At 40.1% G+C, this 121896-nt stretch overlaps 3 protein-coding genes and 1 long non-coding RNA gene across 12 annotated transcripts; 3 read left to right on the top strand and 1 right to left on the bottom strand.

The window, feature by feature from the left end:
- The first annotated feature begins 2647 nt into the window (after positions 1-2647).
- Positions 2648-62548, top strand: cramp1 (cramped chromatin regulator homolog 1). 4 transcript variants are annotated; one of them, XM_072560037.1, is made up of 20 exons: positions 2648-2786; positions 6597-6874; positions 17857-18056; positions 19876-20029; positions 21886-21969; positions 23911-23959; positions 26241-26326; positions 27759-27882; positions 29253-29334; positions 31562-32878; positions 34496-34661; positions 39081-39271; positions 41517-41591; positions 43732-43810; positions 45991-46092; positions 46810-46994; positions 48243-48453; positions 48951-49115; positions 53912-54057; positions 56976-62548. In XM_072560037.1, exons 1-20 carry the CDS (start codon positions 2728-2730, stop codon positions 57126-57128), a joined length of 3906 nt encoding a protein of 1301 aa, XP_072416138.1. In that variant the 5' UTR covers positions 2648-2727; the 3' UTR covers positions 57129-62548. The 4 variants fall into 4 exon arrangements, with proteins under 4 accessions (XP_072416138.1, XP_072416140.1, XP_072416141.1 ...); XM_072560039.1 differs by lacking the exon at positions 2648-2786 and adding an exon at positions 5799-5875; XM_072560040.1 differs by lacking the exon at positions 2648-2786 and adding an exon at positions 5888-5912.
- Positions 62549-65375: 2827 nt separating this feature from the next.
- On the bottom strand, positions 65376-91324 carry wdr24 (WD repeat domain 24). Of its 6 annotated transcripts, none has more exons than XM_072560044.1 (10): positions 91282-91324; positions 85931-86682; positions 84674-84851; positions 81507-82176; positions 74974-75086; positions 74447-74565; positions 73145-73249; positions 70953-71290; positions 68246-68430; positions 65376-67058 (listed from the first exon to the last, which is right to left on the bottom strand). In XM_072560044.1, exons 2-10 carry the CDS (start codon positions 86409-86411, stop codon positions 66890-66892), a joined length of 2358 nt encoding a protein of 785 aa, XP_072416145.1. In that variant the 5' UTR covers positions 86412-86682; positions 91282-91324; the 3' UTR covers positions 65376-66889. The 6 variants fall into 6 exon arrangements, with proteins under 6 accessions (XP_072416145.1, XP_072416143.1, XP_072416147.1 ...); XM_072560042.1 differs by lacking the exon at positions 91282-91324 and adding an exon at positions 91010-91269; XM_072560046.1 differs by lacking the exon at positions 91282-91324 and adding an exon at positions 91010-91269 and having other exon boundaries at positions 70953-71287.
- Positions 91325-91666: 342 nt separating this feature from the next.
- Positions 91667-95990, top strand: LOC140464668 (uncharacterized). The gene is made up of 3 exons (XR_011954958.1): positions 91667-91983; positions 93531-93662; positions 95643-95990. It is a non-coding gene; the product is annotated as an uncharacterized lncRNA (long non-coding RNA).
- A 10070-nt stretch (positions 95991-106060) lies between these two features.
- On the top strand, positions 106061-110495 carry LOC140464667 (interferon-inducible GTPase 5-like). Its single transcript, XM_072560036.1, has one exon. It carries the CDS (start codon positions 106071-106073, stop codon positions 107211-107213), a length of 1143 nt encoding a protein of 380 aa, XP_072416137.1. The 5' UTR covers positions 106061-106070; the 3' UTR covers positions 107214-110495.
- Positions 110496-121896: the final 11401 nt, after the last annotated feature.

The following is a 121896-nucleotide window of genomic DNA, read 5'->3' as shown; positions in this document are numbered from 1 at the left end:
TTCTGCAGACATCGCCTGATCTATGTTTATTTCAGAATCTTAGGAGTATCTTTGCCATTAAGTTGAAATTGCCTCACTGTTGGTTAGAAAGAAATGAATGGATACGAGATAAAATGCAATGGGGAAGGTCAGTAAAAATGGTTTGGTGATCTGTTTGTGGGTGAGAGGATATTTCAGTTTGTTTTGTCAGAAGATAGTTTTGTCCAAAAATTCCATTACCTCATTGTGGAATCTGTAAATTAATATGTAAAACAATTTTTTTTAAAATCACATAAATCTTCAACCAAAGTGGGAAGCTAGGGGTAAAGCCAGACACAATCGACAGTATGACAATTAACAACAAAATAGAGATTGCCGGAAAAGCTCAGCAGGTCTAGCAGCATCTGAGAAGAGAAATCAGAGTTAACACTTCAGGATTAGTGGTGCTGGAAGAGCACAGCAGTTCAGGCAGCATCCAACGAGCAGCGAAATCGACGTTACGGGCAAAAGCCCTTCATCAGGAAGGAAGCAAATGTGGCTGTGGTACCGAGTTTGTTTCACAACATGGTTGAAGAGCTTCAGAGCAGAGGAAATGACCTGGGAGTTGCAGTGGGAGAGGGACTCCCTGAGATTCTTGTAGAGAGAGGAGGAAAACTTCTTCAAGGCAGGTATCATTGCAAGAGGATTCGCAGTAGGGTTAAAATCAACAAGGTAAAAACAATGACTGCAGATGCTGAAAACCAAATACTGGATTAGTGGTGCTGGAAGAGCACAGCAGTTCAGGCAGCATCCAACGAGCAGCGAAATCGACGTTTCGGGCAAAAGCCCTTCATGATGAAGGGCTTTTGCCCGAAACGTCGATTTCGCTGCTCGTTGGATGCTGCCTGAACTGCTGTGCTCTTCCAGCACCACTAATCCAGTTGTTAACACTTCAGGTCCAATAACCCTTCCTCAGAACTGGATAATTAAGTACGATAATTAATCTTGCAGATGACATGAAATTGGTAGTGTGGTAAATAACAAGGAAGAAAGCCTTAGGCTACAGGACTACATAGACAAACTGCTAGGGGAAATGAACAATGGTAAGTGGAATTTAATTCTGAAAAGTATGAAGTGATGCAGTTAGGAATGATCACACGACACTAGGTTATAGTGCAACAGGTTTATTTGAAACCGCAATCCAGTGTCGTGTGATTTTTGGCCTTTTAGGAAGACTAACAAGGCAAAACAATGCAGGTTGAATAACAGGACCAAAGGAAGTGCGCATTATCGGGAATTGGCAAGCATGTCCAGATATTCTTGAAAGCAGCAATACAGGTAGATAAAGTGGTTCAAGAAGGAATATGGGATACTTCCCTTCCTAGTTAAGGCATTGAATAGGAGAAAGAGAAAATGATGGAGCTGCATATTCAACGTTTGCTAAAGCACAAATGGAGCATTGTGCGCAATTCTGGTCATCACACTATGAGAAGAATGTGACTGCACCAAGACAGGATTCACAATACATTCACCGGGAATGAACAAAAACAAAGAACTGCGGGCGCTGGAAATCTGAACTAAAAGTGTGAAGTGCTGGAGAAACTCGCTAATCTGTTGAAAGGGATTCCAGTTTTTTTTAATTTCAAAAATATACTTTATTCATAGAATGATTTTATGGTCTGTACATTTGATCATGCCATACATATGTCCATATTTACAAACACAGATTCGACTTTATCCTTGTCATTCGCATTTACAATCCTGTGCATTTTTCAATCTTGTACATATACATATATTTGGCTGAGGCATCAGCACAGCCCAAAAAAAACGTCCGCATGGGCCCCCTGTTCTTCTTTAGGCAGGCCGATGTTACACGGTGGTCTTTCCCCACCGCGCCTTGGCGGCAGCTGCCCCAAGCTTCAGCGCGTCCCTCAGCACGTAGTCTTGGACCTTGGAATGTGCCAGTCTGCAACACTCAGTCGGGGTCAACTCCTTCAGCTGGAAGATCAACAGGTTTCGGACCGCCCAGAGAGCGTCCTTCACCGAGTTGATGATCCTCCAGGCGCAGTTGATGTTCGTCTCGGTGTGAGTCCCGGGGAACAGGCCGTAGAGCACGGAGTCCCGCGTCACGGCGCTGCTCGGGACGAACCTCGACAAGCACCACTGCATTCCTCTCCAGACTTCCGTTGAAAGGGATTCCAGTTAACTCCAGTGACCCTGACACAGAACTGAACCCAACCAGGAAAACATAGTAGAAGCAGGCACCCTCCGGATATCTAACAAACATTTAAATAAGCGTTAAAAAGGGTTTGAACGTACAGGGTCAGGGGACAACTGTTGGAAAACTTCAGTAGAATGGATAGGTGCTCGATTGGCTGAAGACGATTTTCCTATTCTTTAAAAACTTTATAATAGTCGACTGTACCTTCGGGAATCATGTAGATTAACTCCTTGACCATCGCCAGCGCATGTCACTAGAATTTTCTCTCGCTCGTCCCCTGTCAGGGGCCAACGGGCACCTGTGACTGGCCGTCGCCCCTGTCCATCAATGTCCGTGACCCCTTCACCCGGAAGCTTTAGGGGATCTGGGCGGGTCCGTGCGCCCCAGCCGGAATCTGATTGGCTCCTCCGCCTCCCATCGGCCGTTACCGGGACGCTGTTGACATCACGTGACGCCAGCGACGCGGCCAATGGCGAGCGGCTGCGGCCTGGCGCGCGCTGGGTGCTGAGCGATGCGGCGGCGGCGGCGAAGACGGAGACGGTGGCTGGATGTGTGGATCGCGATGTGAGGGCGGAGCAGAGAGGGAGCGAGAGGTGGCAGGGGCAGGGTAAGGGTAAGGAACTGACGGCTGGGTTGCGTTAACCGGCGGCGAAGGGGGTGGCTTCGATCGGTCCCTGTCGGGGGCGGCTCGGACAGAGAGGAAAGGCAGGCCTGCCGCTCTACCATCAGCTGACTAGGCCTTGGAGATCTGCTGTCGTTCACCCTCTTTCACCTTTCACCATTCTTCTTCATTCTTTCGCCCCAGTGGCCCCTCTTCGCTCCAGTGGCCCCCCCACTTTGGTTTCCCACCACCACCCTCCTCTTTGCATTCCTATCACTCCCCCCCCTTTACTTTCCTATCACCCCCCTCTTTGCTTTTCCCACCACCACCCCTTTGCTTTTCCCACCCCCACCCCCACCCCCACCCCCCCTTTGCTTTTCCCCCACCCCCCCACTTTGCTTTTCCCCCACCCCCCCACTTTGCTTTTCCCACCCCCACCCCCCCTTTGCTTTTCCCACCCCCACCCCCCTTTGCTTTTCCCACCATAACCCCCCCCTTTGCTTTTCCCACCATAACCCCCCCCCCGTTGCTTTTCCCACCATAACCCCCCCCGTTGCTTTTCCCACCATAACCCCCCCCCGTTGCTTTTCCCACCATAACCCCCCCCCCGTTGCTTTTCCCACCATAACCCCCCCCTTTGCTTTTCCCACCATAACCCCCCTCTTTGCTTTCCACACCATCATTCTCCTCTTTGCTTTTCCCACCCCCCCCAACTTTGCTTTCTATCCCTCCACTACTTTACTTTCCCATTTTCACCCTGCCCCGCTTTCCTATCTGTCTCTCCTTGCTCCCCTTCATCTCACTGCTTGATCCCCATTCCTGTCCCTCCCACTGTCCAGGCAAGTTCCCTTTTCCACCTCCCCTCTGGGTAGCTCCCACAGGTGAAGAAGGAATGAAGCGCCAACAAGTGAAACAATAATGCGTCCACGATGGTTGGGGTAGTTCTACCTTATCTTCACCCTAAGATGTCTCTGTGTCTTCCCTTGGTTTGATATGTGCATCAATAAGCTCTAGGATGTTATGTAGTTTGGTGGATTTGTTTGTTTTGTCTGCAAAGTTTTTCTCCAGATAGTGACGGGTCACAGCCTCTCCTGGGAACAGTTGTAATTAGATCAATTTACTTGGTTAGGTTAGGGACATCTCTTGTGGAGGTAGTTTGAACTTTGAAAAGATTTTGTTTGGTGAGCCCAAAACTGAAAAGCTGTATATGCAATATGGGTAGAATCACAATAGAAATCTGAGCAAGTCTCAAGAATAGCAACATGCATAGATTTGTATTTCTGCTAAATTACAACACACAGAACTGTTCTGTAAACTGTATAAGTGTTATGAGATGTTTGTGTGCGACTGTGATGTTGTTAAAGCATTGTGATTTATGGTTTACTGACCTCAGTGCAATTGAGGACAGGCTTCTATCTTCCTTATGCTGTAGATAAATATCAAGTGCTGATACTGTAACAGTAATGAATGCTGAATATTATTAATTCTTCAAGTATTCTGTTGAGTTCTGTTTTTTTTAAGTTGAATCATAACCGATAGTTGTTGAGGATGTGCTTTTATACATATGGTGTGAGCATGTTACATGTGAGAAGTGTGATCTGGATTAGTGGCTAAGAATCAAATGAGCTCCAGTATATTTGACAGCATGCTTTAGAGCTGGAGTGTCTATGTGTCACTTGGTGAAATAACCTGGTATCAGCCAGACATGGTGAAGATGTGTTATTTGGGATGTCTACATATTCAACTGAATGTTTGTGCTGAGTTGAGAAGCAACTTGCCTGTGTACCTTGATATTAGGCATTTTGATGCAGAGGGTTTTCAAACTGGCTTTCTCTAGCAGAGAACTCCGATTATGCGGGTAGAGTATTTTGTCTGAGCAAATTCTCAAAGCAACATCCATCACACCAGTAATGACTTGATTAATAGATCTTTTTGTGACCATTTCATGGTGTGAATCTTTTGCTTTTTTTAACTTCAAACTATTGTTCAAGCATTGTTATTAAACTGTTAGTACACATGCAGTCAAGCGAACATGGTGATGCTCTAACACATCATCATTCTGCAGGTACGCAGAAATCACAATGATAAAATGTTAATATTGATTGTGCGTGCAATGCACAATAACTGGATCATAGAGTTATAAAATTTAAATGAAATTAATGTACTCTTTAAATTTAATTTGCAGTTATTGTGGTAAATTTCTGTACATGGGAATGTGTTTATACTTTGAACCAACAATATGCACAGATAAATGCACAACTTGATAATCTACTTTGATATTAAATCAAGTTTATTATAAATATTTTGCACAAACAAATAATATCTAGAAGCAATAACATCTTCTTCTGTGTAGTTAGAGTTGTTAGTTTTGCAGTTTAATTTTTTGGCTAAACAGTTTTTTTGTCTGTAGAACATTGTTTCTAAACATAGTGTGTTTCCAGGCTTGTTCTGTTTGAATGGTCTGGGAAATATAGTAGTTGCGCACCTGTTTAAATTAAAAGGATGAAAGTGTATTCTTTGTTTTATATTGACATTCGTTGTGTTCATGTATTTTTGTTTTACTTTGTATTTCTTTAATGGATTATCACTTTCATCTTGAGTACCAAAAAAGGTTTGCGTTGAAACTGGTTGGTAGTGACAGTATAGAATATCATGCAAATACACTACAATGTTTGCTTCATGCTCTAAATAAGAAAAAGATAGCCAATAAATAATAAAAAGTATTGACATACTTCTACATAATTCTCAAGGCATTGCTGGAAATAATAATAAAAATTGTTAATCCAACTGCAATTTCCATGAGAGATGTTCTCATGTCTGGAATTGAGAGTTAACGTTGAGAGGATCTTTTTGTTTGTTCTGATGTATAAGATTTTATTTTAAGTCAATATATATTTTTGTGAACTCTGTCAAGATACCTTCTTAGATAAATGTATATTGTATTAGGCTGATGTTGGTGATGATGTCTTTCCATCCAAGGCAGTTTGTGCTGAAGTTTGGGGAACAGCTGTGTGACGTAGCGAGCAAAGTTCAGAGAGGGAGAGGAGTGAGACTGGAGTTGGTGACATTTCTGTTCTGGATTAAAAGCTATCGAGGTGCTTGCTGGCGAGAGGGAAGCGGCGTGTCTTTCTGGTGGGCTTGGGGAGATGGCATGTGTTTGAGAAATCTGGAGTTGCCCCTGTATGTCTTTTTGCGTTGCCGATTTCCTTGCGGCGAAAGGAGTTGAGGAGAAAGAAGAAGGGCAGTGAGTGTGTGTGTGTGTGAGAGAGAGAGAAATATTACAGCCACTTTCTGGCGCTGGAAATATGAACCTTTGCCGGCTGAGAACCTGCACGAACAGACCGTGCCCATGGTGAGGAAGAAGAAGACAGTCTCGGCTGCCGAGGACCGCCAGAATGGGTAGGAGAAAGAGGGCAAAGTCGCCCCTCAAAGCTTGGCGATGAGTGGGGAGGTTTCAGCAGCTCCCGGCCGACATGTCGCGGCTCAGGAGTGAAGCTCAAGGGGAAGGAGGAAGACATGAACACTGCCACAAACCCCGGCTCTCTCGACCCCACTAGCTCCCGCAAGTCGACAAAAAGCCTTCCATCCCCCGGCTGGTCCATGGATCCAGCTTCAGGACCCCCGACCTGGCCGAGGAGAAGCGTATTTTCAGCGGGTGGTTGCGGGACAGCGATCGGGGGATCAGGAGAAAAACAACGGCGGCCATGTTGGAAAAAAATGTTTACAGCTGCAAGTTGAGAGGGTTCAGAAATTTTGAAATAAATATGCTTTTAAAGATGCTTTTGGCTAATTTTTTCCTTGTCTTGTGTTCCCCAGAATGACGGCGAAATGTCTGGATGTGAGTAGCGATGAAGGGCTGAAGCGGTTGGGTAAAAGGTCTGGGGAAGAGGACAGTGCTGAAGGAGATGGGGAGAGTGAAGAAGGAGGCAGCAGCTCTCAACACAACACAAAGAGAGAAGATCCATCAGCAGTTGCCACAAGCCCAGATCAACATCATTTCTTAAGATCCAGTGTCAGACCCCCCAGCAAGAGGTTAAGGAAAGATTCATCTGCTTTGAATGGATCCAGTGGCTTCCAGAACAATAAAGGAAAAGGTAAAATGAAGGCTGTTGCTGTTAAGGTTTAATGGCATCAAACACATTACACTCTTGTGTGGGTGAAATGGGTATGTGCCTGACTGTTTCAAAGAATTCCTTTACTTCTGTGTAATAATACAAAGAATTTTTTAAAGATTGAATGTAGGTTTACAATATATAATAATTCATATATTGTGTAAGTATGCAACCAGCAGTTATTATAACCTTACTTAGCTCTTGCACGGTCTGTGCTGGAAGCCACTTAAGTAATAACATTTTAATCCTCTTCTTTAGAACAGCTATGTTCTTATTTATCTATACTTTAATTCCAAACAGTATAATCTACATGCTTTTTTTTAACAATTTGAAGTATGGCATCACAGCACAACTCTTACTCTTCCATTAGAACAACAGACCAAATGAAACATGAACAAGAAGTTTGATCTATGAACAGTTATCACTAAGACACTGGTATTACTGTCATTTTTATTTCATCCACTGTTCTGCGATTGTACATTTTCACACATTATGCTTCTATGTACGAAGATACAAATTATGAGTGGGAGTCACCCGTTTGAGACTGCCAGATTTGATAATACCATGGCTCAAAGATTGTGGTCTTAACTTCACTTTCCTGCATACACCTTTACCTCATTTTTGTTAAGTCTAGAATCTATCTTTAAAATGACCCTGCTTCCATTGCTTTCTCGGGAAGAGAATTTCACAGATTCTCAACCTCCTGAAGAAAAGAAAACTCATCTCTGCCTTAACTGTGACCACTACTTTTAGTCTCTCCCACAATGGGAACATCCTTCAGCATCCACTCTGTAAAGTCCCCTCAGGATCTTGTATGTTTCAATAAAATCACCTCCCAACCTTTCCTCATCCAGGAATCATATTAGGTTTTATCTGAACTGCATCTTGTGTCCATAATTAAGGAGACCAAACTGCCCTTGCAGTCATTTCACGTGTACCTAATCACTTGTTGTAACTTCATGCAAACTTGTTGTAATTCATGTAGTAGGACACCCCATTCCTTGACTGCAGAGTTTTACAATCTCTCACCATTTAAAATTATTTTCTATTGCTTTATTCTTCATGCCAGTGGACAAGCTCACAGTTTTTCACATTATTCTGAATAAAGCATAGTGTCACAAATCTGGATTCAATTTGCAAATGTGGCTTTGAGGTGCATACTATATCGTAGCCTCAGTGAGTGAAATCAATGGGTGTGAAACTTAATGGATAATTTTCTTATTTTGTTAATACAATTGTTCATTGTATTAAATTGCTTTTAGTTCCTTTTAATATTATATTTTTCATTGAAGCGACACAATTTTTATTAGCTGTAGTGTGCTGACATTTTTATAGTTATTTAACTGGTTTTAAAAATTATGTAGTGTAACAATGAGTGAATCATAACCGTTCCATAAAATTAATTTTATGAAACAGAAGAAAGTCATTCAGCCCATTGTTTTTCCACAGACTTGAAAGCGCAATACACCAAATGCCACTTTCACTGCCTGTTCCCTATAATCCTGCGACTTATTATTTTCCTTGTGTGTTGATCTAATTCCTTTTTAAATGCCTCAGTTTACCCTGTCTCTCCTGTACTTTAGAATCTGGAATAAACTGCTTTAATCATTTGCTGCATGAAATGAATTTTCCTCATGTTGCCTTTACTACTTTTGTCAATTACTTTAACTCTGCCCTGTGGTTCTCGATTCTTCCACCAAAGAGAACAGTTTGACTCCATCTTATCGGTCTAAGTGATTTTTAAATATTACCGTGTCTCCTCTGGGCATTCTCCTGTCCAAAGAGACCAGTCTAACTTTGTCGATGTATCTACGTAACTGAAGGCCACTTCTCCAGAACCTCTCCCTTGTTTTTGCACTTTCCCTAATGCCTTTACATCCTTCCTAAAGTATGGTGATCAGAACTGTATGCAGTACTCTAGCTGAGGCTGAACTGTGTGTACTTCTTTTATGCGCTTTGTCCCTGTTGATACAGCCCATGATGCTGTGTGCTTTATTGACTGCTCTGCCAACCTGTGGCAACTTCAGTGATTTATGTGCAGCTACTCCCCAGGTCTCTTTCCTCCTGCATCCCCTTTAGAATTGTGTTTTATATTACCTCCTCCATCTTGCTGAAATAAATCAGTTGATATTACTTTGCATTAAATTTCAACTGCCACTTGAACACCAATTCCACTAACCTATATAAACCTTGAGCTTTTATTTAAATCAATGAAATAATTTGCATTTAATTTACTTTCCAACATTCTCATCATCTCTTAAACTATCTATAAGGATCTTTCATCAGATTAGTTACATAAGAACATAAGAACTAGGAACAGGAATACACAATCCAGTTTACACATTTTATTAAAACTGATTTCTTCTATATTACTTTATTTTCAGCTTCAGGAATTGCTGTGCTGTCATCTAAGTGCTATTTAATTTAAGAACCTTTTGATTTGGGCTCTGAAGTGAGTTGCATAATATATCAAGTATAATGGTTTGTCATCTCAATTAAAGCAGTACTTGGGTGTTTTTACTGAAGAGTAGGTGAGTATTGAATATACAGCAGTCTTAACTGATGAGCTAGTTTCAGGTGATCAGATGCTGACTGAAACATTCCTGTGCATTTTTAGTTTCATTTTTTTCATTGAATGTTATTTTCTTCAGGGCATTTTGGGATATTTCCTGATTCGCATCCACTGTATTGAATTTTAGTAGGAAACCCTCTTGAAACATTTATAATGATAGAAAAATACTAAATAGCAGCAGGACAAGTTTCTCCTGCTACTTAAGATCTTGGATGATGTGAATACTCCACATTTGCTCCAATCTCCATAATCTTATTGCCCTCAACAGTCTATGTACTTCTTTAAAAGTATTCAAAGTTTCTTCTTCCACAAGTTTCCATGGTTTCAAGATCGTGTTGGCAGGGGTGAAGAATCTCATTTTGTATTAAATGGGTGCTATTTATTTTTAGAAAATACTGCCTATTTCTAGGTTGTCCTACAAGAAGAAACATTCTTTCTACGTCCACCCTATCAAGACCTTTCAGGATCTTGTAGTTTTCTTACTGTTATTTTTCTAAATTCAGTTAGGTAAAAGCCTAGATGGTCCAACCTTTCCTCATTAGACAGCACATCATTCCAAGTAATAGTCTAGTAAACCACCTAAGAATAGCTTTCAATGCCTTCTCAAGCTTCCTTCAATAAGGAGATCAGTTCTATACACGGTACTCCTGATTTGGTCTCACCAGAGCCATGAATAACTGAAATATAATCTCCTATGTGTGTATTCAATTCCCTATGCAATAAACAAAAATGATCTATAAGTCGTCTTATTACTTGCTGTCTCTGCATAGTAGCTGTTTGCTAATCATGTACTGAGATAGCCAGATCCTTTTGTATCTCAGGTCAGCAATCTCTCACCATTTAGGATCTGAATCACTGCTTGAGATTAATACTAAGTTTCACACTCTTAGTATTCTAATGTGTATAGTCTATTCTTTACAAATGATCATCTAAATTATCTTCCATTATCATTACAAAGTTGGGTTATGTTAATAAGTTATTGTCTTGTAATCTCTTATTCATTTCATTCATTTTATCATTCACATCATGGTATCATTGCAGTTCTAAAGCACATAATGATAACTAATTTGTTGTAAAAACATTTGTCATATTTGGGCGTCCAGAAATTTTTTTTCATTTCTGTGATTTAGAAGGCTTTTGGGGGATTAGATGGACTTGACATTCATGCACTTCTGGTGTTAATATTTTTTGTATATTTTTACTTTGAATTGAATGTATAGCATATAGCTGAGGAATGAAAAGCAACTTGTGGCTTATATATAAATAAACCTGCTGTGAAGTCAATTATTCATCCTCTGAGAACTATCAGCAATTTGTGGTAGGTGTTAGTTTTGTGAGCACTACGGCAGTTAGTTATGAGGGACAGGGTTGGTGGGTAGGTGTTGTCCACAGATTCGCACGAAACTTTACACTTCTAGAATATAAAGCAGTCGTCCGTTTCAGTGAAAGTCCTTTTAATCCCCTGAATATATCCCAAAACTCTTGGGAAGTGTTCACTTTTGACAACTTCTTTCATCATTGAAGTCTTGATTTTATTAATACAGTAGACACTCTCAGTTGACTGAGGAAGCCAGTATTAATATGTTAAGCATGCATTCTTGAACAAACTGACAATCCAGCACAACAGTTTAAAGCTAAAATTGGTAATTGTTCATTTTAGCATTAATTGACTTTTTAATTGTGCTCAAAGTTTAATCAGCTCCGTCTCTGTCCAGCATAAGACATGATGAAACATTTATTATAATTTATAAAACAGGTAACCTAATCATAATAGACAGTAACTGTTTTAAAAATAAGATACTTGGAAGACAATAAGAATTAAAGATGCTCCAGCTATGGGATCATCTGGTGAATTAAGAGTTGTTGGATCTTTTGATTGTGACATTTAACTTGAGAGATCAGCTAGAACTGAAGAATCTTTATGTAATTTTTTTATTAAGCTGTTCAAATTGCATGTGAAGATAAGCTTGTGAAATGTACTAGTTTATTTGTTTTGATTAGTAATGGCTGTTCTTCATTCCAAAGTTGTTTTGCATTAACTTGGACATCTTGCATAAGTGAACCTCCATGGTCCTGAAAGTTATCATTCTTGTGGAGACTTCCACAATGAATAATGTATATATTTTTTCAATTTTGGAAACCGTTAACTAAGGTTGTGGTAATTAAATTTCATAATCCTTAGATTCACACAGCTTTATTTTAAGTTCCTCAATTCCAACTATTTGAAAATTCCAAATCATTTCTCTGTTGAAAGGGATTTATCAATTGATACTGTGAGGCAATTTTCCAGATAAATTGGGCAGTTATGTGGCCTTTCAGGAGCATCAAAGGCAAAACGTCATCCTTGTTCTACAACCACGTTAAAATAATTCATAAGTTCAGTACATTTAAAAAGTGTATTTTTTTGTACAATAACAATTTATGGGGAATATTGGACAAAGAGTTCGTTTTTTTTAGTTTTGTATTCAGGCTTCTTTTCCTCTTTAATATGTTAGAGAATAGAAACTGCCCTGATTTTATGCAGTCTGTTTTAAGAATCACTATTCAATTTAACTGATTTTTATTTCACACGGCTGACAACATATTAATGTGCAGTTTGTCAGAGAATTTCTGATGGATACACTTTGCTGGAATGCATGATCTGTAAATTGTACATGTAAGCGTGAACACATGGGTGCAACTCAAATGTTCACTAAGTATACACGTTAATGTAGTTTACAGGAAATTGCACGTTGGAATGTAACCACTGGTGTAGGTTAAATGCCACGTTCCCTTCAAAATGACTGTTTTCCCTTTTACTCTTATTAATCCCTTGCAATTTTATACTGTACTTTCTAGGCTACGTTACTGTTTCAGTTTTGTATATTGCATGCAATCTTGAATGTTGGCTTTTAGAGAATTCCAAAAATCTCAGTTTTGAAAGTGGTCCATGAGCAGTGCTTACTCTGAAGGGAGCACACCCTTCAGAGTCTTTAAAACTGGTGGAAATTTTATTACTGTTGATTTTGGTCTGAACATATTTGTATGTTAAAGTGATGCTAATGCTTTTTGCATCAAACACCCTTGGATAATGTGTTGCAAAAGTTGAAACAATGTGATTCTTTTCTAATTGGCTGCAATAACCTACTGCCATAGCATGAACATTTCCACTAGCTATTTATATGTTTCATTTACTGAGACACAGTTTAATATCTACTTCTGTGCTGCAAACTTGTGCTCCTAAGAGCTGGGTTGAGACCACCAAACATTGTTTCACTTGGGATCTGAGCAGTGTTGAAGGAGCCATTTGCATCTTTGCTAAAGCCTAAATTTAAACCGATGCACAAAAGCAAAAAGAAGAATGTGCCAGTCACCATCACACAACCTAGAATTGTATTTCTTCAGTGTTCATTTGTTTTTTCTTTGCTGGATTGTTTTGATGATTCTATGGTGAAACACTTTAGGATATTACTGTATTAAAGGTGTTATATATCTGCTAGTTGTTATTGGCTACCATAATTGTCTGTTTTGAATTTCAGATCAAAAAATGCAACCTCTTAAGGTCACTCCGCAGTTGCAAATTTTACACATTTTTGTTGTTGCTTAGTGATCGCAAGGTGACCTGCAACTTTTGATAAAAGCTGTTTTTCTGCTCTAGATGTAATTATGTTTTTAGTGCCATATATGACATCACTGTTGTACATGAAAATATAATAGTGCAAAATAATAACACATAAATTCTTTATTTTCATATGATGAATGGATGATTAGCCATTACAGCAGTGCAATGCGTTGAGTTATCAGATAGCTTAAATTGCATTGAATGCAGGTATGATATACTGATTTATTTATCCAGAGGGCTGCACTAATGATCCGCAGATTTGATTTCAATTCCGATCACGGTTAATTTATACATTACGTGCAGTCTGTCATAAAAAGCTGGTGGCAGTAATGGTGACCATGAAATTGCCAGGTCTTTCTTTAATCAAACAGTGGTCCGCTATTTTTATTTCTTTCAGAGTGAAATTTGCTATCCTTAACTCACCTGCCCTATATGACTCCAGACCAAACCAATATGGTTGTCTCTTGACTGTTGTCTGAGCTGGAGGAGCAAGCTACCTAGTTGTATCAAACCATTACATTTGTAATCGTGCAAGAGATCGGTCACGGAGAATAATACTGATTTTTCATCGTGATGCATACAAACTGTGAAGAAAATGTCTGAGATAAACTATTAACATGTGGGAAAACAATAAGATATGTTCAATATATGATGTTTCATTAGTGTTATCAATTACAACAACTGGTTTGACCATTTATGGCAGATGATTGTATAAAGCACTTTTGGTTCCCACAATCATCTGTTCCTTGGCTTCTAATACATAATCTTAAACTTTCTTCCCTATCTTAGTTATTCTTTCTTCAAACAGGAGGAGCATACCTCCTGTGTTACTAAGGTCAAGACCATCTGATTGCCTCCCTCTGCCGTGTAACTTAGCCCATGCTTACTCAAAAGTTCCCTGCCTTCCTGACCTTGAACTACAAGATTCTTCCCATCTCCATTAAAGTTCTTGCTGAGCTCATCTTATCCAGGAAACCCACTCAATCCTGTTTCTATTAAACAGATAACAGCCCAATTTCTCTATCTGGGCCCCTTGTTATCCAATATAGATAACTCTTCCCCCTCTCCTTTTATATTTGCTATCATATCCTTCTCAAAAAAACTTCACCCCACCCTCCTTGCAAAGTACCTGCCCATCTTCAACCTTCGTTTCCTTCTCAAAACACTTGAACATGTTGTTTTAAAGTCAGTGCCTATTTTTCTTGTGGTTCCATGTTTAAATCCCTCCAATAGAATTTCTACCAAAACAACTCTTATCAAAGTTAGAACTGAAATCTTGTGTGACTGTGACAAGGATTACATTTCCTTTTATTTGCCTTTTTTGACCTGAATGCAGTCTTTAGCACATTTTATTACACTCTTCCAGTGCCATTCTAAGTACATGCAACTGCTCTCATCTATTCCATTTTTAACTATATAATCACAGCCAGAGTATCATATGCAATGGAGTCTCTTTTCACTCGCACACTGTTAACACCGCTGCTGCTGCCAAGGACCTATCCGCAGTCCACTACTATTTCTCGGCTATTTGCTGCCCTCTGCCACATCATCCAAAAACACAATGGTAGTTTACACATGAGCTTGTTCAGCTCCCTCATCATCACCTGTTTCTTTTGATTTTTAGCTATTGTCAAATTATCAGACTGTATCTGACATCTAGCGGTGGATAAGCAGATATTTCCACCAACTGATGCCATTAGTTTTGACTTCTGGTCCAAATCAGTTTCAGAGTTGCCCACTTTGTTTCCAGGGGAGGGATAATCTGTTCCCAACTTTGGTTTGAACCTAGGATGACCTTCCGACCACCTATATGTGTCATCTGTAAGATTGTATATCTCCACCTTTGTAACATGACCCGATTGAGACAGGGTGAAACTTAGCTGCGGTTGGAACCCTCATTCATGCCTTTGCTACCTCTCGACACAACAATTCAGATGCTCTTCAGGCTCACTTCCCACATAGACTTGAGGTCATCTAAAATGTTGTTGCCCATTCTAAATTCAAAGCAAGTCCTGATTACTTACAGTTGCTTGTTAACCTGAATTTTCCCAGTCAAGCAGTGTCTTGATTTTAGTATTCTCATCCTTGTTTTCAAATCCCTCCACAACTGTTTTTGTCTTGTTACCTCATCTAGCCCCATTACTCTTCCAAATCTGTGTTCTCAACTAATGCTTCTTGAGATCCCCAGTATTAGTTACTGCACCATTGGTGGCCCTGGCTTCTGCCTTAGCACCAAGTGTTGTAAATATATCAGTGCACATCTCAGCCTCTCTATTTTGCCCTTTTATAAGGCACTCCTTAAAATCCACCTCCTTGATCAAGGTCCTAAACATTTGACTTAATTTCTCCTTGCATGATTCAGTGTCATATTTCATAATGTTGCTGTGAAGTTCTTTGGAATGTTTGATTATGTTAAAGATAGTATGTAAATAAATGTTCTTAATTACTCTTTAAATCTTATAGTTTGTGATTAAAGCTTTTTGTTTTTATTTATTACTAAAGCTGTCTGTGTTATTTAGAGACAAAAAAATCTATCAAGTGAATATGCAAATTATTTTTTTCCCAATTACTAATGACTTAAAATCTAGCAGGTTTAATCTCTTGCTCAGTTCAGTTATGTATTTTTTGTTTTCTCATGCGCATTTTGGGTTAATCAGCAAAAACAATACCAATGTTCGGAACTTAAAAGAATTGGTTGGGGTGTGACTTTTGTGATCTGGGCAGAACAGCTGCAGGATGGCCAACAAAGATTCACTGCATTTTGTTTTCAGAGTTTGAGCCCTGTTTTTAGCCTCTTTGAGAACTGGCTTTCATAAACTCCACTCCCTGTCATCATTACTTTAACAGATGTAAGAAACTTGAAATCTGAAGTAAAACCAGAAAATAAAAACAAAATGTTGGAGATCACAGTAGGTCAGGCAGCATCCATGGAGACAAAGTGCGCTAACGTTTCAAGTCTAGATGATCACTTATTTGATCATTTAAAAGTTTTAGTATTTGCTGTAGCAGTTTCAAATCTTCATTGTGGGATGACGTTGTCTTTATTACTGGAATTCACAATTTTAACTCATTTGATCCAGCGAGCAGATGCAGCTTGTGATGTATGTACTTGCTGCTGGACAATATTATACTGTACCGTATTTTGTACAGATAATGCTGACAATAATGTTAAATTGATTCTGTCTCTGTTTCCCCAGTTTTTAGTGGTCAGTTTTATTTTGGTAATATATTTAGATGAACTTGTTAGAGAAGTGTCTGTGGTCAAAATTCCCTTTTGTTAAAATTTTAGAGTAAATTGAGACAAAATGCAGGTCTAGGACAAAAAAAAATGCTCATTTGACTATTGTAAATGCTGTACCGGTAAAAGTAGCTATGGTCCTTGTAGATTTGTTTAAAAATGCAATTCTCAGTTCGAATTAAAATGTGAGTCCATTGGCATGATGGTATTGTGTGTGGACTGAGAAATGTTTTGGGCAATTTAGAGCTTGACAGTTGAATAAATAGTGCATTTCATTTGGGGAGTGATAGTGTAGTGGGAATGTCATTAGACTAGTATCCAAAATCCGAGGGCGATGTCTGGGGACGTGGATTTGAATCCCACAATGGCTGCTGGTGAAATTTGGATTCAACAAAAATCTCAAATAAAAAGCTAGCCATGTAATCACTGTCCATTGTCATAAAAACCTATTGGGCTCTCTAATGTCCTTTTAGGGAAGGAAATTTGCTTCCTTACCTGGACTGACTTGTATGTGACTTCAGAGCCACAGTAATCTGGTTGACTCTTAATTCTAGGCAATTTGGGATGGGCAATGAACTTGCCTAATTAGCAAGACTGTCACTCCGAGTGAATTTTTAAGTTCCTTGTGTGTTATCTGTTTCACGGTCTCAAGTAAAACTTTAAAGTGATTAAAATAATTTGCCTTTAAAATGTTTTTTCTCATGTGACATGTGTTGGAACATACGGAGTATTTTTTAAGCAGTCGTGATTGGCACAATGTATATTATCTGTTTAGATTTTGTTACAAAGGATCATTTTTCTGGCTTAATGTGGATCTTTCACTTTTGTATGTAGTGACTAAGAAAAGATTCAGCATTTAGTTTTTCTGCATTGTGCAAAACAAGTAGAAATGATTTGGTTTTAGTTTAGAAGTGAAGTTTGTTTTCAACGACCACATCGTGTCAGTGGGTCAGTGAAATATTAATGAAAGCTGTTCTTTGGGATGTGCATTAAGGTAATTTTATTTCTTTCTTGCTTATCCTAAGCTGCTGCTTCATTTCTACGATTTTATTTTATGTTTTAGCTCCCTTGCTCATCAAAGTTATCTTGCAGTTCTGCATTGTAAAGGAAATGTAAACTTCATACACAAAATAAAAATTTGACTTGTGTATACAGTACACAACATAGATTTCTGTGCTTTAACTGTGGGCAAGTTCCATAACCTATTTGTAACACTACCTTTACTGAGATCAACTAACACCATAGACTTGGGGTCCCATCTGGTGTTCTGTTCAACTTCATAGCTCAGTTATGTTCAGAAGCTCAGATTTGATTAACACTAGATTGGGATAGTTAACTGCATGGACAGTCATTGAATTGTTAAAATATTTATTTTTTTGTTTATTTGGTATTGTTATCAATGGACACATTATGTTACAAAGATACAAGTATTTTTAAAAGTTGCATTGGACAAGTTCTTATATGAAATCCATTTATTGGAAAGAAAAACCTTGTCTAGGTGGCCCATGTCTCACATTTGAGAAGCCTGAAAACTTTATTTGTTCTCTCTGCAGGTCCTGAGGGGGGAGCTGCTGCCTCTGGTTATGCATCTGGCATTGCTGCTGGCAGCACTGGTGGAAGCAGCAAAACAACAGCAAAGAGCTTATCTTCCATTTCGGGAGAAAAGGAAGAAGGGAACAAGAAGAAAGTTCGAAGACAGTGGGAGTCCTGGAGTGCAGAGGACAAAAATTCATTTTTTGAAGGGCTGTATGAGGTACATTTGGTTTCCAGAGTTAAAATCGCACTTTGTTAGTTAGATGTCTGCTATATTAGTTCTAAGGGAAATAGTATTGTTCTCTAAATTAAATGATTTAAGATCTGATTACAAGTTAAACATTATTATTTTCAGTTAGAAGCTATTCTGATGGGATAAATGCTTAAATTTCAGTGATTTCCCAGAACAGCTATACTTCCCCATCCACTCACCTTCCCCTATTATAGATACACCCCCATATCTGCAAAAATAAAAGACAAAGGCTGATATATGAGCAGTACTATAGCCCACTGGTTCTGGCTGCCAGCACATTGAATCTTGTGTTGCAAATTGTAGTTTTACAGTCACGCTGGTCCCACATTGAGCTTATTTACAATGGAACTGCATTTATCTGGTTTTCTAATACAGTCCATTATGTTGAATTTTTCCTAAAGGAATTTGGTGACTATTGAGGCAATGTTATAAGCTCATGATAATTTTAATTGTCGCTGCAAACGAATTTGAGTTATTATAAGTAAAGGGGTTCAGTTATTCTTCTGTAATGCTTTTAAGCTAATTGAACATGGTTAAACATGCAAGAGATATATTACAATGACAATTTATTAAACAAAAAATCTCACAATTCTCTTTTGCTAAACTCTACTGTTTTGTTTATATTTCCTAATACCTCCCAAACACAGCTAATTGTAAACATAACAGTTGTGTGTACAGGCAGTTAAAAGTACAGTGAAGAGTATGTCTGAATCATCCAAGTTTATCTATTTCGGATTAACTTGTGAAAATTTTTAGAGGTTACAATTTTCTTGGATATTTCTCTTAATTTTTGTTAAGGCATCTATTTCCACTACTTCGTTTAGTAGTGTGCCTTTTTGTCCTGTCCCTAAGCAGTTGGTCGCAGCATGCCCCAAGGTTTCAATTTTGGCCATTACTATTCCTTAATCGTAAGCAGGGGACAGATTCACAAGTATGAAGCAGGCTTTTGTAAGCATGTTGACAACGCATGCTTCTGCCATTTCCTCTTATTGAATGACTGACTGTATGCCATCTGACTGTCTGTGTGACTTAAGTTAAACATACTTTGAGTTACAGTTAATTTTGATGGAAGAAATGCTTAAATTTCATTGTTTCCCAATACATCAAAGGCTAAGAATTCTGCAGCAAATAATTTCCCTCCTGACTCCTCAATGTCTGCAGCTTCAAATACAGTTGAAACTCTGTACCGTCCAGGACAAAGCAGCCTGCTTGATCAGCACTCCAACTTCAATTTTTAATATTTACTCCCTTCACCTCACTCTACCATCTACCTGGTGCATTGCAGATCTTCAAGGCTTCTGTGACAGCACCTTTCCTAATGATCTTTACCATCCAGAAGGACAAGGCAGTATATGTATGGGAACAACACTAGCCACAAGATCATCTCCAAATTATGTATCAACCTAAAGTGGAACTGTATCACTATTCCTTCATTGTCACTGGATCAAAGTTCAGGAGCTGTCTTCCTAACTGCACTGTTGATGACCCTCCACTCCCAAGGATTGCAGCAGTTCAAAAAGGCAGCTCTTCACCAGAGGAATTAGTGATAGGAGTACATGCTAGTATAATCAGCAATGTCCACATCCCACAATCAAATAAGAAAAATGAATTTTAACTTTACCTTGGTGAGATATAAATCATCCAATTCATCTCCTATAGTAGCTCTGTTCCACAGGGATCATCATTCTCTAGCTGCTTACTCATTGAATCCTAACATGCTCATTTCCTTTCCACTCTACAGTTCCATTTACATGAACAGTAGTATTAATATATTTTTCATTTTTAGCATGGGAAGGATTTTGAAGCAATACAGAATAACATAGCTCTAAAGTACAAGAAGAAAGGGAAGCCAGCAAGCATGGTGAAAAATAAAGAGCAAGTTCGGCATTTCTACTACCGTACTTGGCACAAGATCTCCAAATACATCGACTTCAATAATGGTGAATACAGAATTCCCGGAGAATTCTTGCATTTTTGCTGCTTACTGTTTATTTACCTTAAAATCATTTGGGCAGTTATTCTGTAACCATTTAGTTTGCTATATGTGTGGCACAAAATTTTATCTTTTAGCATGGAATACCATAGTGGTATTCAGTTGCAGTTACCAAGAGTGGTAAATTCCCTATTTTCCCAAGGAAAGTGAGTGGATATGATTGCATTTGTGGTCCTTTGTTTTCAGCATGTTGCGTGCTGAATTTTTGTTTGCATCTTTTTTGAAAATAAAAGTACTGGCCATCAAACTTTCCTGATGGCACTCCAAATCCATTCTTTCTATTTTATAAGAAAACTGTATTGCCCGAATGAAGTTTGAGTGAGTTAATTTTTACAATTGATGTGATTTTCAGACTTGAGTTATCTGGAAGTGTGTAGTTCAGTGAAGAGAAATAGTGTAATTGTAATTACATTTTAAGGAAAGTTTTATTCTGGCTGAATTCATTTATATACTCATTACGCCAAATTGCCGAGATCTGTATGTTCTTTGATATGGGCAGGGTTCACTAACAAAAATAAACACTAATAATCTATATCATGAGCACAACTCAATTTTCCTGGATAACTTGAATGATCCAGTTAATTCCAAGGCAGTTGATTACAGCAGTGACTTTATTCTTACTGTAGAGAAGGGCAGTACAATGTCGTACATTTCTTGAAATGTAATGAAATCCATTCTAGAAAAAGTGGAAATGGGGATATCATGCTCATTCTTGAAAGAAGGATTTTTGTATAGTTATTACATGTTGTGGTTATCTGTGATTTTGTCGTCTTCAGTCTAGTCAACCCACATATCCCATCAGTAGCGCGACGATATTTATGAATGGCACCTATTTCGTTTCATTTCCTCACTGGTTCCTGATTTGCTATCACCCATTTGCTTCACCACAGAATTTGAGTACTTGAACTTTATACGTTGTTCAAAGGCGTTTTTAGATGTGTTTCAGGAAAGCAAAGTAGCAAGCCATCATGCTGAAAACTTTGCAAGCATTGACAAAATTACTACAGTTAAAATATAAGATGAGGTTTGAAATATATTGATAAGCCTTGCACATAGTATGCTTCATCCTCACTCACAATGTTTTAAGTTAACTAAGTGATAACAAATGCTGAAGCAGTTCATTTTTAAGTAGTCAACATGTAAAGTATGTGTGATTTGTTAACTTTATCAGTGTGTCTTTTTTTTAGTTATGGTCTGCCTTCTCTGGCTGCCCTTAGAAAATGTCAGGGCAGTGTTCAGTATTGGTTATTCTTTTGTTGTCTGTCCAGGTTTGCACATTAAGACGGAGGGGTAATGGGTTATATTCTTCTCAGTGGCATTGCTTCTAGTAGAAAATCTGTGGATTGTGACCAAGAATTGCAATCCTATTTGATTTTCTTTTTTTTTGAGAACAACAATGAAAAGCTGGTTGAGATCAGCAATTTTGGTACGGGCCAGGAATCGGCTCTAGGATCATTTGGTCCATGTTGTTCAGCAACCTGCTATTTCTATCAACTAAAATATAAAATACTAGATCTGCTCAGATTTGCCAATATATGTGGAGAGAAACAATTTCAACATTTCAGATAGTGACTTTTAATTCAAAGCAATTAATTCTTCTAAAAGGTCATCATTTTCTGATTAAATGTTTATTGACCTGAAATTTTAATTGTTTTCCTCTCCTTGAAGATGCTGAGTATTTCCAGCATTTTCTGTTTGTGTTTCAGATTTCCAACATTCCAGGATCAAGTTATTTGTCTAAGTTATTTGACTGAATTTCAACTTAATCCTTACAAAAATTCTGAATTATATTTTTTGTTGCAGTGTTCTCACGAGGACTGAAGAAATCATCCCAGGAGCTCTATGGGCTAATATGTTATGGAGAATTACGCAAAAAAATCGGCGGGTGTGAGTATTTTTATTGGATGTGGTAGGCATGTAATAGAAGTCCACAACTGTTTACAATGTATATTAATAGCTTGGTAGGAAATAAATGTACTGTAGCCAAATTTGAAGACGGCACAAAAATAAGTGGAAAGGCAAATTGAGAGGGATACAGAAAGTTTACAGAGGGATATTGATAACTTTTTGCCCAGTTAATTAACTTATCAAATGGAGTATAATGTGGGAAAATGAAAAGTTGTTAATTTTGGAAGGGAGAAAAAGAACTTATTTAAATGAAGAAAAACTACAGAAAGCTGAAGCACAAAGGGACGTGAGAGTATTTGTGCATGGAACACAGTTAGCAAACAGGTACAGCCATCTTCCTCTTAAATGCAGGAGCAGGCTTTAGGGATCAAGTAGCCTACTCCTGTTCCTACTTTTTTTGGCCTTCTGAGAGGAAGTGTCTTGTAATTGGATCTAGCCCTTTTGCAATGTAGAAATACAGAATATAAAATATTTTCTTTCTTAAAAATTAGTTATTGCCATTAGCATCTATGAATCCCATCACTTTGCGAAAAAGAACTAGTCCACACCTAAAAGCCCCTGTTTTGCTCTCTGCAAACAATCATGTTTTGGTTTGGATAGTTTCTGAATTCTAATGTACATGACTTGTAAATACCTCATTTATTATGTCAATTCATTCTTTGAAATATTTATTAACACTTCCTGGTACATTTTGTTTTAAATAGCTACCGCTATAAATAACTTCATTGTGTTCAATGGGTATCAGTTGGTAATGTTCATTCCATGTATTGCTTTGAATGGCGGATGCTGAAAAAGTACTTGATTTGTTGAAGGTTACCATTGTCAGCAATCATTGTTTTATGGAGCTGTTAAACCGAGGCCTCATCCATCTGCTTGGATGGATGAGAAGGATCCAGTGAAAGTATTCAGAGAATATGGAATTCTCCTCCTGTCCTTTTGGTACCACCACCACCAAAAACAGACTAACTTGTTATGCATCTAATTTACTGCTAATGGTATCTTTTTACTTGTTAGTTAATCATCACATCATACATAAAAGTATGATCCTATTTACAAAAACAGTGAGAGTAGTGCTTACACCAAATGTACTGCAGCAGTTTAAGAATACAGTTCACCACAACTTTCCAGAGCAGCTAGGGATGGGCAATAAGTGCTGGCCAAACCAAAAATGTCCACATTCCATGAATGAATTTATATAAGAAAAGCCCTTAGATACATCCCTTGGAATATGATTAAGTTAGGAGCGAGGTCCCATAGATATATTAATTTTAAGATCCAACTTGCATACAACTAGACTTACAAACCTACTGAGGAACGGAACCTACTCATAACCTGGGGACTGTCTGTATAAGAGTGACATTTTTTTCTCGAATAGGTGGGTCACAGCAAAAATTGTATATGCAGATTGAAAGCCTAAATGGCCCTTTCTTGTCATAATTTTGGGGCCTCTTTAGACCAGATGGCTTAATGATACATTATTAGTTCATGGTTCAAGATAATTCTCCCATTAATATTGATGGGATGGAGTATTGCAAGCAAAATATCTTTTCTCATAAGTCGCTCCCTTAATGTAGAATATATGATCTTGAGAAGTTTTACTTTCTTATTAAATTTCATGAATTAGCATTGGATTAGGATAAGATTTTATTTCACTTAAATGTACTGTTGTGTAGCAAGACATGTAGCTGTTCTATTTTCAGTGTTTAAAAACAATTGCTTGTTTTTCAGAGCTGATTAAGCAACTAAACATCAGCTGATTTGGTGTCTCTGTTCTATTTAATGCTCAGTGAACCTATTCAGGAAAGAATTCCAGTAAAGGACATCTGAAAAAGGACTGTATAGCCTGGAGCAAACAAATAATGTATTCTAAAATTATAGATTGCATACTAATTTAATTCTGTTATGCATTTATTTTCTCAGGCATGGATGATAAAAATGCAGCTAAACTCAATGAATTAATTCAAGCTGGGTAAGTAACATCTTTAGTATAAAAGGTTACCCAATGCCATCAAAGAATGATTTAATGTAATTGCTCATAACTATCATTAGCATGTCCTTTGACCAAAAATTAGCATTCTTTTCAAGGCTTATGCAAATTTGATATAATAATTTAAGCCTTGAAAAGAATGCTAATTTTTGCTAATCAAACTATAAAAGTTTGTTATCAATTGGTTTGAATTTAGAGTTACTTACAGGTACCTCTTAAGACAATGGTTGCATTCTTGTGCAACCCGCATTATAGAAAAATCATGCTTTAGAAACAGCGCTTAAAATGTTGGCAATGTAATTGCATTACAGTCAAAACACGTTTTTAAAAGTTCGTGCTTCAGAACAGAGTCCCCAATTCATCAGTCGCATTGCAGCAAATTTGCATCGATGAAACATGCATTATAGCAGAACGATCTGTCTTTTATACTTATCTATTGGCTGCTTATGACTTTGATAGCATGTAGCAGTCTCTAATAACAAAAGTGGAATATGCAAGAACGTCATTAAAATATATTAGAAGAACATTGAATCCTTTAGGTGCGCTCACTGTATGTTCATTTTCCTTTGGAGTCATTGATTTTCCAGTCTAACTAATCGGAAAGCCACATAATATGATGCGTCTTGACTTCACAAAAACATCCTTGACACAATTGTACATCAAAGACAATTATGTAAGTTTAGTATTGTTGATAAATGTTGGAGATAGGTGAAGAATTCATTAGATTAGATTAGATTAGATTATTTACAGTGTGGAAACAGGCCCTTCGGCCCAACAAGTCCACACTGACCCGCCGAAGCGCACCCACCCATACCTCTACATTTACCCCTTCACCTAACACTACGGCAATTTAGAGTGGCCAATTCACCTAACCTGCACATTTTTGGACTGTGAGCGGAAACTGGAGCACCTGGAGAAAACCCACGCCGACACGGGGAGAATGTGCAAACCCCACACAGTCAGTCGCCTGAGGCGGGAACTGAACCCGGGTCTCTGGCACTGTGAGGCAGCAGTGCTAACCACTGTGCCACCGTGCTGCCCACTAATTCAGTGAAGAAAAGTGCGCAATAGGGTATGGTTATGGAAATGATATTGTGTTGCACAGATGGATTGCCCTAAGTGTCGATGTAAGAAGTTGTTCTCCTCTGCCAAAGCAATCTGGCTTCAGAAACACAAAATACATTAATCAAACTGTTGAGTTGGTTGGGGGACAGGAAAACTTATTGAGGCAACTCAAAAGATAATAAAACCTCGACAGTATTTGTAAGTGGCCTATGAGATTCGATATAGTTAAATGCAAGGATAAATGGGTTGGAAGGAAGTTGGCACATGTAATTAATGGCATTGAACTAAGATACAGAATGATAGGTAAGCTTAACAGGTTTTTAATTCTCCTTCCCGATGCTGACTTGTTTATCTTTAGAATTTTAAATTTGTATTTCAATTTTTTTTTTTACTAATTATTTAGTGATTTCAGGGCATCGGTTTAAATAGCAATGAAGTATTGCCAGATTAGTTAAATGTAGAGGACTCTTGAGACCATTGTGCTGAAGCTACATATTGTTTTACTCAGGTGCAATTGCATGCTTCCTCACTTCTCGTCACCAAGGCAAAAGGAACTCTTTAATCTTTCGAATTGGTGCAGACTATAGGTAGAAGCTGAATTGCTTATATCTGAGGGCAGAGTTCTAAGGAAGTGACGCAGAAGAATGCCTTGAAAACAAGGGGATGAGAAAGAACTTTATAGAAATGAAAAACATCTGAGGTGAACTCAAAAAGGTTCATCCTAAATGTAATCATAATTGCAGGACAAGATGATATAATGAAAGATTATGAAGTGTGTCTGGGTTGATAACAGAAAGCACCTCTTCGTGCAAAATGACTGATACCTGACATAGTCTTACGGGAAATAGGAAAAAACCCTCCCCGCATTCAAGATATTCGGATGCATATATTGGCAGTTGTACTTGTGATTGGTACAGATAGCCTCTCCTGTCTTTGTAGCAATATGTTGTGCTGTAGTCTTCACTAAGATTTTGTAATCCGACTGATCAAGCAGTTTTGAAGACTTTCTATTGTATGATTTATCCCACTTGGAATCATAAGAGCATGTGGAGAAGGCTCTCTACCATATTGATTTCAAATAGGTAGCTAGATCTTTAGAGCAATTCCAAAATACAGATATTTCATAATTTAAGTGAAAGCTGAGGTTATTGGTCTTGTCTTTCTCTGCATTAAAGCCATTATGATTTTTCTGATTCAGTGCCACCACAGTGCGATACAAAGGTCGCAATTTACGAATAAAGACTCCAATGTGCCGAGCGTTGAAGAAAATCTGTGATCCTGAGGGTAAGTTCTATAAGGTGATGTTAAAAATCAGATGAAATTAAATTCATCAAATGTTAAGAAGGTGTTAGTAATAGTAAATGGAAAGTGAAAAATTTGTCTTTGCATCTAGTGGCATACTGTTGGAACAAAAAAATGTTCAAATCTGATGAAGGGCTGCTGGGACTCAGTGCCACCGCCAAACCCCTCCATCCCCCCACGTCCCTGTTGTTCAATTCTCACACCGGCTGAGGTCACTATGAAGGACTCTGCTTCTCAATTTCTCCTGCTGTGTGAGGCATGGTGACCCTCAGTTTAAACTATGACCAGTCGATCCTTCCTAATGACAGAGCAGCCCTGTGCTCTGGTAGAACTTTGATGCCTTTTACCTGTTGTCACGTTTTTGTTACACCTCGCTTATGCATCTGCCCCTTCTCTTCTTTGTTTCTCTGTCTTTTACTACTTTCCCTTTCGACAGTAGATAATGAATAGTTTGAGGACAAATCAAATTAACAAGACTGCTGTCAAATTTTGAGGTGGGGTTGCAAGGAAAATACAGCCCTTTCCTTTTGTAGCCCAGTCACTCGTGCTGTCCTCAACCCTTTTATCCATTTACTGCTCTTACAGCACAGGACATTGGTTAGGCCACTGTTGGAATATTGCATGCAATTCTGGTCTGCTTCCTATCGGAAGGATGTTGTGAAACTTGAAAGGGTTCAGAAAAGATTTACAAGGATGTTGCCAGGGTTGGAGGATTTCAGCTATAGGGAGAGATTGAATAGGTTAGGGCAGTTTTCCCTGGAGCATCAGAGACTGAGGGGTGTACTTATAGTGGTTTATAAAATTATGAGGGGCATGGATAGGATAAATAGGCAATTTCTTTTCCCTGGGGTGGATGAGTCGAGAACTAGAGGGCATAGGTTTCGGGTGAGAGGGGAAAGATATAAAAGAGACCTAAGGGGCAACTTTTTCACTCAGAGGGTGGTGTGTGTATGGAATGAGCTGCTAGAGGAAGTGGAGGAGGCTAGTACAATTGCAACATTTAAAAGGCATTTGGATATGTATATGAACAAGAAGGGTTTGGCGGGATATGGGCCAGGTGCTGGCAGGTGGGACTAGATTGGTCTGGGATATCTGGTCGGCATGGATGAGTTGGACCAAGGAGTCTGTTTCTGTGCTGTACATCTCTATGACTCTGACTGTATTAGCCCCTGGCTCCCATCAACACATTTACGTCTTCCCCACCAAACCTCCTGCTTAACCTTTGTATCTTCTCGTTTTGTTTTTTTTTGTCACTCTACTTGCTTTTGCCCCCCATAATGCACCTTCTACCATCAACTCTCTTTCTGGGTGAATAGCAAGAATAACCCCTTTGTTTCCTCCTGTTATCTCTTCGTTTTGTACCCATCTTCCCGAAATTGTCTTTTGACTGTCTTTTTAAAAAATTTTTTTTTAGGGATTAGCGATGAAGAAGACCAGAAACCTGTTCGACTTCCTCTGAAAGTGCTACTTGAACTTCTGCCACGCAGTAACTACACTTGGGCAAGGGTTCAGAGTTTGGCACAGAATCCTCGACTAAGGTAGATGTTCAGTTTCTAATTTGTTTACATGTGATAGATTCATTCCATTATTTTGCTAATGATCAGATGGAGAGCTTAATTTGTTGTGCTGTTACATTTTTATATTATAACTAGAATGTCTCCTGAAATGTTTTTATAAGTAAATATGGTTCTGAGTAAGGTTTTGTATTAACCTCTAGCAGAACAATAGCATTAGCAAATGTAATAATTGGTTGGCAATTGATTTTTGACTATCGCTTAATGCCAATTTTCAATAAGTTACATGAGACAAAATGTATTTAATGGTGATTTATACTGAAAGCAGTTTACACCTGATTCCTTATAAAAGTAACTATTTTACTGTCAAAGTGGAAACTAAAACCATGGAACATCTTTGATGCAAGTCAGCCAAAATGAAGCAGCAGTCACCCTAAAGTACAAACATGTAAACTTTATTTTGCTTGTACTTCTCATCTGTCTCTATTAATAAAGTGGGCAAGCCTCCACTTGTCAGCCAGTTGATCTGCTTTGGAAAGCTCAACCCTCAATTCCATGACTGTTAAGGCAGATCCAGAGCTCTCCATGCATAGTAGTAGTTAGGGAAGTTTTACTGCAGTTGTACAAGGTGCTGTGAGATCACATCTGGAGTATTGTGAGCAATTTTGATCACATTATTTAAGGAAAGATATAACTTCATTGGAGCAGTTCAGAGAAGGTTCAGTAAGATAGTCCCTCCATACCAACAAAGACTAAACCAGTTGGGACTCGATTCAGTGGTTTAAAACAATGAGAGTGATCTTATTGACATACAGGCTTTTTAAGGGGCTTGACAGGATAAATGCTGAGAGGAAATTTCTTCTCATTGGAGAGTTCAGAACTAGAGGGCCTAGTCTCAGAATAAATTCAAGACTGAGATCAGGAGGAATTTCTTCTCAGAGCTGAGAATCTTTGGAACTCATTGTTATAGAGAGCTGTGGGGACAGAGCCCTTGTAAACATTTAAGGCTGAGAGCGAGAGATTCTTCATCAGTGGGGGAAATCAAGGGTTATGGGAAAACGCAGGAAAGTAGATATAGGAATGTTGGATCAGCCATGATCCTATTGATTGGTGGAGTAGGCTTGGGGCCAAATGTTCTACACCTGTTTCTACCTCATGATTTTGCAGTCTTATTGTAAACTCGTATCTATCTAGTTTATCAAACAATGTGTTGGGAGTTTGTAATTTCATATCCAATGAACTAAAATGATTCTGGATTTCTCTGCTAGGAGGTAGCTGCTGAATAACAGCATGTCGTGTTTTCAGTCCTTTATTTCAGCAATGTGTAATTTGCAATGTGATACCTTTTATGAGCAAATCATTGTTTGATGGACAAAGTTTTTACTTCCTTGCAGGATGATGGTGGAGCTGCACCGCAAAGTTTCTAGTCTCATTGAATTCCTGAAACATAAGTGGGCTTTACAAGAATTCAGAATTGTATCCTTTTTTTTCAACTAATAACAGCAAGAAATCCTGTATTAAAAATAAAACATGTTTGTGGAATTCGAAATGTCTGACAGCATCTGTGGAAAGAGAGACGACTGGCGCCAAACCTGCTGAGTTTCTCTCGCACTTTCTGTTTTTATTTCAGATCTCCTATGACTGCAGTATTTGCCTTCCATGAGAAAAATACGTAGGCTGATCCATCAGTGAATACCAACCAGATGGACAGTCAGTAAAACAATCACGGTGCCTTTCTAATTCTTCTGTAAGAGTTCTAAGCTGTTGTAAATGTTAGACCTCATTGCATCTCGTTACCAAACTGGAGGTGCTGAACCAGTGCTCTCAACAGCTTTCTGATTCTGGCGCAAGGAGAACCCTGTAGAGCTAACCTTTAAATTGGTAAGGTAGCAGGAAATCTCCTAGTCACCGCCCATTTCAAGATCACCTCCCACTCCGTCTCTGACATGTCCATCCTCGGCCTTGGACACCACCTCTCCCCTTTCTTGAGTAGCCAGCAGTAGGTGGAAAGATTTTTCTGTGGATAGAAGAGACCCTTGCATTCATCTTTAGATATCCTATCATCACTGTTTTAGTCTGTAGGAATTACTGTTTAGGCCACTTTACATCTGGTGTCAACTCTGCTAACTTGTGTAAAAACTGTGCCTGGGCCTTAAGTACATCATTGGATGTGATCTACAAGACTTAACGAGAAATCCACCTGTTTGCAGGATTGGCTACGGGAATGGGTTCTAGAAATTCAGCACTATAATATTCAGAGCATTGCCATTCCTATGCCACAGTGGAGTGGTGAAACTCAGCCCCATGTGTGATACAAATATACTTTTCCTCTTTTATCCATGTAACTTTTACAAGTTTGTCTCCGTTTTATCTTGCACTCATGCATGACTTGTGCTGTTCTGTTGAGGACAACAGGAGACCTTTGCCCATATCACACAAAATGTCTTAATTCATGATTCTGTGAGGCATGTAATACATTTTAAAGACACGCCATTTGTCAATAACTTACCTTTTCAAAAAAAACTGAATAGAATAATTAGTGACTCAATACAAATAAATTTATCTTGTAAATATCTTAAAATATTATTATTCGTGGGTAATCCCATGCTTGTGCCTGGTAACTGGTCCCTTCTTTGGTTGTATTGACGACATTTCTAGACTTTACCATGTTTAGTCATCCTGTTAACATTTCATATTTTACCTCTCTAGGTTTGATCAGACTAAACACAAAGTATATTAAACCCATATGCTGTAGTTTGATTTTTGTATTAAATACTGATCGTAACTCAGTTGTCCTACTTTAGGACATAGAACATTACAGTGCAGTACAGGGCCTTCGATGTTGTGCAGACCTGTGAATCTGAAGCCCATCTAACCTACACTATTCCATTCTCGTCCATATGCCTATCCAATGATCACTTAGATGCCTTAAAGATGGCAAGTCTACTACTGTTGCAGACAGTGCGTTCCACACCCCTGCTATTCTGAGTAAAGAAACTACCTCTAAAATCTGTCCTATATCGATATCACCCCTCCATTTAAAGCAATGTCCCCTCATGTTAGCCATCACCATCCGAGGGAAAAAAAGCTCTCACTGTCAACCCTGTCTAACCTTCTGATTATCTTATATGTCTCAATTAAGTCACTTCTCAACCACCTTCTCTCTAATGAAAACAGCTATCTAAGATAGAAGGTTGGAGGCTCAAGGCCCAGTTTGCGTCTGTAACCTAGACTGATACTCACTCTAGTGTAGTAGCAGAAAATGTTGTAATAGAGGAAGTGTTGTTATTGTCTGCAATCTGAGATGGATGCAGAAGACTTTGTGCTATGAAAAAGAAACAGGGAACTTTTCCTTGAATTTTGGCCAATAAATTATGCTTCAGCCACCATTGCCAAAACAGGTTATTTGGCAGTTTATCTCATAATTATTGGGGGGAACATTTGTACAAAATTGGCTATGTTTTCCTACATTACAGTAGTGAATGCACTTCAAAAGTAGTTTGTTGGCTGTAATTAACTGCAACATCCTGAAGTAATGAAATGTGCATTGACTTCTTTCTTTTTCCCCTTTCGTTTTGCTACTAATTGCAATACCAATCAAACTGAGCTGACCAGGCAAAAAAAAATTTAAGTCCATTTTAATTAATCTAAACAGCATTCTGGTAATGTCTCGTTTGTTGCTTCACCTTAACCTTGATCTTAGCGCAAATCATTAGAAGAACGCCAGCAGGACTCTGGAGATAATGAATCGAGGGGTGTGGGACTTGATGAAAAGACAGAACTCCATCTGTATCCTGCAGAGAACTGTACATTAACTGCATTACCTGAAGTGGCAAAGGTGGTTCATTCAAAAGCTTGTTGTACAGTGCACTGGCAGGAAACTGGGAGATGCAGACATACTGTAAAAGACACTCATTTGCACCCACCAGCACAGACTCTAGCTAAAGCCTCTGTCACCAAGGATGTGATGGTTCCTGTCAACCAAGGTGCACAGGGCACAATGAAAGGACCTGTTAAGCAAATGCGGGCCACAATAGAGGGGCGAAATGGTAACAAAATGTCTGGGTTGTTGACTGGAGAAGGAACACAAAGCACTGAAGATGAAATGCCGCCTTCAGAAGGTATATCTGCTGAAGAAGCAGCTGTCCAGCAAGACAGTCCAAAACCAGAGGATTTTGATGTGGGACAGCAGGAATTGGGAGAAAATGGAGAAAGTCTGTTTCATTCACCTAAACCTAATTCAGAGGTTTCTACTGAAGAATACAACTGTAATGAAGCGACTGTTATGGAGTCCTCAGAAGTAACTACCACAGCTGAGCTCTGTGTATGTGGGGGGATTATGAGCACTGATGAAATATCCCTCTTGGACCCAGTTCCTCGTTACATGAAATCTTGTCAGAACTTAGTAGTTCCAGAGAGGTGTACGTGTAAGGCCAAATCCTCTGAAAAAGATGTTACTGCTTCACACATAAATGGATTTTCTGGTGATCCCAGTGCTGTGCATTTGGAAAACGTAGAAATGATGGAACTGAACAATGAGAAACTTGCCATTTCAGGGTCGCAGTTGGCCAATGATACCACTTTAAAGTCACCTAGTTTGACTACACTAGATGATGGTGATAATAGGACAATACCTTCTAATTGCACTCGTGAACAGCCAGTGTCATGCACCCAAGAGGTGTCTGAGACCGACTGCCTGATGAGGCAGGCCTCAATAATTACTGTGCCCTCTCAGGGACAACCCAGTAGTGCCAGCATTGTTCCAAAGCCACTGAAAGAGGATAGTACCCATTTGGCCCAGCAGGTGCAGGAGGATGGCTGGAGTCCGAGTACCTCTGAAAATTTGACATTGGCCGAATTGTACCTCATGCTGGGGAAACCCAACAAATTGCAGCTCGAGTATGACTGGGTGCAGACCTCACGGAACAATTCAGAGGAGACTGAGAGGACTAGGGGTACAAGTCAGAGGTTGCTGAAATGCTTGCTGCAGATTATCTCCACTGAAGTGAATCCTAAACCTGTGAGTATAATGATTCAGTCGGTGGGAATCACAAAGATGGTTTCTGTTAAAACTAATAAATGTTATTTTAAAGGCAGACCGAGAATAAAGCAACATTTAATACATCTGTACGTTATTTTGATTTTTAATTTAAAAAAAAACCTAAAACTGAAAGTTGTAAGACGGTAACTGATAAGTTCCTATCTACAGACCAAGTTGCATTTTACATTTACTTTGAAGCTTTAAAGATTTGTTTCTAAAATATTAACATTTACCAAACAACACAAGAAATCTGCTGTCACTCCATTCCAGGTGGCGCATGCTAACGCAAAGCACTGTGAAGGCTTAACTGGAGGCAGGTCTTATTGCCATACTGCTGTTCATGATCACTTATGTCCATGTGTTTAGCAACTCCAGATGTCATTTGCAAGTCAACATTGTATCATTTCCTTGAAGCCCTTCCTTTTCAGGTTAAAACTCATTTCGGAACTGTAGAATAAAACCAAAGGAAATAATTTGTTGGATCTACACATGTATCCATAGTAGATAACTTATTCTTGAAATGAATAATACCAATGACTTAATTGTAGCTGATGGCATTTTTCTTGTGAAAATATTTTCCCAGGTTATCTCCAGCTTTGTAATTAAAGTCAGATATTTCCCAAGTGTACAGGGAAATATGCAAAAACTAATTGGTGTTTCAGTAGAATTTCTTCAAGTCTCTCAACAGTTAATTTTTGATTCATAAGACATCTTAACCCAAGTTTAGTATGATCAGGTCACTGCTTGATAAGTCAGAGCAGAAATTGTGGGGCTTCTGTACCAGAGTATAGATAAATTTTCAAAAGGAGTGACACCTTATGCAAAAGTTGGTGCAAGAAATGTTAATACTGGTGAGAATGTCGGAACATTGATGCTCTTCCTAGTGAATCTGTTTCTTCCTTGTGCAACAAGATGCTCAGAGTCTGAGAGAATGCAAATGCCATTTTCAATGCAGACAGCAGGCAAAGTTCATGTCTCAGCAGTCCTTAGAAAATTAGGATTAGTCTGCACGTAGAAGTAAATAATGGATTCTTCAGGTCACTAGAATGAAGAAATAAGCACTTTATATCGGCATTATTTTGAAATTTGTGTGTTTTTTGTTTAGGGATTTAAGTTTGCATTTTTCTCTGATTTTGTTCTCTTCTGAAAAGAGCCTTGCCATTTGTTAGGTTCTGACATAGTCACCGTCATTTAAAAATAATAAGCAGTTAGGGTTAACTGCATTTTAATTATGGATGAGAATTCAAAAGAATAGCATATGTTGTTACATTCCCCCTTGCTAAAGTTTAAGCCATTAGACCTTAGACTTGAAAGTGATGGATGTTAGTTACTGTAGCAATAACTAACAACATTGATTTTCTATAATGTTGTAAACAAATATGTGTCAAAGATGGTTTGTTAAAGCCTGTGTGAAACTCATAGCATGTTAGAATATGGAGCAGGGAGCAAAAATTGTTCAATGAAAGCATTCCAGTGGTATTGGACCAATCATGCTACCCCACTGATACCTTGTTAAAAAGTAGAGATTTGGAGATCTGGGGAATGCATAGAAGATTTCGATGCTACTGTCTCATGCAGCTCTTTTATAATGTATAGAGTCCAGAATCTAGCTCTGTGGCGACATCTCCAATGAAGTTAAGCCAAGATGATCAGATGCACACTCCACCAGGAAAGGTGATCACTCTTGCACGTAGCCCTGGCTGTGTTCGAAATGCTGCAGCAGTTCGATGTAACAAAACAGTTACTCCCACTGCTACTTCAGGTTAGTGACTGACCGATGAGTCCAAGGAATGGTGATTTATCTGAACCCTAAGCATATACAATGATGTGCTACTATGTAAAATCTTCGCTATTATCTGTTCCGCTCAGCATAGGTTTGTTTTCCTTAAATATAGTCATATTGTGTTGTGTAACTATTCATTCGAAGACCTGCAGAGATCAAAGATAATTACTTTTATTGGTGCCAACTCTTTCTGCTATACTTGGTAACTTTTGGAACTGCATAGACTTTATTGAGCAACAAATTTTTATCTCCTCTTGACCTCACCCTGGTTATGATGACTGTGTTGGTGTTGGCACAATTTGCCCACTCATAAGTGTCAATTGACTGAGAGGATGTATTGCTAAGTTTTGTGTGCCTTTGTTACTAGTGAATGAATTCCGTACATAAATTCTATCCACTGAGTTGCTCAGAAATACAACAATTACTGAAATTCTAAATACTGAAAAGTCTTTATTTAAAAATACTACGTCATTGTCTTTCCAGCATGTAAGCAAACTTTCCAGCATGACGTTTTGATGTGATGAAACTGTCAAGTGGAAGATCTTTTTTCAGAGTTATATAGATTCGAAAACCTGTGAAGTGTATATTGGAAAAAAGGATGTGATAATGGAGGTTATTAACAATTCATGAAAGCTTTCACCTACCACATCTTGTCTTGAGTCATGTACTATTAAATTGAAACAAAGATAACCAAAAACAACATCTTTATAATTGAATTTAGTGGTGATGGCAAATCATCAGTGTCATTTATCACAAATATACTGGACACATTTGGCAAAATATTTTGAACACAGAACAGTACAGCACAGGAACAAGCATTTCAGCCCACTGTATCTATGTTGACCATGATACCATCCAAAACTAATCCCATCTGTAGAATGTGCTGAACAACTTAGCACAGTTTCTTTAGCAACACCTCCTAAACATGCAGTCTTGATCTAAAAGGACAAGAGCAGCAGGCACGTGAAAACGCTATAGCACCAAGCTCCTTTTGAAGCCCCACAGCATTTTGACTTGGACTTGCATCAGCATTGTCAGACCACCTTGGTCTTGTACCGCACTGGATCAAGAAGGCAGCCAACTAGTGCTGCCTTTTCAAAGGAAACCAAAAGAAAGCAATATATGGATAGGCACCTAATCTTAGCCTTGCCAAAAATGAGTGAGCTTTCTCATTTGTGAGCTTGATTGTTCCTCTCGAAACAATTTTTAAGTTTCAAAATGCATGTCTGATAAAAATAAAGTTGCATGCAGAATGATATTGGCATTTTAATCTCCATGGTGTTCATCCCCAAATTTTCTGATCACCACCATTGTAAGTTTATCTTCTGAAAATTGAATATTTTGTAGGGCTGGGACACTCTCATTTCTGAGGAGATCCTTGCTTTGTATTCACTCCTTGCTCTTTTGCATTTCTGTCAAGATCTTTTAGAGCAATCTGGCTACCGTTTAACAGACTTGATAGTTATTAAAGTTGTCACAAAGACTGTTTGGATGTCTCTGATTTTGGCCAATAAGTTCCAGAAATACTCTTGCATGTAGGTTGCAGGTTCGTTCCCCAATCTGTGTAACAGTTGAGTTTAATGGCAGTAAGTTACAGTTGACCTCCACATCTCTGGATCATGGAAGGGAAAACGGACTGAAATTCAGTTCCTCAGCTGTTATTTAGAGTAAAATTTTAAGCATTGTGTTGTTCTGATAATGTTGGTAGTTTTGCCACAATTGTTGATCAAAATTTAGTGAATGTTATGACATTGCTATAAATAGTGATTAATCAAATTACAGTAGTTCCTCCCTTACCTGCTGGATGAAACTGAAATGTATATTCCAATATGTGCCATGGAAGCCTGAAACCGCAGAGTGGAGCGAACCCATCCATTTGAATTGAAAATTAACCTGCCCGGCAGTCCCTGGTTCCGGAAGGTTCCCTATAATATGTTCAGGCTGTGGTAAACCACGGGTAACTGAAACTGCAGAAAACAATTCTGCAGATATGGGCATACCCTGTATTTTGTCCCATCAATTCCTGATCCTAACAGAAATGCTCCAAACTCCAGCCACTGACTTTAAGCATTCTTTAAAAGTAATAAAATGTAAACCTTGTCCAAAGACTCTGGCTTTTTGTACCCGATGAACATTGCTCAATTCCTGACTTTTCACAGCCATTGTTATTGGCTTAGAGCCATTATACAGAAGCATATTCAAAAAAAGAAAGAAAGAAATTGGACATCATCAGAAAGAAAGTTATTAGTCCAAAAGTTTGGGTTAAAGCAGTGCCTTAAAAGAAAGAGGGAGTATATGAGATGAGAGTGGGGCTGGCAGTGCTTAACTGTCAGACCAAGGAAATCCAAGTGATTCATGAATTGGCTGCCAGGGTATTGTGAATGAAGAAATACAGTAAATGTCAGAGTCAGATGCACAAAGTTTGGATGAAGATCTGGAGGTTATGGGGCTGGAGGAGGTTATAGAGATAAGCCATGAAGTGGTTAAATTATCAGAATTTTAAATTGAGGGTGCTGGGAGCCAAATTAGGTCAACAGTTGTACTTCTGGTCCCCTGGGCCAGATGGGATTTATCCTAGGATTCTCTGGAAGCCAGGTAGGAGATTGCAGAACCTTTTGGCTTTGATCTTTATGTTGTCATTATCTACAAAAATAGTGTCAGAAGACTGGAGGATAGCAAATGTCCCCTTGTTCAAGAAGGGGAGTAGAGGCAACCTTGGTAATTATAGACCAGTGAGCCTTACTTCGGTTGTGGGTAAAGTGCTGGAAAGGATCATATATTTATAATCAGGATTTATAATCATCTAGAAAGGAATAATTTGATTAAGGATAGTCAACACTTTGTGAAGGGTAGGTCAAGCCTCACAAATCTTATTGAGTTCTTTGAGAAGGTGACCAAACAGGAGGATGAGGGTAAAATGGTTGATGTATATGGATTTCAGTAAGGTGTTTGATGAGGTTCCCCATGGTACACTATTGCAGAAAATTTGGAGGTATGGGATTGAGGGTGATTTGGCAGTTTGGATCAGAAATTGGCTAGCTGAAAGAAGACAGAGGGTAGTAGTTGATGGGAAATGTTCATCTTGGAGTTCATTTACTGGTGGCGTACCGCAAGGATCTGTTTCGGACCACTGCTGTTTGTCGCTTTTATAAATGATCTGGATGATGGCATAGAAGGCTAGGTTAAGAAATTTGCAGATGACACTGAGGTCGGTGAAGTTGTGGATAGTGCCAAAGGATGACGTAGGTTAGAGGGGCATAGATAAGGTGCAGACCTGGACTGAGAGGTGGCAAATGGAGTTTAATGTGGAAAAGTGAGGTGATTCATTTCGGAAGGAGTAACAGGAGTACAGAGTACTGGACTAATGGTAAGATTCTTGGTAGTGCAGATGAACAGAGCGATCTCAGTGTCCATGTACGTTGATCCCTGAAAGTTACCCCCCAGATCGATAGGGCTGTTAAGAAAGTGTATGGTGTGTTAGGTTTATTAGTAGAGGGATTGAGTTTCAGAGCCATGAAGTCATGCTGCAGCTGTACAAAACTCTGGTGCGGCTGCACTTGGAGTATTGCGTACAGTTCTGGTCACCGCATTATACGAAGGATGTGAAAGCTTTGGAAAGGGTTCAAAGGAGATGTACTAGGATGTTGCCTGGTATGGAGGATAGGTCTCATGAGGAAAGGTTGAGGGACTTGAGGCTGTTTTGTTAGAGAGAAGGTTGAGAGGTGACTTAATTGAGATGTATAAGATGATCAGAGGATTGGATAGGATGGGCAGTGACAGCCTTTTTCCTTGGATGGTGATGGCTAGCATGAGGGGGCATAGCTTTAATTTGAGGGATTGTAGATACAGGACAGCTATCAGAGGTAGGTTCTTTACTCAGTAGTAAGGGCATGGAACGCTCTGCCTGTAACAGTAGTAAACTTGCCAACCGTACAGTGCAGTACAGGCCCTTCAGCTCTCATGTTGCGCCAACCTGTGAGACCAATAGTGTCATTGAGATGGGCTTCAGATTGGTTTCACAGGTTGGCACAACATCAAGAGCCAAAAGGGCCTGTACTGCACTGTAATGTTCTATGTTCTCTGTTTTGTTCCTTGATGCAGATACTGATTACTGAGTCCTTGCATTGTAAAGTTTTATCAATCTCCCTTCACATGATTTCAGATCAAGATAATCTGAAAGTACCTGTTCTGATGTAAAATTATCATGATCTGAAATGTTAACAGCTTTTCTTTCCAGATACTGCCCAAATTGCTGGGTGTTTCCAGCAATTGATCTTTTCTTTACAACATGCTAACTGCATTACGAATGCTGAAAGAGGAAAGTGTATACTTGGATGTCAAATGAGAACTAAAATGTTTGCACATATTAAATATTTTTAATCATTTAATTATTTTCAGGAATGCGTAATGTACAGAAGACGTTGGTGGTGCCATGTTCATCTGGTAGCTCAGGAAGTTCAAGCAATGATGCAGATAGTGGGGTTTTTGCTGTTCCTACAATTTTACCGCCCAACAGTAGGCATAACAAAATATATTCGCCCAGCAAAGAGACTGACTTGACCTTCAGGCAGCGACTGGATTCTTTCAGTGTGAGTTGAAATTTCTTCTGTAAATGTGACTGGAGAAGAGAACATGTGCACTTTTTACTGTGGTTGATGATAATAATAGCGCTGTATGTTAAAAGATGGGATGTAATAATTTACCAGTTTGACTGAGTCAAAACCTTTGAATTCCCTCCCTAACAGCTGTATTCCTTTATCTACACCCATGGAGTGTAGTGGTTTAAGTAGGTGGCTCACCACTAACTTCTCAAGGGCAATCAGGTAGTGGATTGACAAAAAATGCTGGCTTTACAAGCAATTCACATATGCCAACACAGCTAAAATGAAAGCATATAATTCTGCTGATTACTACTGCACTCTCAAATCTGTAGCAATTACCAGAGACCTAGGTTAATGCTGTAAAGACATCAGTTAAATTTAAATTTAATTATTAAATCTGGAATGTAGAGCAAGTCATTGATAGTTGTAAAGCCCATATGGTTCACTGAAGTCCTTGTCTGATCTGGCCTACATATGACTCCAGAAAATGCAAAACAAAATGTAACTCACGGCAGAAAAATCTTAACTTAAGCTTCAGCTGTTTATAACTAACCCAAATACTAATTTATGAAAAACCACCTTGATGTTGATAAGAGGTTAATAAGCAGGTGTAGTAAATAATTAGGAAAACTAATAGAATGTTACTTCATATTGCAAGGGGAATTGAATATGTGAATTGGGAGGTTATGCTTCAGTTATACAGGACATTGATCAGGCCATATCTGGAGTACTGTGTATAATATTGGCTTCCTTATCGAAGGAAGAATGTAAATGCATTGATGTAATTCAGAGAATGCCCATAATGGGTGGGTTGGCTTAAGAGGAAATGTTGGATAGGTTAGGCTTGTATCTGCTGGTGTTTAGAAGACCAGAAGGTGACGTGATTGAAATATGTAAGATCCTAAGTGGCCTTTATGTGGAATGAATATTTCTTTTGTGATAGAATCTTGAACTAGAGGTCGTGGTTTAAATGCAAGGGGTCAGTCATTTAACACAGATGAGGACAAGTTTTTTTTCTCTAAGGTTTCTCAAGGGAGTCCTTGGAACTCTCTGACTGGAGGTGTTGGAAGCAAAGTCTTTTGAATGTTTGTAATATAGAGCTAGATAGGTAGGTTCTTAATGAACAAAGGAGCGAAAGGTTATCAGGTGTGAACAGGAGTGTGGAGTAATCATATTAGCCCTAGTCTCATTGAACGATTTGAACGGCTGAGTGGCCTGCTTCTCTCCTTGTTTGTATGCATACGTTCATTATTGTAAACAGTATCAAATGAGAATAACAAGGCTGTGATTTTCTTTTCGAGGCAGTGCAGTACACCAAACTACTTTCATTTTGAGTCAGTGTACAGTAATTTCAACCTAAAGGATAGCTGTTTGACATATGAAATTCTTTGTCCAACTTTGTCTATGACTTGGAAAAATGTTTCTTCTCTTTAATTCCTCATCAAAAAGCAAGATTGGATCTGGTGAAGAAATATCCAGAGTAGTTGATAAGAATTTGCTATTCATTACCCTCCTCAAAAACTTTAGACACTACTTCTAATAGATTGCACCTGCCCTCAATTCTGTACAATTGAAATAATTTCACTATATATTTTGTAAATGTGTGGATTGCAAATGTTTTGCATTTGTCTGTATGATTTCTTGATGCGATTTGTGCATGAATGGTGAGGTCAATGCTAGAAATAAATCCTCCTTCATAGGATATTTATCTTAATTTTACTGGGTGATAAGCTACAGTTAGAAACAAACTGTAGTTAATTCTTTAGGGACGTGAATATTTTCAGCGAACTGGTCATTTATCTCATTGTTGTCACTATGGTATTCTTTCCTATGCAAACTGGAATTTGGCAAGCTTAACCTACATAATTACAGTGAATAAATTTCCGCTGTAGGTCATTGCTTATAAAATGTTTCGACACACCTTGAACAGAAGGTACTGTATTATTAAATGTTATTTTCTCTATCATAATGTCAATCTCTCAAAGTTGCCCAAATACCAGAGGCCAGAATTCATTCCTGTAGCAACTATTGCTTGTAGAATTAACCGTAAAACTGATTTAAGAGTTGAATGAGTTTAAATTTTCACAATCCCAGCTCCAACAATAGCCCACATTGCCTTGAGCTAGTTTTCAATGCATTTAGAAAACCTTAACTAGATGATTTATTCGTGATTGTGGTGCCCATCAGTCGGCCTATGAACCTGGCTCTCTGATCACATCTGTTGCTATTTCAGAGGCCACCAGACATTTACTTACCCAAACAAAGGAAGTTACGAAATAATCGCCCACGCAAGCCGCTAGTGGTTCAGGTAAATGTTATTTAAATGTGTTTGTGAGTTAAACTTTTGAGCTCTTATGTTCTTTACAGCACAAATGTGTTTGATGAATTTGAAATATTGTTCAATGTTGTTATCCAACTTGATTTATGTTTTCTGTGCAAATGTGTATTGCTTCCATTTTATTTTACATGTTATGGCAATAAATCCACAAATTTGTATTTCTAGCTGTTATAAATAGGGACCTAGAGTAAAAGTCTGTACTTGTGTCACGTCAAATGTTTTGTCATCTTGATTTAGCTAGTAGCGTGCTTGCTTCAGGGTCAAATAGATTGTTTGTTTGTTGAATTGTCAAATACGATATAGAAGGAGGGCTGTCTACCAGTGTGCTGGCCTACTTGGAACCAACTCTACCAAAGTAGTGGCTCATTTCATTACCTTGCATTGAAAATGAGTGCTGTGTAACAGCTGCTGCGATAACTACCCTCACTGTCCAACTGGGGAAGGCAAGTGGACTGTTGATCTTTTATTTCAAAGAGAATGTGGTATTAAAATAGGAAGGTCTTGTAAAACTATTCAAGGCACTAGTTATTAATGTAAACAGTTTTGGCCTCCTCATCTAAAGGGAAGTGGCTTTGGAGATGATCCAGTGAACGTTCACTAGGTTGATTCTGGATATAGAGGGAGTTTTGTTTAGTGCAGAGCTTGGGTTTGTACTCAGTTTAAAAGAATGAGAGGACCCCTTATTGAAACATACAAGATTCTTAGGTAGCTGGACAGGAAAGATGTAGAGAAGTTGCTTCTTCTTGTGGGAGAATCTAGGACCAGAGGGCATAATCTCAAAGTAAGGGTTACCTATTTAAAACAGATGAAGAATATTTATGTGGAATGCTTTACTGTAGAAGGCTGTTGAGGGTGGGTCATTAAGTATATTTGAGACTAAGAAACCAAGGTTTTTAACCAGAAAAAGAATCAAGAGTTATATGGATAAGGCAGGGAAACGGGGTTAAGGATTATTAGCTCAGCCATGATTTTGTTGAATGGCAGTGCAGACTCCGTAGACTGGCCTACTTCTAATGTCTTATGGTCTTGTGATCGAATATTTGTACGGGTGAATAATTTTATTATAAGATGTACAAGAGGATGTTTTGAAATTACATGCGAGATGTAAATTTTAATTAAAATTACTGAGGTTGAAGTAGAGATGAAAAAAGACCATCTCTCCTGTTCATATTTTACTGAGACAGCTCTACATGCATATGCTATCTTAAATGGGTACTGAGAATAAATGGCATATTGGTTCACTTGTTTGAGTTGTTTATTCTATTGAGTTGTTTTCAATGTCTCAGCAAGGAATTGCAGACTGGAAGAATCTCTCACCTATTTTTGCAGTAGCTTGATGTGTTCTGAGCTGGAAATTGAAGACCAGGTTGTCTGCATTTTGGTTACAGTGGGTCTGTGGACAAGGCAGGCAAGTAAGGTTTAAAGAATAATGGGCAATTGGATGAGGACAGGTGAATGGGAGGCAAATTTTGGAAGATGGAGGGGTAATCTGATCGAAGTCTTCAAGGTATCAACAAGAAATGATTGGGTTGGAGATACTAGAATTAGGGGGCATTGTCAAAATAATTAGGGCCAGAGCATTTGTGAGAAATGTTAGGAAGCATTCCTACACACACACACAGGGTGGTAGATGTTTGCAACTGTCTTGCACAAATTGCAGTTGATGCTAGATCAGTGGTGAATTTTAAATTTACCAGTGGCAGGTATGTGGACTTGGGCACAGATTAGCCATGATCTGAAATGGCAGAATAGGCTTGAGGGCTGAATGATCTACTCCTCTGTTCCATGCTCAGAATTGCATTTATTGGATTTATTTTTCTATTCCTGCCATATTTTGGTATGTTTTACTTGGGCAAACATTGAGCTGTAGAAATGTGAACTGAGATCCCAAAAGATGGGGAAGTTTTAAAATTCATTTTAGTACACCAAATATTTATTAATTAACATTTATCATCTAGTTGAGAATATTTAATGTTTTTGTTCTATGCATATTTTAAGAAAGAATAAAATATAGATTTAATATAAATATTAAATAGCATTCTATTCAAATTGAAATTTGTGTTCATTTCTTGCTGAGTAAAGCATTCTTCTTTTTCTAATCTTTTTACAGCGAACCCTGTTACCACGGCCAACTGGAAATTCCTCTCAGCATGTTTGTTCCTTTTCCATCTTGTCCAATTCTGCCACAGGTATCTGTAATCACTTAAACAGATCACAGATCAACAGAATAACATTAAAGTAAATGTGGGATGTGTGGCAGGTCAGGCAGCATCTGTAGAGCGAAAACCAGAGTCAATAAGCTGGACTGTCATGGCCCCAGGATGCTGCTTTTTGAGAGGTGTTTGAAGGCTTTGGAGGGTGGTGATGTCAACTAGGAAAATAGTGGGGAGCCATACAAATGACATACTGGCATATTCTGGCCACCGGGTGCACATTCCCACAGGCAGACTGACAAGCAGATTAACTGATTGCACAGATCATTGCTCCATTTACATAATGGACACCTGAATGAAGCAATTCTGCTAGCAGTGCAGACTCCTCATGCCAGAATCAAACTCTCCAGTGGCTTGCATTGAGAGGTGACTTTGCTGTATAAGCTCTATTCCCCCGAGCCATTCGGAATGGTTATGCCTTCAATCTGAGGGCGTCCCTGCTTCTCCATTCTAATAGATTTATGGCCCCTTCAATGGTGCCTCCATTTTGAATCGTCCTCAAAGTCACTTACCTATCATTCTATTGGAAGCCTGTTTGCTGACCTTAGTGCACCATTCGGAGGTACCTCCGGGATGTCACTGTGCTGCTGGCAAGTGCCTGCTCAGGTGCCCTCTTTCGTTGGGATGTTGGAATCCTGAAGACAGCAGAAGCATCCAGCTCAGGTTTTCAGGTCAATGGCTTTGCATCAGAATTGAGGCAGTTAGAGATATGATAAGCTTAAGCAGGCAAGAGATAGGGTGAGGAGAAGACAGAAATAAGAATAAAAGGAAAGATCCAGAAAAAGGTAGGAGGCATCTGGTATTGAATGACAAGTGAGTGCAAGATAAGTTCAATGGTATTAGGACAAGTAAAAACAAACTATTCAAACAGAAACAATGAAGGTAAATATTATAAACAAGAGAAATGGGAACCCCACCAGACAGAAGAACAGACCTCAAAGCTGGGCATTTATCTAAAAGAGAAATTATAGTCAGTGTTTTTATGGCATGGGAAAGGACTTTTCTGCCCATTTGAGTCCAGCCAGTCATCAAACATTAATCTATTCTGATCAAAGTTTCCAGGACTTGGCCTGTAACCTGTATGTTGTGGCATTTCAAATGCTCAGCTTTCTGGTTATATGTCCCTCTTCGAATGGGAAAAGATTTCTCCCTACCTATACCCCTCATAACTTTGTACACGTCAGTCAACATTCTCTGATCTGAGGAAAACAACCCCAGTCTATCCAATCTTTCTTTGTAGCTGAATTGCTTTAGCTCAGAAAACATGTTGGTGACAACATCTCATTCTCACCCTCCCCAGTGTAGCCATACCCTTCCTTTAGAGTGGCAATCAGAACTGCACACAGCAGTGCAACTGTGGCTTAACTAACATTATATACATCTCCATCATAAGCTGCCCCTTGCTCTTTTATTCAGTACCTTGATTAATAAAAGCAAGTGTCCCACATGCTTCATTAGTTACTTTGTCTATCTGTCCTGTTGCCTTCAAGGATCCATGGACAAACACACCAAAGTCCCTCTGATCCTCTACTTCCTAGAGTCTTACTATTCAACGTGTACACCCTTGCCTTGTTAGTCTTCCCAAAATGCATTGCCTCACACTTTACAGGGTTAAATTTCACTTGTTACTGTTCAGACCAGGAGACTTAGCCCTTCTATACTATCCTGTATTGTAGAATGTCTGTGATGCAGAAAGAGGCCATTTAGCTTATCAAGTCTGCATCAACCCTCCAAAGAGCATCCCACTGAAACCCAGCATTCCACACTGTCTCCACAGCCCCACATTTACAATGATTAATCCATGTAACCTGCATATTCCTGGATATTACATGACAATTCAGTATTGCCAATGCACCTAACCTGAACTTGTTTGGGCTATGGGTGGAACTCGCCTATGGTGCATTTCTACAGCTTTTACCTTGGTTGTTTAAAAAAACCTAATTGCCTTAAAGTTGTTTCATTTAAGGTCACACTTTTCAGCAGCACAACTACAATGTTAAGTGTCGGCATGGACGTGTTGGACCAAAGGATCTGTTTCCATGCTGTACATCTCTATGACTATTTGGTTTCTCATCCTCAATGCCTCTAATTTTAAAATTTCATCCCCGCTCATCTTATACTCTCAGGTGAGACCTGTGTGCTTTTGTTTTTTTTAGGTACAGGTTCTTTCCGTCCTCTTCAGTCATCACTTTCCAAAGCATCTCTAGCTCGTCCTATTGTTCCAAAAGCCATTCCATCATCTACTAGCCAGCTCTCTAGTAAGTTGCAATTTTTACAAAAGTTAATTTTCAAAAGAACTCCAAATGTAGCATTTTGAATTTTGTATGTTATCAATCTTTTATTTTTCTTGTAAGTCCTCTTGATTTATAGATTGTGTAGAGCCGCAGTCAATCTTTTAATTAAGAAGATCTAAGGGCTAGCTGCAAAATTTTTAAAATTAATGCTATGGGTTGTCATAGTTCAATGAACATCATGCTCAATTGCATGTTATTACCTTTTTAATTTAGTGAACATAATTATCAGATTCTTTATTGCAGAAATGTTAATATTATCCCTCTACATTTTGTGATAGCAAAGGTCAATTTTGTTTTGTTTACTAGCCATTATTCTGTGGCTCTGTATGTGTTCATTTGTTTGTTATAAGACCATTTTGGTTATGCATCTCACCTTCAATGCGAAAACTTTGTCCTTTGGCCAATTCTGTATTTCCTAGCCCATTCTACTCCTGCTTAATTGAATTATAACTTTGTAATGATGTATCAACATTATTGTCTGTGAACAATACTTTGTGGAAGCTTTCTCTGAGGTTTCACCTATGCAGATTTAGTTTTTGGAACATGCCGTACATTTCTGAACTATTATACGGAGGTGTACTTGTAGATTTCTGAATTGTCAGATGCTTATTTATATATGTGTCAAAAACAAATATGATGTAATTGGAGTGCATTCATCAAACAGTGTTCCTTTTGTGTCAGGTGCAATCGATATGGCAGCTAAAACAGCCGGCATAATTCCAGGCAGCCCGATCCAGACACTTGATTCAGAAAGGCCACAAGATTTGACTACTTTGTCAACAGAAGGGATTTCCATAGTAACCTCAGACCAAGAATTATCCTCAGTCCAAGAGAATGGAAGCAACACAGAAACAACTGTGACAACAGTGAGTGTCATTGGCTGTCAACATTTAGTGTTCTGTAAGCTGTGTCTATGTGCTATTCCTTCTGAATATTGTATTGCAAGCTTTAGATATTTTTCTGAGCTACGTTCTATGTCCACAGTATGCTTGTAATGAATATAGTTTTTCAGAGTAGTTTTACTAATTGGTTCGGGCTAGTGAGAGTTTAATGTCTGTTACACTAATGGCTGATATAAGCAGCCAAAACACGCTGATGCTATTGTATATCTAATCAGTAGCTCCACAGAGTAGCATCATGAGGGAAGGAGCTTTTCAGCGTATGTTGCCAAATGACTAATTCTGTTCTTCGATGTTGGAGAAATTATCAAAATGGTAGAACCTTCATAGCAAGCTTTCTTATAATTGAGAACAATAACTGATAAATGAGAGTCACTAGCTTATGTCTGCAGTGCACAATAGCTTCCGTTTGCAGTGATAAATGCATCATTTTGGAGGTTTAAGTGACCTAAAAAGAATCCTATAAAATTGTAGAAGTACTCTATTTTATAAGCTTCTCATTATAATAATGAGGTGTGGCACGCTATAGGCCTATACCTGAAAGTCTGATTAGTGTCTTCAGATCTCTCCTGCCAGACACGGACGCAATGGGCTGAATTGCCGCCTCCTGTGTTGTAACTGTCTGCGTTGATGAGATATTCCTTGACCCCCTCGATTTCTGCTGCCTTCCCACTAGTCTCCAGATGTTAACCTCCTCTTGAGCAGGAGTAGGACGCCCACAGGAAGGAAACAGGATCAGCTTTAAAGAAGCAATGATGAGAGTGGCACCCAGCTGCTTTATTATTTGAATGAATCAGTCTCTTCAACTGATGAGCTGTTCATCTACAGAAGTCGGCTCGCAAAGAACAATCAAATACAAGTTTATTGACTGATTGTGAAAGTTACCCTCACTGTTACAAGCTGAAATGAAGCAAACTCAACATTCTTGTGTAATTAAGTGGATGGAACCCAAAGTTTCACTGTTTTTTTTTAACTTTTATTCTATGTAAGATATTTAAATTAAAATAAAGAACAACACTCAAATGGTATTTGAACTACCATGAGTAGCTATGAAATCCATCAGAATTTTGCTTGAAAGTATTGCTTTTTAAACCCTGCTTTTATTCAGGTGTTTAGCCTGGAACATGCTTTTGATTGTCTTGCCTGAGAGAATGCATCCTGTACCTTGTGACTACAGTAAATGCCTTTAATCTGTAATATGTCTTTTCTGCACAGAGGGAGCTTGAAAAACATACACTTCAGAATGGATTGCCATCTCCAAGTGAAGCTTCCAACACGTTGTTCACTTCTCCTCCAAATGTCTCTGCACTCCTGGATATATCATTACCAGGACCTCCTGATGACACATTGTCCCAGGGTGGACCTCACAGCCAAATCAGCGACTCTATAATTGAGCTTGCTATCAACTCTACTCAGTATGTCAGTGGTAAGTAGAAAACTGTATAATTGTTGATGGTTATGTATCTTCATCAGTTGTATCATGCGCTACAGGTTAATTTGAAAAATGAGACCTTTTTAATGTGTCTGTAATGAAATACTATTGTAAGAACATAACAATAGACCAAAAGTGGGAAACTCAATAATTTAGGAAACTGAATGCTTATGTTGTACTGAACCATGCCTTCAAAATTTAATATTTGAATAACAAATGGAGAGTTAATCTTACCGCACTTTGTTGCTGTTATTTTACTCATTTTTCTTCCACATAAGTATTGATTTGTGCCCTTACTTTGTAGGTCTACACAGGAAATTAAATTGTGTATATGAACTATCCTTAAAGAAAAGCCTTACATTTACTGGTATATGTGACCAAAGGATTTCCAAATGTTAGCTAATGAACTACTTTGAAATTTTGTTGCTGATAGAATGTAATTTATTTACTACATCCATTTCTGATTTAAATCTTGTCTTTTGTTTTAAAAGGTGATGGTGCTTCTCTCTCTCCAACAAAGCTAAATGGTGGTGACAACTCAAAGAGTCTCCCATCTCCCTCAGCCAGTCCTCAACGAAACTGGATTCCCTCACCTACGCACGATCCACAGTGGTTTCCAAATGATTCTGGTGACTCTTCATTGGGTAGTCTATTATGTAAGTGTCTTCTAATTGGTTGTCCTCCAGACATAGCTTTCCATTAAGGGGTGATAGATATAGAGCAGATGTCAGAGGTAATTTCTTTACTCGGGGAGTAGTGAGGAGGTGGAACGCACTGTCTGCAACAGTAGCAAATTTGCCAATTTTCAGGGCATTTAAATGGTTATTAGATAAACATATGGATGAAAATGGAATAGTGTAGGATAGATAGGCTTCAGATTGGTTCCACAGGTTGGTGCAACATAAAGGGCTGAAGGGCCTATACTGCCTGTAATATTCTGTGTTCTAAAGCATGTTTCACTATGTAGTCTCAAGAAATGCAAACAATCACAAAAACTTTCAAGATCTTGATCCCATTTCAAATCTCATGATTCATCAAAAGGCAAAGACTTGTTTCTCTGTTTCTCTTCAGTTAATTCTCATTCATACAAGTAGTAAAATGCTCAATTTAGCTAATACTGTGTGGGTTTAGTATATTAGCATCTGTTTAGAGCTCTCTAATTTTGCAATGATCCGATGTAATTTTTTTTTCTCTGTTTATACATGATGTTTCTCTGGATTCCAAAATACAGGATAGGTCAAGCTTTGTGTCTAACTCTTTGTTGTTTAAGCCTTTCTGACAGGTACGGAAGGTTTGAATTATAAAGAAAGGCTGGATAGGTTGGGGCTTTTTTCCACTGGAGTGTAGGAGGTTGAGAGATGACCTTACAGAAGTGTATTAAATAATGACGGATATAAATAAAGTCAGTGGTAGTTGTCTTTTCCCCGGGATGGGGGGATTTCAGGATTATGGGGCATATTTTCAAAGTGAGAGGAGAAAGATTTAAAAAAAGACCTAAGGGGCAAATCGTTTACGCAGGGTGATTCATGAATGGAATTAACTTAAAGTCATAGAGATGTACAGCACAGAAACAGACCCATTGGTCCAACTCATCCATGCAGACCAGATGTCCTCACCTCATCTAGTTCCATTTGCCAGCACTTGGTCCATATCCCTCTAAACCCTTTCTATTCATATACCCATCCAGATGCCTTTTAAATGCTGTAATTGTACCAACTCTGGCAGCTGATTCTATATGTGCACCACTCTCTCTCTCTCTCTCTCTCTCTCTCTCTCTCTCTCTCTCTCTCTCTCTCTGTGAAAAAATTGCCCCTTAGGTGCTTTTATATATCTCCCCCCCACCCTCACCCTCACCCTAAACCTATGCCCTCTAGCTCTGGACTCCCCTACCCCAGGGAAAAGACCTTGTCTTTATCCATGCCCTTATGATCTTATAAACCTCTATAAAGTCACCCCTCTGCCTCTGGCACTCCAGGTAAAACCGCCTCAACCTATTCAGCCACTCCCTGTAGCTCAAACCCACCAACCCCGGCAACATCCTTGTAAATCTTTTCTGAGCTCTTTCAAGTTTCACAACATACCCTTCCAACAGGAAGGAGACCAGAATGTACGCAGTATTCCAAAAGTGGCCTAATCGATGTCTTGTACAACCACAACATGACCTCCTGACTCATATGCTCAATGCTCTGATCGACAAAGGAAAGTATACCAATGGCCTTCACTATTCTATCTACCTGCGACTCTACTTTCAAGGAACTATGAACCTGCACTCCAAGGTTGGTTTGTTCAGCAACGCTCCCCAGGACCATAAATTGTATAAGTCCTGATTTGATTTGCTTTTCCACCTCTCATTTATCAAAATTAAGCTCCATCTGCCACTCCTCAGCCCATTGGTCCATCTGTTCAAGATCCTGTTGTACTCTGAGGTAACCTTCTTCACTGTCTACTACATCTCCAATTTTGGTGTCATCTACAAACTTATTAACTGTACCTCCCTATGTTCACATCCAAATCATTTATATAAATGACGAAAAATAGTGGACCCAGCACCGATCCTTGTGGCACACCTTCCTGAGGAAATGCTGGATGTGGGTGCAATTATGACATTTAAAAGACATTTGGATAGATACATGAATAGGAAAGGTTTTGAGGGATATGGGCCAGGAGCAGGCAGGTGGGACTACTTTAGTTTGGGACTGTGTTTGGCATGGACTGGTTGGACCGAAGGGTCTGTTTCTGTGCTGTATGACTTAAGTTGTTTTTTAAGTGGTTTTGCTTGTGTTTATGTAGTGAAAGAACAAAGTGGAGAATACAGCAATGGTCTAACTAGTGGCTGGTCATAAATGGCATTAGCAGTGTTCTGTGGCTGGGGCAGCATTCTTGCATGAATTCCACACCAACAATTAAAGAATGGTGAGCGTAAATAAAAGGGAAATGTGTCTGAACTAACATATATTTAGAAAATGGGGGAGATATAGCAAATTAATCCCACCCAGGAGTTTTGGGATTCTGGATTAATCTATTTTGTTTAATTTATCCCAGATCAGTTATTATATTACGTTCTTTGTTCACTAATAAATTATTTTGTTAATAATATTGGGATTGGATGTGAGCCACACTTGTATGTTACCATCATTACTTCCAGTCTAAAAATAATAGAGTGGCAATTTGAATTGAATTGAATCACCTCAATTGTCACATGTACTCAATGAGTACAGTGTAGAGTCGACAAATTGCCACTTATGGTGCCATCTTAGGTATCAGATAATTCAGTACAAGTTCTCGGGGAAAAGAAAAATAAAGAAGTTTAAAAGTCCAGCATGACAGACTGTAGGAATAAATTAGAAAACAGAGAAAGGAAAGCTGTTCAGAGCAACAGTCCTTCCAATCCAGTCTACACTGGTGAGTAACCTTGTCTGCGCTGGGCCTTGACTCCAGTCCATGCTGGGCTTCACCTCCTGGCTGTTGAGGCCAGGAGACCACTCTGGAATCACCTCCAGATTGTCACATGTATTTTTACAAACAAAAAGCACATTGAAAAGTTTTTTTAGTTTACCATAGCACAGTGCCTCAATTAATGACAGAAATCATAAAACTGGAGAACAGAAAAGTAAAAGTTCATCACCGTGCAAGTAATGACTCCTGGTTTTGGGATACGCTGAAAAACTGAGCCAAAATCACCATGCAGGGCCAGCCAAGACCAGCTCACCAGACTAGACCTCCACACTGGGCCTTCAGAATACCAGGGAAGCCACTTCCAAAACAAGAATGAGACCTCCACGGCAAGACAACACCTCTGCAGTTGGACTGTACAATAGGCGCTGGAATATCCAGAAACTGCCGAAGAGGACCCTAATGACCAGACAAGACCTCCGCATCGGGACAAGAATGCTACTTCAGGCTGAGACTACCCTGTCCTGGACAAGATTGCCACACTGGGAGATAGTGCCACCAGGTGCCGGCCCATTGGATGCCACCTCATCGCTGGGCCTATGCCAGGAAGAAGACTCCTTCCATTGAAGTCATTAAAAAGAAAGTAAAGTACCACAATTAATAAAGACCAGTTTATTGGATTTTAAGAGGCAAAGGTTTTATTTGTTTTGTGTATATCAAAAGCATCTTGGAGCATTTCACCCAACAAATTATGTTGTATTACATTGGTTGCTATTTTTAAATCTTGGTAATCATTTTGTTCAAGTCAAAAATCCAAAGACCACAGAGAACTGTACTGAACTGAATCCATATTTTGTTAGGATTCTATGAAGCAAAAGCAGGTAATGTGTTTCTGATGTTCGGACTGGAACTTTTGGCAGGGTTTCTGGAAGAACTTGCTCCTTTTCTTCAGCTAAGGTTATGGGATGTTAAGTGCCTATCTGAACAAAAATGCAGATCTTGATTTAATGCCACTGTTTTATGAATTCTTGGATTCCTTCCTTCTTTAGATATTACTGGCTTCAGTACTGTAATTACTGTTGGTGTGCGTTAGCCTCCTGTGACCTGAATAATTTTTTTAGATGTCCTAGTAGCTAGTTAAAGTGGCCGGATTGAGCATACTGACCCAGTCAGCTATTAAATGTATCAAGTACCTCTACAGGTTTCTCCTTATTTTAAGCAGATAGTAAGATAATGTGATAGTGGATTTTGTTTGTTCCTGAATGTGTTAAACAGTTTTATTAAATAGTATTAATACAAAGAATTCTGCAGCAATTTATTTTATGGCTGTTGAGCTTTGTTTATTCTCTTGTATGTTAGAAAATAATAGATTGCCCAAAAAAGATGCACACTAAGTTACTGAGGACCTTTTTAATACTTGCTTCGCAAACTATGGAAGTTATCTGGCTTATCTAATTCTCTTCACAAATTCTCGAATTTCAGATGAAACTCAGTGAAAGTGTGGGCTGATAAGCACCAACAAACTAAGCTGAGGAATGGTTTGTGCATTAATGAATTATTTATTAATTTTCAGTGACTGCTAAACAAATTACACCTTCATATTTAAGTGCCTTATCGCTTTCCCTTGAGCCTATGGTCAAGAAACTAGTTAGAGTATTTGTGACACATGAAGTTAAGCTGTGGTTTCTGAGAGTGAGCACATTTTAAACCCATATGTACTGTTACACAATTAAAAAAGCTCATGCCAAATGGATCTTGAAAAAGATGCTTTTGTTTTATCACCATCCCGTCCAAAATGTGGAAACTCTACAGTGCATTACTCCTTTTTAATACTGCTCCAAAGGTTGATATGGTTTAAGTGCTCCAGCTCTGCTGTTGACATGGAACTTTGAACCTTCTGAATCAGAAAACAGTGTTCCAGCTGAGACAAGTTGCCATTGAAAAAGTCACGGAGGTTTAATTTTGATTTTTGGAAGGATATGTGCTACTGCTTAGACATTCTGTACCTTTTTATGAGAAATGCAGTGGATTGATTTGATACGTTTTTGGTTGTTTGCAGCAAGTCTGATATCGCCTGAAAAGGGGCGGAAGATGCTAACAACAGGTAACTGCAATAGCAATAGCAACTCTTTGCTTGGAACAAGCCTCTTGGATGGAAACTCCAGGGATTCTTTTGTGTCCCGCTCACTAGTAGATGTCTCAGAGGTAAGAACATGAACTCTGTTTGAAGATTAACCCAAGCAATTTGTAATAATAAAATACAAAGTACTTTTTAAAAACAAATCGTGTATGTAAGTATGCACATTTTAACGCTCAATTCTAAGAAGCCATGGGTTTCTTAGCCACACATGTAACTTATAAGTTACACATTTTGGCTAATCGAGCTTTCCAAATTAAATAATCTTGAAAAACTAATGGGAGATTAAAATGTTGATTTATCCATAGATTTTGAGACACTGAGGTTGAGACATTGAACTATTCTGGTTGCTAGGACAGCATTGGTAAAGACTGTTACTATTGATTCTGCACTTGGCAAAATCTATCAATGTAAATAAATTCATTGACATTGATTTGATCCTAAATATTCAAACATAATTTCAGTAACTTCAAATTTCAATACCAGCACTGTACAGGAAGGTAATTGTGCTTTGTGATCGGCAATTTTGACTAATTATATATTTTAGTGGGTGAGTCCCTAATCAATATGGATCTTGGATATTTGTTGTAGAGAGATCATCGAATGTTTTCCTGACTGCTATGTTTCATAGAGCAGTGAGCAGAATTTCCTATAATCAAGTGGTGTGCAGCTTTGCTGATTTTAAATCATATTGAATCTCCTGCAGGAGAGGAGCAATGTTATTCTTGTGCAGAAACAGTTCAATGCCCCTATACATTTTTGATTTTGAGGGTAGAAATAATAGTTCTAAACAATTTTGTTGAAGCTACACCTCTTCCATTTCGCAGGACATTTTGCAAGAATACAAAGTCAAGGGAAAAGTTAATATGTGCACTGCATGACAAGAATGTACTGGATTGGTTGGCAAATGGGCGATTGATTGGTAGAGGTGCTCCTTTTTAGTCGTGATTGATGGTTAAGTGCCAGACTTTAATTTTAAACCAGGCAGTTGACTGTTAGGGAATTGTCCTGACTGGTGAACCAGCAAAAGGGTGTCACCTATTGTGTTGTGTTGGAACAGCAATACGTGTTAAAATGTAAAGCTGCAATCTATTACCCAGCAAAGGAAAGATTGCCATTCCAATTCTTTCTTCAATGGCACTTTATTGTTGACAAAAGTATACTTCTGACAATATGGTGCAAGAGTACAATATCGTTTTAATTTCAAATTAGCCTTGAGTCATGGGGTTATGATGCAACAGAAGAAGACTATTCAGTCCATCAAGTCTAGTCAGTTTTTTGATAGACAAAGGAGTCAAAGGCTTTGGAAGGTGCTGACAGTAAGTGGGTTTGAGACCACCTCTCTGATCTTTTGTGTGACAGCCAACCCTTGACCTAATCCTGTGCTTAAATCCTGTGTTCCCTTACTGGTGTTCTGTACAGCAATCTAATCAGTCCCATTCACTGCCTCCAGTCCTATAATTTTGCAGGTTTAATGCCCTGAGTGCCCATCCAGTTTCCTATTGAAATCATTCATTGATTTCACTTGCACTGCCCTCTTCTGCAGTGAACCCAGCTTGTTGCTAGTTGCTGCATAAAACAATTATTTCTCTCCCAAAACCACATCTGTGTCCCCTTGCACTCATGCCACGAGCTAATGAAAACAACTTACCTTTAACTACGTTATCTTAACCTGTCGTAATCATGTACCACCTCTATAAAATCTCTGTACAATCTTCTCTATACCAAGGGGAATAACCCTTGTTTCCCCAAACTCCCTCACTCATTCTCTGTAGCTAAAATCCCTCATTCCTGGAACCATTCTGGTAAATTTCCTCTACATTCTCTCAAAGAACAATCCAGTCTTTCCTAATTAGTGGTGAGCAAAACTGGACACAATACTCTAGAGCTTTATAAGGTTCATGGGAGGTGATGGTCTTGTAGTATTATTGCTGAACTGTTAACCCAGAAACCCAGCTAATGTTCCAGGGACCCTGGTTCAAGCCCTAACACAGCAGATGGTGTAATTTGAATTCAATACATTTTTCAAATGAAAGAGTCTAGTGGCTCATGAAACAATTGTCATAAAAACCCATCTTGTTGACTAATATCCTTTAGGGAAGGAAACTGTCATCCTTACCTGGTCTGGCCTACATGTGACTCCAGACCCACAACAATGTGGTTGACTCTTAACTGTCTGCTGGGCAATTAGGGATGGGCAATGAATGCTGCCAGGCTAGCAATGCCCTCATCCTGTGAATAAATAAAAATAAAGTGTAACTTCTCAGCTATTGTGCTGATTATGTCTACTTATGAAGCCCATGATTCTACATAATTTCCAAGGTCAGTCTGTCTCTGCACACTTGTAGAACTGTGCCATTTAAGTCTATATTGGCTCTCCCTATTCTTTCTGCTGAGCTTATCTATGTTCTGTTGCAGTTGATCAATGTATTAACTGTTTGTCACACCTCCAAGTTTGGTATAGTTTTCAAGTATTGAAATTTTACTTCATTCCAACTTCCAAGTCCATTTTATATACTATATCCAAAAAGAAGCAGTGTTGCAACAGTTGAGTTATGTCACAAATATTTCATTCAAGACTAATTCAAAGGAGGGTTTAGGTTGTTTTGGTTCCTTTGGCAAAAAACAATTCTGGAAATATACTTGTGTTATTGACTTGCTGAACTGTGAAATCAGCTTCAGGTATTTTTACTACATAGCTGCTCTATCAGCTCCAGTTTTCATCTGAGGGAAACATTTTTATTTCACTTCACCTTAATCCTCTTGCCCGTATTTTCATTAAAGAATAGAAGAGATAAACTTGAAAACTGAGCAAGGGATGAGTTCCTCTTTGCTATTGTAGCAATAATTCAAAGATAAAGGCAAATCTCAGGCATTAGCTGAGAAACACGTGGTAAAAAGAAAGAGAAGAAAAGAAAAATACTTCATTTTGAACATCTATGATGTATGTTGAATCATGCATTCATTCTTTGTTTTTATTATCAAGGTCGACTCACAGCTGGTGTGTATGATGAATGAAAGCAGTGTGGATTACATTGCCCGCTTTAATGACCTCGCCCAAGAGCTCTCAGTGGCTGAGACTTCAAGGAAAGAAATGCTTTTTGACAGCGGCCCTCCGATTGGTGATCTCTCACAGTAAGGTCATGAACCGAACAAAGGGGTGCATTTGAAGCCACCCCATCCCCCTATTTCTCAGCACCTTGCCAATTAAGCTGCCCATAATGGGCATTGACTACTGGAGGATCCATTTGTAAATGACACTGAGTTTTGAAAAATGTGCAATAAGTTTGACAGTACTTCCCGTGAAACAGTATTAGGTTTATGATGACATTAAGCTGGCAGTCAGTGACTTTGCGTGAAGCTAATAAACAGAAGAGCCCAAAATGATCCTGCAATGGGACTGAACACTAGAGTGAAATTCTCTTCCATCGTATGAAACTAAAATGCAGTTAGAGCACGTGCTTGGATTAGGCACGCAAGCATAACCATTTCTGAGAACTAAAGATTTCATTGTAGATCTGATGATGTTCTTTATGGTTTGTACCAGATTATTCCTGGATTGATTGAGAATGTTCTGAGAGAGTTATACAAACCTTCTGCTTATATATAACACACCCATCTCTGCTTTGTATTAAAAGCAAAACAGTAGTAATCGCAGTGGGGATGTCAAAAAAAAAGGAAAAGTGACTGTATTTTACCTGAATGAATGTTAAGATTCATGGTTCACCTGCTTATAATGATTATTCTGTCATTATGAGATTGCTTTGGTAAAGGGAGGTCATTAAAAAGATAAGGGCAGCTTGTACTCATTGCATTTATGCTATTAAATGTTTGTCTAATGTACGGATGAGTACTTTTGAGAATTCAATTTGAGCTGCATGGTGATATTAGTAAGCATGTTCAGAAAGTGTACAGAATGTCCTGGAGAACTTGACAGTCACAATCAAGTCCCTGATGGTCACTTTAAGAATCAAATCCTTTGCTTAATCCACACATGTAGTTTGGTAGGTGCTAGTTTATATGTAATGGGCTTGTATGTTAATTGGGGTTTTTTTTTATCCTGGCGTGAGCCTTTCACTCCCAACTTTGTTCTTACACACCAGATTTCTTGTTTACACTGGCCCTTTTCATTATTCTGTTTTACGGTTTTATCGTTATGGTATTAGTGGATCACCTCTTTCCCACCTGGAAGCCCCTTCACTTCTCTTTGATTTGAGCTACTGTGTCACTTCAAATGGGCCATCCATTATGCACTCTACTACAGTTCAGCTGCCCTTTTGATATTCTCTCTAAATACTTAAATAATTTACATTTTACAATATGGGAAGCAAATAATGTAACCTATCTAGGCTCATTACTGGATCATGACACCTTATCCTCTCTCTTAACTGTCTATCAGCAACAAAATTTGAAGTTTGATGCTGAGGCAGTTTAATTTGGTTGCTCCATCCAAAATCAAGTTTCTCTATGCCCCTTCCCAACTTGTTTCTGTGCTGTAATGTTTAAATATTAATTGGTTTCTCATGCTTCACCTGCCATCATCGTTAGCTGTCCCTGTAACTCAATCCTATTGCTGACTAATTCTGGGGGTTGCTAGCCTGTACCATGGGTCTTCCTATGACTGAAGGTGAATTCTCAGCCCACATGCATCACTTTTCTCTTTTTAATAATGTATATACCTCTAATTACATGTAAAGTTTAAAGAGATTCTCATCATAAACAGCAGTTGCATATTTTTTCCTTTCAGATTGATGCTTGGGATCAATGCTGTGTCATTGGGATCCACTGAGCCACAGTTACACTTTGCAGATACGCTGTTTACTTTTAAATATTATTATGAAATCTCCTGTTGGCTCCATTAAAAACTTTTAAGAAGGTGCAGCCATGTATCCAAGCATGCACACAGAATTGCTGTCAGTGTCCTTAGTGCAAGTGAGCAATTAGCGGTATAATTCTGATCTGCTGGTCAAGCCTCACAATACAGGGATGAAGTTTTCAGAAGAATTTAATGTTTATTCAAAAAATGTATCTAAAATTCTACAGATTGTGCACTACCACTAACCCCGAGCAATCTGTGGCCTAGATGATCACATTGTTACTTTTATGTGTCGTACAAGGTGACTTGCACTTTGTTTCCTAATCCAGACTATGGTTAAACAATTCGATCAGTATACAGCACTGCCCCGGAGTAAATTGAAGGATTATCCTGCGACATTGTACTGTCCAACAGCATCCAATTGTTGCTTGTTGGTTGAGGACCAAGTTATTGCATCCATACGCTCCCCAGGAACAAGCAAAGTATTTATAAAACTGAATGGTACAACAGGAAACCATTGTATTGGGACCACCAGGGTGTGTTACAGTGCAGTATTTGCATTGCAGGTTTATTCAAAAAGTGCTGCATGTCAGAAATAGTGACTTTAAAAAATTTAAGCAAAGATATATCCAAATATGCAGATACATTTGTCGCTTACTGGCAGCTCACAATTTGAAGTGCTCATGAATTTTTCTTTTAAAAACCTCTTCTGAGAATCTGTAGTTAATCTGCATCTTGCATTCGCAGTTTTGTATTTTCTAATTTAGTTCAGAACAAAATAAATACGCAAAAAAACAAGATGTCGGCATCTTGCAGCGTTTTATCCCATCAATTTGGTCTTATCAAATTTTCACTGCTTTGATGTTAATTTTAGAATGACGTTCTGTATTGGAGAAGTTATAATTTGTACATTGGTTGAGTAATAAAGGAGGTATCTACGTTTGTATTTTCCGTTTTCTTCAGCTGGAGTAAAAAGACAATAGTATGTACTTGATGCATTTTTCCCTCTGGGAAGAAGTGACCTTTTGATAGTTTTCTCCAGTTTTTCTTTATCTTTCTGACATAATTACAGAAACAGTTTCATAAACAACCAGTCAATATATGAAAGTTCTTTCCCCCATTTGTTATTAATATTCGATCTCTCCTTGTTTATTATTTGTGTTTGATTCATTTAATGTCCTGGCTGATTGTGGCTGTGATTAAAGTTTTCTTTCCCCTAAACAGGGTCCAGTAGTAGGGAACTTGGGTGTGTTATACTGTCTCCTTGGTTTGTACAATTCTTAAGCCTATTCTCTGTATCAGTTAAAAATGAAGAACTTGCTTAAAATGTTTTAGGGGTAGAACAAAATTGAATTAATTATCCAAACAAGTCCAAACTCAGACTCTAATTGTTCCTCCTAGCTTGAACCTCACATTAGGGAGGTTTGAATGCAAAATGAAATGTCAGTCAGAATTCAAAGCTTCAGTACATGTCGTTTTTATATTTATTGCTACATCAGCATTTTTCCAACTGTAACCTTGCATATTCTTTCTGTTACTGTGCATAGAGATACAGATTTTATATCTCCATTTTTCATGAATTTGCTTTGATAAAATAGTGGCTCCAGTCTAAGATTAAGAAACTAAAGGTACATGTTTTTAAACTGTGCTTTAATAGCTGGTGGCTGCAGGGGAAACATTTTTTGTTTCCTCTGTTGAATCAGTGCTCTGAGGAATTCTTGTACAATGCGTGGTAGGAATCCCCTGAAAGTTGCCAATTTGATACCTTCACGTTTTGGAAGCCATCTATGGTAATGTGCTTATTGCAAATGTCAGTTGTTAACAGTATAGGAAGTAGGCTACAGACTCCATCTTGACTTGCCTCCTACCAAATCATCCTGGCCAGTTGGAATAAGTGTGAATATGTCTTTGTTGCTGTTAGACTCAAGTATTGCACAACCATGTGGTGCCTTTACACAATCCTGTCAATGACTGGTAAATGGCTGCTCTTTGAAGGTTGTTCTAAATTGAAACCAAACTTAACATGCAGACCAAAACTCAACTATTATGAATCAAACTTGACTTAACCCCTGTAGTAATTGTGCAAAATACACATTACAATGTTGTGGGCACATTAGCAGCCTTCACTGAGAAGGTTATCTCATTTCTAATTAGGTCGTTAAGAGCATTAGAACTTCAGTGAACTTTTGTCCACTGAGATTGGGGACTTCAAAATGCCAGACAACATTTTTATTTTTGAGCCAATTAGTTGTTACTGTTTTTGGTTTAGTTCCGTCAGTTTTGATTAATTCATGTTGATGCGATCATGTGAAATCTTGATTAGTATGTTTCTAATGGAATTAACTTGCAGCAAAAAACTTTTTTTTTGCACAGGCAACATTTTCAGTTTGTTAACTGTCTTTCATCAGTTCTATTTTTAAACTTACACTGAAAGATATATTTTTCAAACTAATTTAAACTGGTATTATTAATACAGATGTAACAAATGAACGTTTTTTCTAATTCTTCCTCCAATGATTTCATTGTCCCTTAACTAACTGACACATTGAGTGAAACTGGATGTTTGACTATGTTGCTAATGTTCTTTTAGGCATTTAAGCATTTCTTACAAGCAAAATCACATTGGTAACTGATCACAATATTGTGGTATCCTTTCTGTTATGAAAATACTGGTAAACTTCTATATTGTTCTGGGCTGTGTTGAGTGAATAATCAATGCTGTTGCTCAACAGTTCAAAAATGCACCCACTTGCAGTTGAATTATTTGCAGTATACACCTAGCAGTATCACTTTGTATTCCGAGGGACAGGCGTAGGCCATTTGGATGCTAGGTGCAGCTGTCACCCTGCCGACCAATGTGATTGACCAATCCGAAACCTGTGCCTCTGAAAGAGTCTGCTTTGTGACTGAAGCTTTGAATCTTGACATGTTTTTTGTTTCCGATCAGTTTGAAAGTGTTGAGTGAGTGTTATGTGTTAGAGAGAGAATTCCCCATCAGAGCTTTTTCAAAAAGAAAAGATGAATTAAAAATGGTAATTTTTTTCCTCAGCATATTTGTAAATTTTTGTTGGGATATTTATTTTTAAGCATTGGGTGGTGAGACCTGATTCGAGGGAATTGAATTGCCGATTATGACAACATGAGATAATTGAATTAATATTAGCAGTCTCTCATGCTCAAGTCATGATTATTCACTGTCCTTGCATTATTGGGCGCTGAATCCACCCGACCTACAGCAATCATCTGCACTTAAAGTTGATTAAACTATGCCAATAGCATCCACTGTAGAAGTACGGCAAAAACACTGATTCGACTTCTGTAATGGTTTTAACGGAGCTGCTGGTGGGGAAACTCTATGAAGTTGTGATTGATGCACTACAATAGAAGGTTTTTCTTTGGCTTTGGAGCAGGTTCTGAATGGCTTTTATGATGTAAATGTTGTACAGAAGCAGAAAAAGATTGTTCATAGCATTGTTTCAATTAAAAAAAAGCCATATCAGTTGTAAAGGTTTTCGTCCCCTTTTGAGATGTGAAAACTTTTAAACAAAGCAATTCGTAAACTCCCCTTCCCTAATCTTTGTACCAAATGTGTAAATTATTTTTGACTATTTATTCTGTATGATTTTAAGAGTTTTTTGTGGTTATTTAATATGCAAAGAAGCTGTTAAACTTCCGTGTTGGGTTCTTTGTTTAACCTGTAGAGCTGTTTTTTTATTCTTGCTGATAAACACATTTTAAATACAGCTAAAGTGATATTGTCCCTTCTGTTTTTCCAATTGGGAAATAGATATATTAGAGACTGAATTCAGGAGTATCCCTCCTGGGCTCCCAGTTTAATCCAGGTTAATACAAATGGTGTGGTCTGAAGAGTCCCTCAAATTTGGCCACAGGCCGGATTACAGTGAAGGTGATTCTGCTGTGAGAGGCCATGCTGGGAATTGCACTAATTCAATGCAGCAGCTCTCAGGTAAGTGATTGTGTCAAGGGGAGGGATTGTGTTTCGGAGAGGTAATAATTGGAGGTTTGTAAAACATTGGATTGGTGGGGTGACCGTGTATGGAGAGAATTGCTGGAACAGACGGATGAGGCATTACAATCGCTGGTCAGGAGGCTGAAATCAAAAGTTGAGGACACAGTGTGATCCAAGGTCTGTGGATGCCAGGATTGGGAGCAGTGGTGAATAGAATGACATTTTTCATTTCTTTCCAGTTTTCTCTGAGGCAGCTCACATGGCTGTCTAAGAGAAAGCTACTTTTGTAACAGGCACCTGAAAAAAGATGCTGATCTCTTATTTATGTGTGTAAATTATTAACTGCCTACTTCAGACCCAGGTAAAACCCTCTTCATTTTTGTGTCCTTGATCAGTGTGACAAACAAGTATCAGCTATTTTTTGCCATTTTGAGATCTCGTATGTTTGTGGGGTGACTTCTAAATGGGTTCAATGCAGTCTGAATCACCAGTGCTGTTGAAGATGATCTTGAGGTTTGGTCAATTTTGGAGCCAAGTCAAGATGTACTTATTCCTGTTCAATTGCCTAAAATAGAGTAGTAGGTGAGGAAGGAAGGTTCTATAATGTTGTTGTTTTATAGAAGCCATACAACAGCATATTAAGCAGCATAACAGTTCTTGTACTGAGCCACTGAAGGTGGATCACTGATCGACTGCAGTTGGTCAGAGCTGCCTACCATTTATAGACATAGGTGTACAGCACGGAAACCGATCCTTTGGTCCAACTAGTCTACGCCGATCAGATACTCTAATCTAGTCCCATTTACCAGCCCTTGGATCATTTCTCTCTAACCTCTTCCAATTTGTATATCCGTTGTATCAGCGTCCACCACCAGCTCATTCCATACATGCATCACCCTTTGCATGAAAAAGTTGCCCCTTCGGTCCCTGTTAAAACTTTCCCCTCTCACCCTAAGCCTATACCCTCTAGTTCCCCCTGACATCCTCGGGAAAAGACCTTGTCTATTTACCCTACTCATGCCCCTCATGATTTTAAAAACGTCTTTAAGATCAGCCCCAGCCTATTCAGCGTCTCCCTGTTGCTCAAATCCTCCAACCTTGGCAACATCCTTGTAAATCTTTTCTGAACCCTTTCAAGTTTCACAGCATCCTTTCAAAAGGTGATGGATGTAGAGAAAACTCTAGACGAAGGAGAAAAGTGCAACATAGTCTATCTGATGCAACCAACTCAGAGTAGATGTTGTCAGTTTGACTGGATGAAAGTTGACAGGATGCAAACATTGCTAGCAAGGCCAGAATTTATCACCCATCCTTATTGTCCTCCAGAAAATGGTGGCAATTTCGAAGGGCAAGTAAGAGTCAACAACATTGCTATGGGTCTGGAATCTCTCAGGCTAGACCAGGTTAGCAACTACAGATTACAAGAGCAAAGTACTGCAGATACTGGAAATCTGAAATAAAACACAAAATAATCAGAAGGTCAGGCTGTATCATGGAGATGTTCCAAGATGATGACTTTTCATTACAAGTGAGAAAAGTTGGAGTAGCAGATTCCTTTCATACAGTAATTAATCTTGTTTTTAATGACATTCCAGTACTATTGTTGTCACTGTTGAAATGACCTTTATATTTCCAGATTTAGCTGAAGTTCCTTCAGTGATGAAACTGGAACCTTTGTCCCAGAACATTAGCCTGAGCATCTAGATTATTAGTATGGTGACCTAACCAGATTCCCTCCCTTTTTGCTTACAGAATACTTAATTGTATTTTACTATGGTGAGACTTGAATTTACACTTTATGTAGGTCAGAGTTCTGGAGATCCAACTCAGTAACATAACTATAATGCTGTTGTTTTATAGAAGCCATACATATCAGGAAATTATTTAATCATAAGAAATGGTGTTTTCTTAATGAAAATGGTTGTTAGTATATGAAATGTGCTACTAGAAAAGGAGTGCATCAGTTTATTTGAAATCTGAATAAACAACCAGTTCAAAGAAATGTAACTAAATGGTTTCCTAATAAATGAGTATACTGTTACTGTGCAACTGAAGATCTTTAAGTTATCCCTAAACTGCCTCTTCTGTTCCTCTGCACATGCCTGCAGCTGTGTGATGAACAGTTGTGCTTTGGTACCAAGTCACTACCATTATCAAATGGTATTCAGTCCTGGTGCACAGGAATCTGGATCAGAATCTCTTAATCTCACCTACCCCAGTGAACAAATCCCATCTGTTACACAGGGATAATAGATGGTCTTAGAAGTACATTGACCATAGTAAAATGTTTCAAAATGCTTGACAAATGCAATTGGACAAAATAAAACCGATACCAAGCCACAGGAGAGATAATGGCAAGCAATCAGAATTTTAGAGCAATTACTGTCCAGCATGTTATTCTTATGTAAACAGGCTATGCTGATGTGATTTGTTCACTGTAGGTGAGGTGTCTGCAAAGAAATGATTAAGAAGTGGATTCATGTCAGGCAGCCAATATTGAATAGCTTTATTTACATCAACCTGAGAGGATGACATTATCAAATACATTATAATATGAGGAAAATCATGTGCTGGACTGGAGAATGAATTAAATAATGAGAAAAACTATTGCAACCAAGGTTTATTTTAAAGCACTTTTGCAGGAGTACACTAATAGTTCTAGCAGGATTCAGAATTCAATGTAAAATAAACTCTGTTATAAATATTTTTAAAAGTACTCTAGTCTTAAGAAATATAACAAAGATATTTATAATACAAGTGTAAGACGACTGTAAATTAATTTTCTGACAACCTTCAGTCCTCTCACAATTTCAATCTCCAATAACATGCAGAAGTTCATTTAACTTTCATTTTGTGTTAAAGTCTCGATTATAATTTATCAAAAATTGTACACCTAGCTATGGAACATGAGATTTTTTTTATGTATGGAATATAACTCAAAGACAATGTTTTCTTAAGTATTCTCAACAAAATTAAAACTTAATGGAAAACCATTGAAGTACCTACATAAATGAGGCTAGACTATTTCTTTGTTTTATTAAAATTCCATTGCATCCTAGTGCAATTGTAGATGAACTAAAATGTGACATTTGCTGAGGAGGCAGCATATAACCTGGAAAACAGAATAATGAGGCAGTCAGTTTTATATGTAGCAATGTCTCAATTGAAGACTAGTAGAATGTGGCTGAACTGAAATTGCTTGTTGACCCCATCTATCTAGGGTATTACTTTAATTGAGGCAATATAGCTGGAATGCTGCTGAGGCTCCTACACTAGGGAATTGTAAATTTTAAAACAGCTAATGGGTGCTTTATAACTAAATTTGATGCATTCTTTGCCAATTCTTTATAATGTCTACTAACTCTAGATCAGGACATTGCATGAAGTGAAGAATGTTGAAGCACAAAATTGGAGGGGATTCTTAAGTTCTCTACCTACTCTGTTTACCTTGCCCAAAGTGTTTAAATAAAATTACAAAATGTTTCAGACTTGAAAGAGCAGTTTTATGGACAAGACACACAGTATGCAGAAGGCACCGAATGACCCACTTCTGTAGTTATTCTTTCAGCATTGAGTGATATTGATTACCCAATTAACCTACTGAGATTGTAAACATTTTTCTTGAGCCTGACTATAACTTCAGTTGCATTAATTTGTGTGTATGCAGATAAACATGATGACTGGGCCTGTTGTTAGTTGTAAAGTATAGAATGCTTTGCCTGTTGTCTTATGATAAAATGGTTTCACACCTGCTCATATCAATATGATGGGATCTGTTCCAATTGCTTTTACAAAGCAGCTTTCTACATTAGTATGTTGCTTTTGAGGCACATTTCAGTACTATATTATCAGTGACTGGAAAGCAAGCCTTCATCCAATAAGATACATTCCAAAGGCCCTTCTTAAAATTTGTTCTTGTTGATACCACTTCAAAAAGAACAGGTGAAAAGGAGACAAAACTGTAACAAAGATTTCACAGCTAACTTTTAAATGGTGGATCACTGTACCCAATTTAAGCCATTTCTTCGTATCTGAAGCATTCTTTTAAAATGATTTTGTTTGAAGTTGTAGTATTGTCCACATCCAGTGAACAATGAAATCCAGTCACTCTTTTTCAGGTATATTCACAGAGGTGGCCACATCCAGCTGGGCAATGTGAACTAGTCCTTAACCAATTCATGATGTGTTGTAAGTGCCCACCATGACTACATCCTTGGCACCAAACAAACAGCCCTTTAACAACTTGGTGGCACACAGCACACATGCTAGCACACTGGCGGCATCTAAAAATACAAAATATATAACAGCAGGTTAGAGATGAAATAATACATTACAATACATGACTCTCCCACCATTGGCTGTAAAGAACAAGCATGACATTTCAGATTCCTGTTCTCTCAAAACCAATAGGTTTCCCAAAAGAAACATTCATGCTTTATTGAATTTTGAGATCAATGTTTAATATTCCCAGATTTTCATGAGATTTCTTTTACTATTTAATGGAATATACTTTAATTCCAAATGTTGATACACAGCCAGGAAATTGAAATGTGGAACCAATATTATTTAAAATATGAGGAGAAAGTGAGGACTGCAGATTCTGGAGATCAGAGCTGAAAATGTGTTGCTGGAAAAGCGCAGCAGGTCAGGCAGCATCCAAGGAACAGGGGAATCGACGTTTCAGGCATCAGCCCTTCTTCAGGAATATTTAAAATATATCCCTATATTGCCTCCTATTTACAAAGCTCTTAATCTTGCTCAAGGATTCTTAGCTCAGAATTCTATTATAATTTCCAGTTACAAGTAACTGCTTCATACAGCTTATAGGGTAAGAACTCTCTCAGGACATGGTGATGCCAAGCAAGATCACTTGGACAAAATCTACCACGTTAGAGGGCCTAATCCCTAAGCAGTGAACTCAAATTGTTTAATTTCCTCTGAAGTTGTACAAGAGTCAACTTTGCTACACCCTGTAAATTATGGACTTGGACTGGTTCCATGAATTCCAACTTTCCTAGTTGCCCAGAGTGGCAGGAAGGAGGGAGCATTCCATGAGCCTTATTCTGTAGCCAACTCTTCCCCAAAACGGTAGTTTTTATCCAAGTGCTTTTTGGTACAATAGGATAATCACTACATATAAACTACTGCCAGTACTGTACTATTTACAACAACCAAATATGAAATGTTCCTCAGTTTGAACCTTTTTAACCAAGGTTTCTCAATGGAAATATGCAATGTAGTGGAAAGGACAATACAATGCTGAAAACTGGGCAGAAAATATTGAAGCTGAAGAATAGAAGATGCTCTTTCATTATGGTAACAAATGAGTTTGACAAAAAATAAATGTTCTATTATTCTGACTAGTAAACCCAAAAGTGTTAAGCCTTTCCCCCCCCCCCCCCGAAATTAGGCTTCTAGGCATAATTGGTAGATACACTACATGTATCTAGTGAAGACACCTATAGCTCACCTATCACAGATCCAGCCTTTGCTACTCATTGGTCGTTTGCAGTTGCTGCAGTTGATATGAAGACTGGTTGATGCCTGGTTAAAACAGTTGATAGAGCTGCACGTGCTCAATTTGATCACCTCATTTGAGACATTCCATAATTTGAATCGCTGCAAAAGGTCAATATATGATGTGTACCAGTGTTCCTGGCAACAAAGGATAAAGGGCAAAAATTTCAGAAGATTTATCCAATATCTTTTTACTAAACATCCCAAAGTACTCAGCAATACTTGAACACTGGCAGGAGATTGAATGAAAAGCATGGCAGAAAAGATAGTTTCAAAATTTTCAAAATAGGGGACAAAAGTTCAGTAAAGTATTTTAAAGAGTAGTCCCATCTCGCTAAAGACTGTTACCCAGAAGTACAGTTGAGGCAGGTTAACTGAAGTATTTTACAGGGTATTAAATGACTATTTCTAATAAAAAGTGCCATTCTCCTTCCTATTTTTCCACACTCTTGTATACTAAGTCACAATGCTCACTTGGAGTTGATGTAGACCGAGTCACGGTCATACAATACAGGAACAGACCCTCCAGTCCAACTCCTCCATGCCAACCACATTTCCTAAACTGATCTAGTACTATTTGCCAGCATTTAGCCCATATCCCTCTAAACCCTTCCTATTTGTACACCAATCCAGATGCCTTTTAAATGTTAGAATCATATCCACCATCACTTCCTCTGGCGGCTTGTTCCAGACGTACTACCCCTCAGAGTGGACGAAGTTGCCCCTTAAGTCCCTTTTAAATCTTCTCTTCTCACCCTATTCGTGCCCCTCATGATTTTATAAATGCACATTAGGTCACCCCTCCGCCTCCAACACTCCAGGGGGGAAAAAGCCCAGCCTATTCAGACCCTCCGTATAGCTCCAATCCCAGCATTATTCTTGCAAATCTTTTCTGAAACCTTTTAAGTTTAATAATATCTTTCCTTAAGTAGGGAGACCAGATTTAAATACTATTTGGAAAGTAGCCTCAATGTCCTGTACAGCTGCAACATGAGATTTTAACTCCTATACTCACTGCACTAATTGATGAAGGCAAACATGCCAAAAGCTTTCATCACTTTTAACGGAACTATGCACCAGCACCCCTGGGTCTTTTGTTCAGTAACACTCCCCATAGCCCTACCATTGAGTGTATAAGTCCTGCCCTGAACATTGCACTGTAATGTTCCAAATAGTCCATTTGGCACAATACAGGCCCTTCAGCCCTCAAATGTTACACCAACCTGTGAAACCAATCTGAAGCCCATCTATTCTACACTATTCCATTTTCATCCACATCTTTATCCAAAGACCGTTTAAATGCCCTTAAATTGGTGAGTCCACTACTGTTCCAGGCAATGCGTTCCACATCCTTGCTACTCGGAGTAAAGAAACTACTTCTGACATCTGTCCTATATCACCCCTCAGTTTAAAGCTATGTCCCCTCGTGCTAGCCGTTACCATCTGAGGAAAAAGGCTGTCACTGTCCATCCTATATAATCCTCTGATCATCTTGTATGTCTCTATTAAGTCACCACCTAACCTCCCAATGAAAACAGCCTCAAGTCCCTTAGCCTTTCTGCATAAGACATTCCCTCCATACCTGGCAACATCCTAGTAAATCTCCTCTGAAACCTTTCTAAAGCTTCCACATCCTTCCTATAAATGCTGTGACCAGAATTATATGCAATACTCCAAGTGCAGCCACACCAGTTTTCTACAGTTGCAGCATGACCTCATGGCTCCAAAACTCAGTCCGTAGACCAATAAAAGTTAACACACCGTATGCCTTCTTAACAGCTCGATCAGCCTGGGTGGTGACTTTCAGGGATCGATGTACATGGAAATCAAGATTTCTCTGCTCACCTACATTACCATACACTACCAGGAATCTTACCATTCATCCAGCACTCTTTATTCCTGTTGCTCCTTCCAAAGTGACTCACCTCACACTTTTCCATATTAAACTCCATTTGCCACCTCTCAGCCCAGCTCTGCAGCTGATCCATGTCCTGCTGTAACCTACAACATCCTTCAGCACAATCCACAACTCCACCAACCCTAGTATCATCCGCAAATTTAATAACCCATCCTTCTTTTCCCTCATCCAGATCATTTATAAAAACGACAAACAGCAGTGGTCCCAAAACAGATCCTTGCGATGCACCACTAGTAAAGGAACTCAAAGATGAATATTTCCCATCAACTACCACCCTCTGTCTTCTTTCAGCTAGCCAATTTCTGATGCAACCGGCTAAATCACCCTCAATTCCATGCCTCTATATTTTGCACAACAGCCTACCATGTGGAACCTTATCAAACACCTTGCTGAAATCCATATATATCAACCGCTTTACCTCATCCACCTGTTTGGTCACCCCAACACTTCTGATTCAGAATTGGGACAAAAAAGCGATCGGAGGAACATTGCTTTGACTATAGGCTGGAGGTGCAGCAAAACCCAGAGTTCTGCAAACCAAAATGAAGTTTGTGAATTGAAAGCATTGTAGGAGAGGGAACCTGTCCAGGTGCAAATGGCAGATGTGGTTGAAGAAAAGCAGACCCATTGTAGAAATCATCTACCTTTGATGGATTTGTGACCTCTAATTCCAAATATGTTTAAGTCAAACTACAGCCACATCTATGAACAGAAAATAATTTTCATTCCATCATATTCTTACCTGTGTCTGTTCATCAATTTCTTTCCGTATACGGTCCCCAAGTACGATGAGAACCGATACAGCCATCTGCACATCTCCCTGTTCTGCATAGTAATGTAGCATGTCTTTCACAAGAGAATTAAAATAATCAGCAGGCAGATAGGCATCATACAGGGGCTGGGAGATTGACATGAGGGAGAAGGATTCAATTGGAGTCAAACATACAGTCTCCGCTTCATTCCCACTGACATGTGGAGATTCCACTTTGTCCTGAAGATGGTCTGGAGCAGAAGGATTATCTATAATTTCATGACGCAGTTGAAATGCTTCCTGAGGCAAAATGTACTCATGTTCCTCTGCTAACAAACAAAGTCAGTAGAAGTGAGAAATCTTTGACATTTCGTTTTAAAAAGAAAACAAAATTAAACATATTCCAAATTTGCATGTGCTAAGCTAACTGGGGAATAGTTCTGTTTAATGTAGTCTTCCTTTTTTTTTGAATAAGGCAGTTTTCCAATCCTCTAGGACTTTTCCAGAAGAGGGTTTTGGAAGATTACTACCAATATATCCATTCTAGCCATTTCCTTTAATAATGGGGAATCATAGAATCCTTATGGTATGGAAGCAGGCCATTCAGTCCATACAGTTCACACTGACCCAGACTCACTCCCCTACCCTATCCTTCTCACCCTGCTAATCCACCTAAGCTGCACATCCTTGGACGAAGGGAGGAAACCTCAGCACCCAGAGCAAACCCACGCTAACATAGGGAGAAGGTCTGTGTGGCTTTTGAACAGTAACCTATGGGTGAAATCAAACCCAGGTCCCTGGCATTGAGAGGCAGCAGTGCTAACCACTGAGCCACTCTGCTGACTTTGGCCTCAAATCTCTTTCTTTTTCCCCTCAGTGATACTGTATTTATATCCTCTCCCGCTTAGCTCCTTGACGTAGTAATGTTGGAATGCTCATGCTGAATACCATGAAAACTGACAAAATCTTTTTGCAGCTTCTTCTATTTCCTGTTTCTCCATAATTATTACCTCGACTCACTTTGGCCTGTATCCTCAGCGTATCCTCAAGTTTATTTTCTCCCTCTATCTTGGGTTATCTTTTGATGTTACCATAAACCTTTGCCACAATGAAAGAAAAAGAATTGATACTATCCTTAAGTACCGTGGTTAACCATGGTCAATTTGTCCCCTTCCTATAATCCTCCAAGCTCTCTCTGCAGTGATGATGCTGTCACTTTAAAAAGGTTATTTTGTCCTTTTTTTTTGAAGAGATGTGATAAAAGCAGAGGGAGTAACAGTTATGGGTTATAACGTCTATGAAGTAACAATTTACTAGTGGAAGGGGAGTGGTCAGTTCTCCCAGTTCAGGTTTTTTTTTGAGTTTTTATTTGTGTAGCAGTCACAATATGTACTGAGTACCAGAAGGGTTGCAAGCTAAAGAATTCCTGACTGACTTTCTCTGAAATCCCACCCCCTAGTTTAGACGTTATTTCCTCCTGCCTGTAAAGATCGGGGTTTGAATTTACCTTTTCGTCAAGGGACGTGTTTGAGAGGTTACTGAATTGGAACAGTTCATTAGTAATACTTAATATATCGGGTCGGTTAAGTCTTCCAATAGTGAAGTTAATCTAAATTCCACTTTCCTTTGGTGGTTTTTTAAAAATACCTTTGCTTAAAGCTGAGTGGTTTGACCAGTTACATCACACTTGGAACACCCACTTCACATCATGGGTATAACTCATGGATTCTGAGGGTATATCACAGTCTACACAGCTTCAAAAGGAGAAAAAAGCCCAAGTCAGTGAGAGAAACTACTTGGTTTAGCACTTGTCACTGCTGCTGGTAATCAGACAGGTTAGCTCTTCTTGAGAAAGAGCTCTTAATAAAGCTAGTAGATTTAAGACACAAGTGGTGTTTTTCTTAATACTGGTCATCTCTCATGAGACTCAAGCTAAATAAACAATTTACTACCAATTGAGACCCTTGTCAGTGTACTGTCTTTCTCCCATTAGTTTTTTTTTAGTCAAATCACATCACTTGCCTCATAGAAGGGCCCAACCATTGTTTGTACAGAACATCTGCTTAATGACAGATCTCCACCTACACCACAGGAGCTCTCTTGTGGTTAGGAGACTTAACACTAATTTTCACTATGCAATTGGTAACTGACGGATTTTCTCAAGTATCTGAGTAAATGCTCACCAGGCGCATTTTCATGGTCCACCATGTAGAGGTCATCTTCATCTCCTTCCACATCCCCAAACAGGTAATCAGCCGGCACATCACTACCTTCTGTCTCCTCATTCTCTGTGGTGTGGTAGAAGGAAAGTATCAATATCAAGTTAGTTTGGATGCTGGAAGGTGGGAAACTTGGCTCACAAAGACAATTCTCTTTTAATTTGGTCATGGGATATAGGTGTTGCTGGCTGAACCAGCTTTACTGCCCAGCTGTAGATGCCCTTGAGAAGGTGGTGAGCTAGTTCTTGGATTGCTGCAGGCCATTTAGGGCAGTTATACCCACAATCAATTCAGATGTTGCCTGACCTGCTGTGCTTTTCCAGCACCACTCTAATCTGGACTCTGATTTCCAGCATCTGCAGTACTCACTTTTGCCTAGCTCCAGGGTTTTAACTCAGTGACGCTGAAGGAATGGCAATATATTTTCAAGTCAGGGACAGTAAAGGGCTTGGCGGCGGGGGGGGGGGGGCAATATTTAGTCAATTTACATACCGGACACCATTGCTGCTGAATTACATCACACTTATACCTTGATGGCAGATCACAACTGCACTAATGCAACATAGCAAGGGCAATGACTTCACTTTGCTCTCCCTGGCTCTACTGAAGGAGCCTTATTGGTGGAAGAGTGAGACAGTAAACAGTTAAAAGTTTACATGACAATTTAAGTGCCAGGAGGTTTGCATTCTATTTAAAGCAAATCCTTTCAAAATATGTAGAGAACAAATCAGACAATAATTAATTCAATAGTTATCACTGAAAAACCGACTCTGGGGTGAACTCCTCCAAGTAGCCTGATGTGTTAATAATTGGGTTATTATCTTTCAGATCCACCAAGTAGCAAGGCTTTCAATTTTTAGTACTAAAGATTTAAATGTTAGTAAGCATTAGAATACATCCAGTGCAAATTTCACATGTCTCCCAGGAAAGACTTTCATAGTGAAGGCTGTTCAGGTAAACTTCTATTTCAGTGGTCAGAGAGAAAGAGATTTATTGGTAGGGAAAATGAGTGAGTGAAGAAAGGGAGATAAATTACCTCAGGTGGAATAACGTGCATGTCATGTTTGGAGTTGATGGCCAAGGGCAGTTTATCCTGGATTATCCAGCACAATCATGGACATTGGCATGGATTTTATAACATAAAATTACGCAATAAAAAGTGTCAGAACTTTTATCACTGAAATCCACTGTCATTTATAAAAGATTAATTGGATAGACGTGAATTATTTAGTTGAGCTGGAATCCCAGCGACAAGTGTTACCATACCTTCATTTGCAGTGATCAAAGGGTTTGAGGAATGTATGTGATTCATTTCTTGCCAATTTTCTGCCTTCCCTCGCTCCAACCTCGGCTCATTGTTAAGTGCTACGGATAGCTCCTTAAGACTGGGAAGGAAAATAAAAAGTGAGTCAATTACGCTAAATAGAAATAAATAATAGCTCAAAAATTCACCAAATCAGAGGATTTGAAAAGGAGGGAATCTCGAACAGAATCTGGAATACATTCCAATAAGAAATACTATACCTACAATATACCTTCACCTGAGGCCCACTACGAGGGGTGATTAAACATCTGGAAATGAACCTTCAAGCTCAGTGAGCAAACCTACATCCAAACCTACAGTATGTAATCCAACATAATTCATCTGCTCCTAGCTTGGGTGTAAGCCAAATGAGCATAAAATGAAAAGAATAAAGCCAAGACCAAAATAATCAATGAAGCCATAAATGTAGTCTTATCCTGATGTTCTACTTCTGAAACACATATTTAAATTAAATTCCCTCTTTACTTACCTGTTCATAAGAGGCAAGCCTCCACTCTTGCCTATACTTTGATTCAAATTGACTGATGAGATAGCACCTGGGCTGGAGTAGACGATCCTCAGCATTGTCCATGTCTGAGCCACCTAGACACAGAAAAGAGCAAATCTCATTCATACCCTTGCTGTAATCCATCAGAATGCTGTCAATGTCATACAACTAAAGTATACACATTTGATCCACCCACGATTCAGGGTTCTTAATGTCCACATAGGCACCAACGACATAGGAAGGAAGTAAAGTGGGGATCGAAGGCAGAAATTCAGGGAGCTAGGATGAAAGCTTAGAGCAATAACAGAGTTATCATCTCTGGTTTGTTGCCTGTGCCACGTGCTAGTGAAGGGAGGAATAGGGAGAAAGCGGAGCTGAACATGTGGCTGTAGCGAGGGAGGATTTTGGATTCTTGGAGCTCTTTGTGAGGAAGGTGGGACAGTACAAACAGGATGGTCTTCACCTGAACCAGAGGGGTACCAATATCGCCCAGTGGGGGGTTAAACTAATGCAGCAGGGGGATGGGAACCTGAATTATAGTTCCAGTGTAAAGGAGGTTGAGGGTAGTAAGTTCAGAGATAGGTATACAAGGTCACAAGAGGGCACTAGAAGTCAGGATGTTGGTTTGAAAAGTGTACTTCAATTCCAGGTGCATCCGGAATAAGGTGGGTGAACTTGCAACATGGGTTGGTACCTGGGATTTCGATGTTCTGGCTGTTTCAAAGACATGGCTAGGAATGGTTGTTGCAGATTCCAGGGTTCAGATGTTTCAACAAGAACAGAGATGATGGTAAAAGACCGGGATGGTGGGGGGTGAAATCAAGGGTAGTATTATAGCAGCTGAGAATGTTTGAGGTCTCATCCACTGAGATAGTATAGGCTGACGTTAGAAACAAGAAAGGAGAGGTCACCCTGTTGGGAGTTTTCTATAGGCCTCCAAATTGTTCCAGGGATGTAGGGGAAAGGAGAGCAAGGATGATTCTCGATAGGAGCAAGACTAACAGGATAGTTGTTACGGGGGACTTTAACTTTCCCGATATTGATTGGGAATACTATAGTTCAAGTAATTTAGATGGGTCAGTTTTTGTTCAATGTGTGCAGGAGGGTTTTCTGACACAGTATGTGGCCAGGCCAACAAGGGGTGATGCCATGTTGGATTTGGTATGGGGAAATGAACCCAGCCAGGTGTTAGATTTGGAGGTAGGTGAGCACTTTAGCGATAGTGACCATAGTTTGGTTATGTTTACAACAGCAATGGGCAGGGATAGGTATATACTGCAGGGAATGAGATATAACGGAGGAAAAAGCAATTATGATGTGATTAGGCAAGATTTAGGATACATAGGATGGGGAAGGAAACTGCAGAGGATGGTCACACTTGAAACGTGGAACTTATTCAAGGAACAGCTACTGTGGGTCCTTGATAAGTAAATAACCATCAGGCAGGGAGGTAGTTGTAGATATAGGGAGCCATGGTTTACTAAAGAAGTTGAAGCTCTTGTCAAGAGGAAGGAGGAGGCTTATGTGAGGATGAGGTGTGCAGGCTCTGCTAGGGGACTTGAGTGTTTATAGGTTAGCCAGAACAGCTCGAAAGAGAGGGCTAAGAAGAACCAGGAGACATGAGAGGTTGTTGGTGGATAGGATCAAGGAAAACCCAAACGCAATGAATGACTAGAGTAAGACTAGGGCCAATCAAAGATAGTCGTGGGAAGTTGTGTGTGTAATCTGAGGACATGGGGGAAGCGCTTAATGAATACTTTTCGTCAGCATTCACATTGGAAAAGGGTAATAGTTAGTGGGAATACAGAGATACAGGCTACAAGATTAGAAGGAATGGAGGTTAACAAAGAGGAGGGTTTAGCAATTTTGGAAGATCTGAAAGTAGATAAGATCCCTGGGCTGGATGGGACTTCTCCTCGGATTCTCTGGAAAGCCAGGGGGGTGATTGAAGAGCCTTTGGCTTTGGTCTTTGTGTCATCATTGTCAACAGGAGTAGTGCCAGAGACTGGAGGATAGTAAATGTCGATCCTTTGTTTAAGGGGGGGGGGGGGGAGAAAGAGTCGGGACAACCCTGGTAATTATAGACCAGTGAGCCTTACTTCGCTTGTGGGCAAGGTGTTGGAAAAAAGGTTAGAAAGGATAGGATTTATAATCATTTGGAAAGGAATAATTTGATTAGGGATAGTCCATATGGTTTTGTGAAGGTTGGTTGTACCTCACTAACCTTCTGCGAGAAGGTGACAAACCAGGTGGATGAAGGTAAAGCAGTTGATGTGGTGTATATGGACTTCAGTAAGGCACTTGATAAGGCTCCACGTGGTAGGCTATTGCACAAAATACGGAATTTCAGGATTGAAGGTGATTTAGCAGTTTGGATCAGAAATTGGCTAGCTAAAAGAAGACAGAGGGTGGTGGTTGATGGGAAATGTTCATCCTGGAGCTCAGTTACCAGTGGCATGCGGCAAGGATCTGTTTTGGGGCCAATACTATTTGTCATTTTCATAAATGATCTGGATGTGGGCGTAGAAGGCTGGGTTAGTAAATTTGCGGATGACACTAATGTAGGCAGAGTTGTGGATAATGCTGAAGGATGTTGCAGGTGACAGAATGACATAGATAAGATGCAGAGCTGGGCTGAGAAGCGGCAAATGGAGTTTAATGCAGAAAAGGGAAAGGTAGGTCACTTCGGAAGATGCAACAGGAATGCAGAGTACTGGGCTAATGGTAAAATTCTTGACAGTGTGGATGAACAGAGAGATCTTGGTGTCCAGGTGCATAAATCCCTGAAAGTTGCCACCCAGGTTGATAGGGTTGTTAAGGCGGCATATGGTGGGTTGGCATTTATTGGTAGGGGATTGAGTTTCAGAGCCACAAGGTCATGCTTCAGTTGTACAAGACACTGGTAAGGCTGCAACTGATGTATTAAGTACAGTTTTGGTCATCGCATTATAGGAAGGATATGGGAGCTTTGGAAAGGGTTCAGAGGAGATTTACTAGGATGTTACCTGGTATGGAAGGAAGGTCTTATGAAGACTGGCTGAAGGAACTGTTTTTGCTGGAGAGAAGAAGGTTGAGAGGTGACTTAAATCAAGACATATAAAGATATCGGAGGGTTAGACTGGGTGGACAGTGAGAACAGTTTTTCCTCCAATGGTGAAGACTAACATGAGGGGACATAGCTTTAAATTGAGGGGTGATAGATATAGGACAGATGTCAGTGGTAGCTAACGTTAAGGGCATTTAAATGGGCATTGCACATACATACCGACAATAATGAAAGTGTAGATTAGATGGGCATCAGATTAACGTCACAGGTCGGTGCAACATCGAGGGTCGAAGGGCCAGTACTGCGCTATAACATTCTATGTTCTAACTACATTACTCTAACCAGTGTTTACAACAATCACTGTAAAATGCAGTTAAGACTGCATGAAGTGGGGAAAGAAGCCACAATGTTGGTAGCACCGTATTCACCACGCACGTGATTACAGTGCAAATTTTAAATATTGGGGTCCAATGTTTTTTATTGTAAACTAACATGTAGCGTGACGCAATGTGTGACAGTTATATGGTTTATTATGCATTTTAGAATTTTGTTTCAGAACTAGTGGCACGTGGGTTTTGGTCTTTCAGAGAGGGGGGTTTACTAATGATTACTTCGTATGTATTTCTGCAGCGTAATTTCTAAAACAAATAAAAGAGAGATTTCCTCAACGGCTAATGGGAATTTGTTTCTATTGGACAGTTTTGTAAGTGAACAAAGTGAACATTGAAGAGCATTAGTTTGCTTTCAGTGAGAAGCATTTTGTGTAAGGGGAAGCACCTACAGCTGGAAAAGCTTTGGGTTTCAGTTTGCTGTGGTCCTGGAGGAAGTCAGATGTCCAAACTAGTTTCCCCCGAAGAAAAAGGACATAGTTTAGACCTGTTAAGAAATAGGTTACCTCAGTGTGAGGAATTTAGGTTGAGAGTTCCAAACTATAACTGCTTGGTTAGAATTCTGATGGGATTCTTTGAAGCTAAGAAAATCTATGCTCACTGTATTTCTTTTTAATTAACCTATTTTTCTAATCAACCTGTTTTGAAAAGGCGTTACGTATCTCTGGAGCAAATGGAATTTGAACCCAGGGCCGATTTGAGTCCAGGGATAGGGACATTACCGTGAGGCCACAAAAGGGCCTTAGCCTTAGTTATATTAATACTCAAGGAAGATGTAAAAAAACTTTCAAGACCAGGAATTAAAACCAGATGGTCAAGTCAAAGCATGCTAACCCTACAAATAAAGAAACAAACTGAAAAGTTTGAGTACTGTAATGGAGTGCTGTTGGGATTGATGGAATTTTACGAAGTGCTTCAAAAACCTTTAAAATTGTGTTCTAAGTGTATAGGTTGGTTTATTCTGCTTGTTATTTTGCATAACAATCAGTAAAACAGACAAACCATATCTGCAGAATTACATGCTTATGCTTCAGTGACAAACCACCTTACTAAACAGAGTTGTGCAGCTGTACAGCACGGAAACGGACCTATGCACCAACCCATCCATGCTGACCAGATATCCTAACCTAATCTAGACCCATTTGCCAGCACCTGGCCTATATCCCTCTAAACCCTTCCTATTCACGTACCCATCCAAATGCCTTTTAAATGTTGTAATTGTACCAGCCTCCATCACTTCCTCTGGCAGCTCATTCCATATACTCACCACCCTCTGCATGAAAAAGTTGCCCCTTAGTTCCCTTTTAAATCTTTCCCCTCTCACCGTAAACCTATGCCCTCTAGTTTTTGGCTTCCCTACCCTGGAGAATTGACCTTTACTATTCCCCCTATCCATACCCCTCATGTTTTTATAAACCACTACGGGACACCCCTCAGCCGTCATTGCTCCAGGGAAAATACCCCAGGCTACTCAGCCAATGTCCTGTAACATGACTTCCCAACTCCCATACTCAATAGCGAGAACTAAATGCTTCAATCATCCTAAATTTCAGGCTGGCATCTTATCTGTCCAGAATTAATGTCAACTAAGATCATAACTGGAGCGCAAATAGAATATAGCTCAAGGAGTTTTAATATAAACCTAGGAACTAACAGCAATTCACTCAAGTATTTATTATTCATCAGTTCGCAAAAGCACTATCTGGGGAAGAGAAGTTATATTTACCATTTAACTGTCACATAGGATTAGATTAGATTACTTGCAACGTGGAAACAGGCCCTTCGGCCCAACAAGTCCACACCAATCCACTGAAGAGCAACCCACCCAGACCCATTCCCCTACATTTACCCCTTCATCTAACACTACGGACAATTTAGCATGGCTAATTCACCTAACCTGCACATTTTTGGATTGTGGGAGGAAACCGGAGCACTCGGAGGAAACCCACGCAGACACGGAGAGAGTGTGCAAACTCCACACAGCGAGTCGCCTGAGGCAGGAATTGAACCTGGGTCTCTGGCGCTGTGAGGCAACAGTGCTAACCACTGTGCCACCCAAGCTTGGGCATTCCTTAGTCATGACTGCAGTCAGACACATGTGCAGCATTAATTATGCTCATTAACAAAAACCTCTCTCTCGGTCCTTAAAATATGATTATTTACTTTGAGGTGCAATTTCAAATCTTCTAATGCCTCCCTGCCAAATGATCCAGAGGGGTTATTCTGCAGTGATAACAAATGGTGAACCAGCTATTAGTGGTAAACACAGTGGACACAGGTTCATAGTTCCATGAAAGTGGAGTCGCAGGTAGATAGGATAGTGAAGGCGGCGTTTGGTATGCTTTCCTTTATTGGTCAGAGTATTGAGTACAGGAGTTGGGAGGTCATGTTGCAGCTGTACAAAACATTGGTTAGGCCACTTCTGGAATACTGCGCGCAATTCTGGTCTCCTTCCTATCAGAAGGATGTCATGAAACTTGAAAAGGTTCAGAAAAGATTTACAAGGATGTTGTCAGGGTTGGAGGGTTTGAGCTACAGGGAGAGGCTGAACAGGCTGGGGCTGTTTTCCCTGGAGTGTCGGAGACTGAGGGGTGACCTTATAGAGGTTTATAAAATCATGAGGAACATGGATAGGGTAAATAGACAAAGCCTTTTCCTTGAGGTGGTGGAGTCCAGAACTAGAGGGCATAGGTTTAGGGTGAGAGGGGAAAAATATAAAAGAGACCTAAGGGGCAAATTGTTCACACCAAGGGTGGTACGTGTATGGAATGAGCTGCCAGAGGAAGTGGTGGAGGCTGGTACAATTATAGCATTTGGATGGGTCTATGAATAGGAAAGGTTTAGACGGATTTGGGCCAAGTGCTGTCAAATGGAACTAGATTAGGTTAGGATATCTGGTCAGCATGGACAATTTGGAACAAAGGGTCTGTTTCTCTGCTGTACATCTCTATGACTCTAACAGAAGGGGAAACTGGAAATGTAATTCCTTTAAGTTCTTAATCCGTGAATGGAGGAGAGTGTGTGTATATCTTTTATATTTAACATACATTTTCCATTCTGAGCCCAAGCAATCTCCGTACCTGATAACGATATAATTCTTTCGCAATTTTGGCATTATGATCACAGAGCTCAGCCAGCGACCGACCAGTCAGAATGTACTGTTGTGCCATGTTGACAAACCAGTCCACGGAGTTACTGCCCCCTTCCATTTCAAACACATTCAGAGAACTGGACACATTTGCAAATTGCTCTGATAAATCCGGCTTCTTGAAGAAAAAAATGGGATAGCGTCTCTCGCCTCCATAGGTTTTCCGATTTGAGTCACTGGTAAACATGCTATCTTTCCCTGCAAAAGCCAAGTCTCCAAACAGCCCATAGCACAGCCCTTCAGGGTTGGCACGATCAACAGGTCGGCTGGCATCTTTAAACATGTGCTGGTACAGAGTACTGTCTTTCGATCCAGAAAGAAGGTAATAAGGATCATGAATATGACGCCATATAATTCCTGTGGTCACATCCTTGTGCTCCTCAAACATTCCAAATGGGATGTATGGGCGTCGGATATCCCAGACATAAATGTTGTGATCTACCATCATGGAGCAGGTTGCTAGATGGTACTTCATTTCTGGTCGCCATTTCACCCGTGCTACTGAGGCAATAGTCTGGACACAATAGACCTCTTTGGTTCTGGTTGTTGACAGGTCCCATACTTTCACCATTTTATCTCGTCCTCCAGTTGCTAACCATCCTCTACAAACGGAACAAAAACACTTATTGCTTACTCTTGAGTACCATTAAGATATATACATTAATTGTCCAACCAGCGAAGACATTTCTTCTACAAAAATGGAATAAACTCAAATGTTCAGACCAGAGTAGTTCAACCAAAACAGTGTAGATAGTTGACACATGTAAAAACAAGAGTATTTTAGGAAAAAGTAGTGAACAGAATGTTCCTCAACCCAGGTAAGGCAAAGACAGGAGAGTGCAGTGGGGGAAAAACTAACATGGGATCTACACTTTCACATACATGTTGTTAAAAATTAATGTTAAATACATAAGGATTGAGTGTGTTACATTTGGAGCAGTGTGTGCAGCTCTGAACATTCAGGAGAAACAGTACAGCAATGTGGATGGGGAAGGGCTTGTGGGCAGGACTAAAACTAGAGGACAGTTTTAAAATTCGGGATTGCCTTTTTAGGATTGGGATGAGAATGGTTTTCCTTAGACTGCCTTAGAAGGCAACAGAAGCAGGGCCCTCGGATACTGCCTGACCTGCTGTGCTTTTCCAGCACCACTCTAATCTTGACTCATTCAAATTAAGGCAGATATAGACAAAGTCTTGTCAGCCAAGAGAATCAAAAGGTTGCCAGAGGCAGATGGGAACATGAAATTCAAATCAAGGGGCCAAATGGCCAATTTCTGCTCCCCATTTTGATTATAAGTGATTCAAGAATACTCAAAAACATAAGGAGGTAGTTGGTGAACATTCATTTCCACTGTTTGAAAGTAAACAGGAACAAGAGGTATAAATTTGGGTTATGCTTGATTAGATTTTCATACGTAGATTACAACAGGAAATGCCTTACCATAAGGCAGCAACAATTATTTGAAAATGGAATTGGATAGGTTTTAGAAAACAAAACTCTAAAATGTGTACAGAGCAAGGAGAAGGAAATAGGATGGAGAATTGTAATTACAGTTGAAGAACAGAGACTCAGCACAAGAAAGATGGAGCAGACGGGCCTCCTGTTCTATCTTTCTATTCTATTATCTATAGATACACACAAGAGACTGTTAATGGTATTTCACATCAGATCTGATAAGGGGCAATGTTACAATGATCTTTTGTTTTCAAAATAGAACTCAACATAAACACCCACACCTAAACTTTACAAGGATGTTCAAAACTGCCTTGTGATCTGTTGTTAAATTAGGTACAAAACCAATATAAAATGCCCATTCCAAATAGCTTTCTCTATCACCCAAGCCTTAGTTACAAATAACATATTTGATAGAACTTGAATGGTGCTGCTTGTAAGTATTAAATTCTCTGGTAGCATCTAATTTAGCCGATCAGGAGGGCACCAGTTTGATAGTCGGAGATCCTCTACAATCTGCAAGCTCATCTTTAAAGGAGTGTTGTGTAATAGACTGGCACACACTGTAGAAGATCCAATATGCTGCCACCTAGTAGGGTACTGTCACAAGTGTTTCAGCTACTTCTCCCTCATTTCAGTTACTCCGTCTGTCACCCCATCTTCAAGCTTTCCTGGACTTCCCGGTTTTGATCAGCCGTAAATTGCTGCAAGAGCCAGTGCAACAGCTTGGGTGTAAATGTCCCGTCCAGTCCCCCTATCACTCTCTCTATGGACACAGCTCCTCCCCACTTTCCATTTAGGTTTTAACAGATTATGCCAGTAAAAGCTGGCTATGCAGTTGTCTTCCTGGCTGTTACCTGTCATTCCTCAAATGGAGAGTACCCAATCACAGTGAGGTCATAAGCAGGGAACGAATACAGGTTGGACAACATTTCCACTGACAGCAAACACGCATGAGGGAAAGAAACAATCTGCTCCACGCAGTGTGCCTGCAGCAGTCTTGTTAAAAGCTTCAGTAAGTTGCCAGGCCAACAACTCAACCAAGGCAGATCACTGCTTGAGCAGAAAATAATTCCAACAATGTATGTTATTCAGGTCATTCCCAAAAAGCGAAACCAGCTTGTGGTTTTATTCATTTATTGGAAACCTGACTGATGTCTAAGACTTACTCACTAAAATGGGGGCTCAAAATTCTGCAATTAACTGGCAATTTTCAAAAACACATCGCTTGAAGCAATATTTTTTGCAAATTTTTGACAATGTTGCTGTAATTTTTGATGCAAAAATAATATCGGTAAAATTTTCCGAAGGTATAATATGGCATCAAGGCTTCACAAAAGTGGTAGCATGTTTTCAGGATAATAATTTGTCATGAAAACAGAAGTACTGGAGAAACTCAGCAAGTCTGGCAGCATGCATAGAGAGTCCTGCAGCCCTTTGTCAGAATATTTGGCACAATACTCCCTCTGGCGTGTATGTACTAACCATTGACTGATGCCTGTCTACCATGTTGATTGAGCCAAGTTATACTGAAGGTGACTTTAAGATCTTAAACGTTCCTCAGTTTGGCTAAGGGAAACAAAAAAAAAAGTCTTATCAGGACTCTATGAAATTACTGAAGGTCGTAAGAGCCTCACTTTACTCACCTATCATCTGGGTGCCAGTCACAGCAGAAGACAGGTCCATTATGTGCTGTAAACATGCGCTCATATCTATCTGGCCGTCTTATGTCCCAGAGCTGAACATTACCATTTTCAAATGAAGCAGCAAATGCGAAATAGTCTTTTATACTGAACTGGACATCCCGGACACTTTCTGACTGACCTACAGAAGATAAAGGTCCACTTGCAAGATTACCAAAACAGGTTCAATAGTTATGGCAGTGAATACTGGCAGGACTTATCGGAACACAAATCTTAAATCAATGAGGTTATTGTCTCCCCTGCAGAAGATCTAATTAGTTCGCGTTACATAAATTTGAATGGTTCCTTTTGCTCTCAGGGTTACAGCTTACAGTTAAGTGAAAATCCTAGTCAGATACGTGAGGATAGCTGGTGAGACATATGGAAAGTATTAATTTAGTGATTAGAGAGTGGGTTAAGATTCATTGTTGGAGGGATTTCAGTGTGTTCATGTACATGCATACAGACATTTAATCTGGCCATATCTAAAAGAAACCAATGCTTAAGGTTCCACTTCCTCCCACATCCAACAACCTTTACATCAGAAGTTCCAACTTCCCCGACAATAAACTGAAATGTGTTAAAATTTCAAATGAAACCTTTTAATAAGAAAACACAAATCCAAACTAATAAAAGAGGCAAAATAAACGGACAAGGGGCACTTTGTGTCAAAAAAAATAGTATTCAACATATGAAATGACTTCTGGATAAAACATTGGAAAAGAAAACACTTCTCAAACTGCTTCCTTCAAGCATCTTAGAATAGTTTATTACAAAAAATGGCAGGGACAGCTTTAAGCAAACTAATCTGAGATAACTGCTTATAAATTGTATTAAAGGCACCCTTCCTCACCCCGATGGGATGGTAGCTGCCTTAAACCAAGGAAACAGAGGCTTTAGTGTTAGTCCTTCATCAGACAAAGGAATGGCACACATTTTGGCATTCCTTCAACTACTTTGCTTAAGAGGGACATGCCACCAAGGAAGGAAATGAGGGCAATGTTTTAAACTTGTCAGCCCTCACTGCTGATTTTTATAGAGCTCATTAAAAGACAATTATAAAATTTATTTCCATTGTAGTGTATGGTTTACAAAATGTGTGAAACCATACATGAAAAATTATGCAACTAATTTTTTTTTTACATGAATCGTAAATACAGGAATGCTGTTGCCTACACGAACTGATCACTGAATTTACAGGAACACAATTATATGTTTTACCAGAGAAGGTGCTCACAGATTCCCTCTTCCGAAGATCGAAGCACTTCATGTAGCCATCCTGAGAACCACTCAGCAGCATGTTGACCTCGTTCGGGTGGAAGCAGACCTTATTGACAGTGCGTTTGTGCTCAGTGAAAAGCTGATCCTGTTTGTTGCGTGATGGTTTGCCCAGATTCCATGTGACCACGGCTCCATTTGTGGCTGCTGTTGCCAGTAAATTATCATCCATCTGATGCCATACCACGTCAGCACAGCTGAAATTCAGGGACAGCTTACGCCCAACTCGGAGGTTTGCCCTTTCCACAAACTGTTCCTCTTCTATGGAGTAGATTTTAAAGATGTTGCGACCAGCCACTACTACCTGAGCAGCGTCCCTACATACGCTAATGGCGTTGGCCGGTGCATCGAGGTGGCAGAACATAGTTCGGCCTGTGATGGTTGAGCCACTCAGGACTGTGGTCACTCGTGCCATCTTCTCCATCGAAAACACAAGTAACTTCAGGCAACGTTGCCAGTTATGAAGTGGGAGCTGCCGTTCTCAATTATGTCAGAATGTCCGATCTGACAGGAAAACCACAGTTCCAAGTTTCAAACTGTTGACAAATTGGTCCTTATTGACAAGTCAGCTTATCTGATAACATACATCAATATGCTGTAGTGTGCAAATCATCATTGTTCCATAAACACGGTCAAGTTGAATTAAACTCCTCACATTGGCAGAACCCAAGATTCACATCAATTTTGTGAAAAGCCTGAAATGAAAAAAAAAGAAATTAAGGACTTAATCAATTAATAAGTCAATTCAGAAATCAAAAGATGAAACAAAATGCTGTGGATGCTGGAAACATGAAGCCAGAATAAGAATAGCTGGAAACAAAAGCCAGGTCAGAAAGTTTCAGGTTATTGATGTCGAAGAATGAAATAAAAAAGAATTTGACCATATAAACACCGAAAGACATGTCACAGACTTGCAAATTTTCCATTGAATGGTGGATAAATATCTCAGGCCTCAATTATATGGCTCAGTGGTTAGCACTGCTGCCTCACAGCACCATGGACCCAGGTTCGATTCCTGCCTCAGGAGACTGTGTGGAATTTCTCCCCGTGTCTGCACAGGTTTCCTCCGGGTTCTCCGGTTACCTCCCATAATCCAAAGATGTGCAGGACATGCTAAATTGCCCAGAGTGTTAGGTGCATTAGTCAAGGGTAAATATAGGATAGGGGAATGGATCCGGGTGGGTTACTTTCGGAGAGTTTGTGTGGACTTGTTGGGCTGAAGGGCCTGTTTCCATACTGTAGGGAATCTAATCTATTCTAATTTAAAATCTAATATGCTTCCTCTGCCATCTTAGAAAACTTAACATAGTCTTCAGTGAAATATAAAGTATTCTTTAGTCACATTTTTAAACTGTATTTTCTATTTACTATAACCCTTGAGAGGCTCACAGATCAGAATACAGAAAAGCTGACACTGTATAAATTTACACTCCAAGGTGATTCAGCTCTAAGTAAATGTCAGGCTCGGCTTATGACCGAAACATCAATTCCCCTGCTCCTCGGATGCTGCCTGACACACTCTTGACTCTGATCTCCACCATCTGCAGTCCTCACGTTCTCCTCATTATAAAACATGGCCTCCCTTCTGTACGTTATTTCTGGCATTGTGTGCTTCATCACATATTAGCACTATATACAGAAAAACATCTGCAGCACTTTTGAATGGATCTGTATCGAAAAATAAGATTTAATGTGGAATGCAAGATGTTCCGACAGTTATTGCGCAATAGGGATGCATAACACACGTGAGATTATAATTTCTTATGTCCTAAATTTTATTTTTCTATTATGCGAAATTATTGAGTTGCTGTTTGTTCACCAAAATCTAAATCTAGAGGGGAAGACAAATTTATGTTCAAATGTTATTATGTCAAAGGACGTATGCTTCAACAGTCTCTCTGTCCTGTAAGAAAACATATGGTTCAGTAAAGTAACTTACCTCAGAAAGCTAATACAGCTTGAGACACCCCCAGTAACATCCTCAACTTGCAGCCTTAGAATACACTGCTTTGGCAATGTCCAACTAGCAAAGGGTATAATTGACATCATCCTGGGTCAAATCGTACTCTTTTCAGTTTAAGGTAGGCAATGTCATTTTTTAATCCAGTCAAATATGTTATCGGAGTGAAGTTCAGAGATGAAGTCCAAACCAAGGTTCAAATGATATGCAAAAAGCATTTCTCTTTCTGATGCTATATCTTGTTGACTTTATTCCTCTTTGTCTCAGTATAAATAGGGTTTAAAAGACAAGTTCAGAAAGATAAAATTATAGAGATTGAACAGAATTATTATCCAGTTATTAGCCAGCCCTTATTATCCATTACAGTACTATGTGAGGATTAACAAGCAAAAGAGCAGACCAAGAGTATTCTGCCATTTCTACAAAATGGGCTAGATTCTGACAACTTGCATGGAATTACTTTACAAGATCAACAAATGGATTCAAATGAAGATGTACATTCTAGTTAGAGATTTGGTTAATTTGATAAGACAGGAGGCAATTTTACAGCATTAACATTGACTAGAATGAGGATGGACTGAAGTAGTACTTCAGTAGTAGTATTTTCTGCCTCCTCTCCATTGACTTTTATTTTGTCAATTTACTAAAACAACTACTAATTAAACAGCTTCAACTACTGGAGATACCCCTTAACTTCCAGATTCAAATTTCAACATTACTGAAATTCCAGCTGGCAGGTTAATCAACCTTGATGCTTCTAAAACTTATTCACAAGTCAGCCAATTCTTCATTAAACAACCCTTTTTCAATTGACAATAAAAGTATGGAACAAACACAGTTACTGAATTTGTACTTGTAGGTCATGCATCCTCCCACTGGACTGTGGTCATATCAGAGATCAAGCAATTGTGGAAATTCTATGATAACTTAAACACATGACAAAACATGGCCTTTGTAAACAAAGAAAGGTGAGTTGGATGGAGAAATACATTTGTATTTTCCCAACCACTCAAGCTTTTATTTCCTATTGAAATGCACAACAGGAGGGAGCTGCAACAGACTGTGGTGGATATTAATAAGAATTGGGGTAATGTTTCATCAAGAAATCATACTAATTCTAATTTTAAAAAGTAAATACTGCCACAGTATATCCGAATTCAAAACGTTAGCCCTCAGTTGTAAACAACATAAAATTTAAATATTGATGTCATTTGGCATGGTGTCTTTGATTGATGGTAAAATGAAGGAGGCCATAAGATGGTTCTGAAGTTTATTTGACAGCAGGACTGGGTGAGGGGGAATGCTAAAGATCAAACAAATGTGGTATTTTATTAGGAAGAGGTTAAGACTTTAAATTTAGGAGGTAATGGTCACAATATCTGCACCTATAGTGGTTAGAATGCTAGTCTCCAAAGTGCCAGGAAGGTGTTGAGAATGTCAAGTTGTATAGTTATGTGTTAAACTGTGCATTTACTTAGAAAATAAAAGAGAGCTGTGATGGTCAAGGATAGCTAATCAACAATCATCCTGAAAATCACAGGCCAGGTTCCTCACCATAAAAGGCAGCCCTAGAAATAAAAGTTACCAGACTAAGAAAAGGAATGAAAGTAAATCTTCAGAAGCCAAGACTCCCCACAGATGGTGTCAAGACAAAAACAATTGACTACTTACTGGACATTGTAAAAGCATTTCCATGAAGTCGGTTATTCACTGGAGTTAAAAGGGCAAAGTCCTGTAACTCAAAGTATGTTCTGTCTCCAACTAAAAAGTGTTATCAAATTATATTTCACCAATTTGTCAGAGAAATCTTAATGTGAAATCTTGTGGAGCTACTCTTTCAACTATTAAGTGGAAGTTTTGATTTTCCTTTAAAATAGTTACCGGTCACTACCAGACACATGACAAGTGAGGCACCAATGTAGAAAGACAAAAATCCTAATCAAAATATATACTGGAAAAGTTTAATTTTAGTTTTATGCCTCACTACTGTGAAAAGGTGGAATTAGTTTAATTGACATAATGTTCACAACCTGGAACATTTTAAGTCATTTTGTTCTGAAATAAATTCAAATATTTCAAGAAAAATGCTATAGGATATCATTTACATTCCTAAAATACAATCAAGATTAATTTTAATTCCATGTTTAACAAGAAAAATTTAAACTTATTGAAGACAAAATTACACTGAGCAAATTTGGATAGGTGGAGTTGGCATTTTACATTACTGTTATGTGGTAGCAATAAAAGTGGTACTTGCTACTAACAAGATGCTGCCATGAAGCCAAAAGACAACTAACTGTTCATCACACAAATGAGTAATGTGGCAAAGCTAGGTATGGCAAATGTTATCAAACAACATAATCCTTCAATTCTTTGTTACAGGCAAGGTATTGGTTAAAATGTTCCCTGCCAAATAAATGACTTCTTATTTGGAATTGGAAGTGTTTTCTTGCAACATTATTGACAGAATGTAAAATGTTAATACCATAAGATATAGGAGCAGAAATTAGGCCATTCAGACGAAACGTCGATTTTACTGCTCCTCGGATACTGCCTGAACTGCTGTGCTCTTCCAGCACCACTAATCCAGAATCTGGTTTCCAGCATCTGCAGTCATTGTTTTTACCCTGATAAGTTTCTCAACCCCATTCTCCCACTTTATCCCCATAATCCTTGAGGTTCTTGAGTATCAAGGCTATCTATTTCAGTCTTAAATACACTCAACCACCTGGCCTTCCCAGCCTTCCGTTCGAGACAAAAAAAAACTGCAGATGCTCAATAAATTGACTTCTCCACCTCCTGGTGCTGCCTGGCTTGCTGGTGTTCTTCCAGCCTCCTGCTGGTCTTCCACAGTTTTCTGTGGCAATGAATTCCAAATTCACCTCTCTCTAGCTGAAGAAGTTTCTCCTGACCTCCGTTCTAAAAAGGTCTTCCCTTTATTCTAAGGCTGTGCCCTCATGTCCTTGTCTCTCCTACCAATAGAAACACCTTCTGTCCAGGCCATTCAGTAAACTTCAATTAGATCCCACCCCCCCGAGTCCTTATAAAGTGTTGATTCTGACCTTGTCCCTCAGCCTCAGTGAAGTGGGTGGTTTGCTGTAGGCCCCAGGATAGTCGCAGCCTCTCCCTCAGCGCCCGCCAAACACAAACAAGACAAAAACGGCCCCAGCTGCGGGTTTCACTATCTCCGCCGAAAGGGCCCAGCGGTCACCGGGATCACTGCCAGCCTTCCCTGGGAGGTGTCTCTCACACTCCATCTCCGTCCGAGAGAACTTTCCTCTTCTTTCCCCCCCCCAGCAACACAAAACTCCGCTTGGAGAAGAAACGCCCTCACCTGCCGCCCGCCGCCATGCACCCGGAAACCATCGCCGCCTCCCTTCCGCCCGCCGCCAGCGACCGGAAACCGTCGCCGTCTCCCTTCCCCCGCCACAACCCCAACCAACGTTCCGCCCTGAAACCCGCAGCCGAAGCTTACGGGATAAACAAATATCAGTAAGTGTTTTCCGCCTTATCCTCCTCCCCATTCACTACAAGCCGATAGTCAACCCTCTACGTACGGAGAAGAGCGAGCAAGGAGTAAACCGCGACCAAGGTCCGGTTTCCCGCACAAACTACAACTCCCGAGATGCCAGGCGGCGGGCGGCATACCCACGTGATATAAACACGGGTCACGTGGGCCTGAGCGACCAATCGCTCCGCCCGTTTGGGTAACGATGGAAACGGCTGGGCCCTGAAGTGCCTGGGAGTGTCCACTGTGTCTTCCTGCCCACTGGGGGCTGCCAGAGCTGATCCACTCTCTCCATGGTCCTCTCCTGGAGGGGCCGATGTTGTACAAGGTTAAGAATCACATCACACCAGGTTATAGTCCAATGGGTTTATTTGAAAACACTGGCTTTTGGAGTGCTGCCCCTTCATCCATTGTTCGTGAGAGAGGAAGATCTTAGACACAGAATTTATAAGGAAAAGATCAATGGGTCGGACAACGAATTGAATGCACCAAAGCTGACTCTTAAGTCTTGCATCAGTTAGAATGGAGGTGCATGTTTCAATTGATTACTATGGAAATCTCAGAATTTCTTTCAAGTCACTGCCCTGAGATAACTCAAGGTGTTATCAATGTAAAGGCGGTGACACCTCAGGTCAGACAATGAGTTTTGGGCATGAGGTCTTGTTTGGAGTCGGTGTGTCTCAATCTGGAGTCAGACTGGTTTTATTTCCAAAGTAGGAGTTTATACAATGCCACATTGACTGACTGACTGACTGTCCACAAATTGTGAACAAAATAGAATGTATCTGCAAATGCATCCTACAGATTTATGTGTGCGCGTGTGAGAGAGGGGGAGAGTATATTTAGGGGGTGGGGGTGGAAGAAAGAGAGATTCCGTGTGTGTGAGACAAAGTGTATGTGTCTACGTGATGGGGAGAGAGACTGTGTATCTGGGTGTGTGTGGGGGGTGGGTAATGACTGTGTATGTGTGTGTGGGTGGGGGGGAAGGTGATGGGAAGTGAGAGTGTGTGTGTGTGTTAGACTTCTCAGATCTTGCAGCTGTCTTATCTTTAATCTTTTTAACAGTCTGTGGAAGATTTTTTCTTCTTTCTATTATTAAGCTGGATAGGGTTCAGAAGATATTTACCAGGATGTTGCTGAGTATGGAAGGTTTGAGTTATAATGAAAGGATAGATAGTCTGGGACTTTTTTCACTGGAGCATAGGTGGTTGAGAGGTGACCTGAAAGAAGTTTATAAAATAATGAGAGTTATAGATACAGTTGATGGTAATTGTCTTTTCCATAAGATGGAAAATTTCAAGATTCGGGGGCACATATTTTAAGGTGAGAGGAGAAGATTTAAAAAAGACACAAGGCAATTTATTTTTTACAGAAAAGGGCGGTTCAAGTGCTGAATGAACTTCCTGAGGAAGTGGTGGATGTGAGTACAATTACAATGTTGAAAAGACATTTAGATGGATACATGAATAGGAAAGATTTGAAGGGCTATAGGCCAGGAGCAGGCAGGTGGGACTAGTTTAGTTTGGGTTATGTTCTGCATGAGCTGGTTGGACTGAAGGGTTTGTTGCCATGCTGCATGACTCTATGACTGTCACCCATCCAGCAGCCCCCAATTTGAACAGTAACTTTTGCTTCGGAAAAGATATTAAGTTTGAAAGGGTTCAGAAAAGATTTACAATCATGTAGCTGAGGTTGGAAAGTTTGAGCTATAGGGCGAGGCTGAATAGGTTGAGGTTATTTTCCCTCAAGTGTCGGAGGCTGAGGGTTGGGGCAAATTTTGTCTGATAATAATCATGTGAAGCATCTTAGGACATTTTACTGTGTTAAAACAACAATTTAAATGTAAATTGACAATGATTTTAAAAACAAAGAGTGCTGTAGTTATTGGCCATGAAACCGGATCTGAACTAAACTGGCCACATCTGGCCTTTGAGCAGCCTCTGTGTAGTTAAAAACTTGTCAGCAAACTTAGCATCTGACAAGTGACTGATATTTAAGCAACATCTGCGTAGAAGAAATACAGACCATTTGAAGTGTTAAGAGATGTTGAGAAACGATTAAATTTGTTTTATCAGTACTAAACCAAAGAAATATGCTCCCAAAGCAAGTACTGTGAATGCTGGATATCTGAAATAGCATCACAAATTCCTGGAAATAGTCAGAAGTTCAGACAGCATCTGTGGAGAGAAACGAGGGTGATGTTTCAGGTTTGTGAATTTTCCCTGTTTTGGTGTTTTTCTGAAACGTAACGTGATTTATGGATGTCAGTATGAAATGAACTGACTGCAAATGGGCACTTTGATTGTCAGGTCCTTAGGCAGAAGCTGAGAGGGATCACCCATTCGGCATTTCTGGGTGAAGATGGTAGCAAATGCTTCAACTTTGATTGATGCGTACATGTGCCGGACCTACTATTTCTCAGAAGGTGATTATAAAGGAACAAGGTAGAATGAGTACATAAAATACCTTGCTTCTTAGCAATGGTAGGTCTAGCACATGTGCGCATTTTATGCACATATTCTTCCCTGTTCCTTTATAATCACCTGACTCCTTCTATTCTTGATAACCTCTCCAATGAAAATATATGTTAGAAAATAGCAATTAATATATTGGACATTTCTAAATGAGTTCTAAATTGCTGAACTGACAGCTGTCTACTGTCTACAGAGGTGGGTTACTAATGAATTTGGTGGTTTCAGTACTTGAATTGACATCCATACAAAATTATCTGACAAGAAGTTACTCCTAGGTCTAACTAGCATGTACAATTCTACAATATAAACATCCACCATGCACCCTCCCTGAGATGTGATCTCCTGGTAGAGGCAATAATTCCCAGAGAGAGAAAAGAAATCAATAATATTTGAAAATGAGTGGACTAGAGCTCCATACCAGATGAGGGTCAGACAAGTATGTGTTATTTGCAGGTTTACTGTTATTTTCCATCTGGGAAGCCAGATAAAATTCACCAATTAGGTGGAAGAATGGGAAAACATCTGTTGTGACCTCTGACCCCATTAAGCAAATGAAACCAGTCCCGGAAATCAGATTGACCTGGATTGGCATAACAATTTGAGCTGATCCCTACCCCACCATTGGAAAATAATCAGCTGACACTTGATGTAATGCAGCAAATTAAGATGCAGTGGTTATCACCTCACTTACCTCTGCCTTTCATTAGCTGTAAGTATGATCCCTGCTCCTCCACATAATCTTCTGAATGATCCACTTCCCCCTGTTCATTTGAAATTATTAGTTCACATAAACACAATCCGTTCCCTTCATACTTTTACAAAATTTGATTAAATTAGCCCTGAATCTCTGGTTCTCAAAAGATTACAGCTCCTTAAGACAATGTGGGCAATTAAAATGTTTTAAATGTGTCTTTAATCGTGTCCCCCTCATTTGAATCCATCTCAGAGCTTCTGCCATCATATGGCGTGACCAAAATTGGACAGAGGATTTCAACTGAGGCTTCACCAAACTGTACTTTGTTTTATGGTGATTTGACTGGTGAATATACCTCAGAATCCTGTTTGCTTTAGCTGTTAGATCACAGGTTTAGTTGTGAACTCTCAGTCATGCAATAAAAAAATCCAGACTTTTTCATTCATTGTTGGGCATAATTCTAGTCCACCGAGGATGTAAGTGTAAGTGTATAAGTGATCACCTTCTTACATGGTACTGCACATTTATAAGTTAAACATCATTGGGCTGCTCTTTCAACATGTAAAGATTTGTTTACAACAGTTGTTCATCAACATCTTAGTACCATCCTTTAACTGCAGAGTTGAGGTAGGACATGGGAGAAAAAAGTAAAGTTTTTCTTAAAGGACATGCATCTTGCCTAATCGCATCGTATTTGCCTTTCCCCCAGCTATAACTTTTGCCCTGCAGTATATACCAATCCCTTTCCATCGCTCAAATAAACATAATGAATTGTGGTCACTCTCACCAAAGTGCATACCTAACTCCATGTCACTGAAATAGAGCTCTGAGATATGAGTTGAATACATCTAGAACTTAAAGCTAGTATTATAAAAAATGTGTTTTCTGAATTGTTACTTTATAATATCATTGTTTGGATGTATATGTGTATCTTAATGTAAGCTATTGGAATGGAGACACTGTGTCCACTGAGGAGGTCAAAGAGAGGTCACGTGACCCAATTTGTGATTTGTCCACAGATGGTCAGGGAGAACTTGCCTTCAGAGGAACAGCCATTGTTCTCTATCTCTCTTTCTCATCAAAATTTGTGAATTGCAAACCCACTGGAAGACCTCATCACCACAAATTGAGGGTTTCTAAAGGAGAAGGCTGAGTCGATACCACTGTCTCCAGAGAAAGAGAATTCAACGAGCAGAACTGATCCAAGAGGAAACCTCAAGGCCAACTGTCTCTGCAGACAGTGACTTCAGCTATAGACTAGCATCTGGGAATAATCAGTGAATAATTTTATGTTCCAAATGTAACCATTACTGTATTGGTACAAAGTACTTCTAGGACAGCATTCTGCAGAGGTGCCTCACACCCACCACCCCCCCCCCCCCCCCCCCCCCGCCCCTCGCCAGGCTTGGAGATGGTTATGATTGTGTGTATTTTTTCAAGAAGGAGTTGGATATCTTTGCATATGGTGATAATCCTTGCATCTTTGTTTATGTAATTTTTTTTCACATTAAACAAATTCTTTATTTGTTACTTTAAGGAACCTGGCTGACCTTTCTAACACTGACCTATACAGTCTAATATGCAGTAATAATATTAGCAATATAACTTTCATTTTTAAATTGAAATCTTGTTGTGACCATTGAAAGAGTGGGATAAGGAATCAGCAATAAGATTGACTATTAATTTCCCTCAGAAATGACCTCACAAGCCTCTCAGTTCAAGGACAATTTGGGATTGGTAACAAATGTTAGCCTTTGCCAGTGACACCCACAGCCAATGAAAGCATAACAAAAACAGGTAAATTTGTCTATATTTAAACAAATAATGAAAATAAATATGAGACAAATTTTTTTCTTAAGGGACATGCATCTTGCCTAATTGCATTGTAATTGCCTTTTCCCCAGCTATAATTTTTGCCCTGTGATATATACCTATCCCTTTCCATCACTAAAGTAAACATAACCGAATTGTGGTCATTCTCACCAAAGTGCACACCTAACTCTAAATGTAACACCTAGCTGGATTCATTGACGAGTACCAAATCTTGTGGCCTTGCCCCTTGTTAGCCTGTCTACATACTAGTTAAGGAGTGGTTTAAAGAGCAGAGGAACTGAAAGCACGGCCACAATGTTGGAGTGATTCAAATAGGAGACGTGCAATTTTCCAGAATCAAAGAAGTATATGTATTATGAGCGTTTGTGATTTTAGAGGAGGTGTGACAGATCTGGAGGGGCAAAACCATGGAGAGATTTGCTAGCAAGGTAAGGTTTTTAAGGTTGCAATTTAACACTACCCACTCCATATCTTCCAGTTAACATGCATTCATCACAGGACATTGTGCGGAAATGTCAGTAATACCTTTAAAAATGCTTTTTGACTGAGAAGCAGAAATACACATATCAACTCATGTCAACAGAAATTAACCTCTGATTTGTCTCAGAATTTACCTTAAATAACATTTTTCTCCTTAAAGCAGATGGTGACTTTAGACATAGCTCAAGGCCCCCAAAAAATTAATGTATATTTATAAATTACAAGTAAGAAAATGGTGGGGGATGATAAGTTAGTTTGTGGATAACACAAAGATTAGCTGCTTGGCTGATGGTGAGAAAGGTGTTAAGTTACAGGAGGATATTGATGGGTTGGTCAGATGGGTAAATAAGTGGCAGATGGAATTCAACCCTGATATGTGTGAAATGATGCACTTTGGAAGAAGTAATACAACAAGGATCTACTCAATGAATGGCAGGACATTAGGAAGCTCAGATAAACAGAGGGATCTTAGGGAGTTTGTCAAGTTAACAGGGAAGTTAAGGCATACAGGAGCACAGCTGGAGTACCATGTGCAGTTTTGGTCACCACAGTGTAGTGTGGTGGAGGAAGTACAGAGGAGATTCACCAGAATGTTGCAAGGGATGGAACAGTTTAGCTCTGAAGAAAGGCTGGATAAGCTCAAGACAATTTTTGGAGCAAAGAAGGGTGATAGGATAACTGGTTGAAGTATGAAGATTGATGAGGGCAGAGCAGTAGATGTGATCTATATGGACTTCAGTAAGGCGTTCAACAAGGTTCCCCATAGGAGACTGATTAGCAAGGTTAGATCTCATGGAATACAGGGAGAACTAGCCATTTGGATACAGAACTGGCTCAAAGGTAGAAGACAGAGGGTGGTGGTGAAGGGGTATTTTTCAGACTGGAGGCCTGTGACCAGTGGAGTGCCACAAGGATTGGTGCTGGGCCCTCTACTTTTTGTCATTTACATAAATGATTTGGCTGCGAGCATAAGAGGTACAGTTAGTAAGTTTGCAGATGACGCCAAAATTGGAGGTGTAGTGGACAGCGAAGAGGGTTACCTCAGATTACAACAGGATCTGGACCAGATGAGCCAATGGACTGAGAAGTGGCAGATGGAGTTTAGTTCAGATAAATACAGGTGCTGCATTTTGGGAAAGCAAATCTTAGTAGGACTTATATACTTAATGGTAAGGTCCTAGGGAGTGTTGCTGAACAAAGAGACCTTGGAGTGCAGGTTCATAGCTCCTTGAAAGTGGAGTCGCAGGTAGATAGGATAGTGAAAAAGGCGTTTGGTATGCTTTCCTTTATTGGTCAGAGTATTGAGTACAGGAGTTGGGAGGTCATGTTGCAGCTGTACAGGACATTGGTTAGGCCACTATTGGAGTATTTCATGCAATTCTGTTCTCCTTCCTATTGGAAAGATGTGAACCTTGAAAGGGTTCAGAAAAGATTTACAAGGATGTTGCCAAGGTTGGAGGGCCTGAGCTACAGGGAGAGGCTGAACAGGCTGGGGCTGTTTTCCCTGGCATCAGAGGCTGAGGGGTGACCTGAGAGAGGTTTACAAAATTGAGGGGCATGAATAGGATAAATAGGCAAAGTCTTTTCCCTGGGGTTGGGGAGTCCAGAACTAGAGGGCATAGGTTTAGGATGAGAGGAGAAAGATATAAAAGAGACCTAAGGGGCAACTTTTTCATGCAGAGGGTGGTGCGTGTATGGAATGAGTTGCCAGAGGATGTGGTGGAGGCTGGTACAATTGCAACATTTCAGAGGCATTTGGATGGGTCTATGAATAGGAAGGGTTTGGAGGGATATGGGCCGGGTGCTGGCAGGTGGGACTAGATTGGGTTGGGATAACTGGTCAGCATGGATGGGTTGGACCAAAGGGTCTGTTTCCATGCTGTACATCTCTATGACTCTGTGACTCTATATAAGATTTTGAAGGGCATGGACAAGGTGGATAGAAAGCAACAGATCCCCTTAGTTGAGGGGTCAATAGCAAGGAGGCATAATGTTAAAGTGAAAGGCTAAGGGTTTAAATTTTCCCCAGGGGTGGTGGGAGTCTGGAATGTACTGCCTGAGGTGAGGAGGGATGGATTAGTTGACACAAGTAACCTCAGAACCTTTAAAAAGTACTTCAATGATCTTAAATTTGCATAACATTCAAGGCTATGGGTCAAGTGCTGGGAAGTGGGACTCATGTAGATTTAGAGTAGAGGTAAAAACAATAACTGCAGATACTAGAAACCAGATTCTGGATTAGTTGTGCTGGAAGAGCACAGAAGTTCAGGCAGCATCCAAGGAACAGCAAAATCGACGTTTCGGGCAAAAGCCCTTCGTCATTTAGAGTAGCATTTTGCCCTTGGGCTGAAGAGTCTCTTCCATACTGTATAGGAGAGTATGAAAACAGGGATGCAGAATTTAGGAGCAGGATTAGGCTATTCGTCCCTTTAATAAAATCAGGGTTGATTCCATCCTCTTGTTGATCAATAATCTATCGGAATAAATGGATTCAGTGTCAAATCTACACATCAGAACTGTGGAACCAGGATAAGCATCCACAATAACGAACGCTGGTGATTTCAAGTCGAAAACACTTCACCAAAATGTGTTGCCCACCCTATCACACCCCCATGGCTTGTTGGTCAGCCAGCGTCAGTTCCACTGAGATTGAGATGATACCCTTTTAATGTAGATCTTTAATCTGTACTGGGCCCCTGCTTCAAGAGAAAAAAAAAGTGGTACAGTCAGTTTTCAATATTTAAATGCAGTATTCACCAGGCTTCCCATTCCCTTTCCACCGTGACCATCCTGGAAGAGTCTTGCTTGTGCGGATTCTCTCTCTCTTTCACCTTGAGAGGGTTTGGCCTCAGAACAGAAGGTGTGTACCGCTCGATGGACGACACTGCGGTGATTTTACGCATGATTCCTCTGAGACGGTCCTGGCAGCTTGATCTTGGGACCTTTTGTAAGTTTTTTTTTTGCAGTTCTCTTGTTCCTGTGAGCGAGCCCGGAAATTTTCAAAGCCCCTCAAATGCAGAATTAAAAAACAGGAATGGATGGGAAGGGGGCTTTTTCAGTGGCAGTGGCGCTGATGCTGCAGACACGGGCTGGAGTTAAGAGCTAAACACTGAGGCTAACGGCCTGGAGAATAGTGCAGAGGCTGCACAGATGTGAGAGATGGTGAATCGTTATCTCTTTAGAGCAGAATCTGTGAAGTGTAAAGGGGAGAGGAACAATGCTGAGGACGCTTTGGGAAATGCAATCGGGGTGTGCAGTAATTTTTGGAACACAGTGCATAAAGAAAGTCCTGATGCAGATGAACATGCTTGCTGCAGGGTATCTGGACCTGCACCTACAGCACTGTAACCTGCAAAGCTCTGGACAAGATGTTGCAAGGTGGGGTTAGAATGGGCTGGCACAGACCCAATGGGCTGAATGGCATCTTTCTGTGCCAAGTCGTTCTAACTTTGTTCATCACCCCCTCAACCTCTGATGTCTTTCCAGTAAACTGTAAATCTTTCTCTATTCATGCATGGGATGCTGGTTGGGCCAGTATTTATTGCCTACATCCCTAATTGCTCCTTGAGAAGGTGGTGGTGAGCTGCCTTCTTGAACTGCTGCAGTCCTTGTACTGGAGGTTGACCTCCCAATGCCATTAGGGGAATAGTTCTGAGATTTTGACCCAGCGACAATGAAGGGTCAGTGATATATGGAACACAAGATGTGGATTAATGAGGCATGAGTTGCTGCATTAATATGGTCAGCAGCCTATTTTCATTAATCCAGCCATAACATCGAATAACTGGATTCTAGTCAGTTGTTTCGTCTGAAGCACAATTCTGCTCCGGGTTTTCCCTCATCTACAAAGCTGAATCCAGAAAGGATACGAGTCAAAGGCAACTGTGTGGAGTTAGACCACCGATCAGTCAATGATTGCACTGAACGGGGGAACAGGCTCAAGGGGCTAAATGGTCTCCTTCTGTTCCTACGTTCTTATGAAGTTGGAATACTTTCAAACCTGATGACCCCCTAGTCAGTTCTTCCCAACGTCAAAGTGAACTTCTCCAAGGACTCTTCATTCTTTCTTACCTTTGTTTTACACAATCCCTTATCCATTCCCACATGCTAAGCTTAAAGGACAGCCTTTTGAAAGTCATTTGGAAATCCTGAATGCTAATTGTAAAAGGTTATGCAGATGACCCTCAGATTTACTCTGAATAATTGATTCCCATTAGTTTTCCATGGTTACCCTTCGCTGTAAGCCTGATGGTGTGTTGTTGTTTTGTCATCCTTTTTGAACATGGGCACCGCATTAGCCTCTTCCCAATGTGCTGTATCTCCCAAGTGTCAGATCAACCTGTCATAAATATTCTCAATCCTTCACAGATCTCCCATTTTATAAAATCCCTACAGTGTGGACGTAGGTCATTCAGCCCATCAAGTCCACATGGACCATCTGAAGAGCATCCCACCCAGACCCAACCCATCCCTGTAATCATGCATTTCCCATGGCTAATCCACCTACCCTACGTATTCCTGGACACTGTGGGCAATTTAGCATGGCCAACCCACCCAACTAGCACATCTTTGGACTATGGGAGGAAACCAGAGTACCCAGAAGAAACCCACACAGAGACAGAGAAAAAGTGCAAACTCCACACAGACAGTCACCCAAGAGTGGGATTGAACCTGAGTCCCTAGCACTGTGAGGCAGTAGTGCTAACTACAGGGCCACCATGCAACCCCAATTTCTTGTACATTGTCAGCTTTGCTGAATAACTATAAAGAGGACAAGAAATATTAAGGAATTTCAGCCCAAATTGCTGTTCAATTGTGTGACATTTAAAGGATTCAGTTGTCCCTTATGTTGATTCCTAAATGGCAGGTGGACATGGCCAGCAGAGTCAGCATTTGTTGTCCATCCCTAATTGCCCTTGAACCCAGTGGCTTGCTGGGCCAGTTCAGAGTCAACCATATTGCTCTGGTCAGATGTAGGGCAGACCATGTAATGTCTCACCCGGATATTAAAAAAGCAAGTGGGTTTCCAACTAACAATAGTTTCATAGTCATCATTAATGGGAGACTGCGTTGCATGAATTGAATTTAAATTCTTCCAGCTGCTGTGATGAGATTTGAACCTAAAACATTAGCCTGAGAACTCTGGATATTATCCCAGCGATGCATAGAATATGTGTACAATTCTTAGTAGCACACAGCAGGAAATGAAGGGCCTATTGTGGAGGGTGCAGAGAAACTTTACCCAGAACAATGTCAGCGATAAGGTTCTCTGCAGTTCACTGAATTGTTACATGTAGAAGGAGGCTATTTGGCCCATCGTATCTGCAGCAGCTCTCCAATGAGCATCACAACTCAATGCCATTCTCCTGCTTTATGTCCATATTCAAACAATCAACCAAGGACCTCCTAAATTCATGAGTTGACTCTGAATTCAGCACACGTCCATGCAGTGGAGTTTAGACCCAAACCATTTGTTGTGTAAAAAGGATTTTTTTAACATCACATTTGCAAATCACTTTAAATTCTTGAAGAGATTGGAGAAGATTCTAGGGAAACCTAAGTACTCCAAATTACAAGGCTGTTAAAAAAAAGAGCTATTTCCTCTTGCAAATGGGTCAATATAGAACATATAGAACACTACACACAGGAACAGGTCTTTGGCCCACTATGTCTATACCAATCATTATGCCTTTCTCAAATAATCTTATCTGTCTGCACATGGTCCATATTCCTCTCTTCCTTTCTGTTCATGTGTCTGTCTAAGTACCTCTTAAACTTTGCTATTGTATCTGCTTCTACCACTTCCTTGACAGTGTGTTCCAGAGGTAAAAACAATGACTGCAGATGCTGGAAACCAGATTCTGGATTAGTGGTGCTAGAAGAGCACAGCAGTTAAGGAAGCTCCATGGATGCTGCCTGAACTGCTGTGCTCTTCCAGCACCACTAATCCAGAGTGTGTTCCAGACCCTACCATCATCTGTATAAAGAACTTGCCCCACACATCTCCTTTAAACTTTCCCCCTCTCACCTTAAACCTATGGCCCCTAATGTTTGAGATTTCTATCCTGGGAAAAGATGCAGACTGTCCACGCTAACATTGCCTCTCATAAGTTTATATACTTCTATCAGAAGACCTTTGATGCTCGAGCAAAAACATTCCAAGCTTATCCAACCTCTCCTTATAGCTAATATACACCAATCCAGGCAACTCCTGGGAAAGTCTTCTCCACTCTCTCCCAAGCCGCCACGTCCTTCCTGTAGTGCTGCGACCAGAACTGCACACAATACTCCAAATGTGGCCTGACCAAAGTTTTATACAGCTGCAACATGACTTACCAACATCTTTATTCAGTACCCCAGTCAACGAAGGCAAGCATACTATATGCCTTCTTTGCCACTTTATCCACTTTCAGGGAGCTATGGACTTGGATCCCTCTGTATATTAATGCTCCTAATGCCATTTAACTTCCTCTTGCATCCCAAAATCTATCACTTCACATTTGTCTGGATTAAACTCCATCTGCCATTTCTCTGCCCAACCTTCCAGCTGATCTAAATCCTGCTGCATCCTTTGACAATCTTCCTCGCTGTCCACAACTCCATTAATTTCCAAGTCATCTGCAAACTTACTAACCAGACCACCCAAAGTTCCATCCAATTCATTTATATATATTACAAACAACAAAGGTCCCAGTACTGATCCATATGGAATACCACTGGTCACAGACCTCCAGCCTGTGAAAATCACTGCTCCACAACTGCCCTCTGTCTTCGATGACTAAGCCACTTTTATATCCAACTTACCAACTCATCAGGGATTCCATACAATTAGATCTTCTAGTGCAGCCTACCAGGAGAAACCTTGCCAAATGCTTTAGTACAGTCAATACAGACAACATCCACTGCCTGTCCTTAACCAATTGCCTACATGACTTCCTCAAAAACCTCAATTAAGTTTGTGAGAGAAGACTTCCCCTGCAAAATGCCATGCTGAATATCCCTACTAAGTCCATTATTCTCCAAATGTAAGGAAATCCTTTCCCTAAGAATCTTATCCGATAATGTCCCTACCACTGATGTGAAGCCTATAATTTCTTGGAGTATCCCTGTTGCCTTCTCGAACAAAGGACAGCATTGGCTGTTCTCCAGTTGTCCAAGACCTTGCCTGTCATGAAAGAAGATGCAACGATTTCTGTCAAAGCCTGAGCAATCTCCTCCACTGCCTCCTTCAGTATCCTGGGATAGATCCCTTCAGCCTTGGGGCTTATCTACCTGAAGACATCTAAGACCTCCTCCTTCATAATATTAACCTGCCCCAGAGTATCAACAAACCCCACTCTAAACTTAACATCATCTGTGTCTTTAAATGCTTTCCTGTGTTCTTGAGTGGACCTATCTTTTCCCTAGTTGTCCTTGTGCTCCTAATAAATGTGTAAATTGCCTTGGAATTCTCCTTGTCAAAACCATTTCATGGCTCTTTCTAACACACCTAATTTCTTTTTAAAATTCTGTTCTGCTTCTTTTATACTCCTCAAAGGCCATATTTGATTTCTGTTGCCTTCCTTCCTCTTTTTAACTAAATGTACAACATCTCTCATCATCCAAGGTTCCTGAATCTTGCTATCCTTATCTTTCATCCTCACAGGAACATGTTGGTCCCGAGCTCTGATCAAATGGCTTTTGGAAGACTTCCACTTGTCAGATGTGTCAAAAAGCCTCCTGCAAGCTAATTTTTATTTTCTACTAGATTTCCTACAGTACGGAAACAGGCCCTTCAGCCCAACAAGTCCACACCAACCCTTCGAAGAGTAACCCACCCAGCCCCATTCCCCTATTTACCCTTGACTTGGCAATTTAGCATGGCCAATTCACCTGATCCACACATCTTTGGATTATGGGAGGAAACTCACACAGACAGTTACACAAGTTGGGAATTGAACCTGGATCCCTGGTATTGTGAGGCAGCTGTGCTAACCATTGAGCCACTGTGCCAACTAGTTTCTCCAATTCCTGGATAATACTGTTGTAAGTTGCCTTCTCCCAGTTTAGCACTTTCACTCAAGGACCAGTCTTGTCCTTTTCCATAACTAGCTCAAAACATACAGAATTATGATCACTGTTCCCAAAATGCTTCCTCACTAAAACTTCAATCACTTAACCAGGCCCATCCCCAATACAAGGTCTAATACAGCCCCTTTCCTAGTTGGACTATCTACATATTGTTTCCACATAGCTGAGTGATTTAAAATAATTGGCTAAAGGATGATGAAATGAGGAAAAATTTAGAATCTGCAGAACTCTGTCCAAATGATGGAATTTGGATCCATAAAATGTTTGAAAGGCATTTGGACATGTAGTTGCAAAAAAAGATTGTAGATGTATGGGGGAGAAACAGATTCAGAACTAAATTGGGCAACTCTTTCCAAGGTCCAATAAAGGTGTGATGGGCCAAGTGAACTCCTAGTCTGCTGAAAGACTCTATGATTCAATGAAAGGCAGGCCAGAAATAAATTGGTGTGCAACTCATTCTTCTGATTCAGCACATTTCTTGTGCAAGTTGCACATTTTTTTGACTTGACGTCCCGAAATGCCAAACCACTCCTCTCCCCTCGAAGAAAAACGAAATACTGCAGATGCTGGAAATCTGAAACAAACACAGAGGACGCCGGAGAAACTCAGCAGGTCTGGCAGCATCTGTGGAGAAAGCAAGTTAATGTTTCGAGTTTGGTGCCTACTCACATCAGACTCAAAATTTTAACTCTGTTTTTCTCTCTCTACAAGTTGCTGTCAGACCTGCTGAGTTTCTCCAGCATTTGCTGTGTTTGTTTCACTCCTCTAACCTGTTAGACGTCCATTTGTTATGCTAGCACCCTTCATTTGACTTGGTATTGCATGTGATGCTGATGAGTAAGACAGGGAGCTTATTCATCTCTGCAGATGCCATGTGAATAAACTTGTGCTGGGGGTTAATTTCTTGCATTTTATATTGTTCATAATCTAGTTATGTTGAGATTACCTTCATTGAGTACTCTCCATTGAAGGGTCAATTGGATATATGGTAAACCTGGATGTATTATGTAAGTGTTCCTTTTTTCCTCACAGAACCAATGACTGCGTCTTCCACATTCTTCAATATGGAAGAAATTGAACGTCTTCAAGCCAGTTATAACGCTGGTGGTTTAGAAGCAGTTATACCAGAAATAAAGAATAAATTAGATGTCCTGGATAGTGCACAGCTTAACATTGCAGTTATGGGTGAAGGAGGCTCAGGGAAATCGACCTTGATCATGGCAATGATAGACCTTGAAATGAGTGAGGAGGGAAGAGTTGTTGACACTGAAACCATTAAAGAACCAATTGGATATCCGCACCCTGTTCTGCCAAATGTCCAATTCTGGGAACTTCCAGGAATGGACCTTTCTAATCTGGAACTGAATGATGACCTAAAGACGGTAAACGTTGAACGATATGACATATTTATCATTGTGTCAGACTGTCGATTCAAGGGAAGCGCTGGGGAGTCTGCTAAAGCAATCCTACAAAAGGGCAAACCGTTATACTTGGTTCAGACGAAAGTTGACAGTCTGACTGGCAATGCAGAGGGAATGGAGAGTGTGGCTTTTGACGATGAATTAGGAAAGCTGAGGGCGGACTGTGCCAGCAACTTGGAAGAGGCGGACGCTGCGGCAGCCGAGGTCTTCCTGATTTCCGCTTTCCACCCAGACAAGTTTGATTTCCCCGCGCTAAAGCTGGCCCTCGCAAACCACCTGCAAAACGTGAACAAGGCGGCGATCCTGCTCTCTCTCCCCAGTGCGACGTCCCAGATTATGGAGCAGAAGAGAAAAATGTTAGAGAAAAGAGTCTGGGTCACAGCGACGCTGGCTGGAGCGGTGGGAGCAGTACCTGTTCCTGGATTGTCCTTTGCCACTGCCTTGGGGTTGTTGGTTGCAGGGTCCGTGTATCTCTGGCACCACCGGGATCTACGCAAGAAGTGTTTGCAGAAGTTGGCTGCCACAGCTGGCAAGCCCCTGCCATCTCTGCAAACTGCAATCGAGTCGCCAGGTAAAACATCCCGAACACTGATCCGAACACTGCTGTGCTTCACTGCTGTCGCCTGCACAGTAGCTGAGGTCAAACTGCGCGTCTCACCCCTGATTATTTCCGTCTTTGGAGCGGTGTCCTCGTTCTGTTTCACTGCCGCGCTCCTGAAGGATTCGCTAAACGAGCGAGTGAAAACCACACAAAGGCTGGTGACCACTGCATTTGAAACCAATTAAAGGCAAACCCCGGCATGTTCATTCGCCCTGTTCAAGCTGGGGATCCGCCACAGGGCAGGTGTTCTGCTCGTTTTTTTCCCCCCCACTCCCTCGCAGTCTTGCTTCAGTCACATGTTTCTAAGCCATTTTCAGCTTCAATGAGCGATATGAAAATACCCGAGGGGGGAATGGCACCATGGGAATGGTATCTGAAAGGAGAGTGTTCCTGTGAAACCTTTCGTAAGCCACAATGGCGTAACGTGAAGAAGCTTTATCTGGGAAAAGTTACTTTGATAAAAGCGAAAATCCTCTTTGGATTTCTTCTGGTTAGCAAAACAGGTACTAAAGTAGGTCCTTCATAAAAGCAAAGTGGCTTTTGAAAAGCGGGGATACCAGTAATGATCAGTAATTGCAGAGGCCCAAGCTAGTGATCCAGCAACTTGGGTATAGGAAGGATATTATTAAGCTGGAGAGGGTTCAGAAGAGGTTTACCAGGATGTTGCCATTTATGGTAGGTCTGAGTTATAAAGAAACGCTGGATAGGCTGGGCCTGTTTTTCCTAGAGTGTAGGTGATCGGGAGGTGACCTAATAATAGTTCATAAAATAATGAGGGGTACAAATAGAGTTAATAGTAGTTGTCTTTTCCCTAGGATGGGGGATTTTAAGACTAGGGGGCACATTTTTAAGGTGAGAGGAGAGAGATTTCGAAAAGACATGGGGGCAATTGTTTTTACACAGAGGGTGGTTCATGTGTGAAATGAATCTCCAGAGGAAGTGGTGGATGTGGGCACAGTTACAACGCTTAAAAGACATTCAGATAAGTACATAAGTGGTAAAGGTTTGGGGGGGGGTATGGACCAGGAGCAAGCAGGTGGGACCGGTTTAGTTTGGGGTCTTGTTCAGCATGGACTGGTTGGGCCAAAGGGTCTTTTTCCATGCTGTATGATTCTATGGCTCTTGTAGTGCACCATTGTCTGAGCCAGGAGGCCCAGTTCAAATCTCCACAGGTGTGTAATAACATCTCTGAACAGGTTGATTTAGAAAACATCTAGATGTTCCAAATTAAGAATGCCCGAGGTCATTTCCTCTGGCCTTTCTCATGGGTGGTCAAAGGAAACACGTGTCTTCTTCACCTCTGCAGTCGCTGTGTCCCAAAGTTCCAGCTCTTACCACATTGTACAATCACAAGGAACAGGAGCAGATAGAGGCCACTTCCATCAGCAACACAGGCTAAGCTCCATAGTTTGCCAAAGCTTCAATGGGTAATACTCACTAAACCAGACGTGGTCTTCTGAGTTGGGAGATATGAAAACCTTTGAATAGGAATAATCTGAAGATAGATCTTGAAGATTTCAAGCGATGGAGCAGTAGCCATCCAACCCCTTGAGCCTGTTTCATTGTTCAGGGCTGGTTGGAGTGCAACCTTAGCTCCATGTTTTGGGCCCTCCTCTCCCCCACCTCCCTCTCCCATAGTCAAGGGGAAGTGGCAATGTAGTCAAAATGCCACTAGACTGGTAACCCCTAGAGCCAGGGCCATGGTTTGGGGATTCAACCACGACAGTGAATTTGAATTCAAATTTTAATTCAATATATCATAAATTGGACCTGTATTCACTTGAATTTAGAAGGATGAGAGGGAAATCTGATTGAAACGCATAAAACTCTAATAGGGCTGGACAGACTAGATGTGAGGAGGATGTTTGCCCTGGCTGGGGAGAACCAGAGGACACAGTCACGGGATACAGAGTGAAAGGTTTCTTCACTCAAAACGTTAGTGAATCTATGGAATTCTATTCATGAGGTTATGAAGGCCAAGTCCATTTATGCAAGAAAGTTAGGTTTTTAGATATTTGATATAAACGGAAAGATATGCAGAGAAAGTAGGAAGATGGCATTGAGACAGAGGACCAGCCATGATCATAGTGAAGCAAAACTAATATCATTTGCAAAATGCCTTGCAAGAACTGTAACAAACACTACATTGGACAAACAGGCAGAAAACTAGCCACCACGATACATGAACATCAACTAGCCACAAAATGACATGACCCTCTCTCACTAATATCCTTACATACAAATGAAGAAGGACACCACTTTGATTGGGATAACACATCCATCCTAGGACAAGCCAAACAGAGACACGCACGTGAATTCCTCGAAGCATGGTATTCCAACCGGAACTCTATCAGCAAACACATTGATGTGGGCCCGATTTACCACCCCCTGAGAAAAAGAACAGGAAATGACATAACCATGGAAATGACATCACCACAGGAAATGGCATCACCAATCCAAAGAACCCCAAACATATAAATAAAAAGCAGGAATCATCAGCAGTGCTTCGTCCAGAGGCTCACTGAAGATGTTACCTAGTATGGTGTCGAAACATCTGAAAATGAACCTTCCAACTCAGCGAGCAAACCTACATCCAGAACCACAACCTGAGTTACAAATCTTCTCAAAATTCGCTTGCCTTATAATTCTTGCAAGCTCATATTTTCCCACATTATAGTCAATCTGCCAAATGTTTGCCCATGCACTTTATCAAGACCTTTTTGCAGTCTTTTTATGTATCTCCTCCAAAAATACACTGTTGAGCATGGCCTGCAGTCGTTACTTGGGCCTGGGGTGACTCACAAAAGAGTAGGGGCAACACCACCCCAACCCCAAAAGCAAGTCACAAATGACCCCACATCCATAGGTACTTTGTGTTCCCTCAGCTTTTGTCTCCATCACAAATCATTCACAAAACTTTCTGAAAGGCTGAGTGAACTATATCGTGGAATATTTGAATGGCTAGTCCTCCTTGAATAGTTTGCAGAGAAGTCACAGAGTTTGATCAGATAGTTTAAAGGAAGATTGTTGCATATTTTTCTGCTGTTTACTGACCTCTGCTCCGGCTGGTGATGTTCCACACCAGAGATAACTTGCTGAAAATGAACTCTGATCTCTTCCTTCTCAACTCATGTGGATTAGCTGTTGTTTGGACATTTTGATACAGGCAATCCTGCAACTTACCCATTCGAATGACTTCCATTAATCATTTGCTTATATAAAGCTAGGAAACTTTGTCATTCTTTTTTAAACAGGAATCGGTAAATTAAAGAAAAATGGATTGTTTTATCAGATTATCACATTGTTGTTTGTGCAAAGAAGTTGCCATATTTCCTACTTTAAAGTAATGACTAATTCAGAATACTTCATTGGCTGTAAAGTACTTTGGAATGTAGGGGATATGAAATGTTTGACATAAATGCAAGCTTTTCTCTTTTCTCCCTAGTATATGGATACATTAAAATACTCCAGTGCTGTCTCATCATTTTTATGGATAGTTTAAGTAAATAAATATAAAAAACATTAAAAATTAATTGAAAGAAAATTAGATGAATATACAGATTAATTGTGAAGCATATGCATGTACTAATGCAGTTGACTGTCCTTCATGTGTTGATTTATTAATATCACATGTTACCTCAAAATTAAAAAGAAGACCTTATTCAAGAGTGCAAGAGGGAATATTGGAAAGTGCACTTAAGCCACACTTGGCAGACACAGTGTCGTATTCCTAGGGACTTGTTAACAGACGTCCTGATGATTATTGATGAAGATGCAATCAAATATACAGGAGGACGATATTAGTGTGAGGGAACCTGGTTTACAGAAAACAAGTTCCTTCTTAAAAACCTGCCATAGATCAATCAAAACCATATTGATATGGGCCATTAATTGTCATATGAATGATATTGTATTCTGCCTATGTGTGTTCTGAAGCTCATTAAGAGTGTCAGTGTGAATTTTATCTTTGAGTTTGAACTTATCTGTTATGTCTAATAAGTTATGCAGGCCAAACCAATATGTTTAATTTGTACAGAACGCACGAGAAAGAAGTCTTGAGATTAGAGGCTGGAAGATGAAAGCCGTCCAACACTTTTCAGCTCCAGTACAGCACTGGTTTCTGAGATAATCCCAGAGTTTTTGCTTTTGTACATTGTCTGAAAGTCCATTGAACATTGTTTGAATAGATTTTTACTTTGTCAGTGAGGTCCATGAGAGATGACAGCGACTATCCAGCTTGTTTTACATCTGTCCTGAACTTTATGTCCATTGAAGTCAAAATCTCCCCTTCTGTGTGAGGAAGAACAAATTATAACAGTTCTAAACCTGGCTTTTTAAAAAATCAGAAGACTGCAGTAAGAAAGTGAATTTTGTCCATCGCCCCTTGACATACAATGACATTCCCATCACTGAATACCCCCCACTATCAACATTCTGGGAGGTGGGAGGGGGGCTGTTATCATCGACCAGAAATTGAACTGAACTAGCCATATAAGTGCTGTATCTAATGAAAGCAAAATACTGTGGAAGTTGGAAATCTCAGTACATCTGGCAGCATCTGTGGAGAGAGAAACGGCATTCATGTTTTATGTTTGGTAAGGCTTGTAAATACTGTGGCCACAAGAGCAAATCAGCGACTAGGAACACTGCTGAGTAATTCATTCCCTGACTCCCTGGAGCCTGTCCACCACTTACAAAGCAGAAGACAGAAGTGTGATGGAATATTGCACAATTGCCTGATGGGTGCAGCTCCAACAAGACACAAAAAACTTGACATCTTCCAGGACAAAGCAGCCCACTTGATTAGGACCACATCCACAAATGTTCATGTCACTCTACCATTGACAGTAGCAGCAATGTGTACCATCCACAACATGTGGAGATGCTGGTGTTGGACTGGGATGGATAAAGTCAAAGGTCACATAGAGTCAGAGAGATGTACAGCACAGAAATAGACCCTTCGGTCCAATTTATCCATGCCAACCAGATACCCTAAACTAATCTCATCCCATTTGCCAAAACTTGGCCCATATTCCTCTAAACCCTTCCTATTCATAAAACCATCCAGATGCCTTTTAAATGTTGCAATTGTACCAGTCTCCACCACTTCCTCTGGCAGCTCATTCCATACACACACCACCCTCTCTATGAAAATGTTGCCTCCTTAGGTCCCGTTTATATCTTTCCCCTCTCACCCTAAATCTATACCCTCTAGTTCTGGACTCCCCCACCCCAGGGAAGAGACTTTGTCTATTTATCCTATCTATGCCCCTCATAATTTTATAAACCTCAATGAGGTCACCCCTCAGCCTTCAACACTCCAGGAAAAACAGCTCTAATCAGCCTCTCCCTATAGCTCAAATCCTCCAACCCTGGCAACATCCTTGTAAATCGTTTCTGAAACCTTTCAAGTTTCACAACGTCTTTCCGATAGGAAGGAGACCAGAATTGCATGCAATATTCCAAAAGTGACCTAACCAACATCCTGGACAGCCGCAACATGACCTCCCAAATCCTGTACTCAATGCTCTGACCAATAAAGGGTGGCACAGTGGTTAGCACTTCTGTCTCACAGTGCCAGCGACCCGGGTTCAATTCCCGGCTCAGGAGTGGAGTGGAGTTTGCACATTCTCCCCGTGTCTGTGTGGGTTTCCTCCCACAGTCCAAAAATGTGCAGGTCAGGTGAATTGGCCATGCTAAATTGCTCACTGTTAGGTGAAGGGGTAAATGTAGGGGAATGGGCCTGGGTGGGTTGCTCTTCAGATGGTCGGTGTGGACTTGTTGGGACGAAGGGCCTGTTTACACACTGTAAGTAATTTAATCTAAAATACCAAATGCCTTCTTCACTGTCCTATCTGCCTGCGACTCTACTTTCAAGGAGCAATGAACCTGTACTCCAAGGTCTCTTTGTTCAGGAACACTCCCTAGGACCTTATCATTAAGTGTATAAGTCCTGCTAAGATTTACTTTCCCAAAATGCAGCACCTCGCATTTATCTAAATTACACTCCATCTGCCACACTTCAGCCTATTGGCCCATCTGATCAAGATCCTGTTGTAATCTGAAGTAACCTTCTTCACAGTCCACTACACCTCCAATTTTGGTGTCATCTGCACACTTACAAACTACATCTCCTATGTTCATATCCAAATCATTTATGTAAACGATGAAAAGCAGTGGACCCAGCACCGATCCTTGTGGCACTCCACTGGTCATAGGCCTCCAGTCTGAAAAACAACCCTCCACCACCACCCTCTGTCTTCTACCTTTGAGCCAGTTCTGTATCCAAATGGGTGGTTCTCCCTGTATTCCAGGAGATCCAACCTTGTTAACCAGTCTCCCATGGGGAACCTTGTCAAATGCCTTTCTGAAGTCCATATAGATCACATCCACCATTCTGCCCTTATCAATCCTCTTTGTTACTTTTTCAAAAAACTCAATCAAGTTTGTAAGACATGATTTCCCACACACAAAGCCAGTTGACTATCCCGAATCAGTCCTTGCCTTTCCAAATACGTGGAAATCCTTTCCCTCAGGATTTCCTCCGACAATTTGCCACCACCGACATGAGCGTCGCTGGTCTATAGTTCCCTGGCTTTTTCTTACCGCCTTTCTTAAATAATGGGACCACATTTGCCAACCTCTAGTCTTCCAGCACCTCACCTGTGACCCTTGATGATACAAATATCTCAGCAAGAGGCCCAGCAATCACTTCTCTAGCTACCCACAGAGTTCTCGGGTTCACCTGATCAGGTCCTGGGGATTTATCCATTTTTAAGCATTTCAAGACATCCAGAACTTCCTCCTCTGTAATATGGACATTTTTCAAGATGTCACCATCTATTTCCCTACATTCTATATCTTCCATGTCCTCCTCCACAGTAAACACAGATGCAAAATACTCGTTTAGTATCTCCCCTATCTCCTGCGGCTCCACACAAAGGCCGCCTTGCTGATCTTTCAGGGGCCCTATTTGCTCCCTAATTACCCTTTTGTCCTAAATGTATTTGTAAAAACTCTTTGGATTTGCCTTAACCCTATTTGCCAAAGCTATCTCATGTCCCTTTTTCCCTCCTGATTTCTCACTTAAGTATACTCCTACTGCCTTTATACGTTTCTAAGGATTCACTCGATCTATCCTGTCTATACCTGACATATGCTTCCTTCTTTTTCTTAACCAAACCCTCAATTTCTTTAGTCATCCAGCATTCCCTGTACCTACCAGCCTTCCCTTTCACCTTAAAAAGAATACACGTCTCTGGACTCTCATTCTCTCATTTCTGAAGGCTTCCCATTTTCCAGTCGTCCCTTTACCTATGAACATCTGCCCCCAATTAGCTTTTGAAAGTTCTTGCCTAGTATCGTCAAACTTAGCCTTCCTCCAATTTAGAACTTCAACTGTTAGATCTGGCCTATCCTTTTCCATCACTATGTTAAAACAAATAGAATTATGGTCGCTGGCCCCAAAGTGCTCCCCCACTGACACCTCAGCCTTGCCTTATTTCCCAAGAGTAGGTCAAGTTTTGCACCTTACTTTGTAGGTCCATCTACATACTGAATCAGAAAATATTTTTGTGCACTCTTAACAAATTCCTCTCCATCTAAACCCTTAACATTACGGCAGTCCCAGTCTATGTTTGGAAATTTAAAATCCCTTCCCATGACACCAGGTTATGGTCCAACAGATTTATTTAAAATCACAAGCTTTTAGAGTGCTGCTCCTTCTTCAGGTGAAGTGGAGGGAGACACACAGGTGCAGAATATTTTGGCGGAGAGATAATGGCAAGATAATTCCAGGAAATTAAAAGGGTCAATAGGTAAGCATAAATAATGTGAGTAGATTGTCAACTGTGATTTTGGGTTCATGTTGCGCTACATGTAACCCCACCATACTGTTTTGTGTTTGTAAAATCTTCCTAATTATTCTGTTTTGATACCATCACTTTGATTCCTTATGATTATCTGTCTGCCTGAATTAGATTGTAAGATTTTGATCAATTGTTACTTTGGTTCGACCCTCATCATGTGACCCTGATATCTGTCATTTTATTCCAACCAATCGGTTTGTTTCTACCATTATCTTATTTTTGATTATTTGGTAATTGTTTCTCTGCTTTAATTAATCAGTACAGATGGTTATCCCTTCACTTGTTATTCAGCTATTGACACTTTACTCACACTGTTCGTACTTATCTGTTGATACTCCTAATTTCCTGGAATTATCTTGCCATTATCTCTTCATTTATATATTCTGTGCCCGTGTGCCTCCTTCCAATTCACCTGATGAAGGAGCAGCGCTCCAAGAGCTTGTGATTTTAAATAAGTCTGTTGGACTATAACATGTTTCATGTGACTTTTGACTTCATCTACAAGGTGCACTGCAGAAATTCACGAAGGCTCCTGAGACAGCAACTTCCAAATTCATGGCCACTTCCACCTAGAAGGACAAGAACAGCAGACAACACCATCTGCAAGTTCCCCTTCAAGCCTCTCATCAACTTGACTTGGAATCATACCGCTGTTCTGATGAAGAGTCACCAGAGCTGAATCGATAACTCTGTCTCTCTCTCTCTCTCTCTCCCTCTCTGCAGATGCTGCCAGACCTGCTGAGTTATGCCAACAATTTCTGATTTTGTTTCAGATCTCCAGCATCTGTAGTACTTTATTTTATCTCAGTGATAAATCGGATGTCAGATTTGAAGCTCAATGCTGATTTAAACATTTTCCACAGTGTATAAGAGCTGGGTGGGGGACAGCTATTGAGAACTGAGTGGATTAATGACAGCAGGCGAAGTCAGTGACTTCAATCTTTCTCTGAGTTTTGTTGGATAGAATTTGAACTCAGCCATTAGTTGATGTCTGACAGGCGATATGGAGGGAGGTGAGAGACCACAATATGGTGAGGGAAGGGGGTAGAACTGAGCATCTCTAGGATACTGGCCCCATGCTTGTATTGTAAGAAGACACCAATACTTCCTCAAATTGGAAAACAAATTGGCACAATGGTTAGCACTGCTGCCCCACAGCACCAGGAACCCGGGTTTGATTCCAGTCTGTCTGTGTGGAGTTTGCACATTCTCCTTGTGTCTGTATGGGTTCCCTCCGGGTGCTCCAGTTTGCTCGTGTGATCTAAAGATGTGCAGGTTAGGTGGATTGGCCGTGCTAAATTAGCTGTAGTGTTCAGGGATGTGTAGGCTAGGTGCATTTGTCAGGGGAAAATGTAGAGTAATAGGGTAGGGGAATGAGTCTGGGTGGTTTCCTCTTTGGAGGGTCAGTGTGGACTTGTTGGGCTAAATGGCCTGTTTTTACACTGTAGGGATTCAATGATAAGAATCAGTAACACGTGGAAATGAATAAACACCAGTAATACTGGAATTCCACTTTCAGGTTCACAAGATCATAGAATCCCAGAGGTTGAGAGGTGACCTCTTAGAGGTTTCTAAAATTGTGAGTGGTAATGGTAGGTGTCTTTTCCCAGGATGAGGGATTTCAAGATTAATGGGCATAATTTTAAGGTGAGACGAGAGAAATTTGAGAAAGACATGAGAGGCAATTTGTTTTTAAACAGAGGGTTGATCATGTGTGGAATGAACTTCCTGGAGAAGTGGTGGATGTGGGCACAGTTACCATGTTTAAAAGACATCTCGACAAGTACATGAATAGGAAAGGTTTGGAAGGATATTTGCCAGGAGCAGGTGGAACTAGTTTAGTTTGGGATTATATTTGGCATGGACTGATTGAACCAAAGGATCTGTTTCCGTGCTGTATGACTCTATAAGTCCACACTGACCCTCAGAAGAGCATCTCACCCAGATCCACCCCACTATACCCTATCCCTGTAACCCTGCATTTCCCATGGCTAATCCACCTAATGTACACATCTTTGGACTGTGGGAGGAGACCGGAGCACCCAGAGGAAACTCACGCAGACGTGGGGAGAATGTGCAAACTCCACACTGTCACACAAGAGGCTGGACTTGTACCTGGGTCCCTGGTGCTGTGAGGCAGCAATGCTAACCACTGAGCCATCATATTATCATCCACAATCTTTCTGGGTGTATCCTTCTGGGACATTGTTTAGCTTCTGCATTAACCAAACAAAAGGCAACAATGAGGATGAAGGCTCATAGTTATAGAAACTATGTTATCACCTATACAAGTGACAATAAAGGATACTCTATCCTATTCTACATTGAGGATTCACGATGTGGGAATTCAGAGCTAATTAGATAATTGGATACTTTGTACCAGATGACAATCCCACTCTTCAGATTTGGCCAATTGATGTGGCCAGTATTCGTGAACAAAAGGATGTGGCTGTGAGTGAGGCAGGTCAGGAGACTCTGAGGTCAGGAGCTCAGGAACAGTAAGTTTTGCAATTATCGAAGAAGTCTGAGATTCTTTCAGCTTGTCTGGAGGAGAGTGGGGACTGCCAGGCGAATGAGCTAATTGACCTGGACACTGTGGTACAGCAAGCCATTTAATCGTGGAATGGGGTTGAGGAGGATTGAAAAGGAATATAGTGGTAATAAGGGACAATATAAAGTGAGGGGGACTGACACTATTCTCTGCAGTAAAGAGCAACAGGCCAGAGGGCCTGTTGTGTAACTGGTGCCAGGTTTGGGATATCTTATTGAGGCTGGGTGGCATGGTGGCTCAATGGTTAGTACTGCTACCTGACAGCACAGGGACCCAGGTTCAATACCAGCCTTGGGCAATTGCCTGTCTGGAGTTTGCACATTCTCCCTGTGTCTGTGTAGGTTTCCTCCAGGTGCTTTGGTTTCCTCCCACAGTCAAAAATGTGCAAGGTTAAGTGAATTGGCCATGCTAAATTGCCCCATAGTGTGGATTAGCCACGTGGAGTTGCAGGCATAGGCTGGTGGGGGTGGGGAGATGCTCTTAGGACAGGCAGTACAGACTCACTGGGCCAAAGGGTCTCTACTGGACCCAGTCTATGTAGATGCCAACAACATAGCATATACAGGACAAGGAAAGAGGACCTAGCTGCTAAATTTGGAAGTCGAATATTGAAAGTAATAATCTCTTTATTATCTGAACCAGGGACAAATTGGCGCAGAGCTAATAAGATTAGAGATACGGGAGTCGACTGATACAGCAGATAGGGATTCCAGTTTGTGGGGCTCTCACTCCAGTTTGCGATCTAGACTGTTTGAGATGGTCTACCTCTGAACCATGCTGGGACCAGTGTTCGAGAATGCTGCACATCACGGCAAGTAGAGAGGCTCTTAAATTAAGTCATGTGGACAAGGGATGACTGTAGGAAGATGTGGCAAATCAAAGAGTAGATATAAGGCAAGAGAGAACGACATTATTGTAAGAAATGACAGCGGGCCACGTCAGGTCGGGCTAGAGACTACACAGCTGAGAGTAAACCAACAGGTATGTCTGAAAATCGGAAGTCGAAAAATAATAAGAGGATCAAACTAAGGGGTCCGTATCTAAATGCATGTGGCATTTGAAACAAAACAAATGAACTGATAGTGCAAATAGAAATAAATACATACAATCTAAAAGCCTCAGTAGTGGAGGGAGTGAATGATTAGATTAGATGCCCTACAGTATGGAAATAGGCCCTTTGGCCCACACCAACCCTCTGAAGAGTAACCCACCCAGAGCCATTCCCCATATTTATCCTTGACTAATGTACCAAACACTATGGGTAATTTAGCACGGCCAAGTCACCCGACCTGCACATCTTTGGAATATTGAAGGTGGTGGATGGAGTGGCAGTCTGATGAGGTATTTTGTCCTGGATGAGTGTTGTTGGAGCTACACCCCATCCCAGGATGTGGAGTATTCCATCCATACATCCGTATGAAGCAGTTTTGGGACGTTTGATGGCATTAAAGACACAACATGAATTCAAGTTTTTGATTAATGAATCAAACTGATCAAATTCTCTGAGATTCCTGTTGTTAATTTGTAGCCAAGTTCTTTGAATATTGCAAACAACAGTGTTGGGTACAGGCTATGAAAGGACTGTGAGTGTCATATTGTGCTGCTCAGAGTTTGCACTAGTTGCTAAGCGATTGCTGCAGTTTGCTAACATACACACTGTGTGGCAGTGTACTATCAGGAAATCTGCCTAAATCTTCATCTCCCCTTCATTAAAAAGCTACACTTCAACACAGCATGAACAAAATAAAAAGCAGAACAGCATTGGCCACATCTCTGGAGAAAGATACATAGTTTATGTTTCAAGTCCTTCCGGAAGAGATTTACCAGGAAGTTGCCAGGTGTGGCAGGTTTGAATTATAAGGAGAGGCTAGATAGGCTGGGACTGTTTTCACTGGAACGTAACAGGTTGAGGGGTGACCTTATAGAGGTTTATAATATTTTGGAGGGGTGTAGTCAAGTTAGATGGCAGATGTCTTTTCCCTAGGATGGGGGAATTCAAGACTAGGGGGGCATATTTTTAAGGTGAGAGGAGAGAGATTTAAAATAGACCTGAGGGGCAATTCTTTTTATGCAGAGAGTGGTTCATGTGTGGAATAAACCTCCCGAGGAAGTGGTGGATGTGGGTACAGTTACAATGTTTAAAAGACCATTTAGATGAGTACATGAATAAGAAAGTTTTGGAGGGATATGGGCCAAGCGCAGGCAGGTGGGACTGGTTTAGTTCAGGATTGTGGTTGGCATGGACTGATTGGAAGGGTCTGTTTACATGCTGCTTGACTCTATGACTCCTCTTTGAAACGCCATTTCTGAAGAAGAGTCAGACTTAAAAATGTTAAGTCTGTTTCTCTCTCCAGGATTTCTCTTTGCCCCAGGACTGGCCTCCACCACCCACTTTGTTCTTTCACTATTGATACCATTTGGGTCTCTGTGTCAAGTCTGGGTGCAATGCCCATTGAGCCCACTCCGGTATTCAACATAATCATGGCTGGTCCTCTATCTTAACACCACAATCTTGCTCTCTCTCTCTCTCTCTATACCCTTTGACACATTTAATTAGAAATCTACCTATTCCTTTCTTAAATATACTGAAAGATTAGGCCAAGCAAGTGAAGGGAATATATGATGAAATGTAGGAACTTGGAAAGTACTGAGGATCAGAGGGACCTTGGTGTACTGTATATGTCCACCAGTCCTGGAAGGTAACAGGAAAGGCAGATAATCTAATTAAGAAGGCATCTAGTATACTTGCCATCATTAGGCCAATTACAGAGTATAAGAGCAGGAAGGTTATGTTAGAACTGTATAAAATGCTGGTTAAGCCACAGCTAGAGGATTGTGAACAGTTCTGGAATCCATATTATTAGAGGGATGTGATCGCACTGGAGAGGGTGCAGAGGAGATTTACCAGGATGCAGCCTGGGCTGGAGAGTTTCAGTGATGAAGAGACATGGGGATGTTTTCCTAAGAGCAGAGAAGAGACACGACTGAGTGTACAAAATTATCAAGGACATAGATAAGGTGAACAGAAGGAAACTATTCCTGGTGTTGGAGGGACCAATGATCGGGGGGGAATCAGTTTAAGATTAGGGGCAGGAAGTTTAGAGGAGTTGTGACCCAGAGGGTGGTGGGAATCCGGAACTCGCTGCCTGTGAGGGTGGTGGAGACGTAAACCCTCATCACATTGAGGAAGTATTTAGATGTGAACTTACAATGCCAAGGCTTACAAAGCTATGGGCCAAGGACTGGAAAATGGGACAAGAATAATTAGGTGCTTGTTTTTGACCAAAACAGAATTGATGGGCTGAAGGGCCATTTTCTGTGCTGTTAGGTCTCTTTGACTTGAGGATGACTTTTTGACTTTGGCTTTCCCAGCTTTCTGTAGTAGAAACTTCCAGAGGCTCACCACCCTCTGAATAAAGAAATTTCCCTTCCTCTCAGTCTAAAATGGGTACCATGAGACCGTTCTGGAACACCCCCCACACCAGAGAAAACGTCATTCTGCAACCAGTCCACCCAACTTTGTTTGAATTTTATACATTTTAATGAGATTATCTCTTGTTCTTCTAAACTCCTGTAAATACCTTTATTCCCGATGAAGGGCTTTTGCCCGAAACGTCGATTTCGCTGCTCCTTGGATGCTGCCTGAACTGCTGTGCTCTTCCAGCACCACTAATCCAGAATCCAGTAAATACAGGCCCAGTCAATGCAATCCCTTCCAAGAGGGATGGCTCAGTGGTTAGCACTGCGGTCTCACAGCACCAGGGACCTGGGTTCGATTCCAGCCTTGGACAACTGTCTGTGTGGAGTTTACACATTCTCCCAGTGGCTGCATGGGTTTCCTCCGAGTGCCCTGATTTCCTCCCACAGTCCAAAGCTGTTCAGGTTGGGGGAATTGGCCATTCTAAATTGCCCATGGTGTTCAGAGTTGTGTAGGTTAAGTGCATTAGTCAGGGGTAAATATAGGGTAATAGGGGAAGGGAATGGGTCTGGATAGGTTACTCTTTGGAGGCCCCATATGGACTTGTTGGGCCGCAGGCCTGACTCCACACTGTAGGGAATCTGTGCCAACCCAGGAATCAGTTTGGTGAATGTTTGCTGGGTTGGCAGAGGTCTATGGGTTTAGCTATTGGCATGAACAGCCATCAGGCACTGCATGACCAAGTGGGCCATCTTTAAACAGCGCAGTATTTCAGGCTGAAAACAACCACTGGGGACTGTCAATGCAGTGGCCAGATACCACAAGGTAGGGATGGGAAAATGAAACTAAGAGGACCATGTGCGAAAACTTGTATAATCCAAGAGTGGAGAGCTGGGGAAATCGTTAAGCCAAGGCTAGGGATGCTTTGGTCAATTTAACCAAGTCTGGCACTCTGGTGTAACAGACTGGAAAACGCTGGTGTACATAGGGACATGGATGCCCATGTATATAGTCACTGAAAGCAAGTATGT

This window comes from Chiloscyllium punctatum, chromosome 40 (genome assembly GCF_047496795.1).
Source record: "Chiloscyllium punctatum isolate Juve2018m chromosome 40, sChiPun1.3, whole genome shotgun sequence".
NCBI lineage: Eukaryota > Metazoa > Chordata > Chondrichthyes > Orectolobiformes > Hemiscylliidae > Chiloscyllium > Chiloscyllium punctatum.
Note: the sequence above shows the minus strand (reverse complement) of the source record. Positions and strands in the feature narration are given on the sequence as shown.

Bases quoted from the DNA above. Each gene is read 5' to 3' on its own strand.
- LOC140464667 (XM_072560036.1), top strand. From the start codon at position 106,071: ATGGAAGAAATTGAACGTCTTCAAGCCAGTTATAACGCTGGTGGTTTA.
- cramp1 (XM_072560037.1), top strand. From the start codon at position 2,728: ATGTGTGGATCGCGATGTGAGGGCGGAGCAGAGAGGGAGCGAGAGGTG. The intron at 6,875-17,856 runs GTAAAATGAAGG...TTCTCTCTGCAG, and splicing joins CCAGAACAATAAAGGAAAAG to GTCCTGAGGGGGGAGCTGCT. The intron at 34,662-39,080 runs GTTAGTGACTGA...AATTATTTTCAG, and splicing joins TACTCCCACTGCTACTTCAG to GAATGCGTAATGTACAGAAG.
- wdr24 (XM_072560044.1), bottom strand. From the start codon at position 86,411: ATGGAGAAGATGGCACGAGTGACCACAGTCCTGAGTGGCTCAACCATC. The intron at 84,852-85,930 runs GTAAAACATATA...TATCTTCTGTAG, and splicing joins ATCTGTGAGCACCTTCTCTG to GTCAGTCAGAAAGTGTCCGG. The intron at 67,059-68,245 runs GTGAGCTATAGG...TTGTATTTTTAG, and splicing joins AAAGGCTGGATCTGTGATAG to ATGCCGCCAGTGTGCTAGCA.